The 144,179-nt window shown below is 30.2% G+C and overlaps 3 protein-coding genes and 2 long non-coding RNA genes across 5 annotated transcripts; 3 read left to right on the top strand and 2 right to left on the bottom strand.

Annotated features, from left to right (window-relative positions):
* The first annotated feature begins 8,388 nt into the window (after positions 1-8,388).
* Positions 8,389-11,980, top strand: LOC127171369 (uncharacterized). The gene is made up of 3 exons (XR_007828504.1): positions 8,389-9,309; positions 10,554-10,782; positions 11,367-11,980. It is a non-coding gene; the product is annotated as an uncharacterized LOC127171369 (long non-coding RNA).
* A 12,216-nt stretch (positions 11,981-24,196) lies between these two features.
* On the top strand, positions 24,197-83,827 carry gpc6b (glypican 6b). Its single transcript, XM_051119949.1, has 9 exons — positions 24,197-24,636; positions 30,393-30,551; positions 38,609-39,000; positions 40,599-40,764; positions 56,508-56,638; positions 59,479-59,622; positions 76,495-76,631; positions 78,245-78,420; positions 80,383-83,827. Exons 1-9 carry the CDS (start codon positions 24,441-24,443, stop codon positions 80,580-80,582), a joined length of 1,701 nt encoding a protein of 566 aa, XP_050975906.1. The 5' UTR covers positions 24,197-24,440; the 3' UTR covers positions 80,583-83,827.
* Positions 83,828-83,847: 20 nt separating this feature from the next.
* On the bottom strand, positions 83,848-99,714 carry dct (dopachrome tautomerase). Its single transcript, XM_051119950.1, has 8 exons — positions 99,262-99,714; positions 97,439-97,738; positions 95,073-95,173; positions 93,356-93,522; positions 91,599-91,778; positions 91,048-91,183; positions 90,746-90,944; positions 83,848-85,198 (listed from the first exon to the last, which is right to left on the bottom strand). Exons 1-8 carry the CDS (start codon positions 99,548-99,550, stop codon positions 85,023-85,025), a joined length of 1,548 nt encoding a protein of 515 aa, XP_050975907.1. The 5' UTR covers positions 99,551-99,714; the 3' UTR covers positions 83,848-85,022.
* On the top strand, positions 90,843-93,222 carry LOC127171372 (uncharacterized). Its single transcript, XR_007828507.1, has 3 exons — positions 90,843-90,954; positions 91,051-91,195; positions 93,183-93,222. It is a non-coding gene; the product is annotated as an uncharacterized LOC127171372 (long non-coding RNA).
* A 30,884-nt stretch (positions 99,715-130,598) lies between the features above and the next one.
* Positions 130,599-132,698, bottom strand: sox21b (SRY-box transcription factor 21b). The gene has a single exon (XM_051119951.1). The coding sequence runs from the start codon at positions 132,338-132,340 to the stop codon at positions 131,597-131,599; it is 744 nt and encodes a 247-aa protein (XP_050975908.1). The 5' UTR covers positions 132,341-132,698; the 3' UTR covers positions 130,599-131,596.
* Positions 132,699-144,179: the final 11,481 nt, after the last annotated feature.

Genomic DNA, 144,179 nt, shown 5'->3' with positions numbered 1-144,179 from the left:
ACTTGTTTGTTATTGTAGAAACATTGACTTTACATTTTCAGGCCCCTAACCATGACGCCGAACAAAATGAACCGTTTGTTTTTTCATTATATGCAATATAATAAAAATTCCAAAATAGACTATTAACTCAGAATTCCAAGATATAAACCCAGAATTTGCAAGACATAAATTGAGATAAACAATTCTTAGATAAAACACAGAAATTGTGAGATACAAACAGTGTTGGCGAAAGTTACTTTTAAAAGTAATGCATTGCAATATCTCATTACTCCCTAAAAAAAGAAACAAATTATGTTACTTAGTTACTTTTTATACAAAGTAATGTGTTACGTTACTTTTGCGTTACTTTTTAAATCTAGGCGTGGCTTGCCTGTTTCTATTTAATATGAAAAGTTCTATTTTTGGCAAACGTAAAAGCCCTTTAACAACAAAAGTGAAATGAATAAGCCTCAGGCTGAAAGAAAAGTAAATTCAGGAGAAAGTTCAACACTCTTCAGTGATATAAAAAATAAAGCACAAATTTTAGTTTATCTAAAGCAATTTTTGCTCATTGGTATGGTTGAATTGGATCATTGAAGGTTAGCAGCAAAGACACTGGTTAATAAAATGGGATTAAAGACATAACATTTATTATTGCAAGTTTGTGTCATATTCTGAGCTTGCATGTACCTATTTTTATTCATTTTGAGGAATCTGTATACTGAATACTGATTTGTTTTATATTTTTTTTGCGAGTGAGATGAGTAAATGCATGTTCACATTTGGTCTAGACACAGATACAGTAACATCATGTTTACACAGCACACACAACACCTCTGAATTTACTCCAGATTTCTCCCGACAAAATCACAATTTTATTTTTTTAGCCTGTGGAAGAAAAAGAAACAGAATTGTGAATTCAGTATTCAAAGGAAAAAAGTCAGAATTCTGAGACATAAATTCAGAATTCAGAGAAAAAGTTTGATTTCTGGATGTACATCTTCCAATTTTGACTTGAAAAGTAAGATATGCAAGATATATATTCATAAATCAAACTTTTTCTCTGAATTCTGCATTTATATCTTAGAATTTTGACTTTTTTCCTCTGAATTTTGAATCCACAATTCTGTTTTTTTTTCTTTCACAGACTAAAAAAAAAAAAAACGTCAAAATTGGAAGATGTACATCCAGAAATCAAACTTTTATCTATGAATTTACATCTTTCTGACTTTTTTTTCTCTAAATTCTGAATCCACAGTTCTGTTTTTTTTTTCATCCACAGACAAAAAATAAAAAATAAAAAATAAAAACGCGATTTTAACTTACAATTCTGACTGTTTTCTCACAAATTCAGATGTATATCTCTGCAATTTCTGAGTTTATATTTCACAGTTTACTTTATATCCAGTGTTGGGGGTAACGCTTTACAAGTAACGCAAGTTACATACTAATATTACTTTCTAAAGTAACAAGTAAAGTGACCCATTACATTTAAATGTTCAAATAAGTAATGCCATTTACTTTTTTTTTCCCAATTATTGACTGACAGCTCTCATGTCCCCATGTTGAGAGAAATCTGGAGTAAATTCAGAGGTGTTGTGTGCGCTGTGTAAACATGATGTTACCGTATGTGATCTAGACCAAATGTGAACATGCATTTACTCATCTCACTTGCAAAAAAGTATTTCTCAAAATGAACAGGTAAATGCAAACTCATATGATGCAAACCTGCAAAAATTAAATGTAAAATTATGTATTTAATCCCATTTTATTAACCAGTGTCTTTGCTACCTTCATTGATTCAATTCAACCATACCAACAAGCAAAAATTGCTTTAGGTAAACTAACATTTGTGCTTTATTTTTTATATCGCTGAAGAGTGTTGAACTTTCTTCTCCTGCACATGAATTTACTTTTCAGCCTGAGGCTTATTCCTTTTACTTTTGTTGTGAAAAGGCTTTTACATTTGTGAAAAACAGAACTTTTTATATTAAAAAGAAACAAGCAAGCCCTGCCCAGATTTAAAAAGTAACCCAAAAGTAATGTAATGCTTGACTTCATATAAAAAGTAACTAAGTAACATAATTTGTTACTTTTTTAGGGAGTAACGATATACTGTAATGCATTACGTTTAAAAGTATTTTTCCCCAACACTGTTTATATCTCACAATTTGTCCTTTTTATTTCAGAATTGCAAGTTTATGTCTTGCAAATTCAGAATTTATAGCTTGGAATTCTGATTTTATATATTGAAAATCTGACTTTACCCCCCCGTAAATTTCCAGAATTGGGAAAAAAAAAGTCAGAATTGTAAAATATAAACTCAGAATTGCCAGAAAAATGGTTAGGGGCGTGAAAATGTAAAGTCAATGTTTCTACAATAAAAAAAAAAAAAAAAAAAAAAAAAAAAAAAAAAAAAAGGCACAATTGTGAAATAAAAACTCATCTTTTTATGTTTTATGTTATGGCAGAAATAAGCTTCCATTGTCGACTCAATTGAGATAAAGACTTATTTTACATGTGGGTTGCCTCATAAAGGTCAGCATTATAGATCACGCGACTAACCAAATGCTACTTATGTAACACGTTTCACTTGCAGAATAAATGAATCATAGCTGACCGCAAATAATGTATTTCTGCAATGGAATGTGAAAGTAAAACCTTGCTGCACACTGCTGCTGGTGTTGCACTCCTAGTGTCAACAAGTGGAACTGCACACAGAGATAGTCCCGCCCCTCTCTCACGCCATTGGCTGCTTCAGTGTTGACGTGTGTTGGCTTCATGATTAAACTAACAGCAATGTTTCAACAGCCACAGTGTTACACTTTTTGGGGAAATTAACATACTGTTTGCTTTACAGTTGATTCTGGTTATTAAAATTAAAAAGGAGGAGAACATATTTTAACATTATAAGAAATATTAAAAATTATTGGAATTATATTTACTTGACTTCTGCATTGACCCATTTGACACTGCAAAATAAATCTGCATTGATTTGCTTCGATCATTGCACTGATTTCTTCCTCTTCTGCTTTTTAAATCTATGTATGTCTGTGTGGTCATATTGTTTTCACTTGTTAACCAACTGATAAACTGGGTAATTTTGAACTAGATTGTTAAACTCAACATATAAAACTTGTATAGAAAACAAGCACTTTGATTCAAAACCTAATGGTTACTAAGATTTAAAAAACTAAGATCTAAATTTTAATAAAGGCGTATTTGTATTAACACAATTCTGTATTTCTTGCATGATTATATCAATGTTAAGCCATTTAAACAATTTATTTATGGTAAAAATTTGGGTTAACTGTTACAAACTTTAAGGTTTTGAAGCAAAATGCTCTATAACTCAATTTGTATGTTAGGTTTAAACATCTAGTTAGAAAATGAAAGCGTTTTTTTGTGAAATTTGTGTTTTTAAAACTAAAATTCCAGTATTATTATTAATTGGTTAACAAGTTTTAATTACACTGATGTGTATGTTTCGGTTTGGTTTGTTTAAATAAAGTTAATGTCTTCAGTAGTTAAATTATTATGTTATTATTCTGCTAAGAAGCTAATCACCATCAAATTCTTTGGTTAAACCTTATTCACTAAACTATAACCTTTACTCAGATTTTTGTTTAGTGAAAACCAAAATCCTAACGAAAATTTGTAAAGTCAATAAAATAGACAAAACTAACCAAATTGAAATTGATTGGCCATTATACAACGAAAATGGAACAAATAATCTAAAATTGTTTTGCAAAATCCATTTTGTAAGTGCTGCTTTTTTCCTAGGCATTAACCGTTTCAATAGTCATTATGTTTTGTAGTTATGATTTTAAAACTTTAATGTCTGTGTATATACAGAAAGTGACTTTCAAAATTAAAGAAATAGTCAGTAAAAAGTGTGACAACAAGCCCTGGTTGTGTTTAAAGTCAACAATTAAACTTGTATAACCCAGCTTTCACTTCTGCTTTTTTTCAGTTTTCAACAGATGTTGCTTTTATAAACAACAAACCCAAACTAAAGAAAAATAACGTCATATTTGTGCATCAATAAAATGTGGGACCCTGCAGTAAGAGTTACAGAATTTCTGCCAAATATTAGATTGAAATATCAATCTTTTTCCTACAGTTCTTACATTTCCTAAACCTACATTTTTATTGATTTGTCATTGCATAATCTATTCTAAAACTAAATAATATATGCTCTTATATGATTGTTTCGTTTCACAGATTTGTTCAAAAACAGCAAATTAACAAATAGCATTTACAGTTGTAAAGATAAACATAATAATTTAAGTAAGTAATAAGTGACTTAAAAAGGAACAAATGCGATTTGTCAGTATTTGTAATGAAATAAACAAACAAATGAAAGAAACAATGTTGCATTTTATTTAATTAATCAGTTTTAGTTCATTATTTGTAGTTATACTACAACTAAACTAAATTGTAGTTGTACCAAAACATATTTTAGTAAACATGTCATGTTAGTAAACATAACTAGTTTTTCTAAAACCTTCCCTTTTTTTTATTTTTTATGTATTTTTAACTATTTCAGTTAGCTATGTTTTAGTTATTTTACCAAGACTTAAATATCAGTTATAAACATAACTAGTTTTTCTTGTTTTTATGTATTTTTAACTAGATTTTAATTAGTTATTTAGTTATTTTACTCATACCAAAACTTAAATACAACTATATTTTACTAAATAGAAGTTATATAAGTTATAAATATTAGTTTTTCTAAACCTTACCTTTATCATTTTATGTATTTTTAACTAGATTTAAGTTATTTTAGTTATTTTACCAAGATTTAAATATATTTTACTTAGTTATAAACATAACTACTTTTTCTAAAAACCTTCCCTTTTAAGTTTTATGTATATTTAACTAGATTTTAATTAGCTATTTAGCTATTTTATTCATATCAAAACTACAAGTATATTTTACTAAATACAAGTCATACAAGCTATAAATATTACAAGTTTTTCTGAACCTTCCTTTTTATCTTTTTTGTCTTTTTAACTAGATTTTAATTAGCTATTTATTTATTTTCCTCATATCAAAACTTAAATACAACTGTTTTACTAAATACAAGTTATATAAGCTATAAATATTAGTTTGTCTAAACCTTCCCTTTATCATTTTTATGTATTTTTTAACTTTCTTTTAGTTAACTATATTTCAGTTATTTTACTTATACCAAACCTTAAATATAACTTTATTTAAGCAACTTGTTTTTCTAAAAAGTTGTTCATTTTTTGTTTCTTATCTATATTTTAGCTGATTGTATTTTAAATATTTTAGTTATAGCAGAAACTTATTATATTAGAAACTTGTTATAATATAACTACATTTCACTAAAATGTAAGTTAAAAATATAACTAGTTTTTCTAAAACCTTTCCTTTTTCATTTTTATGTATTTTAACTACATTTTAGTTAGCTATGTTTTAGTTATTTTACCAAGACTTAAATATAACAATATTTTACTTAAATATCAGTTATAAAAATATCTTGTTTTTCTTAAAACCTTCCCTTTTAATTTCTATGTATATTTAACTAGATTTTAATTAGCTATTTAGTTATTTTACTCATACCAAAACTTAAATACAAATATATTTTACTAATTACAAGTTATATAAGCTATAAATATTAGTTTGTCTAAACCTTCCCTTTATCATTTTTGTCTTTTTAACTAGATTTTAATTAGTTATTTATTAAGTTTTACGCATACCAAAACTAAAATACAATTATATTTCACTAAATACATGTTTATAAGCTATAAATATTACTAGTTTTTCTAAACCTTCCCTTGATCATCTTTATGTATTTTTGACTTTCGTTTAGTTAACTATATTTCAGTTATTTTACTTATACCAAAATGTAAATATAACTATATAAGTTTTTTAAGCAGCATTTTTTTCTAAAAACTTCCCTTGTTCATTTAATGTTTCTTATCTATATTTTATCTGATTATATTTTAAATATTTTAGTTATACCAGAAACTTAATATAACTACATTTCACTAAAATATAAGTTAAACTAGTTTTTCTAAAACATTTCCTTTTTCATTTTTATCTATTTTTAACTACATTTTAGTTAGCTATGTTTTAGTTATTTTACCAAGACTTAAAAATAACTATATTTTACTTAAATAACAGTTCTAAACATAACTATTTTTTTTCTAAAAACCTTCCCTTTATCATTTTTGTCTTTTTAACTAGATTTTAATTAGCTATTTGTTTATTTTTACGCATACCAAAACTTAACAATTATATTTTACTAAATACATGTTATATAAGCTTTTCTAAACCTTCCCATTTTTAACTTTCTTTTAGTTAACTGTATTTCAGTTCTTGTACTTGTACCAAAATTTAAATATAACTTTATAAGTTATTTAAGCAGATAATTTTTCTAAAAAGTTCCCTTGTTCCCATTGTGTTTTGTTATCTGTATTTTAGCTGATTATCTTTTATTTATTTTAGTTATACCAGAACCTATAACTGCATTTCACTAAAATATAAGTAGTTTTTCTAAAACCTTTCCTTTTCCATTTTTCATTTATTTACTTATTTATTTTCAATGTCATATCTGGCAGAAGATCTCTTTGCCGTTCTGTCTCCTATTTGCCTGTACTCTCTCTCTCTCTCTCCCTCTCTATGTGTGTGTGTGTGTGTCTTTTATTCTTCTCATGTGAGATTTTACACATCAATGGCCCTGGAGGTGAAAGGTGAGCTGGCATGACCCCAGATCAGCAGTAAGACAATCCCAGCGCTGCTTTTCTAACAGAAGACCCTCCTACCGGCCCCTGAGAAGGAGGAGCCGCAGCAACTGCCATTTTAAAAAGAGGAGGTGCCAAAATACATCAGGAACACATTCCATTGGGGGAGAAACTCAAGCCTTGTGCTCCTTATCTTATACCTGATTCACACCTTTTCCTGATTTCAAACAATCAGTAAATCAAAAAGTAAATGTTTATTTCAAACAGCTCGTGTTGTGCTATTAGCTGAATTTATCTGTACCTAAAAGGCCTGAAGATACTAAATCCTAAAAGTGATATTAACAGTTTAATCAGCACTGTACAAAATGTCAAACACAAAAAGTCAAACACTATAGATTTTCAAGCACTTTTCATGTTTTTTTTTTTCAGGATTAGAGCAATGCTTTCATAACCAGCAAAGTGAGTTAACAAGCTGTGTAAATGTTTAAAAAATACTAACAAAAATGCAACCCTGGACCGCAAAACCAGTCTTAAGTAGCACGGGTATATTTGTAGGAACAGCCAACAATACACTGTATGGGTCAAAATCGATTTTTCTTTTTCGTTAATCCAAAAAATCATTTGGATATTAAGTAAAGATCCATAATGTTCCATGAAGATATTTTGTACATTTTCTACCATAAATATATCAAAACTTAATTTTTGTTTTTCAATGTTTGTTTTTTTTTCTCATTCTGTTCACACTAAAAGAAAATGACTTTGAAACATGTTTCACTCAAAGAAATTCAAAGAAATTCAAAGAAATAGAATTAGACATGAAATGTTATAGTACTTTAGTTTCTATATTTTGTAGTATTTTAAAAATAGTATTTTCTTGTAATACTTCTCCAACAATCATAGTTTTATTTACAACTTTGAGAAATCATACAGTGAACAGATCATGATTCAAATCAGCATTAGCATTTAGAACAAATCAACAGACAAGGACTAAAAATGAATGTGGTTATAATAAAACTTTTATTTATAAATGACTTTTTCTGAATGGATCTAACAAACATAAAAACAAAAGTATATTATGCTCTAAAACTATCACATCAGTTTGTAATTCTAAAACATAGCTGAAACTCAGGAAAATATGTTTTAATCTGTTTACATAACACAACACTGATATAACTTTAAACAATGAAATGATGATGATGAAAAATGATTGTCACCTAACTATGCAATACACAGCAGCCTAAAAACAATGAAATCTCACGCAAATATAAGCAACCATACCATGCATTAACATTTAGGTAAATATCATACAAAGAAATTATATCAATTTTCTTTCGATTACTTTATCACAAAAAGCAAAATATGTATTTAACAAACTTGAAAACTAAAGTATATTTTTAAAGTATTACATCAGTTTGTAATTCTGAAACTTGTTTACATAATACAATATTTATATAACTAAAAAAAAAAATAACATACGGCAGCCTAAAAACAAGTTAGCAATGAAATCTCATGTAAATATAAGCAACTAAATAAAAAAAGTAAATATATTTAACATTTGTGATGTTAGTAATATCAAAGATTAAAAACATTCTATAACTGTTCTTTCAATGAGTTTTTATAAATATATATATATATATATATATATATATATATATATTAGTAAACATAAGTCATGTATGTTATAAACCTTCCCTTTTTCATTTTTATGTATTTTTAACTAGTTTAGTTTGCTGTATTGTAGTTATTTTACAAAAACGTAAATATATCTATATTTAACTAAAATATCAGTTATAAATAACTAGCTTCCTTTTAATTTTAATGTATTTTAAGTAGATTTTAGTTGTGTAAGTTACAAACCTTCCTTTTGATCATTTTATGTATTTTAACTTTCTTTTAGTTAACTATATTCAATTTATTTTACTTATACCAAAACTTACATAACTATATTTTACTAAACAAAAGTAATTTAAAATATACATACAACTCGTTTTTCTAAAACCTTTCCTTTATCATGTTTACGCATTTTTAACTTTCTTTAGCTAACTATATTACACCTAAAAGGAAAATATTGACGGGAAACGCAGAAAAGCATGATTATGCACAAAATGTGAATTTTGATCAATTGTTCATTTCGATAAAACAGTGCAATAGCGCGTAACGCTTATATTAAAAATTCCCGAAATATACATTTCCTACTTTTCAAGAACATTCCCGCGCAAGATAGAAGATGCTGTTTTGACGTGCGAGATTTAAAGGCTCCGGACTGCTCGCATCTGCCCGAGATGTTGACCCACATAGTTGTTTACAGTTGTGACCATTTTTCATTGTAGTAGCGCTTGCTGGATTGGCGGACGGACGGTAAAGATCGGAAGTAGTTTGTGCATGCTAATGAAGGAGTTGGGCTTGTGGATATTTACGTTCAACGGGAGCCGCCCTTCATTCACCACATGGTTAAAAGCTGAGAGCGTTCGCGCCACTTTCGCAATTTTACTACGCTTTTGTAACGCTACCTACAGCGTGCTCGGATGCGACGCGTGTTGATGGTGTATTTCCACCGTCGGCGCTAGAAGTTCAACGTTTAGTTTCGACGATTTGCCCGGAGCGTTGACAGTAAACGGTAAGTGTGTACAAGTGAGTGAAGATGGTGGATTCTACAAACCAATGTCTTACTACGCGGGTTATTGACGTGAAACCTGTTGTTGCCTTTTTCGGGCGATTCACTTGACGAAGTCTATGCGCGTTCTTAAAGCGTTCGCTTTATCGCATCCTAAGGCTAACGCGACTGCTTCGAGAAGCAGTTTGGGCTAAAAACACTGTAGTAAGAGACGCGTGGTAGCCCACCATAGTTCAGAGAATGAGGGAGATTTGAAAAGCGTGCGCCAGGCTGCTGCAGTGCCAAACAAGTGCTGGCTCCAGTCACCGTTTACATTCTATCGGCGCGTTAAAAAGCGTTCCGAACCGTTCCTCGAGAACTTTTCATGAGCCGAGCGCTCCAAAATACCAGTTATTCGCAGTGCTTTGTGAACGCTAGCGCTTGAGTTCGCTTGCCACCAGAACAAAGCGACAGCACATGGGGCAGTTGCAGGCCGTGTTAGCAACGCTGCTAGGCTAGTTGGCGTTCAGTTTGAAACGTAACGTTACACATTTGAACACAAGAGTTACACTTGAATATTTCGGCGGGGCCGCACTTCGTGGCGCGTTTGTGTTGGGCAGCGAATACAGAATAAGCGATTTCCCGCGAAGTTTAGAATTCGATTTTGGAATTCGAACGCATGTGCGTTGGAACGCGCTGGGCCGGTTACATTTAAAAATGGAACTTCAAAGGGCTTTGGCGTAAACACAAAGTCTCTTAATGTAGACTGATCGACTCTGACGTTTGAGTAAACTGAAATGCGGCGTCAAAACCAAATTTAGCACGGACAACTGGGGCTGGTGTTGTCGAACGTGTGTTAGCGTGCGTTCCACGCGTTTTCGCGGAGTTGTAGAGTACTTTATTTTACCGACTAGCTTTGCAAGTTCCAACCCAAACAACGAGCAAAGCCGTGAACACTCGACTTTGCCCTTGTTTTTAGTTTGTTTCTCCAACGCAACTACTGCGGACTCTTCGGCGCCATATTGGTGCAACTCATGGGGGAGGGGTGTCCTCGCGTTTTGCGCGAGTGCGCATGCGTCGTAGAACGCCGGTTGTGTACTTCGCTTATCAGATCTGTTTTACTTTAAATTCTTGGGTTTGCTACATTTCCAGTAGCACGTGGGACTTTTGTCCCTAAATGTTAATACACTTAAAAATACTATTAATATTAATATCCTAAAACTGAATGAAACCATGTGTAATAACATACCTTTTCCCACTCTTTTCAGAAAAACCACAAACCAGGGTTCAGTGGCGTGAAACAATGCTAACGCCGTCCCAAAGGTGGATCTGCTTGGTTCCTCACGACCGTGAGCTTGTCATCTCCATGTCAGCGTAGTGTCAAAGTGCTTACAGTGCAGGTAGTTCTGTAAAATCTACTGCAGTGGAGGCACTTCAAGCTCTACTTTGACATGAGCGCGCACACGAGCGGCGACGTGATCTACTGCTTATGCTAAGGTGCATTTAGTGCAGATAGTGAAATAGACTAGCACCTACTGCCCTAAGTGCCCCTTCTGGCATAAGGGGCTGGCAAATCCTGCTGTGGCTGTCCCCCCCCTCCCATTCTTTCATTTCATGCAGTTCTCTGCTAGTTTTGCATAGTTGCACTACAAGAAATATTGAGTTGTGCAAATCTATGCAAAACTGATGGTGGCCTGCTTCCCCATCCTTTCCTGTGCTTCTCGCTTTGAGCGTTTCTGCTTTAGCGTTGCGTGTGCGTTTCTTTTCAGGTTAACCCCCCCTGTTTGTCCTGGCTGTGCGCTGTAGAACTCTCACTTTGGTTCCAGCAGTATTAAAGTGCTTATAGTGCAGGTAGTTTTGTGAAATGCGTATCTACTGCAATGTGAGCACTTCAAGTACTTCTAGATGTGAGCGACGCGGAGAGGGCTTGACCGTCACGCTTTCTTGTGCACACTGTCCTGGTTAGTTTTGCTGGTTTGCAGTCAGCGTTCGTATTAGTGCTGTGCAAATCCATGCAAAACTGACCGTAACGGTGAGGAGTCTCCGCTTCCCGTCACATTCCAGCATCCCTTTCTTTGCAGGTTGGGATCGGCCGCAATGCTCTGCGCTGGAAGTATTGCACTTGTCCCGGCCTGTGAAGAGCATGGGAAATTGTTCAGCTGCTTTTGTGTTCTTTAATGCATTTGAACATTTGTGTTTTCCCCTGTTTGTTTTAGAATTTGATCATCGCAATAAAAGTTTTAAATGCACATTTGTTTGTGTGAAGTATTTTAATAATTTAAGCGGAGACACTGCAGGCAAAAACAATGTGTGTGGGTTTTTTTTTTTTTTTCTTGCACCTGTTAAGTTTGAAATTGAGCTTTTTTTTTTCTTTTTTTTTTCCCTCTCAGACTAACGGAAAGAAAACGCCCAAAAGACTCTTAAGTGTTTCTTTTATAGCAATTTATCTATTTGTGTCAGTAGATCACAATTACTTTTTTAAAGGCGTTCTTCTCAAAATGAGTTTTTTCTATTACATTGAGCTATAAATCTCCACTTCAGTAGTGCTTACACGCCAGACTTCGCATTTTTATTCCCGTCTATATCCTGAAGTTTTTCACAGAGGGATTTGTTCGTGTATATAATGTGCTTGATTTATATGTTTTATTCCACTGAAAATTGTGAAAAATAAATTGTTTTAGTATTTTCTGAAATGTAGAGTGACAAAAATAAGATGCCTGAAAATTCCCTCTGTAAAAACTTGAAATAAAAACAAAAGAAATTGCAATCGTCAATGTAATCAGTCAACTGGGTAAGTAAGGCAGTAACTATTAGGTTTTTTTTTTAATACCCTATTCACCTGCAGTGTCTCGCCTTAAGCTGACAAACTCTACTTTTTCTTCACTGCAGTGAAGTTTTTCCAACTGTAATGGTGTTGACTGGTCTGTTTTTGTATTAAAACAAGACCAGCGTTAAGTTTATTATAGGTGAATGGGATTTATTAGGTTTAATGCTGCTAGTCAAGGTTTGACATTTTTCTCCACCTTTTAAAATTGGGGGAAAAAAAAAAAGGTGGGTATGGTTATTATGAACTTGCATTTTTTTTTTTTTTTTGTATTTATCCATTAGCTTTTAGTTGCAGATAAATTTTAGTGTAAACTTGTGATTACTTCAAACTTAAATGCATTCAAATGCTTTTAAGGTTATTAGTACTTTTAGTACTTAAGTATTAGTATTATTATTATTATTTTTTTTTTTAATATTGTTATACGTTCCTATATAGCCTTTAGTTTTAATATATGAAAGCAAATTTCTTTTAATAAGATGCATCTTTATATTCAAGCTTGCAGATAGCTGTATGAACACTAGATGGCGAGATTGTATTTAGAATAATCTAGAATGACCGAGTTCATTCATCATGTACAGTGTTTGCGAGTTTATTTGATATACGTGACCCTGGACCACAAAACCATAAGGGTCACTTTTTTAAAATTGAGGTTCATGCATCATCGGAAAGCTGAATAAATAAGCTTTCCACTGATGTATGCTTTGTTCGGACAGGATAATATTTGAGATACAACTATTTGAAAACCTGGAAAATGCAGTGCAAAAAAAAATCAAAATATTGAGAAAATTGCATTTAAAGTTGTCCAAATTAATTTCTTAGCAGTGCATATTATTAATCAAAAACTAAGTTTTAATGTATTTACAGTAGGAAATTCACAAAATATCTTCATGCAACATGATCTTTACTTAATATCCTAATGATTTCTGGCATAAAAGAAAAATCGATCAGTTTGAGTCATACAATGTATTTTTGCCTATTGCTACAAATATTCCTGTGCAATTTAAGACTGGTTTTGTGGTCCAGGGTCACGTTTGTGAAAATGCATGTTTTTATTATGTAAAGAGTTTAAACTCATCGGAGTCGTTGTTTTAACAGAATACCTGCTAACTGTAAAAATGAAATGCAATGGCTTCAAAATTATGTAAAGTTGCATAGAAGTTTTATTAATGGTTACTTTTATGTCCTAGGTTTGAAAGGTGCAAAACTTTTAACAATTATTTTTAATTTTGTCGTTTCAAACATTTGTATGTATTGTTTTGCTTTTTAAATATGAAAATCTGTTACAAAAACTTTAAATTAATAGCCTAAAGATGGACAAATTTCTGTAATGTATTATAGTCTTAAGTATTTAGAGGAAAATGTTTGAATGCAGTGTGGAATTCTTCAAAATGAGGAAAATATAACTTATCAACATCTTTAAATTCACATTTGTCAAATACTGCGAAGTGTTAACATATATTTAGATATATAAGATGCTAGCTATTAAATTAGCAAGGCTAAAGAGTTTAATGTGAATGTTATTCACATAACATTGTTTTTGTAAAACAGAACTTTGAAATGTGATGAAAATGACATTTAATGGTTCAGAAAAAAATATCATTCTCTTGTGATGCGTATATGTGACCCCGGACCACAAAACCAGTCATAAGGGTCAATGTTTTAAAATTGAGATTTATACATCCGCTAAAAGCTGAATAAATAAGTTTTCCATTGATATATGGTTTGTTAGGACAATATTTGGCCAAGATACAAGTAGTTGGAAATCTGGAATCTCAGGAATCAGCAAAAAATCAAAATACTGAGAAAAATCCCCTTTAAAGTTGTCCAAATGAAATTCTTAGCAATGCATATTACTAATCAAAAATAAAGTTTTAATATATTTACAGTAGGAAATTCACAAAATATGTTCATGGAACATGATCTGTACTTAATATCCTAATGACATTTGGCATAAAAGAAAAATTGATCATTTTGATTCATACAGTGTGTTTTTGCCCATTGCTACAAATATTCCCGTGATACTTAAGAGTGGTTTTGTGGTCCAGGGTCACATTTGTGAAAATGCATGTTTTTATTATGTAAAGAGTTTAAACTCATCCGAGTCTGTTGTTTTAGCGGAATACCTGTTTTAACTATAAAAATTAAACGCAATGGCTTCAAAATTATGTAAAGTTGCATATAAGTTTCATTAATGGTTACTTTTATGTCGTGGGTTTGAAAGATGCAAAACTTTCAACAATTCTTTTTTAATTTTGACATTTCAAACCTTTGTATGTATTGTTCTGGTCTTTAAATATGAAAATCTGTTACGAAAAACTACACTTTAAATTATATAATAGCCTAAAGATGGACAAATTTCTGTAATGTATTATAGTCTTAAGTATTTAGAGGAAAATGTTTGAATGAAGTTGTTGTCGTTTACAACAGACTGTAGAATGCTTCAAATGAGGAAAATATAACTTTTGAACATCTTTAAATTCACATTTGTCAAATATTGCATAAAGTGTAAACTATAAGATGCTAGCTATTAAATTAGCAAGACTAAAGTGTTTTTGAATGCCATTTACATTGCATTGTTTTTGTAAAACAAAACAACAAAAAAAGCCATTGTTTTAATGCAAACATGTGACCCTGGACCACAAAACCAATTTTTTTGAAATTGAGATTTATACATCATCTGAAAGCTGAATAAATAAGCTTTCAACTGATGTATGGTTTGTTAGGATAGGACAATATTTGGCCGAGATACCACTATTTGGAAATCTGGAATCTGAGGGTGCAAAAAAAATCAAAATATTGAGAAAATCGCCTTTAAAGTTGTACAAATGAACTTCTTAGCAATGCATATTACTAATCAAAAATAAAGTTTTGATATTTATGGTAGGGTAAGTTCTTCATGAAACATGATCTTAATATCCTAATGATTTTTGGCATAAAAGAAAAATTACAATGTATTCTTGGCTATTGCTACAAATTGTGCAGTAGTAACTTACAAACCACATCCATTTATCTGCAGCGTCTCTCGTTCACATAACCTTGTCGAACCTCTTATAGCCACTGCTGTCGGGTCATCTTCATCTGCAGATGTTAAAGAACCTCATGCATGACAGTTTTTTGGCTCCTGACTGTGGTGAGATTATTGAAGGGATAATGAGATTTATTGAATATTCTGTATTTGCTGTTGTACATGAGATGCTGTACAGCAGGAATGACCCATATCATGTGCACATCTTATACATAAGCTTTTTAAATTTTTAAATAATATGCTGCAATTCAAAAGTTTAATTTAAAAAAAAAAATAATGCTTTTATTTGATGTCAGAAGGCATTTAGAATTTTTCAAAAGCTATTCTTTTGAACTTTCGGTTCATGAAAGAATCAAATGTATCATTTTGTATATCAATTGTCACAATGTATATAATTTCAAAGCAGCTTTACAGGAAACTGTTGCTGTTATATTCCTTCTGCCTGAATAACTGTGCAACCATTAATGTAGCCTCCGTTTTTCAGTCTTTTTAAATGTTCAGACAAGGCTGTACGTTTCTAGACAAACTCTTCTAGGTATGTTTTGCCAATGTGACTTCGGAAAGGACTACTTTAATATACTAGACATTGGAATTCACGAATGTTATTTGCTAGTCAGACTTTCAATATCCTGTGCTTGAGACAGAAAATCATATGACGGGCATCTCTACATTATGAAATACAAACTAGTAGTTTTAGATCTCTGTGGACTAATTTATTCTCTGTGTGACCAGAACAAAATGTTCTTGAAATGAAAACTATTATTATTATTCCAGTCAAGGTTCATTTTCATTTCACATTTACTTTAACAGCCTGTTACTTTTCTGAATATGTGAAAATGTTTTGCATTTATATGATTAAGTAGCTATTTTCTCTCTGTTGATTGTTTAGGAAGCAGAGCTTCACATCAGGCCTTCATGGGGTTTGTCTGTATTTGTGATTTAACTACAGATAAACAAAAGTAAAGATGCCCAACATATGATTTTCCATCTTAAATGGGAATGCAATAATTCTAAAACAAATATTGTAAAATATTTACTTCTAAAAGTCTACAGATCCGATTCAAAACAGCACCATACACTGCAGCATAAAGAGTGTGTTAGAGCAATATTGACAGATTTTGTCATTTAAAAACAGGCATAGTTTGTGCAGTAAACTGCTGTTTAAAAAAGGGGAAGGTTTCATGTTTTTGTTTTCATCTGCTGTACTGAAAACATACCAAACCATTGATTCAAAACTGAGATAAGCAGCTTATTTCCTCCATGGAATAAAAATATAAAAAAAGTATTTGTCACTTTAATTCTGACTTTTTTTCCCCTTACAGTTGTAAGTTATAAACTTGTAACTGTGAGTTTACATTTCAAAATTCTGACTTTTTTTCCCCCTGAATTCTGAGTTTACGCCTTTTTTTCCTCAGAATTTTCAGTTTGCATCTTAAAATTTATAATCCTTTTCTAAGAATTTTGAGTTTACTTCTTGAAATTCTGACTTTATTCCATAGAATTCTAGAGTTTATTTCATGGAATTCTGACTTTATTCCATATAATTAGTTTACTTCTTGGAATTTTGACTTTATTCTGTAGAATTCTATAGTTTATTTCTAGGAATTCTGATTCTTTATTTTGTAGAATTCTATAGTTTACTTTATGTTTATTTCTAGAATTCTGACTCTATTCCATAGAATTAGTTTACTTCTTGGAATTCTGACTTTATTACATTTCTATTTTATTTCTAGAATTCTGACTTTATTCTGTAGTTTATTTCTAGGAATTATGCCTTTATTCTTTAGAATTCTATAGTTTACTTTTTGGAATACTTAATTTATTCAGTAGAATTAGTTTAATTCTTGAAACTCTGGCTTCATTACATAGAATTCTATAGTTTATTTCTAGGAATTCTGTAGTTTACTTTTTGGAATTCTGACTTTCTTCCATAGAATTACTTTACTTGGAATTCTGACTTGATTCTGTAGAATTCTATAGTTTACTTTTTAGAATTCTGACTTTATTCAATAGAATTAGTTTACTTCTTGGAAGTCTGACTTTATTTTATAGAATTCTATAGTTTATTTCTAGGAATTATGCCTTTATTCTTTAGAATTCTATAGTTTACTTTTTGGAATTCTTAATTTATTCAGTAGAATTAGTTTACTTTTTGGAATTCTGGCTTCATTGCATAGAATTTTATAGTTTATTTCTAGAAATTCCGACTTATTCTGTAGAATTCTATAGTTTACATCTTGAAATTTTGACTTTTTTCTCAGAATTCTCAGTTTAGGTCTTGCAATTCTGACTTTTTTTGCTATGAATTTTTCAGATTTTTCCCTCAAAATGTTTGAGTTTGCATCTAAAAAATAAGCTTTGAATTTTCATTTAACATCATAAAATTCTAACGTTTTTCTCCGAATTTATCTCAAACCGTTGACTTTTTTGTCAGAATTTCGAATTTGCAACTTGCAATTCTGACTTTTCTCTGAATTCTGAGTTTGCATCTCAAAATTCAAACATTTTATATTAGACTTTTTAATTTGCATCTGTCTTTTTCTCTCAGAATTCTGAGGTACGGTCATTTGTTTATCTCAAAATTCAGACTTTCATTGCAATTGCTTGGAAAAAGTTACAGTTACCTTTTTTTTGTGGTGGTGGTGGTGGTGAAAATAAGCTCCCATAGGCCACAACATGCACCAGTGTGAAATCAGACCGTACATAATGTGACAGACCTGATGGGAGCCTGATCCCAAGTGTCTACTCATTATTCACCCAAATCTTTTACACTGAAGTAACAACATGTCAGGTTAGTGTGGGTCTCTCTCCTTCTCACATTTGCCATTCATTGAATCATTTATTGCGCCGGCCTATGAAAGCATCATCAATCTTGTTTCGTCTGATCTAATGTGCTGTCAGCTGCTCCGTGTCCCCTTGTCCAGTCTCATAATTTAACCACTAATATGTTTCATAATGTCCTCCGGGCATGTGCAAGTATGGAGGTCATTATAGTTTGCAGCGGGCAGATGCGAGAGGAGGATTTGGCTGGGATTTCGCCAAGCAGCATCACCATGTTTTCAGTGAGAGAAAATAAAACAAAAGAAGTTTTTGTTAAAAGAACAGCACAAAAATACAGCTACAACCACGACTTTATCATGAATGCAAACGGTTGATCACAAGCAACTGGCTCGCTTCCAAACCACATCCAGTGGAAATCGTTCCCAAGCCTCGTATGAAAGCATCTTTCAGTATTCACAGAGATATGTGACAGACAAAAGCATGTTCGTCTTTTTGGAGCGATCCACTTTTTCCCAATGAACATAATTCATTATTAACCGGTCGAAAAGCATGTTGGCATGTAACCAGTGTCTCTACAACTGGACTGGCAGGGAACAGAAAGTTCAGCGGAAGCAGCATGTAGCCGACAACTGGAAGTGACAGGGAAAGGAAAAAAATAGATTTATATAACAGCATTTCTGAGGTCATATGATTGTGTAATATTCCTAAATATCAGTGTATGTCCATTGAAACACTACATGATGTCTGTTCTAGAGAAACGAACAATATAGTCTCTTGTTGAAATCACTTGCTCACCAATGGATCCTCTGCAGTGAATGGGTGCCGTCAGAATGAGAGTCCAAACAGCTGATACAATAATCCACAAGTAATCCAGTCCATCAATTAACAATTTTGTGAAGCCAAAAGCTGTGTGTTTGTAAGAAACAAATCCATCATTAAGATGTTTTTCACTAAAATACAAGTCCATAATCCATAATAACGCTTCCTCCAGCAAAAAAAAAAAAGTTGTCTGGTCTGAATCAAGAGAGACATCTGCACAGATCAAGCACCGTTTACAAGCCAAAACAGCTCTAAACAAATATGTGGCTGATTTTGGAGATAGACTTGTATTTCAGCCAGTGACGGAAATAAACAGCGTTATATTTTTCAGTAACGAATAGTCAAACAAGCCGTTACTTGCAATAAAATTTGGCGTTACTATAATTTATTACAATATCATTATAATTTTATTTTCCAGTTCATCTGAATGGATGCGCAGCGTACCTAGCCTATTTGACGAACTGTAAACTGAAAAAACACGGTTAGTCGTCGCTTTCTCTCACACACATGCAAAGAAAGATATACAGAGCAATGGAGTCTTACACCCTGTCTACACCGGATGCAAGCTCATTGGCTGGCGCTCACGCATTATCGTCCCTGTTTTGATTTCAGCAAATCAGTTTGAGGGAATGCAGACAACGTCATTAATATTCATGAACCCAGCAGCTCATTAATCCTTAGTGCGTTTTATATTGTTATTAGTAGTAGAATTCATAGTAGTTTTGTTATCTTATCAGTACAGTGCAAAAATGCTTTTCTTACTTTGATTTTTTTGTCTTGTTTCCAGCCAAAATATCTAAAAATTCTTAAATCAAGAGGGATTTTCTAGACAAGTAAAAAAAAATCTTGTTTTCAGAAAAAATAAGTAAAAATTAAAAATATTACGTTTTGGTTAGAACAAGCAAAATAATCTTACTTCTTGCACAAAACTATATTATTTTGCTTACCCAATCGGCAGGTTATTTTGCTTGCTTCAAGCAAAAACTCACTTAATTTTGACTTAAGAATTTTTAGATATTTTGGCTGGAAACAAGACAAAAAAATCTAAGTAAAAAAAAGCATTTTTTGCAGTGTATTATTTTTAGTTCCCCCCCATGACAAATATGCATTCATACATGGTTATTCTAATTACTAAAGTTGTAGTTGCTAAAGTTTAACACTAAATTTTCATAACGTCATATTATAATGCTTGATTGACTGATACTAAATGTACTTTCAGAAATGTAAAAAGTTATATAAAGCTTAAAAATAATATTTTAGATATATTAGTCTATTAAGTTAACTAAAAATGTAATTCATTTCATTTAAATTTTATTCATTTAACATATTTAATATGGGGGAATCCAAGTTATTTGACATATTTAAAAAAAAAAAAATTAAAGTTACACAATAGTTACTTTCCTTGGTAATTAGTTACTTTTATAATGATGTAACTCAGTTACTATTTGTGAGAAGTAACTAGTAACTATAATTATTTTTTTAAAGTAACATGCCCAACACTGGTTTCAAGGTAAAACGGCTTATAAACACACAGCTTTTTACTTCACAGGATGTTAATTGATGGACTGGAGTGGTGTGGATTACTTGTGGACTATATCGTGATGTTTTTATCAGCTGTTTTCTCATTCTGACAGCACCCATTCACATCCATTGGTGAGCAACTGATGGAATGCTACATTTCTCCAAATCTGATGAAGAAACTAATATTCATCTTGGATGGCTTGAACAAATTTTCATTTTTGGCTGAACTATTCCTTAAGTGTCATCTTTCTTTATTTCTGAGAAATAAAGTTTGGTACCTAGAACAATTCCTCTGAAGTGCATCTGATTGACAGCTCGGCTTCCAAAGGTGGCCAGTGCCATCTATGTAACTGTGTATATACATATGAGTCAGCTAGAGCTTATGAGTGTAGGAGTGATGCTGGCAGAATGAGAACTGTGTGGAAAACAGCATGTACATAAATGTAAATACATCTCTCTCTATGTAGCCTTGTACACTAATTATAGGTTTCATTTATTTTTTTATTTATACTTTTCCAGGGGATTATGTTGTTTTTAGTGAATAGGTCTTAGTAATAAAATGTTTTCTAATTTCTGTGCATAAGAATTCTGAGGATCCAAACTTTGTGAATGTGTGGATGTGGGTGGCATATTCTCTATCTATATTCTCTTTATCTAACTATCTGGCACAGCCCAGTTTCAGACACCCTGAATGAAACTATTTTTAGTGACACTTTCTGCCTTGTGTTTTATAAATATTAGCTGTTGGCACAAGAAATTAAAAGAAATTAAAGGTGCATTATTTTGTTTTCGAGATAAAAACGGAAAAGAAACATGGGTGGGCTTTAAATGTCATTAAATGTATGGGTGTGAAATTCTAGCCAATAAAATATTTTAGCTCTGAGAATAAGAATTTGGCTGCTATAGAAATTCATGTAACTTTTTCATTCAATAATTTTATACCTTGCTACACAATAATTTTTTGTTTGGTTGGCAATTAAAAAAGGCATATTAAATGTAATTATTTTGTCTCAATTTGCTTTGTAATTCACACTCAAAAAATGAATTTCTCAAGATCTTCGTGTTGTTTTCCAGTACAAATATATAAACATTCTTAAATCAGGATCAATTTACTTGAGAAGCAAATTAACATAAAATAAGTCTTTTTTTTCTGGGGAAGAAATATAAAAGATAAATAATAATATACAGAACAATAAAGGTTAATTCAAAAGGAAAACAAGATTAGTTTTTGAGCTTTTGGCATTTGTTTTTCTCTTTTCAAGCAAAAGCGTAACATTTGGATGCATTTTCAGAAAAAAAATGTTTGTCATTTTGCTTCTTAAGTAAATATATCTTGATTTGAGAATGTTTATTTTGTAATAGAAAAGACAAAAACTAAAGTTTTGATTCAGTTTCGAAGTTTCAAAGGCAAATTGATTCGAAAACACGCACTCTAAAAAAGAAAAAAGAAAAATGGGTACTTTTTATATGTAAACACACCTTATATCATACTTTATTAACGCCAGAAACCGATCAAAATCGAACAAAATGTGCAGTTACCCTTGTGGCACTTATGTGCACTAGCGGCTATTTAAATATACACGCTCTAAATCTATAATCTAACTTTTTACTTTAAAACGAGTATGAATTTATATGAAAAAGTGTACTTTTTATATATAAACACACCCCTTTTGATACATAATGATACATGATAATATCATACTTTATATACGAAACTGAACAAAATCGAACATGCAAAATGTGCAGTTGTTATGGTTTTCGTTGCGGCACTTATGTTTGAATGCGCTTTAAATAACCTATAATCTATCTTTTTACTTTAAAACGGTATGAAACCCCTTTTGAAACATAATATCATACTTTATTAACGTACGGTTAGAAACCGTTGGAGCGCGCAAAATGTAACGGTTACCATTGCAGCACTTACCTTATAGCTAGCGGCTAATTGAATATACGCACTCTAAATAACCTATAATTTAACTTTTTACTTTAAAACGAGTATAAAATTGGCATGAAAAAAAAAACTTTTTATATGTAAACACACTTTTGATACATAATATTATACTTCATTAAGGTACGCTAAAAACCGATCGAACGCGCAAAATGTACGGTTGTTATGGTTACCATTGCAGCACTTACCTTAACTAACGGCTATTTGAATATACACACTCTAAATAACCTATAATTTAACTTTTTAATTTAAAACGAGTATGAATTTGTATGAAAAAGTGTACTTTTTATATGTAATCACACCCTTTTGATACATAATTCATACTTTATTAAGTTACTGCTAAAAACGGATGGGCACTTACGTTATAGCTAGCGGCTATTTGAATATACGCACTCTAAATAACCTATAATTTAACTTTTTAATTTAAAACGAGTATGAATTTGTATGAAAAAAAGTGTACTTTTTATATGTAAACACACCCTTTTGATACATAATATCATACTTTATTTAAGGTACTGCTAAAAACCAATAGGCACTTACGTTTGCTATATGGCTATTGAATATATGCGCTCTAACCTATAATTAACTTTTTACTTAAAACGAGTGTGAATTTGTATGAAAAAGTGTACTTTTTATGTAAACACACCCTTTTGATACACCCATGGGCACTTACTTTAGCTAACGGCTATTTGAATATATGCACTCTAAATAACCTATAATTTAACTTTTTACCTTAAAACGAGTATTAAATTGGTATGAAAAAAGTGTACTTTTTAGATGTAAACACACCCTTTTGATACATAATACTTTATTAAGGTACTGCTAAAAACCAATGGGCACATTAGCTAGCGGCTATTTGAATATATGTGCTCTAACCTATAATTTTACTTTTTATTTTAAAACGAGTACGAATTTGTATGAAAAAAGTGTACTTTACACACCCTTTTGATACATAATTCATACTTTATTAAGGTACTGCTAAAAACGGATGGGCACTTACCTTATAGCTAGCGGCTAATTGAATATACACACTCTAAATAACCTATAATTTAACTTTTTACTTTAAAACGAGTATAAAATTTGCATGAAAAAAAATACTTGTTATATGTAAGCACACTTTTGATACATAATTATACTTTATTAACGTACGCTAAAAACCGATCGAAGGCGCAAAATGTACGGTTGTTATGGTCACCATTGCAGCACTTACCTTAGCTAACGGCTATTTCAATATACACACTATAAATAACCTATAATTTAAATTTTTACTTTAAAATTAGTATGAATTTGTATGAAAATGTGTACTTTTTATATGTAATCACACCCTTTTGATACATAATTCATACTTTATTAAGGTACTGCTAAAAACAGATGGGCACTTACGTTATAGCTAGCGGCTATTTGAATATACGCACTCTAAATAACCTAAAATTTAACTTTTTTACTTTAAAACGAGTATAAAATTTGCATGGAAAAAATACTTTCTATATGTAAACACACTTTTGATACATAATATTATACTTCAGTAAGGTACGCAAAAAACCGATCGAACGCGCAAAATGTACGGTTGTTATGGTTACCATTGCAGCACTTACCTTAACTAAGGGCTATTTGAATATACGCACTCTAAATAACGCACTCTATAATTTAACTTTTTAATTCAAAACGAATATGAATTTGTATAAAAAAGTGTACTTTTTATATGTAAACACACCTCTTTCATACATAATATCATACTTCATTAACGTACGCTAAAAACCGATCGAACGCGCGAAATATGCGGTTGTTATGGTCGCTAGCGGCTATTTGAATATACGTGCTCTAAATAACTTTATAATCTAACTTTTTACTTCAAAACGAGTATGTGCTTGTATACAAAAATGTACGCTTTATATGAAAACACCCATTGGGAGAACTGAAGGAGTCATTTGTAAAACAGAGCGCGTTTATAACGTTTTGATGACGTACCACGCACGCTGTCCGCGGTAAACTCGCTTTCCTCCAGTCAAACCCGGCGTACAGTTGAGAAAAAAACTCAAAAGAGAAGTTCCAGCGCTGTGGAGGATCTGATTCTGACAGCTGCAGGTTCACTCGCATCACTCCGCGTTTACCACGAACACCCGGGGAACTCTAGCAAATGTCAGGACGCGCGATGGTTTCTGCTGGGAAACTTAAAGGTGTTTTCACTTCCAAATAAAGAGGAATCGGCGCCTGCTTTCTTAGAGATCAACTCTATGACGAGGATCCACAGCGGAATAAATCAACAGATTTCACCCGGGATGTCGGCTGTGTTTGCCGTTCTGTGCGCACTCTTGGTTCCGCGCGTCCCGGTTGCAGCGGATCTAAGCGCGGTGAACTGCAGCCAGGTGAAAGACGCGTTTACTGACCTGGGTTACAGTCCTGCAAATGTTCCCAGCGAAGAAACAGCAGGTATCAATTGAATTAAAACAGTCTTGTGCTTAAACGCCGGTATGTAGGGGAGACCGGGGCAAGTTGTCACACAGTGTGTATTTTGTTTCGAGTCAAAGTCCATATGTTTGTGTATGCTGTCATGCATATAGTTCAAAATCACAGTAGTATAATATTCTGACCTGTTTAAATGTTTGATAACAAGTGAATACAGTAAAACCGAAGGTTGATTTGAAACGCCAGGTTGGGGCAAGTTGTCACATATTTACAATGTTAATTTTTACTTTCAAAAACGTTCTGTTCTATTGTTTGTTTTTAACTGAAATGCTCTATTGTGACAACTTGCCCCAATCTGGCGACATGACAATATTGACATGAGCTAATTCTAGTCTTTAGATTTGAGTCAGCTGAGTTATTTATAAATGTGGAGATTTTATTCACAAACATCTGGTAAGATTTGCTTGAAGCAAAGTTAAGCTTCATTGATCTTGTTTGAATCAATGAGACTTTAGGGAACTATTATTTTGCATATATACCGTCCAGACTTCCTTTCCTGCAATGGCACATTCTTAACACCAACATTTTGAATATGGCAAGGTCTTGTGACTCATGGCTTTAATTGCTGGTTTGTTTTAAAAATACCGATCTCAAGGTTGCAGTAGGTTCCTACCAACTTCTTAACCAAACCTATGCCCTTGGTTTAACTTTATTTTGTGGTGTGAGTGAGGTTGCAAGAATTTTGAAACCTAAAAATGAGTCATGGAGCAAAAAAGGTTAAGAAAAACAAAAAAGTGCATGCAAATCTTTTTTTTTTTTTTTTTTTTGTCCTCATAATATTGCAGTAGTAGACTATTTAGGGACATTTGCATGTAATGAGTTTGCATTATTATTGCTTATAAAATGCTTACTTTATGTATGAAATGACAGCATATTTTATAGTTCACCTTTGCTGATAAGAAGGTGAGAAATTTAAGAGTTATTTCCAGCACTGGACCTCCAAATCGAACCCCGCAACCTCTTTGGTCGCTCGTTCGCAATCCTTTTTTTTTTTTTAATTTTCATTTAAATTTTCATTTCATTTTCATCATTGTTTTATTTTTATTTTTGTATATATTTTAATTTAATTTAATTTAATTATTTTTATTTCATTTTATTGCTGATAAGAAGGTGAAGGAAGTTAAAGGAATAGTTCATCCAAAAATTATTTTATTTATTATTTTAGTCATTTATTTTATTTTATTTTTTATGTATTTGATTATTTTTTATTTTATGTATTTTTTTTTTTTTTTTTGAAATTAAGTTTATTTGATGTTTTTAAATTTATTATTAATAAGAAGGCAAAGAAGTTAAAGAGAGTTCATCCGAAAATTAGTCAAAGTCATTATTTAATTGAATTGAAATTGAATTGAATTTTATTTTATTTTGAGAGCCTAAAAACCTTCACTTCAGGTTCACTTTAGTTTATGTGATAGTTCACCCAAAAATGAGTTTTTTATTTTTCGTTATTTTATTTTATGTATTTTATGCGTTTATGTATTTTATTTTATTTTTAATGTTTCATTGTACTTTATTAATTTTATAAAACACAGAAACAGGTTCACTTTTAAATAGTTCACCAAAAATGACTCAAATTATTTTATTATTTTATTTTATTTTTTTTTTTTTTTTTTTATGTTTTTTTTTTTAATTTAATTAATTCTTTAATTAATTAATTTATTTAATAAGTGGGTGAAAAAGTTAAAGAAATAGCTAATCCAAAAATTATTCAAAAAAGTCTTTATTTTACTTTATTATTTTATTTTATTTATTTTGAGAGCCTAAAAACCTGGTGGTACACAGAAACAGGTTCACTTTAGTTAAAGTAACAGTTGTCTTTTATTTTTAATTATTTTTTATTTTACTTCATGTATTTTTATTTTTTATCTTTCAATGTATTTTTTTTTTTTTATTTTTAAATTTTATTTTTTTATTTTCATTGGATTATTTTATTTTATTTGGTTGTTTATTTTAATTTAATTTCATTATTATTTTTTTTATTGCTGATAAGAAGGCGAGGAAGTAAAAGGAATAGTTCATCCAAAAACTAAAAGCATTTTATGAAATGTTTTTTATATTATTTGATGTTATTTTATTTTTTTTATTTTTTATTATTTTAATTTTTTTAATTTTTTTTTTTTTATTGCTGATGAGAAGGCGAGGAAGTTATTTTTAAGTTATTTTATTTAATTTTATTAATTTGTTTTATTTAATTTTTTTTTTATTTTGTATTGTTTTGGGAGCCTAAAACCTATGGTGGTGCACGGAAAAAAAGTTCACTTTAAAGAAATAGTTCATCCAAAAATTACAAGTCTTGTATTTGTTTTTTATTTTATTTTATTTGCTGATAAGAAGACGAGAAACCTAAGAGGACCTCCAAATCGAACCCCGTAACCTCTTTGGTTGTTCTCTATCCTGTGCGTTTTGAGAAGATCCTGTCACCATCTCTGTCTGAAACCGTCGTGGTGCACAGAAACAGGCATCACACTCACAGCATCCAGCATCTGCTGGCTTGTCAACAGTGCTAAATGTGTCCTGTGCTCCTGAGGTTCTCAACAGCTCTCCCCATATATTTAAATCAATGTTACGAGGCCTCCGCCGCATGCCAGACTCCTGCAGACGCGCTGAAAGCCCAGTAAGTGCAAACAGGGCTGCAGCCGCCGCTTCTGTTCCAGTGTGGGTGTGTTTTCTCAGATGCATGAAGGGATTTTATTTAACATAAATGATGTTTGGTGTAGATGAATGCGTGTGTCTGCTGCCGTTCTCAGCCGGACCCTGTAATTTCTCACCCGCGCCTCAGAGGTCAACCAAAAGACCGAAATAACCCTGTTGACATTTTGTGACCTCCTCGACTTCGTGATCATAGATAGAATTGCTGTTGATGGGTGAGAGGTTTTCGGCTGGAAGCGTGCAGTCTAACAAATCACCGTCAGGAGTGTCATTCATCAACAGGGTCACTCGCTGCCATTATTTTAAAGTCGACACAGACCCTGTTGACCTTATTAATGCACTTTCCTGCGCTTTTCATGTTGACTTTATTACAGAGCCAACAGATATTCAACACACAAATATAGACCGTGTCATATCAACATGCAGATTAAAAATATATATCCTGAGGTGGTTTGATTAGCGCTGGTTTAATGTCATTTTTACACGTTTTTTATTATTTTGAATAGATGCCTTAAATAGACATGGTATTGGAAAACAGCCCTTTTTCCTTGGAAACAGTTGGCCAGAAATAGAAACGAAGGTCAGAAATTAGATGTGCGCAGACATGTGATGATACGATTTAGTTGTAGTAAGAGGACTGAGTGTGATAGATGCTTTTGTGTGCAAATGGAAAAGTTTTGTTAAAGGATTGGTTCACCCAAAATGTTTGCATTTCAATAGTTAATTTTTTATATTTTGTTTTTTATTTAATTTATGTTTATATTTTGTTTTCATTTATTTTTGATTTTATATAATTTTGTTTTTATTTAATATTTCCTTTTAATTTTTTTTTATATTTTTATTTGTAATTATATTTTTTCATTTTGTTTAAATCAAAAATCAAAACCAAAAAAGGTTTTTGTACCTGGTAATAGGAGGTTAACTTTAGTTAAAGGAATTCTTCACCCAAGAAGTCACTTTATTTTATTTTATTTTATTTTACTTTATTTAGATATTTTATTTAAATTTTTTCTATAATAATAATAATAATAATAATACTAATAATGATTTACTTAAAAATATGCAAATATATATTTATTAATTCTTTTTATATATATATTTTTTATATATTTATTTTTAATGATCCTTTTTTTTTAATCAAACATAAAAAAGTTTTGTACCTGGTAATAGCATAGTTTATAGCATTTTATTTTATTTTATTTTATTTTATAAAAAAAAAAAAAAAAAAAAAAAAAAAAAAGCCTGATGATACACAGAAACAGGTTCACTTTTGTAAAAGAAGTAGTTCACCCAAAGAGGACAAGACTTTTATTTTTGATTATTTTATTTTATTTATTTTTTCTATTTTTTTTATTTTTTTAATTTTATTTCATTTTTTTTTAAATGTTATATTAATAAGAAGGCGAGGAAGTTAAAGGTAGAGTTCATCCAAAAATTAATTTAATAAGTCATTATTTAATTGAATTTAATTAAATTTTTAATTTATTATGTTTAAATATTATATATTTTTTGTATATTTTAAATTGAAAATAAAAATGTAAAATCCCCCCCCCCCTTTATATATAAAATTTATTAAAACAATATGTAAATATATATTTATTAAAATGTTATTATTGTTGTTATTATTTTATATTAATTTTAATGATCCTTTGTTTTTGTTCTTTTTTTTTGTTTGTTTGTTTGTTTTTACATTTCATTTAAATCAAAAATCAAAAAACGTTTTGTACCTGGTAATAGCATAGTTTACCCAAACATGTACAAGTTTAATTTTATTTTATATATATAAAAAAAAAAACCTGGTGGTGCACAGAAACAGGTTCACATTTGTTAAATAAATAGTTCACACAAAAATGAGTTTAAAAAAATGCTTTTATTTTTGATTATTTTATTTTATGTAGTTTTATTTTTATTTTTTTCTATTTTTTTATTTAATTTTTTTTTTTTTTTTAATTATTATTAATAAGCAGGTGAGGACATTAAAGGAATAGTTCATCCTAAAATAGTCAAAAATTATTTTTATTTTATTTTATTTCATTTTATTTTATTTTATTTTGAGAGCCTAAAAACCTGGTGGTGGACAGAAACAGGTTCTCTTTAGTTAAAGTAATAGTTCACTCAAAAACGACAAGCCTTTTATTTTTTGATTATTTTATTTGATGTAGTTTTACTTTTTATATTTCAGAGTATTTTTTTTATTATTTTTTATTATTTTATGTTATTATTATTATTATTATTATTATTATTATTGAGTTTCATTCACTTGTTTGTTAAAAAGAGCAGCTTCAGACATTGTCCCTAACATCTTCCCAAAAGAACAAAAATCATAGAGGGTTGCGATGACATTATAATCAGTAAGTGATGAGTACAAATTGTAATATTTAGGGCAAACTATTCCTTTAAAGTTTAACTAAATTATTAAATAATCGGTGCAGTCACAATGTCTGAGCTTTCATCATGATATAATCAGTTTCATCTTGTATGTCATGGGTTACAATTTAGAAAACTGAACCTAAATTGAGCTCAAATGAAATATGCAACTCCACAACAAAACAAAAATATGGAAATGACCGATTGCTGAAACTATCTATGAGCTCTGCTGCCCACATAAACAGCCTCAACAAGATGAGAGAGGACTGAAGTGAATGTAAATGCTTTCTTTTATTAGACTGAGAAAGAGACGCCCATCAGCCATCATAATGAGAGATTCTGTGGAACGACTGACAATCAGGTTGATTATGGACTCGCTTTGACGGTTCGTCATTCGCCCCCGTCCAGTGACTGACTGTTTGTCTCCATCTCACGCACCTCTTGTGATCACCAAGGCTGTATTTATTTAATCAAAAATACAGTAAAAATAGTGAAATATTTTTAGAATGTAAAATAACTGTTTTCTATGTAAATCCAAGTTAAAATGTAATTTATTCCTGTGATCAAAGCTGAATTTTCAGCATCATTACTCCAGTCTTCCAGTGTCACATGATCCATCAGAATTTGCTGATTTGCTGCACAAGAATCATTTCTGATTATCATCTGCGTTAAATAGAGTTGCTGTGTCTTTCTGTGGTCTACAGGAGAGGATCTGCGGGTTTGCGCTCCTCAGAGAACGTGCTGTAACGCAGAAATGGAGGAGAACTTAAGCCAGAGAAGCTCACGGGACTTTGAGAAGCTCATGGACGACACGAGCGAAGAGCTGAGGGACACGTTTATGACCGGACATAAAAGGTTTGACGGTACGATTTGTTCTTTAACATTCATTGATTATACAGTGGAAAGTGTCAGGTTATTATCAGACCCAGTTTTATCACTTTTTGTCCATATGTTAGTGTTGTCACGATACCAAAATTTTGACTTAGATACGATTCCTGACTAAAATATCACAATCCTACTACTGAACTGATACTATGAAAAAATAACATAGAACAACAGGAAAAGTAATTGAATAATAGATGATCCAAATGGTGATCATAGGTATTTTATCTATTAAAACAAAGCATTTCATCCCCTTTAAAAAACATTAAATAATAATAATAATTACATGCAAGTGCCACTTTGCTATATTGGTAAGTTAGCTTAAAGGATAAAGCCAAATCTTATTTCATGATATAACTAGATGAGTAAAGTTTGAGAACAAACTTTAAGTTGGCTTGAGAAAGCCTAGCCTGAAAGTTTGAAGCAGTTGTAAAAGTATGAAAGCAGCTAGCATGATTAGCATGTTACTAGCATGTTGATAGCATGATTAGCAAGTTGCTAGCATGTTGCTAGCATGATTAGCATGTTGCTAGCATAATTAGCACGTTACTAGCATGTTGTTAGCATGTTTCTAACATGATTAGCATGCTGCTAGCATGATTAGCAAGTTACTAGCAATTTGCTAACATGATTAACATGTTACTAGCATATTGTTAGCATGTTTCTAGTATGATTAGCATGTAACTAGCACATTGCTAGCATGGTTACCAAGTTACTGGCATGTTGTTAGCATGATTAGCAAGTTACTAGCATGTTGCTAGCATGATTAACATGTTACTAGCATGTTGTTAGCATGTTTCTAACATGATTAGCATGCTGCAAGCATGATTAGCAAGTTACTAGCATTTTGCTAGCATGATTAACATGTTACTAGCATGTTGTTAGCATGTTTCTAACATGATTAGCATGCTGCTAGCATGATTTGCAAGTTACTAGCATTTTGCTAGCATGATTAATATGTTTCTAGCATGTTGTTAGCATGTTTCTAGTATGATTAGCATGTAACTAGCATGTTGCTAGCATGATTACCAAGTTACTGGCATGTTGTTAGCATGATTAGCATGTTACTAGCATGTTTCTTACATGATTAGCATGTTAGTAACATGTTGCTAGCATGATTAGCAAGATACTAGCATGTTGTTAGCATGATTAACATGTTGCTAGCATGGTTAGCAAGTTATTAGCAAGGTGTTAGCATGATTAACATATTAATAACGTTGTTAGCCTGTTTCTAACATGATTAGCATGTTACTAGCATTTTTTGTTAGCATGTTTCTATCATGATTAGCAAGTTACTAGCATGTTGTTAGCATGATTAGCATGTTACTAGCATGTTGCTAGCATGATTTAGCTAGATTAGAAATATTAGAATGAAGCTTAAATGAGTTTAAATGGATTAGAAATAGTACATAGAAGGGAAGTGTTGATTGAGCCTCAAGGGATTCTGGGAGTTTAGATTTGAATTTTGTCAGTTGGAGTTTGAATAGTGTTGCTCATTTGAACATTCCGTCAATGTAAGTCTATGGGATTTTTGGTGGTTTTGACAGTCTGGTTTATGAAAACCGTAAGCCGGATCAGTCTGAAAAGATACAGCACACAGCGCTCACACATAAGCACAGTGGAAATGTTAAGCTGTACTAAGTAACAACTTAGATATTTGTGTTTGCTAAACTTAAGAGATGGGTAAGCAACTCAGCTGCCTTAAAATTTCAAGTTGATTCAACAAAAATATCTAAGTTGTCACTTAGTATAATTTAACATTTCAAGTTGAATAAACTTTTTTTGAGTTGACTGAACTAAAAATTTTAAGGCAGCCAGGTTACAAATTATTTTAAGTTGACTCAACAAATTGTTTTTTTACAGTGTAGATGCAGGTAACAAGCTAAAGGACAACTACAATAAAACAAAGACACAAATGAAATAAAGAGGGCCCGAAATCTGTTTTATTTTTTTCCTAAATTAAATTTAAATTTAAGACATTTAAAAAAAATAGCAAAAAGCATGTCTAATTAATTAAAATCATGAAACTTGCAGAAATTAACAGCAGTTTATTAAAAGTTTATGAAAAATTGCATGCTTTTATGGCCCTGTGAAATGCGTTTTATTATTTTTCTCAAATTCAGTTTTGTTTGTGAATCTCTGTTTTCCATTAATTTTCTGGATTCTACAGGGTGGGCCATTTATATGGATACACCTTAATAAAATGGGAATGGTTGGTGATATTAATGTCCTGTTTGTGGCACATTATAAGTGGTCAGAAACTTGTAAATAACTCATGAAAGAATAAAGTTACGTTAAAACCAAGCACACCATTGTTTTTCTTGTGAAATTCCCAATAAGTTTGATGTGTGATGTATCCATATAAATGGCCCACCCTGTATTTTAATCGTGTAATTACATTTTAATCATCAAAAGCATGTCTAATGAATTTATAAACGATCATTAGATTTGATAAAGAGTTAATTTATTATAGCCTATTTATTTCTTGTTTTTTTTTTCAGAAATACTGTTGTGCATTTACAATTTTCAGATTTTTTTAATACTCCTTAAACATTGTTTTAATAATATTTTTATTAGTAGTAGTAGTGCTATCTTTACATTAAGTTATATATTAATATATTTCTATCTTTCAAGTTAAACCAAACTTTTATTTTGACGGGTTTCTCTGAAGCCCTTTAGGGTTTTCATTATATGATGATAGTTTTTTCCAAAAGAAACTGGTAAAATGCTCATGAAGTGACTCTCAGAGCAGTTCTAGAGATTATGTTCATGTGTTCATGTACTCATATATTGAGGCGGCAGAGGCTGAAAACACCGTGAGCATCACGCATATGTGTGTAGTAAACTAAACTTTACGTCTGCGGCATTCACTAACATAGACTCGCAGAAATAGGCTCTTATTAAAATGCATTCTTAAAGTACCAGTACTAGTAAAATGCGGAATCGTACCATTTTTAAAAGCAGGGTATCGCAATGCTTTTTAAGTACCGGTATATTGTGCAACACTACCATATATACATCAGAATCTGCACCAAATTGCATATTTTGTGGATAAAACTGAGCTGTTTCTTCTTCTTCCATATTCTCACTATATCAGACTTTATGAGCTGTAAAATTCTGATAGATCAAATATGATCTCTAGAAGTTACAAATAAATCTCTGCAATGACTAGAACGATGATTGAGAATGTTTTTGCATGAGATGCATAAGCTGCTTTTGTGTGGAAACTATGAATTAAGCAACTTTAAGTGTGTTTTGCATAACATATGCGTGTTGTAACAGCTGTCCATGGAGTCATATGTTTATAAGAGAATTCCAGAAAGTTTTGAGATGGGTTGGATTCATTTCTGTTTATTTCTATAGTGTCCTTCACAACAGATTTGTTCACACAGACATGTGAGTAAAAGCAGCTGTGAGTTTGTCAATACTGAAACTATCAATATTGTGTTTTTTGAAGGCGTTATCACTGTCTGCTTTCTTTTTATATAGTCTGAGTATGTACTCTGTAAATCATTAAATGCATCATTAGATGCTTTAAAGTCATTATAACAGGCCTTAAAAACACACTACTGCTTATATCAGTATGATTTTTTAAAAAGAAATTAATACTTTTATTCGTCAGGGGCTTATTAAATTGATCAAAAGTGGCAGTAAAGACATTTATAATGTTACAAATGATTTCCGTTTGAAAGAAATGCTGTTCCTTTGAACTTTATATACATCAAAGGATTCTGAATAATACAATGTATCTCTGTTTTCAACACTGATAATAATCAGAAATGTTTTTGAGCAGCAAATCAGCATGTTAGAATGATTCCTGAAGGATCATGTGACACTGAAGACTGGAGTAATGATACTGGAAATTCAGCTTTGATCACTGAAATAAATTACATTTGAACAGATATTCACATAGAAGACAGTTATTTTAATTTGTAAAAATATTTCACATTTTTAACAGTATTTTTGATCAGGTAAATGCAGCCTTCATGAGCAGAAGAGACTTCTTTCAAAAACATTATCAGTCATCAAAGCCCAAGTTTTTGAAAATGCAGTGTAAATTCACACTAAAGGCATGTTAAGAAAGAAATGTTGGTATTTTTTGAATGAAATAGACTAAGGAAGGCATTTAACGTTTCCCTTCAGTTTGTCTGTAATATTAGAGCAGAGATTAAAAAATACACTACTAGTCATACGATTTTTAATGGTTTTTTTTAGGAAGTCTCTTCTGCTCACCAAGCCTGCATTTATTTGATTCAAAGTACAGCAAAAACAGTAAAATTTTGAAATATTTTTACTATTTAAAATAACTGTTTTCTATTTTAATATATTTTAAAATATAATTTATTCCTGTGATTTCAAAGCTGAATTTTTAGCATCATTACTCCAGTCACATGATCTTTCAGAAATCATTCTAATATTCTGATTTGCTGCTCAAAAAACATTTATTATTATTAAGATGTTGAAAACAGCCAAGTAGAATTTTTTCAGGTTTCTTTGATGAGTAGAAAGTTCAGAAGAACAGCATTTATCTAAAATAGAAATATCATAACATTATAAATGTCTTTTAGATAAATGCTGATCATTGGATCTTTTTTTATTCATCAAAGAATCCTAAAAAAATATTGATAATAATAATGATGTTTCTTGAACAGCACGTCAGCATATTAGAATGATTTCTGAAGGATCATGTGACACTGAAGACTGGAGTAATGATGCTGAAAATTCAGATTTGATCACTGAAATAAATTACATTTTAAAATATATTCAAATAGAAAGGATTTTGTATTTTGATCAGATAAATGCAGCCTTCATGAGCAGAAGAGACTTCTTTCAAAAACATTACAAATCATACAGAGCCCAAACTTTTGAAAATGCACTGTAAATTCACACTAAAGTCACGTTATAAAAGAAATGTTGGTATTTTTTAGGAAATAGACTAAGGAAGGCCCTTCAGCCCTTCTGTAATACACTACTAGTCATACGATTTTTAATGTTTTTTTTCTTCAAGACAGTAACATTTTGAAATATTTTTATTATTTTAAATAACTGTTTTCTATTTGAATATATTAGCATCATTACTCCAGTCTTCCGTGTAATTTCCCCCAATAATTATACTGACTCCAATAATATTACAAAAGAATCCTGGAAAAACTCAATAATAAATATATAATAATAATAATAAATATTGATAATAATAAAAAAAAATTCTTGAGCAGCAAATCAGCATATTAGAATAATTTCTGAAGGATCATGTGACACTGAAGACTGGAGTAATGATGCTGAAAATTCAGCTTTGAAATCGCAGGAATAAATTACATTTTAAAATATATTCAAACAGAAAGCAGTTTTTTTAAATAGTAAAAATATTTCAGAATTTTACTGTTTTTGCTGTAGTGTGTAGTTTGTGAGCAGAAGAGACTTCTTTAAAAAACATTAAAATACCACTTACAACAAGTTTTCACCCCATTTAATCTAAACAGAAAAATCACAGATTGATTCGAACATTAAATATTTATCATCCTTCCGTTTTTGATGACTGTAGTTTACGGCACAGCCTGTCAATATAAACAAGCCGTCCCTGAAACTCATTTGGCAGACAATTATTATTTGGCAAAGGTTACATCATTTTATCCAAAGTGACTTTCTGTGCATCTTTCCTTTAAGTAATAAAGTACAGGAACCCGTGCCATACGATAATAAAGCACAACCTTGAGTGCCTCTTTGCGTTTTTAAAACAGTTATGCCATATTAAAATATTAAAGACAGCCGGAACAATCAGTTTTATAATTTTCAGCATGTTTTCTGTGTGAATAAATACCCTGTTTACGGCGACATTAAGAATTCAGAGGTTTCATCATGCGCTGTGATGATCGGGACGCACAAACAAAGAGCGCTGACTAGTTTGTCAGCAATGTGCGTTGCATTTAAATGAACGTAATGGCATTGAGACGAACCTCCTGAGGATGCACTTAACAGAAGAAGGTGAAGAATTATCTGTGCTCATCAAAACAGTCCAGCTCTGCCATTGACCCTTGGTTTGCATACAGTTTCAGGCTTTATAGAACGTCTCGAATGAATGAATGCTAAAACTGATTGGATTATTATGTGTGCTCGATTAAAATGTGATATTGCAAAGCTGATTTCCTGTAAAAAAGAGAAATAGTTTATTTATGCATTAAAATGTATGTGGAAAAAATATTATAAAAAAGTGATGTCAGTTTTGTATATTTTATTTGTTCCATATTTTATTGTGATTTAGTTCTTTCTCAAAAAGCTGCATGTTTGTCTTAAGCAAATCAAATTATTTCTGTTTTAGCCAAAACGTCCACTATTTTACAGACTTGAACAAAACACAATATAATTGGTGAAGGAAAATCTATATTGAATTGAAAACATAAAATTACCTATGTTTTAAAAAATAAACAAAAATGTTAATTAATTAATTAATTAATTTTTGTTCAGATTTAATTAATTTGTTAATTTATTATGAGCATCTGTTTGGTTTCACATGTCACTAAAATGTTCTAATATGCAACTTTAAATTAATATAATTAAATACATATGAATGAAAGCTCTGGAATATTTGTGCATCTATATAAATAAATAAATTAAATGCACTTGATTCACTTTCATTTATATATATATATATATATATATATATATAATTATTTATGTTTTTTTTTTGTCCAGATTTCCAGAACATACAATTAAACAATTTATTACAATTTTATTAAATTCTAATTTTTATTTTTAATTTCATTAAGTTAAAATTTTAGACCCCTTTAAAATCGGTTTTATTTATTTATTTATTTATTTTTTCAGTTTAAATTTAGCTTAAATTTTTGTGAATTCTGTTTTAATGGTTAAATTAAATTTGAACCATGTCTAATTAATTGAAATCATGAAATTTATAGAATTGAACAATTTATAAAATTAAGAAATATTTTTTTTAGTTTAATGAGTGAATGAATGAATGAATGAATGAATTAAAAATGTAAATTAAAATGTATTAAAATGTATTTTAATTAATAATTTATTACAATTTTATTAAATCATTTAAAAAAAAAAACTGGTATGAAATGTTTTTATTATTTAATTAATTAATTAATTAATTAATTACAATTAATTTTACTCTATTTTCCCCATTTAAATTTTTGTGGATTCTGTTTTAATGGTTAAATTAAATTTGAACCATGTCTAATTAATTGAAATCATGAAATTTATAGAATTGAACAATTTATTAAATTAAGAAATTAATTTTTTTGTTTACATTTTTTTTGTTAATTTTTTTTTTTTTTTGTTTTTTTTTGGCAAATTCTGCATTTTCCGTTTTAACATTTCTGCATTTTTTTTTAATAGTTAAATTAAATTTTAGTAATTAAATAGCATGCCTAATTAATTTAAATCATGAAATGTATGAAATTAAAATGGTTAAATTCATTTTTTGGTTTTTTTTTTATAATCAAAAATCATAATAAACAAAATGTATATAATGTATAGTGTAATGGTTAAATTACATTTGAAGCATGTCTAATTAATTGAAATTATGAAATTTATAGAACTGAACTTACTGAATTTATTGAATTTATTAAATTAAATTATTTTTTAACTATTTATTATTATTATTATTATTTTACAAATTAAATCTCTTTTTATTTATTTATTTATTTATTTTTTTTCCAAATTAAATCATGAATATATATATTTTTTTTTCTGCATCTGTTTGGTTCCTGAAAATAAATATAATTAAATACATAGCTCTGGAATATATCATATTTGTGCAACTATATAAATAAATTAATTAAATGCACTAGATTCACTTTCATTAATATAGCCATATATTTTCTTTCTGCCTTGTCCAACTTTGATGGCAGCAGCTGTGCGTCTTGTAAATGCATTTAAAGTCATGCTGTTTTTCACTACAGTCCCTTAATTTTCAGCAGAGAAGTGAAATATGCATACAAAAAAAAAACAGCTAAATGAGTCCATGTTCTCATTATGATTTGACACAGAAAAGCTGCATTTCATGCTTTAACAGATTTCTTCTTGGAGTTGCTGGAGAACACGGAGCGCTCTCTGAACGAGATGTTTCTGCGCACGTACGGGAAGCCCTACTTACAGAACGCCGAGGTCTTCCAGGGCCTGTTCGCCGAGCTGAAGCGATACTACACAGGCGGCAACGTCAATCTGGAGGAGATGCTGAACGATTTCTGGATGCGTCTGCTCGAGCGCATGTTCCAGCTCCTGAATTCCCAGTATCTCATCAACGAAGACTATCTGGAATGCATCGGCAAGTACATGGAGCAGCTTAAGCCCTTTGGAGACGTTCCCAAGAAGCTGAAGTCTCAGGTTACGCGGGCGTTCATCGCCGCCCGCACCTTCGTCCAGGGCCTTATGGTCGGACGGGAAGTGGCTAACAGGGTTTCCAAGGTGAGCTGCTGCTGCCTGTTAAGCGTGTGGTGCATAAAGTGGTGCTAACTGCCCTGTCGAACTGATTTGTGCATATGATTTTATGAGGGAAACTGAAACCTGTAGCGTCTGACAGTATGACAGTCTGACTGTATTCGGTGTAAGTGAAGGTAACTTGTGGTGTTTGTGCATGAGGTTTGGAAATATAGTTATATCAGAGCATATGTTTTTAGGGCCCTTTGAAATATGTTTTGTTTTAGATTCCTGGATTCCATTTTTTCTGTCTGTTTTAATTTTTCCAGATTCCATTTTAATTATTAAATTTAATGTAAAGCATGTAAAAAAAAAAAAAAACTTTTAAATAAAAAAAACTTTTTTTTATTTTTTTTTAATTAAAAAATTTCTGGATCCCGTTTAAATTAAATTTAAAGCATGCCTAATTAATTAAAAAATGTAAAAAAAAAAAAAAAAAAAAAAACGTTAACAAAAAACTGAAAACGTAGAATTGATGATTTTTTTTCTATTTAAATGGTTAAATTAAAGCATGTCAAATTAATTAAAATCATGAAACTTATAAAATTTTACAATTTATTAAAATTTTATAAATTGCATTTTTAGGGCCCAAAACATTTTTCCCCCAATTTTTCAGTTTAAATTTGACTGGATTCTATTTAAATAGTTACATTAAATTTAAACCATGTCTAATAAATTGAAATCATGAAATGTATGGAATTGAACAATTTATTACAATTTTATTAAATACAATTTTTAGACCCTTATTTATTTATTTGTTACAGCTAAAATTTGAAATAAATTTTTTAGACCCCTTTGAAATCAATTTATTATTTATTTATTTTTCAGTTTAAATTTGACTGACATTTTTGTTAATTCCATTTTAATGGTTAAATTAAATGTGAAGCATGTCTAATTAATTGAAATCATGAAATGATGGAATTTAACAATTTAAAAATTTTATTGAATTACATTTTAGACTGTTATGAAATCTGTATTCATCTATCTATCTATCTATCTATCTATCTATCTATCTATCTATCTATTTATTTATTTATTTATTTATTTTCAGTTTAAATTTTAGTGGATTCTGATTTTTCCCATTTAATTTTTTGTGGATTCAATTCAATTTATTACAGTTTTATTAAATTAAATTTTTAGACTCCTTCGAAATCAGTTTTATTTATTTATTTATTTATTAGTTTACATTTAACTGGATTCTGATTTGTTTCCCGTTTAAATTTTTGTGGATTCTGTTTTAATGGAGAAATTAAATTTAAAGCATTTCTAATTAATTGAAATCATGAAATGTATAAAATTGAACAATTTATTACTATATTATTAAATAAAATGTTTAGACCCCTTTGAAATTGGTTTTATTTATTTATTTTATTTATTTATTAGTTACGCTGTTCCCCCAGCCTGGAATAGCTGGTGTTTAAGTGGTTTAGCCATGTGACTTTTACAACCACAGTTGTAAAATGTGAGAATAACACTGATCATTTATTTCTCATTCTAAGGGAATGTCCTGTTGTAGAACATTAGTTATATTATTACTTCCATCCATAAGCATCAAATGAATTGCACATGTCGTCTTCTGTCCGCAGGTCACAATGAGCTCTGCGTGCGTCAGCGGCTTCACTAAAATGCTCTACTGCTCGTACTGTCAGGGTTTGTTCACGCTGAAGCCCTGCAACAACTACTGTCTGAACGTGATGAAGGGCTGCTTGGCCAACCAGGCCGATCTGGACCCGGAATGGAGCAAATTCATCGGTGAGACCTTCTTAGTACCTCTAACAAAATCAATGACAGATTTAAGGCAAACATATGTCAGCACCAGGAATCTGAATCACAATTGTTGACTTTCTCATAGGGCTGGGTGATAAATTATATCAAGATTGCAATAAAATTGGTTGATAACATTAATCTGGACATTTTTACTCAATATAGATTAATCGCAAAAAGCTCTTCACGACAGACCGCCAAAATAAAAGTTTGGTGCAATTTGAATAAATTATGACAGAAATATATTACTTTGTATACTAAAATATACTTCTTAAAGTAATTTCAAATTACTAAAATGCTTAAAGTAAATAAAATAATATTATTATTTTTAAGGAATGTCATGCAACCAAAAAATTTTTTTTTTTTGTGTTTAGTTTTTTTTTTTTAAATACAGTTCTGTTGTATAGCATTGTATTTCAAAAAATAAAAATGCAATGTTTTATTGTAAATTAATTGCTATATTTTTTTTTGATTACATTTTAAAAGATTGATTAAGTTATTAAAGTTGTACTAATTAAGACACCGTTTATTTTTATGATAATTTGTATTAAATCATAAAACACAAGGAAAAAACTGAAGAAAAAAAAAGATTGGGAAATAAAATGGATTTCAAATTGTTTTTTTTAATATTTAATGTATTTTATATTATGCATTTTTATGTGCTTGCACACTTTAGGATTTATTTATTTTAGTTGCATATACATTTTTCATCTTTTTGGATTACACAGTTTTAACAACTATCTTTTTCTTTATTTATTTATTTATTCATTCATTCAAGTTTAAATTTTACTGGATTCTGTTTTTTTTCACGGTTACATTTTTGTGGATTCCATTTTAATGGTTACATTAAATTTGAAACATGTCTAATTAGTCGAAATCATGAAATGTATAGAATTTAACAATTTATTAAATTAAGAAATTCATTTTTAATTTACATTTTTTACAAGTTAAATCAGTACTTTATTTATTTATTTATTAAAAAATGCAATGTTTTATTGTAAATTAGTTGCCGTATTTTCATTTGATTACATTTTAAAATATTGAATTATTAGAGTTTTATTAATTAACTAAATTAGACACCAATTTTTTTTTATGATAGGTTTGTATTAAATCATAAAACACAATTCCTCAGTAACTAAAATAATAGTTAATAGTTCAAAAAAAAAAAAGAAAAGAAAAGAAAAAGTTTTGGGAAATAAAATGGATTTTGAATTTGTTTTTAATATTTTATATTTTATATAATGCATTTTTATTAGCTTTCACACTTTAAGATTTATATATTTTAGTTGCATAGATTTTTCATCCTTTTAGATTACACTTTTTTAACATAAACTAATAAAGTTAACATGATTAATATTTGTCAGCGATACATAAATGAATTAAGAATGATATTTAATATTACTAATAAACCAAATGCATTTTAAATGCACAATTTATCATCAATTAATCCAATACATTAATGTCATACATGTTAACTTATTTGTTCCAAAATAATAATAATAATAATAATAATAATAATAATAATATGCTTATTTTATCCATGTTTTTATTTATATTGTTATGCAGCAAAAAAAAAAAAAAGCAATGTTTTAGTGTAAATTAATTGCTATATTTTTATTTGGTTACATTTATACATGATTACAAAGATTGATTAAATTTGTATTAATTAACTTAATTGGACACCATTTATTTTTTATGATAAATTTGTATTAAATAATAAAACAGGAAAAAAAAATATGTATTTTATACGATGCATTTTTAGGAGCTTGCACACTTTAGGATTTATGTATTTTAGTTGAATATACATTTTTCATTTTTTTTTTTTTTGGATTACACAGTTTTAACAACTATTTATTTATTCATTCAAGTTTAAATTTTACTGGATTCTGTTTTTCCCCAGTTAAATTTTTAAATTAAATCTGAAACATCATTTCAACATAATTAGTTGAAATCATGAAATTTATAGAATTTAACAGTTTATTAAATTGAAAAAATTAATTTTTGAATTTTAATTTTTACAAGCTAAATCAGTACTTTATTTATTTATTTATTCATTAAAATTAAAAATGCAATGTTTTATTGTAAATTAGTTGCTATATTTTTATTTGATTACATTTTAAAAGATAGATTAAGTTATTAAAGTTGTACTAATTAGTACAACTTTACAAACTAAAGATTGAATTATTAAAGTTAATGAATTAATTAATTAATTAATTAACTTAATTAGACACCATTTATTTTTTATGATAAGTTTGTATTAAATCATAAAACACAGAATCCTCAAAAAAAAGAGAGAAAAAAAAGAAAAGACAGCAGATTTTGGGGAAATAAAACGGATTTTGAATTTGTTTTTAATATTTAATATTTTATATAATGCATTTTTATGAGTATGAGTTTGCATACTTCAGGATTTATGTATTTTAGTTGCATATAAATTTTTCATCCTTTTAGATTACACTTTTTTTTAACATAAACTAATAAAGTTAATGTGATTAAAATTTTTCAGTGATGCATAAATGAAGCAAAAATGAAATTTCATAGTACTAATAAACCAAATGCATTTTAAATGCACATTTTATCATTAGTTAAATCTCAAACATTTTCACTTATTTGTTCCAAAATAATAATAATAATAATAATAATATTTTTGTTTCATCTATGTTTATATTGTTGTGCAGCATCTTATTTGGCAAAAATAAAAATGCATTGTTTATTGTAAATTATTACATTATTTGACTACATTTTAAAAGATTAAATAGTCAGAGTTAATGAATTAATTTTATTAGACACCGTTTTTGATAGTTTACACTGTTAGATTTCAGGAGATTTGTGCTTATGCATTCTCTGTTGGAGTTTTTTATTATGGTTTGAATTGCTGGGATGAAGATTTTACAGCAGCGTACTTCAACATAAGAGCAAACCGTGGCCAGCTGTTGTGTCGAGCTCATGCTAGGAAGGCAGTTTAGGAATTTTTCTCTCCGTTTATTCCAGGCAGATCTTGGGCAGCGCTTTGGTTTGGCTTAGATGGGCATTGCGGGACGTTTTTAACATTGCTTCCGTAGAGTGGTCTGTGTCGAAATGACTTGGCTGGAAGGGGAAGTCCGGTTGCCTGGTCATATCGTGGGGAATTATTCTCAAAACACCACCAGTTCTCATAGGAAACAAGAATATGCAAGGAAACATTAGAGTTTCCTTCAGATGTCTGTGCTTTTATACTGGACATGTTATTAAAGCAATAGCTCACCCAAAAAATTACATTTTGCTTGAGACTTTCTCACCCTCAAACCATTCAAGTTTGTTTCTTCATTAGATTTGGAAATGTGTCATTCCATCACTTGCTCACCAATGGATGTGAATGGGAAAGTCCAAACAGCTGATAAAAACATCACAATAATCCACAAGTAATCCACACCACTCCAGTCTATCAGTTAACATCTTGAGAATACAAAAGTTGAAACAAATCCATCCTGAAGACATTTTAAACTAAAATATGAGTCCATCTCCTGTTTTCTCTCACATCAAAATCCTCTCATACAATGGGGCTAAAGGCACCTTTGATATTATTTTCATCGAAACCACTAGATGGCGCAAAACATCTGCTTTTCAAGATGCACGTGCAAATTTGTCTGATCCTAGACGTGATCACTGGCAACAGTGTAAAGTTGATTCTGTGCTTACTTGATCTAATATTTAATGTTTTTTAAAATGGTCTAGATTTAGGTAGCAAATGAGAATCGCTAAAATAAATGCATATATTTTTAATACAAATGTCATGATTTTCAGTTTTGTTTAAAATAATTAAAGCAACAGTTTTTAAAAAAATGAAAGAATATGTAAAAGTATGGTATTTGGGGTAAAAAGCACCTTTGATATTATTTTCCTCTAAACCACTAGATGGCACAAAAACGTGGTGTAGCACTTTCCAAAACATCCGCTTTTCAAGATGCACGTGCAAATTTGTCTGATTCTTGACGTGATCACTGGCAGCAGCGCAAAACTGATTCTGTGCTTACTTGATTTAATATTTGATGTTTTTTTAAATGTTGTAGGTTTATGTAGCATCGAGAATCAAAAAAATGAATGCATATATTTTGAGACAAATGTCTTCTTAATGATTTTCAGTTTTATTTAAAATAATTAAAGCAACAGTTTTTAAATAATGAAAGAATATGTAAACGTATGGTATTGGGGTAAAAGGCACCTTTGATATTATTTTTCTATAAACCACTAGATGGCACAAAAACGTGGCATAGGATTTTCCAAAACATTCACTTTTCAAGATGCACATGCAAATTTGACGGATCCTTGACAAGAGCGCAGGCAACAGCGCAAAGTTGATTCTGTACTTACTTGATTTAATATTTAATGTTTTTTAAAATGTTGTAGATTTAGGTAGCAAACGAGAATCGCTAAAATGAATACATATATTTTGAGACAAATGTCGTCTTATTGATTTTCAGTTTTGTTTAAAGGGGTCATCGGATGCTCATTTTCCACAAGTTGATATGATTCTTTAGGGTCTTAATGAAAAGTCCATAATATACTTTGGTTAAAAACTCTCAATGGTTGTGTAAAACAACACCCTTTTTACCTTGTCAAAATCAGCTCTGCAAAAATCATCCCATTCTGAGGGATTGTTCCTTTAAACGCAAATGAGCTCTGCTCGCCCCGCCCCTCTCTTCTCTCTGTGGAGTGATGAGCCTGTTTACTTTAGCCGTATTTAGCGCATTTAGAAACTTACTAACTAGCACATTATTAGGAAAGGTGATTGCAGAGATTCATAAAAAAACCCTGCTGTAAGTGAAGCTGGATCACGAATGATTTGCGCGAACATAGACGCATTTATGTAGATCAGGAGGCCCATTCCTTCACAAACAAAAGTAATCCACTGCATCTTCAGTGGCTCAGATGTCGGGAGTAAATGACGACCACTGATTACGAAACAAACTTATCTACATCTTAGATGGCCTGAGATTGAATGCATCTTCAGCACATTTTCATTTTTGGTTGAACTTTTCCTTTAACCAGTTAGCTGCATGTAAATATGTTGGCTTTAAGTAACCTGCAGTATTTATTAGAAAATCGAAAACTGTCTGTAGCAGGCGTCTAACGGTACACAAATATGACAGTTTGGTATGTACCTCAGTTTTAACGTCACAGTTCAGTATGATTTCGGTACTTTTTTTTTAAATAAACAGTGGTTTACTGTTAATTGATACTGTTTTTACTATTTATACATACATACTAGTATTTAGTTCTAATTAAATATTCTTCTACAAAAATCTACCTCAGCTTATGCTTTAGGAAGTGCTTTTATATTATAAGGTTACAATTAACAACTTAAGTTGAGTTAAACATTACAGGATTTTTCTCCATATAATGGACTGATATGGTGCTCCGAGTTTGAACTTCCAAAATGCAGTTTAAATGCAGCTTCAAATGATCCCGAATGCGGTTATAAATGATCCTAGTCAAAAAAGAAGGGGCTTATCTAGCGAAAAGATCGGTTATTTTAATAAAAATTATACAATTTATATGCTTTTTAATGTCAAACACTCGTCTTTTCTTGCTCTTCCCGACCTCTGTTTTTTTTCCGGGTCATGACAGTTAGTGTATGTCGAAAAACTCCCATCTCATGTTCTCCCTCAACTTCAAAATCGCCCTGTAACGCTGTATATAACGCTATAACGTCCTATTACCTTTTTGTGTTTTCATGGTCACTTTGCATAGACTGTGTCGGTACTTCTGCAGTGATGTAGGATGATTTTGAAATGATTTTTGAAGTTGAGGGAGAAAATACGATTGGAGTTTTTCGACATACCCTAACTGTCTTGAGCCAGAATACACAGAGTTCAGGGAGAGCAAGACAAGACGAGTGTTTGAGTAAGTAAAAAGTATTTAAATTGTATTTTTTTAATGAAAATAACTAATCGTTTCGCAACGTTTAAACTGCATTTTGTAAGTTCAAAATCGGGGCACCATAGCAGTCCATTATATGGAGAAAAATCCTTAAATGTTTAACTCAAAAAACATAATTTCTTTACGACTGCAGAAAAAAAGACATGAACATCTTGGATGACAAGGGGGGTGAGTACACTATCTGTCAATTTTTGTTCTGGAAGTGGACTTCTCCTTTAATAACCAGCAACATTTATACAGAAAAGAGAAAACCGAATGTGGTAGACTAGTTACTAATGCCATGAAATTATTCAACTGAACTCCTATTTCTATGGAATTCTTCCGAAACCAAATAATCTGAGCTGCTGTCCACATTCAAGCTGTGAGATGTCATCTATTGACTGTTTTTATTTCTAAAAATGTTCCTGAGGGAAATCTCAGCCCCACAAACGCACTGTTTGCAGTATGTTGTGCCAGTGTTGCTCTGGCAGGATTGTCCCGAGCCGACAGAAATAGATGTTGAGCTTCGGTCCGGCCGAGCTTCCATTCACAGAACTGAAGTGACATGCAAATACGCTGAATTTAAATCCAATGCAAATTACTTTCAGCAAACAGTTCATCTTGGAGAGCTGCACTGCAAAATTGGTGGTTTCGGAAACCCATGAGAATGTTACAAGATGAAAATATTTTTAAGCGTGTTGGTAGTAAATTAATTAGTATGCAATGAAATGCTAAAAAACAGAAAAGTTCATCCAAAGTGAAAATGAAGATTTGCTGACAATTGTCCAAAGACAATTTCTTCATTAGATTTGGAGACATGTTGCATCACTTGCTCACCAATGGATGTGAATGGGTGCCGTCAGAATGAGAGTCCAAACAGCTGATAAAAACATCACCATTCCAGTCCATCAGTTTGAGAAGACAAAACCTGAAACAAATCCATCACTGAGACATTTTTAACTAAATTACAAGTCCATAATCCATAATAATATGGTCTGGTCCGAATCAGGAGAGAAATCTGCACAAATCAAACACCATTTATAAGCAAAACAGACCAGAACAGCACTAAACTAATGTGTGGCTGGATTTATTGTGAGAGACAACAGGAGATGGACTTTTTCACTGGAGGAAGCATTATTATGGATTATGGACTCGTATTTTAGCATGTTTTAAAGTAAAAAACATCTTAATGATGGATTTGTTTCTTACAAACATGCAGCTTTTGTCTTCTCAAGATGTTAACTGATGGACTGGAGTGGCGTGGATTACTTGTGCATTATTGTGATGTTTTTATCAGCTGTTTGGACTCTCATTCTGACGGCACCCATTCACATCCATTGGTGAGCAAGTGATGGAATGCTACATTCCTCTAAATCTGATGAAGAAACAAACTCATCTTGAATGGATGAAATTCCAGATCATCCAAAACGTGCCGCTTTATGAAAACTAATTATTTTTTCCCATTCCGCTTTTTGTTGTAATTCCCATTCCTATTTATCCTTGTTGGTGTTTGGCAAACACACAAATTAGTCTTGCCCTTTCTGCAGTCCTTTGTTACCAAAGTGTAAACGGATCCTTATTGATTTTATTTGCTCATTTCTTTTTAATCGCATGATTTGTTTCATTAGGTAACAGGATCTAGCCACAACTTCACAATTCATGAAAATTCAAGCCCCGAACATTTCCTGTGCCCTGAGAAGAGCTGCTCATGAATAAGACATTAGTGCTTTATTAGAGGACTGACACAACACTTCAGAGCTCCAGCAAAGTGTTTTTATGAAGTGTAATGAAGGGACACGAGTATCTGTCGTTGCTAATGTAAACTTAAAATAACCTTATAGATTCATTCATTATTTTATTGTTTAAATTTCCCCAAAAACATGTATAAATAAAAGAAAATAAAGCCATCTTAAAGATAATTTGTATTTATTTTTGCCCCCCTTTTTTCTAGAAATTATATTTTGCCTAAAGAAAAAATAAAGTACCTTTTTTAGGTGCTTAAAGTGCTTGAAGTACTTAAATTTTGGCTTTTTGAAATTAAAGGCTTTAAGGAAAACAGCAATATTCCTGAAGAAGCACTTGAAAACTTCTTGAATTATTGACAGACAATGTATCTATGAAATAAGGGTTTAATTTTTTCAGTAAAACTCTTTTCAAAAAACCTTTTCAAAAACCATCTTATTTCAGTTAATATCATAAAACTAGCGAGCTAAGCCAGTACACTGTAAAAAATAAAAACCACAATTTGTTGAGTCAGCTTAAAATAATTTGTTACCCTGCTGCCTTAAAATTTTAAGTTCAGTCAACTCAAATAAGTTTAGTCAACTTGAAATGTTAAGTTGTACTAAGTAACAACTTAGATATTTGTGTTTGCTAAACTTAACAGATGGGTAAGTATCTCAGCTGCCTTAAAATTTTACGTTGATTCAACTCAAATATCTAAGTTGTCACTTAGTATAATTTAACATTTCAAGTTGAATAAACTTTTTTTGAGTTGACTGAACTTAAAATTTTAAGGCAGCCAGGTTACAAATTATTTTAAGTTGACTCAACAAATTGTTTTTTACAGTGTAGTAGTACTTACAGTGTCTTGTAAACATGGCTGAAGACGCGAAAAGAGAAACAGATGAACCGAATCAGTTGAGTCATTTACGCTGGAACCGCTCCGGTTGATTCAAACACTTGACTTCGATCATTCAGATCAAGCGATTCATTAGCAAAAACCAGACTGAATTAAAAGAGACATTAATTTTCGAATTTCGACATCGCTTGTAATGATTGTAGAAAGCATGTGTAGTGATGGACGACCTTTGCGTCGCAAAATGATTCACTGTTTCGAAGCGCTCCAATCGGATTGTGTATCGCGAATCACTTGCTTCAGATCTGGACTTCAGATCATGTATCGCAAATCATTTGACTTAGACTGGGACTTCAAATCATTCGGGAATCTCGCAAATTGAATGATTCAGTCCTGATCTGAAATGATGGCTCGCGAATCATTATTCTGATCAAAGCTTCAGAGCACGCACCGCGAATCATCAATTAACACTGAAACTGTGAATCATTTTGCAAATTAAATGATTCGCGATCCGCGATAAGCGATCCGAGCCCTGATCTGAAATGATGGTTTGCGAATCATTATTCAGATCGAACCTTCGTGGATCGCGAATCTTTAATTCAGATCGGAACTATAAATCATTTTGTGAATTGAATGATTCGCGATCCGCCCTCCGAGTCGTGATCTGAAATGATGGTTCGCGAATAATTATTCTGATCAAAGCTTCAGAGCATGGACCGCGAATCATTGATTAACACTGAAACTGTGAATCATTTCGCAAATTAAATGATTCGCGATCCGCGATAAGCGATCCGAGCCCTGATCTGAAATGATGCCTTGCGAATCATTATTAAGATTTCACATCGGAACTGTGAACCATTTTTTTTAATCGAATGATTCTCGATCCACGCTCCGAGTCTTGATCTGATATGATGGCTTGTGAATCATTATTCAGATCGGAGCTTTGCAAATCGCGAATCATTTCATTCTAATCGGAACTGTTAATCATTTTGTGAATTGAATGATTCACGATCCGCGCTCCGAGCCCTGATCTGAAATGATGGCTTGCGAATCGTTATTCAGATCGAAAATTCAGAGCGCGGATCGCGAATCATTTGATTCAAATCGGAACTGTGAATCATTTTGTGAATTGAATGAATCACGATCTGCGCTTCGAGTACTGATCTGAAATGATGGCTAGAGAATTATTATTGAGATTGGAGCTTCGCGAATCGTTTGATTCAGATCGGGACTTCGGTCGGGGTTCGCCAATCTTTTTTAGTACAGTTATAAAAACAAAACAAAAATAATTAAAGTATACACAAATAATAATCCTTTAAGAAAATTAACCGTGGTTTTACTATAGTAAAAGTGCAGTAACCATGTTTTTTTGTATAAACACTATTTTACTACAAATATCATGATTAAACTATGTTTAGTGTAGGAAATCCATTGCTCAGGGTAATATTTCGATGTGTTTTGTATGTGTTAAACACAGTGTTTTAGGTGTAGTGAAGTGTGTTGGGTGATAAAAGCGTGTGGATTTCATAACATCTGTTTGCTGTGAGGCTGATCTCAGAGGAGCAGACGGGGTTAAACAAATACAAACAAGTAACTACAGAGCTGCTGGAGGACACGAGTGTCGGCCGGAAACGGTTAATGACTCGCAGCTGTGCTCTGGGATCATGTTGGGAGGAGAGTCTGGCACATCGCTCTCGCTTTAGTACCAACATAACATCATGTCAGAAACACTGCACACTGATTTTGCTGTCATTTTCTGTGTGCAGGAATATATGCATGCGAATATGATGCTGCAGAGTCTTTTTTCATAGACAGAATGAAAAGATTTGTAGAATAAAAACAGCTTTGATGATAAATGTGGAAATTATATTTTGGCCTGATAATAATAAAGAAAATAATGCTTTTTAAGGGCTTTTTTTTTTTTTTTTTTTTTTGTTTTTTTTTTTTTTTTTTTTGCAAATCCCTTCTAAGGACAGTTTCACATTTTTTTTTAGAAATTATATTATGGCTATATTTATGGCTATTTTAAAGAACCGTTTTTGTATTTATTTAAAATTATATATATTTTGCCTTTAAAAAATTTTATTTTTGTAATTATATTTTGCCTAAAAAATATTTTAAGGAACATTTTTGTTTTGTTTTACACTTTTTAATTACATTTTGCCTATAAAGATATTATATTTTGCCAAAAATGGCAAAATAGGGACTTTTGTTGTTGTTATTATTATTATTATTAATTTTTTTAGTAATTACATTTGCTCTAAAAGAAAATATATTTTTGCATATTTATTTTAGAAACTCTATTTTACCTAAAAAGAAAATAATGCCTTTTTTTGCACATTATATTTGAACGAACAATAAATTCATTTTAAGGACAGTTTTGATTTTTTTAAAGAACCGTTTTTGCATTTATTTAAAATATTTTGCCAATTTTGTTTTATGTTTGTTTGTTTTTGTGTTTTTTTCAGTAAATATATTTTGCCTAAAAATATTTCAAGGAACATTTTTGTTTTGTTTTACATTTTTTATTTATATTTCGCCTATAAAGAAATTATATTTAGCCAAAAATGCCTGAAATGAAAATAAAGCCAATTTTAGGGACTTTTTTGTTGTTGTTGTTGTTGTTATTATTACAACAACAACAACAAAATTTTTTAAGCTATAAAAATAAAGAAAATAAAGCCTATTTTAAAGACCATTTGTTCATAGTTTTTTCATATTCTTTTTAGAAACTGCATTTTAACTAATAAGAAAATAATGTCTTTTGTTATTATTATTATATTATTATTATATTATTAGCTCTAAAAGAAAATAAAGCCTATCTGAAAGACAATTTGTGCATAATTTTTGCATATTTATTTTAAAAACTCTATTTTAACTAAAAATTGTCACTTTTTAAGGGCAATTTTTGCTTTTATTTGCACATTATATTTTAACAATAAACAATAAATCCATTTTAGGTTTTGATTTTTTTCTGTTTAAGAAATTATATTTTGCCTAAGAAGTATGAAAATAAAAGTATTTTAAAGAACCATTTTTGCATTGATTCAAAATAATATTTAGCCTAAAATGAAAATAAAGCCAATTTTAAGAACAATTTTTTCATTATGGCTGCATTTTGTGTGTGTGTGTAGAAATTATTATTATTTAGCCTGAAATGAAAACACAGCCTTTTTGGGACTATTTTTGCATTATATTTTGCCTAACAAGAACATAAAGCCATTTTAAGAACAATTTGTACATTAATTTAGCATTTTTTAAATATTTTGCTAAAAAAGTAAATAAATTGACCATTTTTGTACATTTTCTCTTTATATATATATATATATTCATGCATTTATATTTTATTTTATTTTTTATGGACAATTTTTGCAATATTTTTTAGACTTTTTTTGTCTAAAAATTTTTTGGACAGTTTTTGTATTTTTTTTTAAATCATATTTTGCCTTAAGTACTGTTTCAAGGACCTTTTTGCTTTATTTTTATTTATTTATTTATATATTTTGCCTAAAAAAAATATTTTAAGGGCCAGTTTTGCAGTATTCTTCTTTTTTTCAGAAATTATATTTTGCCTCTAAAAATAATTTCTTTATTTTAAATATTTTTAATTAGATTTTGCCTATGAGGAAAGTAAAGTTTAGTAAAGACCATTGTTGCATTATATGTGTGCTAATGTGATGCTGCAGGTTCTGCCAGTTACTCCTTTCATTAACAAAACTAAATTTGTGGGATTTTGGTGTGTTTTTCTTTTTAGAATGAAGAATAAAAGCAGCGTTGTTTCTCCAGCACATGTGTAAATAATATTATGTTTGAGAATTTTTGACCCTATTGGAGAGCCCATGTAAATATTCTCCGATTGTGAGTGAGGTTTCAGTGAAGGTGCTGGTTTTCAGTGAGACGGATGTGGAGCCGTATTGTCTGGCGCGGGTGATGCCAGCTCAGTGCCCGTCTGCTGTGCCGCTCCACATCATGTTTGGAGGTTTTTGTGGCGTTCGGATGTTCAGACATGCAGTCCACGCCTGGGAAAATAGATGTTGACGTGAAAGAAATGTTCTCCTCCATCATATTTGTGGACAAAAGTGTTGCCACACCCGCGTCAGCTGGCATTAGGACGCCCTGGGGAGTATTAGATGCAATGTGTTCATACATACGCTGAACACAATCAACTCTAATTATAAATCAACAACTCATTTATTTCAATTTATTAAAAATATATTCGTGATTGAGTATAAACTGCAAAATAATAATACGAAAAATATTTAGAAATTATATTTTGCTTGAAAATAAAATTTAAAGACAATTTTTACATGTTAATAAAATAAAAGTAAGGTTTATTTTAAGGACCACATTTGCATATATATATATATATATATATATTATATATATATATTTTTTTTTTTAGAAAACAAATTTATATAGAATAGAATACGTATAAAATAGAGCCCTTTGAAATCTTTCTTGCATTAATTGCATTAATATTTAAGTTGTTTTTTTGTCTTATTGTATTTTGCCTAATAAGGAAAAGAAGCCTATTTTAAGGGCCATTTATGCATACTATTATATATATATATATATATATATATATTTTTTTTTTTTTTTTTTAGAAATTTTATGTTGCATAAAAAAAAGAAAATAAAGACAATTTAAGGACCTTTTTTTCTTTTTCTGAATTATATTTTGCCCAAAAAAAAAGAAAATTTTTGCATTTTTAAAAAAATTGGTCAATTTTTGCATTGTTTGTGCTGTTTTTTTAGAAAAAAAAAAATATTTTAGGGACCATAATTGCATGATTTTTTTGGACATTATATTTTGCATTTTTCATTATTATTATTATTAGTAGTATTATTATACTTTATCTTTAGGAACATTTTTGCATTGAATTTGTCCACTTTTGCATTATTTGTGCATTTTTTAGGAATTATATTTTGCTAAAAAAGAAAATAGACTATTTTAAAGACCATAATTTTGTATCTTTTTTAGGCATTATGTTTTGCTTAAAAAGAACATAAATATAGCCTCTTTTAAGGAACATTTTTGCATTATTTGTGTGTGTGTGTGTGTGTGTGTTTGTAGAAATTATGTTTTGCCTAAAAAGAAAATAAAGGCATTTTAAAGACCCTTTTTATATTATATTTTGACTAAAAAGAAAGGGTATTTTTTTTAGAACATTTTTAATGTTTTTTCAAGAAATTACATTTTGCTGAAAAAGAAAATCTAGCCTATTTTAAGGACCATAATTTCTTTAGACATTATGTTGTGTCTAAAAATAAAATAAATATATTTTAAGGAACATTTTTGCATTATTTGTGCATTTGGTAGTTATATTTTGCCTAAAAAGACCATAAAGCCTATTTTAAGGTCCTTCATTTTTGCATAATTTTTTTAAAAGAAAAAAGAAAATAAATTTATTTTAGGGACCATTTTTGTATTTATTTATTTATAAATTATACCTTGCTCAAAAAGAAAAACATAAAGGCTATTTTAAGCATCATGTTTGCACTTTTTTTTATTATATTTGGCAAAAATAAAAATACAGCAAATTTTTGCATTATTGTTGCATTTTTTTCTACAGAAATTATACTCTGCCTAAACAGAAAATAAAGGCTATTTTAAGGACCATTTATTTAATTTAATTTTAATTTAATTTTAATTTAATTTTAATTTAATTTTAATTTAATTTTAATTTAATTTTAATTTAATTTTAATTTAATTTTAATTTAATTTAATTTTTGGTGAGAAGTTATATTTTGCCTAAAAAGAAAATAAAGCCTATTTTAAGGTCCTTCATTTTTGCGTACTTTTTTTAGACAATATATTTAGCCTAAAAAGAAAAGAAATTTATTTTAGGGACCAGTTTTACATTATTGTTGCATTTTTTTCTACAGAAATTATACTCTGCCTAAACAGAAAATAAAGGCTATTTTAAGGACCATTTGTGCATGTATTTATTTATTTATTTAATAAATTATACCTTGCTCAAAAAGAAAAACATAATGGCCATTTTAAGCACCATTTTTGCACTTTTTTTATATTTGGCAAAAATAAAAATACAGCCAATTTTTGCATTATTGTTGCATGTTTTATACAGAAATTACAGTCTGCCTAAACAGAAAATAAAGGCTATTTTAAGGACCATTTATTTAATTTAATTTTAATTTAATTTTAATTTTAATTTAATTTTAATTTAATTTTAATTTAATTTTAATTTAATTTTAATTTTAATTTAATTTTAATTTAATTTTAATTTAATTTTAATTTAATTAAATTTTTGGTGAGAAGTTATATGTTGCCTAAAAAGAAAATAAAGCCTATTTTAAGGTCCTTCATTTTTGCATACTTTTTTTAGACAATATATTTAGCCTAAAAAGCAAAGAAATTTATTTTAGGGACCAGTTTTACATTATTGTTGCATTTTTTTCTACAGAAATTAAACTCTGCCTAAATAGAAAATAAAGGCTATTTTAAGGACCATTTGTGCATGTATTTATTTATTTATTTATTTAATAAATTATACCTTGCTCAAAAAGAAAAACATAATGGCCATTTTAAGCACCATTTTTGCACTTTTTTTATATTTGGCAAAAATAAAAATACAGCCAATTTTTGCATTATTGTTGCATGTTTTATACAGAAATTACAGTCTGCCTAAACAGAAAATAAAGACTATTTTAAGGACAATTTAATTTAATTTAATTTAATTTAATTTTTGGTGAGAAGTTATATTTTACCTCAAAGGAAAATAAAGCCTATTTTAAGGTCCTTCATTTTTGCATACTTTTTTTAGACAATATATTTAGCCTAAAAAGAAAAGAGTTTTATTTTAGGGACCAGTTTTGCATTATTGTTGCATTTTTTTCTACAGAAATTACACTCTGCCTAAACAGAAAATAAAGGCTATTTTAAGGACCATTTGTGCATTTTTTTTTTTTTTTTTGTGAGAAAATATATTTTGCTTAAAATGAAAATAAAGGCTATTTTAAGCATAGTTTTTGCATGCCAATTTTTTCTAAAAAGAAAATAAAACCCATTTTAAGGACAATTTTGCTGAAATTTTGTGCTTTTTTAAAATAAATGTTATTTTGCCTAACCTGGACATGTTTCCCGTGAGACCTGGTAATTAATCGTGTTACTGTTTTGACTTGTTAACCAAATGCAATGCATTCAAGGTTGTTCCGTTGTCTGTAGGTGGCCTGTCACGGTCTATTAAATAACACGCAGTCTGTCTCTGTTTCTCCTGGTGTGTTTGTTTTGTCAGATGCCATGCTGCTCGTGACGGAACGTCTCGAGGGCCCCTTCAACATCGAGTCGGTCATGGAGCCCATCGACGTGAAGATCTCCGAAGCCATCATGAACATGCAGGAGAACAGCATGCAGCTCTCCTATCAAGTACGTTCAGTAGTTCCCGTCAAACATCTGCACGTCCTCCATAATCATCGTGTTGTGATATCACGTCTTGAATAAGCAAGCCTAGAATTTAGCGATCTGTGGCTTTCGCTGGCTTCAGGTCCAAACCCGAAGCCTCTCATCCCGCTTCCAGTCTTATTTTTACCAGCATAGTTGCGGATGGTCAGAAATTTGTAGCTCGGCGCTCGGGCCAGTAAATGTGTCTCCTGCATCTCTCTGCATTTCTGACGCAGCCACTAATTGCAGTTTTTGGAGAAGAAAAAACAGCAAAGCGTGGTTTGAGTCAGAGGAGATGCCGTTATTCGGCCCCCTCACGGGGTTTCGGCTTCTTGGAATAGTTGAAGGTGATGTGTGTCATTTTTAGGATGTTAAAATACTTTCTCTTATCCCTTAATATGCAGAGACAACTACAAGTAAACCATTGGTTTCTCATGGCAAGTCCATTTCAAGTGAGCTAGTGAATGTGAAAAGTTGAGTAGAATTCATATTTTGAGTTAGATTTGAATATATTATTTATGTTTTAGTCATTTTATTGTTTATTTTTTATAATTCTATTATTTAGTTTTAGTTATTTTTGATTAAGTTTTTATAGTTTTTATTTCAGTTACATTTATTTTATTTAAAGTAATAAAAATATTTATGGTTTTATCTTTAGTTTTAGGTTTAGTTAACCCTGGTCATGGCACCAACAAAAAAAAAAAAAAAAAAAAATCTGATATATTAATTAATAAAATTCACCTAAAAATATTTTCTGATATATTAATATAGATAAATGCACCTATAATATACATTTTGCTCCAAACAAACTATACACTTTGCATTTTCCACATATTAATATGCTAATTTGCCTAGCAATATATATTTTCCTCTTATATATTTATATAGCAAAAATGTTTTTCTCTTAAATATTCATTTAAAATTTCATCTAAATTATGAATTTGTTCTTTGATTTATTCACATAAACATTCACCTCAATATATATATATATATATATATATATATATATATATTCTTATGTATACATATGAAAAATTTATCTAAAGATATGTTTTTTGTATATATTCATATAAAAATTAACCTAAAGGTATTATTTTTTTCTCTTAAAATAATATAAAAATTCACCCAAAAATATAACATTTTTCTTATATATTAATATAAAAAAGCATCCAAAATATAAATTTGTCTTATATATATTTATATAAAAATTCACCTAAAAATGTAACATTTTCTCTTATCCATTTTATAAAAATTTACTGAAAATATACATTTTTCTCTTTATATTCATATGAAAATTCACCCAAAAATATACATTTTTCTCTTATATATTAATATAAAACATCATCCAAAATATAAATTTCTCATATATATTTATATAAAAATTCACCTAAAAATATACATTTTTCTCTTATATATTCATATAAAAATTCACTTAAAATGTACATTTTGCTCTAATATATTCATATAACAATTCACAAAAAATAAACAATTCTCTCTTATATATTCAGATGAAAATTCACCCCAAAATATATATTTTTTCTCTTATATATTAATATAAAAATATACATTTTTTTTATTATATATTAATATAACAATTCAGTTAAAATATGCATTTTCTCTTCTATTAATATAAAAATTCACCCAAAATATTATTTTTTTCTCTTATATATTAATATAAGAAATCACCCAAATTAACATTTTGCTCTTATATGTTTATATAAAAAAATCACCCAAAAATACACATTTTTCTCTTGTATATCAATATAAAAATTTACTCCAAAATATATTTTTTCTCTTATATATTAATATAAGAAATCACCCAAAATTACATTTTGCTGTTATGTTGAAATAAAAATTCACCCAAAAATGCACATTTGTCTCCTATATATTATTATAAAAAAATCACCCAAAATAACAATTTGCTCTTATATATTCATATAAAAAATTCACCCAAAAATATACATTTTTCTCTTATATATTCATATAAAAATTCATCTAAAAATACCAATTTTCCTCTTATATATTAATATAAAAAATCACCCAATATATTCATTTCTCTTATATATTCATATAAAAATTTACTTCAAATAAACAATTTTCTCTTATATATTCATATGAAAATTCACCCAAAAATATACATTTTTCTCTTATATATTAATATAAAAAAATCACCCAAAATATACGATTTTTCTTATATATTCATATAAAAATTCACCTAAAAATATAAATTGTTCTCTTAAACATTTATATATATTCTCTTCTATTAATATAGAAATTCACCCAAAAATATACATTTTTCTCTTATATATGAATATAGGAAATCACCCAAAATAACGATTTGCTCTTATATATTCATAAATAAATTCACCCCAAAATACAAAATTTTCTCTTATATATTAATATAAAAAATTCACTCTAAAATATGCATTTTTCTCATTGGTATGTTTGGCATCAACTTCCCAAATGTATTCAGAAATGTTCATATTTAAAGCCAAGATGTAAAGAAATATGCAAAATTAGTGAAACCAAATGTAAGAACTGGTCATTGAAAACCTCACATCGGTCAACCACTATTGTGAACTGAAGAGGCGATATTTCCCCCTCAATATCTGTGGTGTTTACAGCCCTGATGTAAAGCCATGAAATAACATGCGGTCGAGAACCAATCTGATTTTAGGCATAATACATCCAGCTCAGTTGGACGTGACCATATTGTTTTCTTTCGTCATTTTATGTCAGAGTGAGAATAGCGCACTGGAGAGCGTCCGTGTTTGTGTTTCTATGCAGACGCACTCCTCGAACTCGTCCTCTCCGTGTAATTGCAGGTTTTCCAAGGTTGTGGACAGCCCAAGCCTTCAGGAATGAGCAGGTCGGCCCGCGGCGTCTCCGACACGTTCAGCGGCCGCTTCAGCCCCTACAACCCCGAGGAGCTTCCGACCGCCGCGGCTGCCACTCGACTCGACCGCCTGGTAAGAGGAAATTTACCGTGAGCAAACTCAAGTACCTGCGGGAAACACGGGCGCCGTGTCAAAACCCTTCTGAGCTGCCTTACTCTCTGCTGCCTACACGGACTAGACAAATTAGTACTTTTATTGAGCAAGCATGCTTTAAATTTACCAAAAGTGACAGTAAAGACATTAGAATGATTTCTGAAGGATCATGTGACACTGAAGACTGGAGTATTGATGCTGAAAATTCAGGATTGCGTCACAGGAATAAATTACATTTTATCATATAGTCACATAGAAGACTGTTATTTTAAATAGTAATAATATTTCACAATTTTTACAAGTGGAAGAGACATTCAAAAACATTAAAAGCAAACTTTTGAATGCAATGTTGTATTAAAATTGAACGCTGATTGAGGCAGACACTCTTTTCTCTTGACCTTTGTGTGAGGAAGTGAGGACTCTCTATTGATTAGTGTTTGTTAATGTATTGAGTGCTACATGATAGTCTGAAAATGTTTGCAAATGTTTTTATCAAGGTTGTAAACATACATCTGCAGTGGGGTCCTAAAAAAACTAAGCTATGTGAGTATATATATGTATATATAGCTCATTTAAAAATTCACCTAAAATATATGTTTTTCTCTTATACATTTATACAAAAAATCACCTAAAATATACAATTGTTCAATTATATATTTACATAAAAATTCACCTAAAAATATATGTACATATATACACCACAAAAAAATAGATTTTTTTCTCTTATATATTAATATAAAAAATTCACCCAAAATATCCATTTTTCTTTTATATTAATATGAAAATCACTCAATTTTTTTTTGCTTTTATATTTTCATATGAAAATTCACTTAAAATATACAATTTTCTCATATATATTTATATGAAAATTCACCCAAAAAAATGCAATTTTCTCTTTTTATATTAATATAAAAATCACCCAATTTTTTTTTGCTCTTATATATTCATGTTAAAATTTCACCCAAAATATGCATTTTTTCTTAAATATTTATATAAAATTCACTTATACAATTTGAATATACAATTTTCTCATATATATTTATATGAAAATTCACCTAAAATATATATTTTTTCTTTTTTATATTAATATAACAATCACCCAAAATAACTTTTTGCTTTTATATATTCATATAAAACAATCATCCAAAAATACGTATTTGTCTCTTTATATATTAATATAAAAATTCACTCAAAATGTGCATTTTTCTCTTATATATTCATGTAAAATTCATTTAAAAACATACATTTTTCTCTTTTATATTAACAATCACCCAAAATAACTTTTTGCTCTTATATATTCATATAAAAATAAAAAATAAAAAAATTTCTATTTATATGTTAATATAAAACATCCACCCAAAATGTGCATTTTTCTCTTATGTATTCATATAAAAAATTCACTCAAAATGTGCATTCTTCTCTTATATATTCATATAAAAATTCACCCAAAAATAAAATAAATTCTATTTATATATTAATTAAAAAATTCACCCAAAATATAAAATTTTCTCTTTAATATGCATATAAAATTCACTTAAAATGTACCATTTCCTCTTATATATTCATATGAAAATTCACCTAAAAACATACATTTTTCTATTTTATATTAATATAAAAATCACCCAAAATATTTTTCTTTTTTTTCTTAGTCTCTTATATATTCATATAGAAATTTACCTAAACTATACATTTATCTTTTATATATTACTATAAGAAATCAACCAAAACAACTTGTTGTTCTTATATATTCATATAAAAATCCACCCAAAAATACATATTTTTCTCTTATATAATAATATTAAAAATTCATCCAAAATATGGATTTTTTTCCCTCATATATTCACTTAAAAACGTGATGTTAATTAAAAAGAAATGCATTGGCATGTTTGGCATCAACTTCCCAAATGTATTCAGAATTATTTATATATAAAGCCAGGATGTAAACAAATATGCAAGATTAGAAATTTCAGAACTGGTCATTGAAAAACTCATAACTGTGAATTTATAGCTTTTATAAAGCTTTGTAATGCTTTTGAATGAAGACTCTTCTGTTTTCTGTTTATTAAAAAAACAGTAATATTGTGAAATAGTTTTACAATGCAAAATAGCTGTTTTCTATGTGAATACATGTTAAAATGTAATTTATTCCTGTGATTAAACCTGAATTTTCCTTCAGAAATCATTCTAATATGCTGATTTGCTGCTCAAGAAACATTATCATCATGTTGAAACAGTTGTGCTGCCCAATATTATTGTGGAAACCGTGATGCATTTTATTTTTCATGTTGTTTGAAGAATAGAAAGTACAAAAGAACAGCATTTATTTGAAATAGAAATCTTTTTTGTAACATTATAAATGCCTTTACTGTCACTTTTGATTTGACTCTTTGCTGAACAAGAATGCATAAAAATATAATATATAACACATATAAGTAACATATAAATAATATAAAACATACATAAATAAATGAATGTGGTCTCAGACAGGTGGACCCCATATATAATGCATTCATTTCTCTCCTCTCTTTCTCTTTTAAATGCTTGCCAGAGGATTGTGTGGAAAGTCATGCAACACAGTGTAAGAGTTGCCCGATATTTATTTCCTCGCTCATTGTGTCAGCGCTGCTGCGCTCGTATGCGATGCGTCTCAGACATGTTTTAGAGGAGCTGACGATCTTAGAGACGCTCAGCAGGTGCTTCAGCTCCTCTGTATATCAGCACTCTTTATTACAGACTATTCATACGTATGGTGTCATGATCTCACACAAATCCAGTGATTTAAAAAGTATCTAAACAATAAATAGTAAAAAGTCAACTAACTTAAATATCAGTAGTATTAAAGATAAAGTGTGTCATTATTTTCATGGCGCTTCATCTTCAAATATAAATATTTTTTAATATTATTAAAGTTTTTTTTTTTTTTTGTAAACCATTAAACATTAATTCAGTGCAACAGTTTTGTTTTATGTAACAATTTTTATGTAATAAGTTTCACAAATAGTTTACACAGAAATTTGTTGTGGTTGTGTGAGGGTTATTATGGTGAAATAAAATCATCACAAAATCCTATAAAATAAAATAAAATCCTATAAAATAAAAGTACCATTTTCATTTAACTTAATGTATTAAAATAACTACAATTAAATTTAAAAATTAAAAAAAGTAATGAAAATTATATTGACATTTAAAAAAAAATATCAACTCAATAATATATACAAAATCCTTTACATAATAAAATGATAATGAAAACTATATTGACATTAAAAAATAACAAAATCAATAATAAAACTAAAACCATAAAAAATTCCTTTACATAATAAAATACAATCAAATATAATAAAATAAAAAATGCCCATTTTTACTTAACTTATTGTTTTATAAAAAACTACAATTCTGAAATCAAAATAATGAAAACTGTATTATCATTAAAAAATAATAAAATCAATGATAAAACTAAAATATAAAAAGCCTTTACATAATAAAGTAAAATAAAAATCAATGAAAAGTACATTGACATTAAACATCTAGAATCATAAAAAAAACCTTTACATAATAAAATAAAATAAAATAAAATTCTCATTTTCATTTAGCTTGATGTATTAAAATAATTACAATTAAATCTGAAAAAAATAATTAAAAACATTAATAATTAAAAAATAATAAATACATTTCAAAAATCAAAACTAAAATCATTAAATTTCTTAAGTAAAGTAATTTAAGTATGCTTAAGTAAAATAAAATATACCCTTTTTTCATTTAACTTAATACAAATGAATGAAAACTACATTGACATAAAAAATAATAAAATCAATAATAAAACAAAAATAATTTTAAAAATCCTTTACATTAAAATAAATAAAATAAAATAAAATAAAAATCCCCATGTTCATTTAACTTGATGTATTAAAATAACTACAATTAAATCTGAAAAAAAAATTAATGAAAGCTATATTGACTTTAAAAAATAATAAAATCATTAATAAAACTAAAATCATTAAAAAAAAAATCCTTTACATAATAAAATTTAATTAAATTAAATGTATTAAAATTTATTAAACTTTTTCATTTTCATTTAACTTGATGTATTAAAATAACTACAATTAAATCTGAAATAAAAATAATGAAAACTATATTAACATTTAAAAAATAATAAAATGAAGGATAAAACTAAAATCATTTAAAAAAAATTACATTTTTAAATATTTTACACTTTACATAATGAAGTAAAGTAAAATAAAATACCTTTTTTTATTTAACGTGATGTATTAAAATAACTACAATTAAATCTGAAATAAAAATTAATGAAAGCTATTGACATGAAAAAATAACAAAATTAATAATAAAACAAAAATCATAAAAACATTCCTTTGCACGTAAAATTTAATTAAATTAAATTAAATTACATTTTCTATTTTCATTTACCTTGATATATTAAAATAACTACAATTAAATCTGAAATAAACAATTAAAATAAAAATTTTAATTTAATTTAAATTAAATTAAAATATTAAATTAAATTAAATTTCCCATTTTTATTTAACTTGATGTATTAAAATAACTACAATTAAATCTGAAATAAAAATTAATTTAAAAAATGATCTAAAATTAAAATGAAAATGGAAAGTTTAAATATAAAAACTAATTCAAAATAATATTTTTTGTTACTTGAAATATAATAAAAAAATATATATAATAACATATGAAAAAAAAAACTTACTTTATATCTGCTAGTTGCCAACATTTCTCATTTTCATTTAGTTTAACCAAAATGCTAAAATAATTAGAACTAAATCTGAAATAAAAATTAATGGAAACAATATTACTGAAATAAAAACTAAAAAAAAGAACAAAAACACACAACAAATGTATTAAAACTAACTAAAATTAAAATTAAAATGTAATAAAATAAGTGTAATTCAAAATAATTGTAATAATCTGAAATAAAATCACTAAATACTATAATAAAATAACACTAGGTTGTGTCTCATGAAGTATATAAATTCACACATATTGCAATTCCATGTAGTGGCATAAAATTACATATGTTTATGCATTAGTATATCATAATTATTTGTAGTTAATGCATTATATGCCATAATATTTCATTCTTTTATATTGCACTTAAACTTGTATTTATCTACAATTCAGAAGCTCATAACACACTGCGGTGTGTGTCTGTATTCACCTGTGTATTTCGTGCATTGAGTCGGTCAATCGAGTTCATCCAGAGAGAGTCTGCGCTCATTCATGCTGTGTCTGGGTGATTCAGAGGAGCTCTGTGATGTTCAGGCGTCTCTGGGGAGGTGCAGCGTTTCGCCACATGATGTCTGATTCCTCCAGTGCGTTTGCTAATGGCTTCAGGTCCTCGAGGGCCGGAGTCATTACTGATCCGCAGCTCCAGATGCTCCACGCAAACATGAGAAGCAGAGCTCAAATCACAAGAATAACATGATACGCTCATTAATTAATACAGCTCATCACATTTAATCTCATACCCCAATATCTGCTGAGAAAAGACAATGTTGTGCCAAACGAACAAATCAAAAAGTGACCTTAAAAGTTAATAACCACTGATATATTACATTTTAAATATAAATATAATTTTATTTCAGTTCATTTTATTATTTTGACATTTTTATTTATTTATTTATTATTTATTTATTTATTTATTTTTTTAATTTTAGTTTATTTTTTTTGTCTTTTTTATTAGTGTTTTTTTAATGTCAGTAAAGTTTTTATTAATTTTTATGTTTGCTTTTTTTTAATAATGTTATATATAAATCTTTTTTTTCAGGTGATGTTTTAAATTTTATTTAAAGTAAAAAAAAAGTATTTTTTAATTTTCCATTTTAATTTTAATTTTAATCAAAATGTAGTAGTTTTGTTGTGTGTTTTTGTTTTTTTTATGTCAATATAGTTTTTATTTATAATTATATTTCTAACAGAATCATAGTGATTGTATCATAAATAATAAATATATAGTCAGATGTATATTTATGTTTGTGTGTGTGTGTGTGTATATATATATTCTTTTTTATTCTTTTTTTATTTTTAATTTTTATTTAATTATGTTTTATATGTTTTCTTATTTTATTTAATTGTTTGTTTGTTTTTGCGATTGTATTTGTTTATTTTTATTTATTAATTTTTAATTGTATATATTTATTTATTTATTTATATTTATTTATTTTTATTGTTAATTATATTGACCTTAATTTACATTTATTTATTATTTGTTTTATTTATTTATATTTATGTTTATTCTATTTATTTATTTATGTTTTTTATGTTTTCTTATTTATTTTAATTGTTTATGTTTGTTTATGCGATTGTATTTGTTTATTTTTACTTATTTGTTTATTTTTAATTATGTATTATGTTATTTATATTTATTTTTATTATGTTAATTATATTAACCTTAATTTATATTCACTTATTATTTATTTGTTTTATTTCTTTATGTTTGTGTTTATTTTATTTAATTATGTTTTTATATGCTTTCTTATTTATTTTATTTTATTGTTTATGTTTGTTTATACAATTGTATTTGTTTATTGTTTTTAATTGTTTGTTTATTTATTCAATGTATTTTTTATTTATTTTGTAAATTTATTATATTTTGTTATATTTATATTTATCCTTTATTATGTCAATTATATGAATCTTAATTATTTATATTTATTATCATTTATTTATTTTTTTTAATGTATATTTATGTTTTATGTATGTTTTATTGTTTATTTTTGTTGATTTCTTTTATTTATGCATTTATTAGTGTTTATATATATCATTTATTTTTAAATGTCATTTTAGGTATGTTTCTTGCATTTTTAAAAAATGTTTATTTAGTTTTTTTGTTCAGATTAGCACTCGTCAGCCGTGTTAATAAATCCAGCCTGTCTTTGATATGGCGTTTTGCTCATTGCTCGATGAGAAACCGGAGCAGTTGCACAGATTTAATCATTGGGATCATTTATGTGCGGCAGGAGAAATCGCTCTGGATTTCTGCAACCCGATGCTCTCGTGTCCATTACTCTGAGCTCATGAGCTCTTACAGGGGTGCAAATGAATTGCACATGACGCTTGATTGGATCTGTGAGTCTCAAATCCAGATCTCTGCTGCTAATTCGGCGCCTCGTGTCGCCAAACTCAAGAAACTGAACACCGGAGAACGGGAGCTGCGCTCTTTGAGAATAGACCTGATAGAGTTGCAGAGGCTGTTTGTCTGGGCTTGTTTTTTGAGTGTTTAGGGATTTTGTTGCTGTTATATGTGTTTAGTCAGTCTTATGGACAATTGTCTCAAATAGGGTACAAAAGACTTCAAAAATAGTCAGTGGAAGGAGGTGCTTAACCTTTAGAAAATTATTGATCATCCATTTCTGTGGGTTAAACTAAATAATATATGAGCTGTTTCACATTATATTCATCTAAAGGTTTGCAATGTCTGAAACCCACTTACATTTTTGGGCATATTTAAATAGTTATTTTCCCCCCTAAACATTAAATACATTTTAAAATGAAGCAAATTAAGACGTTTATTTATTTATTTATTTATTTATTTATTTATTTAGAAGGAAAATCATGTGGTAACACTCTTGGTCACAAAATAAGTAAGAATAATTACAACTAATGTATTAGACGGTTTTATGTTTATATTTATTGTATTGTTTTAATAATTTCTAAAAAATAATTTAAACCTAAAAATCATTGAAAGAATTTTTAGTTTTCAAAATAATTTTAATTTAAAAGATTTGGGGCATGTTTGCATACAATTATTTATATAATTGATGTTTTTAATAAACAAAAATTAAATTAAATTAAATAGCTTTATAATTATAATTATATTATATGTTTATTTATTTATTTATTTATTTAAAAGGGAAATCGTGTTGTAACTGCTGCACACAAATGAGCTAAACATGATTTTTTATTCAGTAAAATTAATGCATAATTGCAATATTATTTATTATATCGTAATTTAATAATATTTTTTAAATAATTGAAATTTGTAATTTTCAAAATAATGTACATTTGTAATAAAATAAATTAACAATTTATTATATAATTAGTACTTTTTATAAACAGCTTTTAAAATGAAGCAAAATTATTTTATTTTATTTATATATTTATTTATTTGAGGGGAAATCATGTGGTAACAAATGAGCATATTTTTAGTGAGTACAATTAATGCATACGATTTTTTTATATATTATTTATTATATACGTTATTTATTATTTTGTAAATTAATAATTTTAAATGATGTAAATTTATAATCAAATAAATTACTAATTAATTATATAATTAATTTTTTTTATAAACAATTAAATGGCTTTTGAAATTAAGAAAAAATTATTTACTTATCCATTTATTTTTAATTTAAGGGAAAATCATGTGGTGACTGCTGCACATAAATGAGCTAAATGTTTTTAGTGAGTATAATTAATATATAGAATAGTTTTATATTTATATTATTTATTATATTAATATTTTTTAATAATTGAAACAATTTGTAATTTTCAAAATAATGTAAATTTGTAATAAAATAAATTAATTATTTTTTAAATAAACAGTTAAATAGTTTTTACAATTACATTACATTTATTTATTTATTTATTTATTTATTTGAGGGAAGTCGTGTGGTAAGTGCTGCACACAAATGATAAACAAATTTTTAGTGAGTAGAATTAATATAAAATAGTTGTATTATTTGTTTATTTATTATATTATATTAATATTTTTTAATAATTGAAACAATTTGTAATTTTCAAAATAATGTAAATTTGTAATAAAATTAATTAATTATATAATAATTCTTTTTTAATAAAATGAAGCAAAATGGAACATTTATTTATTTATTTATTTATTTGAGGGAAATCATGTGGTAATAATGTAAATTTGTAATAAAATAAATTTACAGTTAATTATATAATTAATATTTTTTAAACATAGTTAAATAGCTTTTAAAATGTAGCAAAATGAAACATTTATTTATTTTATTTATTTATTTATTTATTTATTTGTTTGTTTGAGGGAAAATCATAACTGCTGCACAAAAATGAGCTAAACGTATTTGTAATGAGTTAAATTAATGTAAAAGATGGTTTTATACTTATTTTATACTTACTTGTATTATTTTTTGTATTATATAATTTAATAATACTTTTTAATAATGTAAACAATTTGTAATTTTCCAAATATTGTAAATTTATAATAAAATAATTAATAACTAATTATAATTATATAATTAATATGTTTTATAAACAAACAGCTTTTAAAATAAATAAAAAAAACAATTAAGCATGTATTTATTTATTTATTTATTTATTTATTTTTTTTTTATTATTATTTTTAATTTAAGGGACAATGTGGTAACTGCTGCACACAAAAGAGCTAAATGTTTTTAGTGAGTAGAATTAATATATAGAATAGTTTTATATTTATATTACTTATTATATTATATTAATTAATTTAATGATAAATTCTAAATGAAATATATTAATTATAAATTAAATTATACTAATAAATATATTATTTATTATATTATATTAATTAAATTGTAATAATTTAAAAGCATTTGAATAGATTTTAATTGTAAAAATAAATTATAATAAATTATATATTATATATAATTTAAGTACATCTTTTTTATTTTTAAGGATGCATGTTTGCATACAGTTAAAGGTGTGTTTATATTATATTATATTATATTATATTATATCATTTAAATTAAAGTAATTGTAATGGTTTTAATCAATGAATTGAATATCAAAATGTATAATTATGCACTAAATATTAAATTATTGAATTTAACAAGCCAGAATCACAGAGGGACAAACATTTGATGATTAAAATGACTAAAATGAATGAACTCTTGTCTAGTTTTATATAATAAAAGCACAAATATAATGCTTTATGCATTAAAAAACACTTAAAAAGACTTCAAAAAAGGGCAAAATACAGTTTTATGAAGTTAAGGATCAAATGCAATGATAAAAACATTATTTCCTGAAACACTAGTGGCTTAAAATAACATTTTTGTTTTCCTGGAACTCAGTTCAGGTCATTCGTCTTTTTTTTCTGGCCGTGTTTTTATTTACTCAAGCTCAAATAGGCAGATATGCATTATAGATGCATGAGCATAATGATCGCCTTCAGGACTCGCCACACAAAAGTAAACATGACGAGGTTAGATTTGTTTAGATAGCGTTTATTTAAAGGCATATTTTGTGCTTCGCTGATTGCAGCCTGACAAACAGCATCGGCCAAACATTCATCCATACGGCTGGAGCGGAGCACAAATGAACCGGTGTCTTGTTGTTTTTAGGCAGATGACTGATGATGTTCAGGACTCTGGAGCAATTATTGGCGTATAGATCCGCTTTTGAAGAGCCGCGTGTACAGCAGACATTGATTTTCGTGTGGGTGCAGGTTAAAGACGGTGATTGTGAAACCTCACCAGCTGATTTCTCTCAATCTCTACGGATGAAGCGCTAGTAAATGCTGCTGCTGCAAAAACTCTTTACTAGTGACTAGTCCTTTATTGACGGCGATGCCAAAAACTACAGACAGGGAAAAGTATCAGGTTCATTTTTATACTTTTAAACACTGGACACAACTACAGTAGGCTACATCAACTACACTGTAATGATTTTTTATTTTGTATTTATGTATATTTATTTTTATCTATGTTAATATATGGTTATTTAATGTATTATTTGTTTTTTTTATTTAATTGTTTATATTTATAACATTTTATTTATTTGTTTTGATTTTGCTTTATTATTATTTAATTCTGTTCACATTTAATTATATTTAATTTGTTTGTTTTTATTTTACATTATTATTTTATTATATTTGTTTATTTTTAGTTTTATTTTTTTCTATTTATTTTATTTACGTGATTATGTTTATTCAGTTTTATTTTCATTATTTATTTTATTATTTTTATCTTTATACATTTATTTTATTTGTAGTTTTATTTATATTGATTTAGTATTTTTATTTATATTGACTTAGTTTTATGTTCATTTATTATTTATAGTTATTGTATTATGTTTATTTATTTATTTATTGGTGTGTGTGTTTTTTGTTTTCATTTATTTGTATTTATTTTACTTTATTACTTATTTAATTATGTTTATGTTTAATTATATTTTATTTATTTGTTTTATTTTACTTTATTATTTATTTTTATTTATTATTTATATACTTAATTGTATTTGCTTATTTATGGTTTTATTTATTTATAGTTATTTTTTATTTGTTTATATATGTTTATATATTTATAAGTGTTTATATATGTTTATTTATTTAATTTTGTTTTATTATTTTTATTTTTTATTTTACTATTTTTATTTTTATTATGTATTTATTGTATTAGTAGTTTTATTTATTTATTCATATTTACTTAGTTTTATGTTAATTTATTATTTATATTTATTGCATTATGTTTATTTATGTTAATGTAATGAAATGTTAATTTTTTATTTGTGTGTTTGTTTTTATTTGTTGTCATTTATTTATATTTATTTTATGTTTATTTATAGTTATTTTTATTTAAGTGTTTATATATGGTTAATCTATTACATTTTTTTTATTATTTTTATTTGTATTTTTTATTTTATTATTTTTATTTTTATATATTTATTGTATTAGTAGTTTTTATTTATTTTTTCATATTTACTTAGTTTTATGTTAATTTATTATTTATATTTATTGCATAATGTTTATTTATTTTAATTTAATTAAACGTTAATTTTGTATTTGTGTGTTTTCATTTATTTATATTTATGTTTATTTATTATTTATATTAATTTGTTTTGTGTTATTCATTTATATTTTATAATTTTATAAAATATATAATTTTTTATTTATTTCATTATTTATTCTTTAATTGGGACTTTTTATTTTTCAGGATTCTTTGATGAATAGAAGGTTCAAAAGAACAGCATTTATATAAAATACACATTATTTAAACATTTATGTTACAATAACCATTATAAATGTCTTTACTGTCTTTTTAATCAATTTAATGCATCCTTGCTGAATAAAAGCAATCATTTCCTTTTTTTTTTCTTTCGGCAACAAACATTGTGCCTTATTAATGAAACATGTTTTATGCATGAGCTTTTAGAGTGTAGAATGATTTCCCTGTTCTAAAATAATGCATGCAAATGCCATTTTTACACATAAGGATTTCTGTTGAACACAATGTAGTTATATTGAGTTTGCTAAAGCTCAAACCTTTTGCATTTCACATCGAAATATTGTTTGTTTCTGTTGTAGACAAAGTTTTGTACCTGTAAATTGTGGCGGATGAATGCATCATAAGTGTGAAATCGGTTCTCTGTGTGTTTTTCTGTCTAACTCCTATTAGAAGTTTTGGCAGCTATGAAAACGTCCTGCTGTACTTCATATTTGTCAGTAAGCTAATGAGAAGCTCAGTCTCTATTATGATAAGGTGTGTTTGCACCTCAAGAGAGTAGACGGGCCATCCTGAGAGGAGGTTTGCACAGCAGTTACTCCAGAAACAGCATGAAGCTTCACTTTAATCAGCTTTATTCTACACTCCTCTGTGCTGACAGTCTGGAGGATAAAGCAGAGAAACTTGAAAGAGTTTCATCAATGTACTGTCATCTGGTGGCGGGTTGATAAATTAAGGCAGTCATGATGAATGTCAAGAGTGTGTGATTTATTATTAGAAAAAGAGTAACTACTAAAAAGATTGACGTGACACTTATATTGTCCAGGGCTGTATTTATTTAATCGAAAGTATAGTAAAAATTGTAAAACATTTTTAGAATCTAAATAGCTATTTTTTATTTGAATATAATATGAAATGTAATTTATTCCTGTGATCAAACCTGAATTTTAAACATCATTACTCCAGTCTTCAGTGTCACATGATCCTTCAGAAATCGTTCTAATATGCTGAAAACTGTTCTATATTTTTGTGGAAATCATGATACATTGTAGTTTTCAGGATTCTTTGAGTTCTTTTGGAGTTTTATTTTACTTCATCAGTTGTGCAATGCAACTTTCTGCAACGCAATGCAAATTCATTTGTTTGCAACTAGAAACTTGTGCATCGATCCGAGATGTAGGTGTGTGATGTCATATAATCATACGGCATTAGGGAGATTTACTTTTAAGCAAATAAAATGCTCCACCAAGTTAAAGTTGCATTATGATTAAATAGGTAAAACAGTATATAATCCTCTCTCTGTTCTCATGCTGGTGCCTTTGGGAGTTTGTTGAGTTCTTGCTGTGAAAGACTTTCGGGTCCTGCTGTATGACTTTAACTGTCTCATGTCAAGCGCTTCACCTTGTCACTTATCAAGCAGCAGCGGGAGTTGAAATTACCTCTGTGACCCACTAAAAACTCAGCTACTTCATATTATAAACCAATATCACAAACCAGCACTGTTTTACTGATATATATTCCACTGATATATACAATATTAAGGCAAGACATCACAGGTAAAACTTTTTTTTTTTTTTGCTACCATAACACATCTTCTTTCAGACTAGTGGAAAGAAAACATTTAAAATACATATTTACGTTTTTATTTTACTGCACTTTATATATTTGCGTCTGCAGATTTCAGTTACAATACATATCTTTAAAAAGTTTATTTTCCACCTCAGCAGCACTTGCATACACCTAAACTTACAGTTTTATTATTTATCTGTATTCTGAATGTTTTTATAGGGCCACTTTTACTATTTGCATCTGTGTAATTCAATTATAGTACGTATTTTTAAAGGCCGTTTTCTCAAAATAAGGTTTTTTCTCCACTTCAGCAGCATTTCCAAACACCAGACTTAACCATTTTATTTCTATGTATATTCTAAAGGTTTTGTTAGAGGGGTTTGTTTATCTGATTTTTTTTTTAAATTGCACTTTATATTTGCGCCTGTAGATTTCAATTACAAGGCTGTTTCTCAAAATGAGTTTGTTTCTCCACTTCAGCAGCACTTACGTACACCAAAACTTACAGTTTTATTTCTACCTATATTCTAATTGTTTTTATAGAAGGGTTTGTTCAAATATCATTCATCTGATTTTTTATTGTGCTTTATCTATTTACGTCTGCAGATTTCAATTATAAAACATATATTTAAAGAGTTTTATCTCCACTCCAGCAGCACTTACATACACCAAACTTTACAGTTTTATTCCCTGTCTATATTCTGAAGGTTTTTATAGAGGGGTTTGTTCAAATATTATTCGCTAATTGTATTGTTGCACTTTATCTATTAGCGTCTGTAGATTTCAATTACAATACTTGTTTTTTAAATTATGTTTTCTCAAAATTTGTTTGTTTCTCCACTCCAACAAAACTTACATACACCAAACTTTACAGATTTATTCCTGTCTATATTCTGAAGGTTTTTATAGAGAGGTTTGATCATATATTATTCATCTGATATTTATTTTTGCACTTCATCTATTTACGTCTGCAGATTTTAATTACAAAACATATATTTAAAGAGTTTTATCTCCACTCCAGCAGCACTTACATACACTAAATTTTACAGTTTTATTCCTGTCTGTATTCTGAAGGTTTTTATAGAGGGGTTTGTTCAGATATTAATCGCTAATTGTATTGTGGCACTTTATCTATTAGCGTCTGCAGATTTCAATTATAAAACATATATTTAAAGAGTTTTATCTCCACTCCAGCAGCACTTACATACACCAAACTTTACAGTTTTATTCCTGTCTGTATTCTGAAGGTTTTTATAGAGGGGTTTGTTCAAATATTATTCGCTAATTGTATTGTTGCACTTTATCTATTAGCGTCTGTAGATTTCAATTACAATACATGTTTTTTAAATTATGTTTTCTCAAAATTTGTTTGTTTCTCCACTCCAACAGCACTTATTGTTGCACTTTATCTATTTGTGTCTGTAGAGTTCAACTATAATATTCTTAAATTATGTTTTCTCAAAATTATTATTATTTTTTTTCACTTCAGCAGCATTTTCATACACCAAAACTTACAGTTTTATTCCTATTTATATTCTGAAGGTTTTACTGAGGGGTTTGTTCATATGTCATTTGGGCTGATTTCTGTAACATTTTATTCCTTAAAAACATGGTTACATTTTTTTCTGTCTGTTGATATTGAGTGATATTGAAGAAATCCAGAATCCCCCTCTTTAAAAATGTGTCAACAAAATTAAACAAGAATTTTGAACCTGGCTTTATAAAATGTTCGGAATTATCTTTTGTAAATGTATGCGAAGTATATTTGATTTAATGATGCATCATTTGTATATTTAAAAATCACATTTCAAAAAACTAATACAAAACAATTTACTTCAGCTGGGGAAAGTATGGTACTGTTTTGACAAATGTAGTGTCTTCCCTTCAATGAGTAGTTCATTAATTATTTTTAGGTGAAATGTTCCTTTAAATTTGATTATGGAGGTATTGTTAAAGATATTTTTATCATGTCTACCTTTCCATCGTGTCTGTCTATCCATTTTTTTCTGCTTTTTCTATTTTTGGCATTTAATGATATGTTGGAGGTCATTGTCAGTCATTAGCTCAGTTTGTTCTAAATGTGCTAGTAAAGTTAGTACAGTTAGTACTCAAGCCATGTTGTCAGTAATGATGCAATATCAGGTAAAATTCATTTCAAAGCAACTGGATATATTATAAATTTAGTTCATTTTTGCCATATTTTTCTTTCTTTTTTTTTTTTCTTTTCTTGCAGGATCAGAAGGATTAGACAATGATATGATGTTTCTTTAATGTAGTCAGTACTTGTTAAATATTAAAGGAATGGTTTAGCCAGAAATAAAAACACATTTACATTATCCACACACTACTGTTAATATGACATAAGCACAAACCAGTTCTCCATTCCAGACCTTCACTGTGACAGCTGTTCTGATACAGTGTAATAGCTTCATTACCTTACTGATTTACTGAAGGAAGTGAAACACAGCTGTGTTCAGATTGAAGCACCTGCTCCCTCTAGTGTTGAAGAATGAGATTTGCATGCATGGTGTATTGATGCTCAAGTGCAATTCAGATCATTTCTTGAATGAAAATGAATCTTGAATATTGAGTGATGTTTTTTATTTACTATGACCAAAGTAAAAGTAAATTCATTGGTAACAAAAAGTGTAAACCATTAAGAACATTCAGTTATTGAAACCATGAATGTTGTAGTTAAAATATTATATTAAAATTAAAAATACATTTTTGTTACTTGAAATCAAACAAACATTATCTGAAATATACATATAAAGTTATTTTCTCATTCTCAACATTACCATTTTCATTTAATTTAATTTGATGGACAAAAATAACTTAAACTAAATCTAAAATTGATGGTAATAAAAACTATATAGACATTAAAAATGACAAAAATCCAACAAACTTATCTAAACTTTAAACAAAAATGGAAAACTAAGCCAAACTATTATTTAAAAAAAAACTATAATACTTTTTCAGTTATAACAAAACACTAATCAAAACTTCTGGAATTATAGAATTGAAATATTTTAATTAATTATCATTATTTTATGTCATTTTTGTATTGCCACTCTCTCTCTCTCTTTTTAAAAAAATACAAAATAAGCCTTTAGATGTTGTGTCTGACCACTGATCTAAGGCTTCTGCCTGAAATTAGACCAATATAAACATTATTTATTTTTAAAATGTATATATTTTATATATTAAAGAAAGAAAGTTATAGATTAAAGAAGAAATTTAGAGATTTCTACATAATAAGTAGTTGTGTCCAAACTTTTGACCACTAGTGTACATCTTTCAGTACATTTGCTTTGTGTTTTACATTTGTTTAAATGTTCATCATTATGCCATCTTCCAGGTGACTGATGTCAAGGAGAAGCTGAAGAAGTTCAGGAAGTTCTGGTCGTCACTTCCCGAGGCCTTCTGTCAGGAGGAGCATGTGGCGGCAGCAGAAAGCACTGAGGACGACTGCTGGAACGGACACGACAAGGGCAGGTAAAACATCTGAAATCAAGCCTCTGTACTGCTGTGGATATGTGGATTAACTTTTACATAGCTACTTTTTAATATGGCAGACAAAGTACGGCTTTCATTGAGTAGATCTTGAGATGCTCCTCTTGATGACCTCCTTATTTGTTTGTTTTTTAAAAGAGCTTATTGTGCTGTGAAACATACTGTATCTTTATGAACCCAAAACTGAACCCACACTGAACCCAAAACCTCCTCTCAACTGAAAAAAGACCATTTAGTCAAACTTACTGACTCATTCCAAGCTTAAAAAACATATAGGTTACAACAGGGCTAAAGATGCCCTGGGGTAAAAGGCACCTTTGATATTACTTTCCTCTAAACCACTAGATGGCACAAAAACAGGGTGCAGCCCTTTCCAAAACATTTGCTTTTCAAGATGCACGTGCAAATTTGTCTGATCTTTGACAAGATTGCAGGCAGCAGTGCAAAGTTGATTCTGTGCTTACTTTCTTTGATATTTTATGTTTTTTAAAGTGTTTGTTTTGTTTAGTATTAACTTAGACATTATTAAAATATATATTTTAGCTAAAGTATTTATATCAATACTATGTGCCTTTTGCCCAATGCTGGTGAGCAAATGATAATCGCTAAAATGAATGCATATATTTTGAGACACATGTCTTAATGATTTTCAGTTTTGTTTAGGATAATTAAAGCAACAGATTTTAAATAATGAAAGAATATGCAAAAGTTTGGTGTTTGGGGTAAAAAGTGCCCCTCCTGTTGGGGCTAAAAGGCACAATAATTAACATGATAATTAATAGAACTGTAGACTTTTATAAGAGTTCAAATCAAAATAAATGACTTTGATGATTTATTGTCACACAAAATTTGTCTGTTCATATTCAATACAAACGTATATATATATATATGCGTGTATATATATATATATATATATATGTGTGTGTGTGTACATATATATATATATATATATATATATATATATATATTTTTTTTTTTTTTTTTTTTTTTTTTTTTTTTTTTGCAATAATACATTTTAGTTGCAGTGAACAGCACAATTTTTCTAAAGTTGTGCCTTTAGTTCCGTTCTACCCTATATATATTATACGACCCCTTGAATTAGTTTTAATTTTTGAAATTTGGGAGATGTCTGTAAGACAAAAACTGTGAATATGAATTCATTCTAAATAATATATTATGTAAATATTATACAAATTAATAGATATTATATTATATTATATTTATTATATAAAATATTGAAGAAATTTAGCCTTTGCAACTAGCTGAAATAAGGTCAGATGCTATAATAAAAAAAAACACTTTTTTTATTATTATAAAAAAAATAATACAACTGAAAAAACACATAATTAAAATAGTAAAAAAGATAAAAATAAAAGCTAATTCAAAATATGAATAAAAACTATAATAGTATATAAACAGCATTAAAATAATACTGTTATAATGTGTATTTACTAGTCAAAATTAATCTGCTATGTTTGTATGATTATTTATATATGGATTATTGATAGTCAAAATGTGCACTTAGGAAAGAGATTGTGACATATTTGAATATTTATGCAATATATTTGCACAACAACTGAGTTGTTTTTCTCCAGATACGTCCCAGAGGTTCTGAAAGACGGACTGACCAATCAAGTAAATAACCCGGAGGTCGGCGTTGACATTTCCAGACCGGACACTCTGATTCGACAGCAGATTATGGCTCTCAAGGTGATGACCAACAAACTCAAAAACGCTTATGACGGCAATGACATCTACTTTCAGGACTCAAGTAAGTTATTCAATAATTTAACAATGGCAAACTCAGATTTATTGTATTTAATTCTTTCGTGGTCTGCACTGCTAGTTTACAGATGCCAATATACAAATACTAAAGTAAAAGTCTTAAGTATCTTAAATAGTATAAAAACAGTCATAATTATCATTTAATGAGGTCTCAAATTTGGGAATGGAAAAAAACAGAATTCGATACGGGCTAACGTGATTATAAAACTTCACAAGGCGATAATTTAATTAAAGAAATTTGCATGTTCAAACTCAAAACGTGGCACATTCTGTAGACTCACACTTTCAGTATATAAACTGTGTTTTGATGCTGGTTTAAGCTGGTCCTTTGCTGGTTTATGCTGGTCCTTGACCAGCAACATGACCAGCTTAAACCAGCATCAAAACATACCTACCAGCATATGCTGTTTTTTTCAACCAGGCTAACAAACAATATATCAATAAAAAGCTTATTAATTGTGCTCAATTTCAGAAAATCATGCTAACATCATGCTAATCATGCTAGTAACTTGCTAATCATGGTAGGATAATGCTAACATGCTAGTAACATGCTAATCATGCTAACAACATACTAATTATGGTAGAATCATGCTAATCATGCTAGAATCATGCTAGAAAACATGCTAGAAGCTTGCTAATCATGCTAGAATAATGCTAACATGTTAATAACAAATCATGCTAAAAACATGCTAAGCATGTTAGAATCATGCAAGCAACATGCTAGTAACTAGCAAATAGTGCTAGTAAAATGCTAAACATGTTAACAACATGCTAGTAACATGCTAATCGTGATAAAATCATATTAGCAACATGCTAGTAACATGCCAATCATGTTAGCAACATGCTAATTTTGGTAGAATCATGCTAGCAACCTTCCAGCAACTTGCTAATCATGCTAGAATCATGCTAAAACATGTTAATCACGTTAGAGCAACTGCCATTATCCTTGCAAATCATGCTAGTAACATATTAAACATACTAACAACATGCTAGTAACATGCTAATCATGCTAGCAACATGCTAATAAAATGCTAGTAACTTGCTAATTGTCCTAGAAAGATGTTAGCAACATGCTAGTAACTTGCTAATCATTATAACAACATGCTAATCTTGTTAGAACCATGCTAGCAGCATGCTAGTAACATGCTAATCATGCTAACAACTTGCTAATTATGGTAGAATCATGCTAATCATGCTAGAATCATGCTAACAACATGTTAGTAACATGCTAATCATGCTAAAAACATGCTAAAACATGCTAATCATTTTAGAATCATGCTAGCAACATGCTAATAACTTGCAAATCATGCTAGTAACATGTTAAACATACTAACAACATGCTAGTAACATGTTAATCATGCTAACAACATGCTAATAAAATGCTAGTAACTTGCTAATTGTCCTAGAAAGATGTTAGCAACATGCTAGTAACTTGCTAATCATTATAACAACATGCTAATCTTGTTAGAACCATGCTAGCAGCATGCTAGTAACATGCTAATCATGCTAACAACTTGCTAATTATGGTAGAATCATGCTAATCATGCTAGAATCACACAAACAACATGTTAGTAACATGCTAATCATGCTAAAAACATGCTAAAACATGCTAATCATTTTAGAATCATGCTAGCAACATGCTAATAACTTGCAAATCAAGCTAGTAACATGTTAAACATGCTAACAACATGCTAGCAACTTGGTAACTTGCTAATCATGATAAAATCATGTTCGCAACATGCTAGTAACATGGTAATCATGCTGGAATCATTCTAGTAACTTGCTAATCATCCTAGAAACATGCTAGTAACGTGCTCATCATTATAACAACATGCTAATTACATGTTAATCATGTTAGTGACACACTAACAACATGAAGTCATGTATTCCTTTTGGATTTAAAATGCATCCCTGCTCTCAGTATAACCTGTGACTTTTTGCCTGTCAGATGACGAGAGCAGCGGTTCTGGCAGCGGCAGCGGCTGCACTGAGTCGTGCGTCACTGAATCAGACTCCTTCATCACTGAAGCTCCCGTTCAAGAAAAAGAGAAAACAGTTGATATATCTTCTGCTTCCATCATCCAGCCCAACCTACTGCTGCTGTTGCTGGTCTTCACCGCGCTGGCCTTGAAAGAGCACTGGAGATAGTGACCGCTGAGCTCCACACAGACTGATTCTTGTGTTTTATATCAGACTGGACCGCTGATCTCAGCCGTCTGATGACTTTAAGGCCGTTCTTCCTGATTCAAAGATCACCGAGCTGCATTTTTTGCACGATGGAAGATCTTCAAAAGGGCCGTAAGCATTACACATCTGATATATAAAAGATGTCAAGGTTTTTTTTGTTTTTTGTTTTTTTTTTTTTTTTTTTTTTTTATTTCTAGTACAGTAGATTAAAGGAGTAGTTCACCCCAAAAAAATTAGCTGAAAATGTTCTCACCCTCAGGCCATACAAGATGCAGATGAGTTTGTTTCTTCATCAGATTTGGAGAAACGTAGCATTACATCACTTGCTCATCAATGGATGTGAATGGGTGCCGTCAGAATGAGAGTCCAAACAGCTGATGAAAACATCACAATAATCCACAAGTAATCCACACCACTCCACTCCATCAATTAACGTCTTGTGAAACCAAAAGTTGCATGTTTGTAAGTAATAAATCCACAATTCAGGTGTTTTAACTTAAAAAAAAGCATTACTTTTGGACAAAATACGAGTCTATAATCCATAATAATGCTTCTTCCAGTGAAAAGGTCCATCTTCTGTTGTCTCTTACATCAAAATCCACACACATATTTGTTTAGAGCTGTTTTGGATTGTTTTTAAACAGTGCTTGATCTGTGCAGATTTCTCTCCTGATTCAGACCAGACCACTTTTTCACTGGAGGAAGCATTATTATGGATTATGGACATAAGATGTTAATTGATGGACTGGAGTGGTGTGGATTACTTGTGGATTATTGTGATGTTTTTATCAGCTTTTTGGACTCTTATTCTAACGGCACCCATTCACTGCAGAGAAGTGATGGAATGCTACATTTCTCCAAATCTGATGAAGAAACAAACTCATCTACATCCTAGATGGCCTGAGGTTACGTAAATTGTCAGCAAAATTTTAATTTTTGGGTGAACTATTCCTTTAAAGGGACAGTTCACCCAAAATGATTTACTCATCCTTCACACAAACCCGCATGCTTTTATTTAGAGATTGACAGTTAATGTAAAAAAAAAAATGCATACAGATTCTTTAAAATGTCTTATTTTAATAATGGCAGGACTGTGTGAACTATCCCTTTAACCGCAACACATTTATCTTTTATATTTTGCAGGTTATTAAGGTCTTCTTATGTATTCTTCTTACATACATTTTGAACATTTTCATGCAGGTGTAGCTTTTGTGAATGTGGATGAGAATATCTAGAATAATATAAATACATTATATGAACAGGATCTGAGAAATTAGGGAAAATAAATCACATTGCATCACAGTGTTTAGTTCTCATGCACAAAATGTCATTCTCGCATATAATATTAACATGTTAGAACTTCATATGATTGATCAAACCTGGTTGAATGGCAGTGAATGCTATTGAAATGTGATTCACAGTATTGTTATTTCAGATGTTTTTTGGTGAAATCTAATGCCAGTTTTAATCTCTTCAAAGCATCAGGAGATTCAGATTCTGTGCCCCATGTAATAAATGAGAAATCATTTGCACAGTCTTTAATTTGCACAAGTGCTTATGCAGTTTGTGGGGACATTTTAGTGTATATGTAGAATGATTGAATGATTGTAAACAATAATACCATTCCATGGACAGAAATATAGATTTGTGGTACTGTAAGTGTGTTTTTAATCATGTTTTCTACTTAAAAGACCTGGATGGTAGTGTTTCCACTACATAAATCCCTCACAAAACATCTGCTTCATAAAAGTCCATATTGACATATCAGTGTGAATCTGTCAGTGGAAGATTAAGGCTGACGGATTTATTATTATGAGTGTTATTTTTATATTTAGAAGATATTGTTACTTATTTTACTTATTTCCTTTGCAAAATCTGCTTTGCTTTTTTTAAGCACTTACCTTTCAGTATTAGTCTTATTAATATGTACACTTACGGTGCAAAAAACATATTCTTAATCTGAATTTTTTTCCAACAAAATATAGATCCTTTAATTAAGAGTATTTAATTGAGAAGCAGGTTTTCAGAGAACAAAGTCTGGAGTTGTTTGCCTTTCTTACTTTTTTAAAAAGCATACACCTTACTAAATTTTGATTTTATGCTTAAAAAATGAAAAAGGTTAACTTTTAACTGAATAAGAAATTTATTTTTTCTTATTTTTTTAAAACAAGTCTTTATTAGTTTGTTCAATTTTGAAAATCTCGTTTCAAAGGTAAAAAATACAAAATTCTGATTAAGAACATGTTTTTAGCACTTACTAATTACATTTCGCAGTGCTTTTTGAGATTATTTACTGCTTTTTGCCCCCTTTTTTTTTAAAGAATGTAATGTAATGCACTTTGATATTAAGATGTGCAATGATCTTTGTTTTTATTAGAGATTCCTATTTCAATACAGGGAAAACATACTTTGCTACAGGGAAAACTAAGCTGATTTATAGCAGTATTATAGAAATACTCAAACTATTAACCATAAAGAAATTTCAATCAAATCAGGACGCTATTTAAAAATAAAAAAAGAAACAAGAAATCGTTTAAAAAACACACACACAGAATATAAGGGCTAGATTTATTGAGCTCTAGTCATTTTGACTTCAGTCTTGACTCAAATGTGATCTTATTGTGAAATGCTCATGTTGACTATTTACAATTTTCTGGAAGAAATGTCCTGGATATGTTACACAAGTTTCATTCATCAGTTCTATTGTAAAACAGGCAGAAATCTCATTGTGCTTCTGTACATGTCTTGAATAAGTTCCTTTCACATTCATAATGTTAGTACAGTGAAGACAGATTTTAGTGTGTAAACATGAATTCATCAAACTTGTGCATCAAAAAAGATTTTTAAACAGATATTCCCTATTGCTGTTTGTAAAGATTTTGTTAGCAGGTGGATCAAAACTAAACTTTTAAAACATTCCGTTTTTTGCATTGTAATTCTTTTAAAAGCACCAATTAATGATCAAATCCTTTATCTTTTACTATTGTTTGTGTCATACTTGCAGTTTTCATTTCAGTGTATTAGAGCAAAAAAAAAAAGACACAAACACATCTGGAAATGGGTGGATTTGATATTTACTGTCTCAACTCAATATTTTGTGGCCTTTTCCTTATTGTTTTGTATTTTTTCCTAACATAATCACGGTTACTGCATTTTTTTTTTCTTTTTACTTTTTTTCATTAAATTGAGAATGTGATTTTCTACAATCTGTGGTGTGATTGTTCTGGAGTTTATTTGCATTTGCAGGAATAATTCACCCAAAAATCAATATTTTGCCATAATTTACTAAGTCATTTAAACTCTATTGTTTTCTGTCTTCCATGAAACACAAAGCTGCTAAGCAGCATGTCTGAGCTTTTTCTTTCTGTACAGTTAAACTGTAAAGTCTGAGAACAGACTAAATTCAAGGTTCATTGTTAATCTTCTCTGCTGCAGCTCTTAAATCTCATTGTTTTCAATGATCGGTCACATGAATGAGATTTATGAGCTCCAACAGGCAGAAAGATATTTAGCAGCAGATTTTAATCTGTTCTTTACATAAAGCACCACATGACTTCAGAAGTCTTGAGCACCAGTCATATGAACTACTGTAAAATGTTATTTTGGGGTGAACTGTTTCTTTAAAATTAATGGCACAGACATTTGACCTTTACCATAGTTAAGGAAAAATGTAATGTAGAAATATGAAAACTATGCATACAGTAAATGATTAACCTTTTATTAAGAACATACACAGACAAAAATGAGGCTAATTTTTCACTATTTTCTTTTTATTAATCAAAGATACACGCTATTGTTCAAAAGTTTGGGGTCAGTAAGATTTCCTCTTAAATGCTCACCAAGGCTGCATTTATTTGATCAAAAATACTGTAAAAATTATGAAATATATTACAATTTAAAATAACACTTTTCTCTGTGAATACATTTTAAAATGTAATTTATTCCTGCGATGCAAAGCTTAATTTTCAGCATCATTACTCCAGTCTTCAGTGTCACATGATCCTTCAGAAATCATTCTAGTATGTTGAAAAGCATTATAAATGTCTTTACTGTCACTTTTCATCAATTTAATGCATCCTTGCTGAATAAAAATATTAATTTCTTTAAAAAAGTCTTACTAATCCCAAACTTTTGAACTGCAGTGTATATAAATATGTGCTTTTCATTTGCATGTTCAAGTGCTTTCTATACATTTCATAGCAGCTGATACACTTCAGCAGACTCGTTGAATCATTGCTGCTCTCTAACCATCAAAAGAGTTTGTGATTTACTGATTTTCTCAATCATCAGTGTTTTGCTCTGCATGCAACGGATCTGTTCCAAAACCTAGTGAGGTGCCTACCTGGCCAGCATTTGAGGGCATGAGGATTTGGGACTGAGAGGTGTGTGTGTGGATGTGAATTACGCTTCCTCTGTGTATTTTGTGGTGGTGAACTCTGCGTTCAGGAGAGGCTCGAACTCGCGCTTTCTCCTCTGCTGGATGTACAGCACCAACAGGAGGAGCATCAGGAGCAGACCGAGGAAGATTCCTCCCAGTGTGGTGCCCAGCAGAAACATGGCCGGCCTGTTATCTGTTTCTGAGGAAGAAACACACATGTATAGTGAATGCATAGTGCCATGTTTATTTAGAATTATTGTCATATGTGACCCTGGACCACAAAACCAGTCTTAAGTTGCTGGGGTATATTTGTAGCAATAGTCAAAAATACATTGTATGGGTCAAAATGATAGATTTTTCTTTTATGCCAAAAATCATTAGGATATTAGGAAATAAAGATCATGTTCCATAAAGAGATTTTGTACATTTTGTATTGTAAATATATCAAAACTTAATTTTTGATTATGCATTGCAAAGAACTTAATTTGGACAATTTTAAAGGCGATTTTCTCAATATTTTGCTTTTTTGCACCTTCAGATTCCATATACTGAAATAACTGTATCTCGGCAAAATATTGTTCTATCCTAACAAACCATAAATTGATGGAAAGCTTATTTATTCAGCTTCCAGGTGATGTATAAAGCTCAATTTTGAAAAATTGACACTTACGACTGGTTTTGTGGTCCACGGTCACATATTGTTAAACAAATAGTTTAGCCAAAATGAATTTTGTCATTATTTATTCATTGTCTTGTCGTCCAAACCCATATGGTGTTATTTTTACATGGAACACAGAATTTTTACCTACATATAAAAGCCAGTTTCTGTCACAGAATAAAAAAATAAAGATAACTGCAATATTTTTTTCACACAATTCAGACTTTTTTTTTCTTGCAGTTGCAATATAAACAAATAATTGCTAGTTATAGACTCATAATGCTGGAGAAAAAAAGTCTGAATTCCGAGATAAAGAATCCGCCATGAAATATAAAAGGTAACAGCGACTTTTTCTCTCACAATTCTTGCTTTTTTTCGGAATTATTTATATCTCGAAATTCAGTTCATAAAATTTAGACTTTTTTTTTACTTAGAATTGTGAGGAAAAAGCTGCACTTACCTTTTTTTATTCTTTAATCCCGTGGCAAAAATGTGCATAACATTAAATCTACATTAACCGGGATCGATTCATTCCGTACAGCGTTTTCAAAGCTTTGAATTAGGGATGGGCAATACCTCGTATTTTATTTTCGATCCGATACCGATATTTTCAAGCCAAGTATCGTCGATATCAATACCGATACCGATACCTCTAAACTAAACTGATCTTTTAAATTATTAAAAGAATAAAATCAGTAATTATACTTACTTAACATTATATTTGAAAGTCATGTGTTTTAAACATTTCATAAGCGTTTTTTTTTTTTTTTTTTTTTTTGGATAACACTGTCAGAAATAAAATGTACTAAAATTTTGTATTTTAGCTCTTTACTGGACAGTAACCTTTCTTTACCCCTAAAAGCCAGGGAGCATACTAGTACCAAAAACAACCATGGTGTTACATAAGTACTAAAATGTATAATAATAATAAAAATTAGTAGTAGTATTATTAGTATTAGTATTATTAATTATTATTACCATGGTTTTTGCTACAAATATTATGGTTGAAATAATGTTCCTGTAGTGTTAACCATGGTAAAAGGAAGCAAGCCAAAAGAGAGAGTGTTAACCATGGTAAATTTGTTGTTAGTGCAGTTTTACTACAAATACTATGGTTACTGTTGCAAACTGTTCTTTGTGTGTGTGTGTGTGTGTGTGTGTGTGTGTGTAAAAAGCTGCCAGGCTGTTGTACCCCTAAAGGCCTAACTTTAGCACAAATTGTTTCCTACAGACAGCAATTACAGGATATAACAACCAATTTGAACTTTTAACAACCAGTTTAAATAAATTTACTTACACAAACTAGCCTAATTAAAATAAATATTTCAGGTACACTATACTGTTCAAAAGTTTAAGGTCAGTACGACTTTGTAATGTGTCTTTAACCATGCTAACAAAGGCTGCACTTATTTGAAAAAAAAAAAAAAAACAGTAAAAACAGCAAGATTGGGAAAATTAACAATTAAAATAACTATTTTCTATTTTAATATATTTTGAAAAATGTAATTTAAAAAGCATCTGTGATCAAAGCTCATTACTCCAGTCTTGAGTGTCACATGATCCTTCAGAAATCATTCTAATATACTTTGCTACTCAAGAAACATTTTTTTTAAATAATGCTTTATTATTTCAATGCCATGAGAAGAAGAGGAAGAAACATCAGGATTGATCCGCCCATCCCTACTTTGAATCAAATTGCTTCGATTCACTGCTTCGCCTCACGCTGGTGACGCCTGCGACGTAAATGCAACTAAAACCTATTAGCTTTTAGAAACCAATTGCAAATGTTTCATTGAAATTGTAATGTATTAAATCCACACGCATGATTAATAGGTTCACAAAGATCATTGACCCCAACGGCAAACTAAAATTTCGAAACGGCTATGACGTAATGAAGCCTCGCATGCTGAATCACGTGATTTGGGATGTCTGCTGGGCATGCGCACATCAACCTAACGTTATTTTTGTCACACTGTACAACAATAATACTGTTTTTTTTATTATAGTAAGGGCTAAGTTTAGGGTTGGGGTAAGTGTAGACGTTAATAAAACACAATCTAACAGGTAAAACAATTCATTTCATTGTCAGTTTCCGGTCCCTTCTAGCCAAAACCGATACACGCGCTGTTTCGAAACAAATGATTCACAGAAGTTTTGAAGCTTCACGAGTGCTTTGAAAGCGCCCAACAAACTACAACAGGTAAACATGTCACCTGTGTGGATGCTAGGACTGCTTGATATCGATTTGTCAGTTAGAATCGATCTTCATTTGGAGCTTTCTTTAAAAAAACTAAACTAGTTTTCGGCTAATGTGGGAACACAACTTAAGTAGGCTAACTATTTGTAGCCCATCTGCCATCCGATAATCACAATAAGCTTTGGACTGTTACTTTTAATATAAAACAAAGTCTGAGAGTTCAAATTCTGTACATTCAAGTAGTAAATGTAATTTTTACGCGCTTTAATATGGCGTGACATATCGTTGTAGTGATTCAGTACAAGCGGCACATCAACCGATTATCTATTTCTCTACTAGTTAGTTTAGTTTAACACAAAACAAATGTGAATGAAACTAAAAAGGTGTTGAAAAAAACAGAACAGCTTTTTGAACTGTATCATGTATAGCTCAATCAGTGTTTAAACTGCTGAAATGCGTCGAAACCGCTTGTAAACAATGTAACGTAACGTTACATTTAGTTACCTCAGAAAAATTATTCAACGTCCACAACGATAATCTGTCATAAAAATGTTTTATTGCAGCCACCATATTTATATTTCAACAATAATTTAGAGTAGACACAATATAATTTTACCCGGATGCGCAGCCATATTGGATATTCTCGGATGTAAACAACAGCATTGATTGCATCGATTGTGCTACTGAATTCCTTATTCTGCTAATTTATTCTGTCTACAATGTGTGCAGAATTATTAGGCATGTTAATATTCTGGTCATATTTTTTTCCAAACACATTTTACCAATTCTAAACCACATCAGTCTTAATAACTACTGTTGATTTTGTATTTAATCATTTATATGTGATATATAATTGTACATGAAGGCTGGAAGTGAAAAACTCCTTATATTCAGGTGTGCATAATTGTTAGGCATGTTTTCTTTTACAGATAAAATGAGCCAAAAAAGATATTTAACCCAGACTGAAAAGTCCAAATTATTAAATGCCCATGAGAAGAATGCAATACTAATGCATTACAAGAATTTGCAAAGTTAAGGCTTGACCATTGGACAGCGAAATGCTTGTTGAGTCTGCGTGGTCAGAAAAAACAGGTGGAGAAGAAATGATGCATGTTAACTGCAAAAGAATTAGGAATTAAGGTGAAGAATTAGGTGTGACACCATCAGGAACCGTTTAGTCTCCAGCGCCACCATTTTCCAGAACTGCAACCTACCTGGAGTCTTCAGAAGTACAATGTGTCAGGTTCTCAGAGACTTTGCTTGGTAAAATATCCTAAAAAATGCCCCTGACTTAATAAGAATAACAAGCTGACGTGTTGTGAAATACATGAAGACAGTTTTTTTTTTTTTTATAGGCTTTATAGACAGATAAGTTGAGAGTGACTCTTAAAGGACAAGCATCACATTCTCTTGTACCTCTAATTCAAGAATTTATCTTCCAGAATCTGGCAGTACATTTTGGGAGTTCATGTTTAGTCTCCTATCCTGAAAAGTCTGACTTGCAGAGATGGACTAAAATGAACTCCCAATACTTACTGCCAGATTTTGGAAGATAAATTCTTGAATCACAGGTACAAGAGAATGTGATGCTTGTCCTTCAAGAGTCACTCTCAACTTATCTGTCTATAAAGCCTATAAAAAACTGTCTTCATGTATTTCACAACACGTCAGCTTGTTATTCTTATTAAGTCAGGGGCATTTTTTAGGATTTTTTACCAAGCAAAGTCTCTGAGAACCTGACACATTGTACTTCTGAAGACTCCAGGTAGGTTGCAGTTCTGGAAAATGGTGGTGCTGGAGACTAAACGGTTCCTGATGGTGTCACACCTAATTCTTCACCTTAATTCCTAATTCTTTTGCAGTTAACATGCATCATTTCTTCTCCACCTGTTTTTTCTGACCACGCAGACTCAACAAGCATTTCGCTGTCCAATGGTCAAGCCTTAACTTTGCAAATTCTTGTAATGCATTAGTATTGCATTCTTCTCATGGGCATTTAATAATTTGGACTTTTCAGTCTGGGTTAAATCTCTTTTTTGGCTCATTTTATCTGTAAAAGCAAACATGCCTAATAATTATGCACACCTGAATATAAGGAGTTTTTCACTTCCAAGCTTCATGCACAATTATATATCACATATAAATGATTAAATACAAAATTAACAGTAGTTATTAAGAGTGATGTGGTTTGGAATTGGTAAAATGTGTTTGGAAAAAAAAATATGACCAGAATATCAACATGCCTAATAATTCTGCACACAGTGTAAACCATGGAAAAAATGTGTGGAAGCTGCTAAATCGTATAGAAAAGGACTTCGTAAGAAGGAAAGGGTGCAATATTTTGACAAACTAAGGTTAATATGTGGTAAAGATATGTACGAGCAATATTAATTAAGATATTAGCCTAATATTTCACCTACCTGGCCAGAAATGATAAGAACAAACATGAATGTTGTCAAGATTCGTGCCCTGGAAATCCTGTTTGTTTGGCTAACCACAAACGCCTATTTTCCTAGCTTTTTGCACTCTTCTCCTTGATTTGTTATAACTTTTGGCACTCTGTAGTACTCGCATTGTTTTTCCCAGTCTGACCGATTCGTGCAGCCCAAAACATGACAATAATTGACCATTTTTAACAGCAATAATCATCAAAATATGCACGATTTGTTCGGTTCAGTGGCATTATGTTTAGTGTCGCCAATATGGCGGATTAATGGCTCGTTGTGAAAACACTCTGTATATATTTTTTTTTTCTTATTTGGAGCTTGACATAGTTGTCACTATGAAGTGTTCTTGAAAAATGTTAGTATATCAGTATCAGTATGGGTTTATAATTTAGATTTTGTAGGGGATTATTCCTATAAGTTGTGCATTGACAGCATGTTTGTTACCTTCGAGTTCAATGGCATAGGAATATCCCAGCTGCTCAGATGCGATGTAGATCTCCTCATTTGTCACAGGTGGGAAAAAGGGCACCATGTTGTAATGCCGGTTGTGTCCGATAGGGGCCATCTCATCCGGGAAGCTGGCGTTTTCACGGGAACGTCTCATCCATTCCTCAAATATGGCATCGGTGAATGCATGAAGCACCTATTTGGCCGTAAGCGAGAACATGTCTTTATCTAGAATCAGGGCTCATGTAGACTAAACACTGTAATGTTTTTGCCATTTAATGTGCTTTTTTGTATATTACCAGAAAGATTGGGTCATTGGCGGCGGAGTGGGACAGAGCGCTGGTCCCGTTGAGAAACACGTGAACCAGGTTGTGCAAATTGGACACAGAGCTGTCCAGCTCACCGTCTGGCTTATCGTATCCTTCCAGTGCGTTCCTTCAAGGAAAGGTAGAATAAAACTTCAAAACGGAGTCACATACATCAGCTTGAGCCTGTAAATCCTATGAAATAATAGTCAGAAAAAACTAATTTTTGACATTTTAAATATTAACAAAGTTTGAATATGTGTTTTATGTTTTTATATTTGATATATCAGACGTTTATGGCTTGTATAGTCTGATTATGGAGGAATTTGGAGGAAAAAAACAGCTCAGTTTTATTCAGAAACCCAAAATTGCAAAAACAATTTTCACTCAGAAATTGCTAGTAAATTTCATAAATAATTACAGAGAAATGTCAAGTTACACATTGAATTAAACATGGAATTTTGAAGTAGAATGACTGAAATAGTATTTTCTTGTAAAATGTAGTTCAATAATATTTAACTTAGAATTTTTTTTAAATACATTACCTGAAGCTGAAGCTGGAGTTGGTGAAGTACGGTGGACTGTCAAAGTCTCTGAGGTTCAGGCAGCTTCTGACATCATTCATGGTTGGTAAAGTCACATTAGTGCTCTCCATGATTCCTCTGCGCAAAGATCCCTCGCTCGTCCCGTTACACAAGGTCACCAGACGATTATACTCATCCAGACTGAAATGATTGAAGATGGAAATGATTCTGGATCAGTGTGAGCAGAAGGAGCAGTTTAGTAGTTTTTAAGTAACTGTGCTACTTAGTTTTGTAGTAAGCGCATTACTTGGGGAGTCGGTCACGTTTTGACCTGATCCTATTGTCAAAATATTGGTGCATTGAAATGATTGTTCTCTAGTTCCCTAAAAAAACAGTTAAGAATGACTGATCACTTTCAAGTCATCGAAAGAGTGCAAGCGTCAATTTATGAAGATCAGATCTTAAAAAGAGATTTTATTTAATCATCACAGAAAAAAATCAGCAAACTTCTACAGGAATTGTTGTTGGATGTTATTATGTTCTGCAGTTTTTAGATTTATATAGTAAGCATTTTGTGTCTTTTGTTTATTATGCATAATACATTTAAAGCATATTTTTTTGTGCCTATTAGTGTTGTGTTTATTAGATCAAGGCCCTTGCTAATGTACAAGTTCATCTACCTGATTTACTAGTGTTGTTATTGTTAACTAAAACTATTAAAAAATAGTTTTAATAATTGAAATAAAGCTAAAATATAAATGTTAGATGGAAAAATGTTAAATTAAAAATATTGCTGCATTAAATGTTGCTTTGGCCAGGGTTATTATATTTAACTAAAAATCCATTAATTTTTTTTTTATTATTTGAAATAAAATCAATGGTAGCTGAAATAAAATAAATAAATATAAAAATGTAAACTTATTTCAGCATTTTTGTTGAATTAAAAAAGAATATATATATATATATATATATATATATATATATATATATATATCTTTTTTTTAAACAGCACAACTATAAAAATGACAAAAACACAACAAAATTACTACAATTTTAACTAAAATTAACAAGAAATTCAGTGTATCAAAAACTATAATAGCTATAATTATTCAATTTAACTAAAATAAATTAATGCTAATATACAAATTTGCTTTTCTGATGTACTACAGTTTTGTTATTGTTAACTAAATCAAACTATAAATTTTTTTTTTTAGTAGTTTACATATATTCAGTAATTCAAATATATCCTGAAAAATAATGTTATTAAAATAGTACTTCAAATGTAAATATTAGGTTAAACATGTAAATTAAAAAAAAAATAAAATCACTCAAACTAAAACAAATAAAAAAAGGTAAATATAAATATTTATAAACAAAAACTAACATGGGTACATAAAATTATTAAAAATGTGGAAAAACAAAATGAAAACCAAAAACTCAAGTGTTTTGAGTTGAGAAACAAGACAGGATATTGTTCTAGTAGCGCTCTATATATTTTTCTTTCGTCTTAATTTATTTTTTTATACTTTTGAAAATTGATGCTACTTTTCCTCCCTGCAGTAAATGATAATATCAGCTTTCACTCTTTTGCTTTTCTTCTCCTAGTGACTGATCTGAACTGTGTGACGTCAAAGACAGCGGATGGGTAAATATATAAGTCTGTTTCACACTTTTAAAAGCCTCAAAAATTGGTCACTGATTAAACCGTTTTTTTTTTAAAATCAGAATTCATTGCTATTTTTGAATGGTTATCTGCTATAACTAACCAGTAAACGTACCTGTCACACACCACTCCCCAGCGGGCAAACCTGGAGCGAGGGCTGATACGGGACGGGTCACTGGGGTCCCGTCCTCCGAGCATAGAATCTGTGCAGACGTCACACTCCGTCCGACCCGTCGCAAAGTTCCAGTACGGGACAGCAAAGTTCTCGTTACCTGTAAGTTTCTAAAATGGGAAGAAATGATTAGTTTCTGAATTAGAAGTCAGGTTTTCAGAGGAAACAGTCATTTAAATTCTAGCTTATGATATTTGTCAGAATAACAATGTAAACGTGTTCATTGAGGCACTATAACACTGGGAAGAAGAAATTCAGCTCAAAAACTAGTACATTTTACAAATAATTTCAGTTTCAACAATCAATTTTTGTTTGTAAAATGTGTTCCAGTAATTTGTTTTATTTGCAATTTTTGAAAAATAATGCATTTTATAATATAATTATCAAATTACCTGAGTATAAAAGTCACTTCAACTCTTGGCTACTTGAATCTTGTGTAACTGAAGTTGAAATTGGTTAAATTATTAAAACTGGTTCAATGAAAGTAATGGAAAATCATTTTTACTGATACTTAATTTTTGTATTTTGAATTTGATTAAGGTATGAAAAAAAATATGTTGCCATTAGTGTTGCACGATATACCGGTACTTAAAAAGTATCGCGATACCCTGCTTTTAAAAACAGTATGATTCCACTTTTTACTAGTACTGGTACTTTAAGAATGCATTTTATTAAGAGCCGTATTTCTGCATGTCTGTGTTAGTGAATGGCACAGATGTGCAGTTTAGTTTACTGCACACATACGCGTGGCGCTCGCTGTGTTTTCAGCCAAATTGTAAATACGCAACACAGTATTTCTAAAAATAAATAAATAAATAGCCTATAATAAATTAATTCTTTATCAAATCGAATGATCCTTTATAAATTCATTAGACATGCTTTTGATTATTAAAATATAATGAAACGATTAAAATAGAATCCAGAAAATGAATGGAAAACAGATTCACAAACAAGAATATGAGAAAAATAATAAAATGTATTTCACAGGCCCTTAAAAACATAATTTTTGTTAAACTTGTAATAAATTGCTGCTAAATTCTGCAGGTTTCATGATTTCAATTAATTAGACATGCTTTTTGATAACATATTTTTTTAATGTAATAATCCTGTGTAGTGGCACTGGCATGTGATTATTATTATTTTATTTTATTTTATTTTTTTTTTTTTAAAAGGGGATGAAATGCTTTGTTTTAATAGATAAAATAACTGTGATCTCCATTTGGATAAACTATCATTTAATTAATTTTCCTATTGTTCTATGTTTTGTTCGTAGTATCATTTCAGTAGTAGTATCGTGATATTATAGTCAGGTATCGTATTGAAGTCAAAATTTTGGTGTTGTGACAACACTAGTTGCCATGACTTGTTGATCATTTTTAACAGTGATAATTCGCTATGCAGCATCTTGTAGAAATCCCACACTTACGATTACTAAATATCACAATGATTACTATTCACAAATTAAATTATTTGATAATTCCAGTTGTTTTTTGTGTTATTGTTATATTGGTGCACGCTCTGTTGGTAAAATTTGACTGTTTAATGCACAACCTTAATGTCCTAATGCTTAGTTTTCTTAATATTGGACATTATGTTCAAAAGACATTGATGATTTAGACTTTATTGAAATAAATGCAGGAATGGTAATGCTTGATCTGACCTGTAGTTCTCTCTCCAGACTGAGCAGATGGTATCTGTGCCAGGTGATGAATGCCGGACCCTTGTGGGAAAAGTCAATGGCTTTAAAAGGACGTCCTGGACCTGCCAGAAAAGAGCACATCAAAAGTAAAGTCAGGTGAGTAACCACAAAATACACAACATAATGTCAGTTTCAGAAGTCAGAATGAGCTTTGTTTGCCAAGGAGTAACACAAAAGGAATTTGTTTCTTTTTGTTTTTTTAATTTGTTTTTTTTTTTTTTTTTGATGTTGATCTAAAGATAAAAGAGAAAAATCCATTGTATTTTTTCCCAAATTCCATGTTTTCTGTTTTAATTTTGCTTGAATGGTTTTATTAAAGTTTAACAATCAGAAAGCATGTCTAATCAATTCATGAAACTTTAACAATATAATAATTTATTGCAGTTTTTACAATAATATACAATACGTTTTTTCCCCACCCAAATTCTTTTGTTCTTATTTACTTTTTTTTGGTTTCTCTTTCTCTTTTTCTCTCTCTCTCTCTCTCTCTCTTTATTTTATTTTATTTTTTAAGTTTTTTTTTATGTTAACTGAATTTTTTTTTTTAATCAAAAAGCATGTCCAATTAATTGGAATCATGAATTTATGATTTAATACAGATATATTATCAAAAACGGTGATAATCAAATGATGGCATAAAGCATCTTTTAAAATGTAGTGAAATTAAAATTGAACAGTTTGTTCTCATTTTTGAATTAATCAAAGTGCAGAGATTTAAAATGCATAATATATTAGGGCTGTGATGGTCTACCGTACAACCGCAGTGGTTGGTTGCCACCAGCAGTACTGCATGTGACGATACTCTACGTCTGTAACAAGCATAAAATGCAGTGTTTCTGCAACAATTACTCTGCCGTGGCCGTGTTTAGTGTCCCCACCGGCAGCAGCAGCGAGCGCAAGTGCCTTCACAGCTGCATGAAGTGATCCGCGTTCAGACGCACACAATAGGCTAAAGCTTACAAACTCCGGGAAAACTACCATGAATGTGTTGGGGGGAAAAAAGGAGATACTCGAATGAATTCTTAATAAACTAGTGTTTTCTGAGTCAGTGTCGCAAAGATGACGATCCTGACTCGCCGTCTGCTCATTGGACGCGCTTTTAGAGAGAAATGCATCTCTACGGATTTGATAATGAAAGAGTTTTTGTTATCGATTTGAATTTTTTAGTTTTAAAGTAGTAAAGTAATAATTTAAAGCTTTCTATAGATATATTTATCCTGACTGTAAGGCTAGTATTCGCTGAGTTTCATTTTTGTGCAGCGCTCCTGTTCAACACAGAGACATCAGAAAGCGCATCTTGTGTGTTTTCTTTATTTTACAAAAGCACAACATTTTGTTGATATTGTGAGTGCACGCAAATAAAATTAGACCCTTTACAGTTCCGGATGATATATTACGCTTACTTTTATGAGCAAAGATTACGCCGTATTTTAATTTTTTTGCAAGTGATTGCGCTGGCGCCTCCATGTCCTGCAAAAGCGCATTTAGCTTCCACTCTCCAACAAACGATTGTATACGCATAATAGCGTGCATTTATCTAAGTTAAATGTTTAAAATAATATTGTGATATGATTGAAGATTTTATTTCAGGCAAGTCGTGATGATTTGAGAAGGCAAAATTGATCAAACATAGGCTGTGATCAGTTCACTGCCTGCCTCTGGCAGCTTTACTTTAAAAAGCAAAAACCTTAATTTAACAAACAAAAAACATGTTCCAAACATATTTCTAAATTAACTTTATAAAGAAATTAAAAGACATATAACCACATTCCTATTAAAAACAAAACTGAGCTATTTTAATAAATGCAATTTTGATGGGCCGGTAATTTTGATGAGCCGTCAGACAAGGGTTGGGCGAGGTTGTTACGAATTTATGCAACAAATGTTTGTTTAATATTTACTGTTTGTATTTTGGCTACTTTCTTATTTAACTGTATCATTTCTTTGATATTCACTTTAGTGTCTTGTAGGCTGAAATAAACACGCATGATTGTTAATTTTTAAGCCTCATCTTTTTATGTTTCAAAATATATATATATATATATAACATATGTCATATATTTTGCACTTTAATTTTTATAGACATAGTCCATATTGTGATTTGATTAATTGTACATCTCTACCAAAATCATAGGGCTCATAATAGTGACTAAAACATTGCTTATCAATGATGAAGAATGTGAAGGTATGAACGTTTTTCATAATATTAAAGCACCAAAAGGTTTTGTAAAGATTTTCTTTTCACTCATTTGTGGAGGATTTGTCATGATTTAATCTAGCAGAGCAGTTTATGGAGCAGTGTAAGTCCTGCGTTCACAGCTCCTCACCTAGTAATGTGTCTCGGACAGAGTAATAGTGCTGCCAGACGAAGAAGTCGTAGATGGAGATGTTGTTGAACTGCGGCTCGGTGCCGTTGGGTCCCAGCAGGCCCAGCCAGTGTTGTGTGGCGATGACGTATTCAGGGTGGACGGTGGTTTTGGCCAGATCTAGAACATCCAGGAACTCCTGCAGCTCATCGGCAGTCAGAGAGTGAATGTCCTTCCTTACAATGGGAGCTTTGCGCTGGTCACAGTTCGGCCCCCTCCAGCCAAATTTACACTCGCCACAGTTATAACCAGCAAAGTTACCTGTGCAAAAGAGAATGTGTTAAGTGAAGTGTAGTTTTAGAGGCGTGTGGTTGCTAAAGTGTCCCTGTGATATTCAGATATCTAGATATGGGGCTCTTCCCTTTTTAGTAAAAGGATATGGGATAAATTTCACTACAAGTCCAAAATTGGGACACGTTTGAATATATGTATTTAAAAGGTGAAATAAAATAATAATTAATGTTGAAATTGAAGTTAAATGAAAAATTAATTAGTTAAATTCTAATAAATAAATAAATGCATTATATGTTGTTGTTATATGCATTACATTATATATTTTAAATATATATATATGTGTGTGTGTAACTAAAAAAACATTACAAATAAAATTATATGGAAATGATAAAAATATATATACATTTAATTTATATTTTGTCACTATATAGCTTCTATACTTCTAACATATACTGTATACATATAAATGTAATAATTAATAAAAAATTAATATGCATTTTTATTAATTTCTAATTTATACAATTGTATATATGTGTGTGTGTGTGTATATATATAAAATTATTAATATTAAAAATAATACAAATATAAAAATAATATAAGTATAAAAATGTTATTAATAATAAATATTCATGTGCTAATGATTTTAAATGTGTATAATTGTGTACATGTATTTAGAATTCTTTGTTTTAGAAAAAAAAAATATATATATATATATAATTTTAAAAACATTACAAATTATATATAAATTATAAAATGATATATACATTTCAATATATTTTACTACATAACTATATATAAATATAAATTTAATAATTATTTTTTTTATTAATTTCTAATTTATATAATTGTATGTACACACGCACTCACGTGTGAGTATGAAATTATAAAAATAATGCTATTAATAATAATTATTATTAATATATGTTAATAATTAATAATATAGTATGAATTCATATTATACAAAATTCGTTTCTAGAATTTGATTATAAATTTATATAATTGTACACATGTATTGTATGAATTCTTTGTTAGAACATATGACTAATTATATATAGTGAATTCATTATATAAATTGCATTATATATTTTTAATATATATCCTAAAATATTTAAAATATGTATAATTAAAAATAATTACAAATAAACTTACATGTAAATTATAAAATTAAATGTACATTTTAAAATATATTTTGTCAATACATAGCTCCTATACCTCCAACATATATAAATATAAATGTAATAATTAATAAATGTAATATGTATTTTTATTAGTTTCTATTTTGTATATGTACACATGCATGCACACACACACATATACATTAAAAACTAAGAAAAAAATAAGTTGCATATTTTTTTTATGCATATTTTGTCACTACATAGTTTCCATATATGCATTTTTTAAATTTCTAAAATATATTGGTATATGTGATGTATTTCAGGTTGATATCCATGTACCTCATACAAAATAACCTGATTAAGTATGCGAACAGCCATAATAGTTTCAACAATTTGACAAAGTCAAAATAATTTAGTTTTTTTTTTTTTACATACCAAAACATCGACAGGTCCGATTGAAAAACTTAGTCGGCCATCTCTCCCGGTCGTCCACATTTCTTAACCTGTACGGTCCTCCCCAGGGTTTAGAGTCCACATGGACGTCGCTGCAGTTTCCCCGGCCGGACAGAACCCCACACACATTGTTCGGATCCGATCCCAGCGGGGGACAGCACTCTTTAGACACGATGGCCTCCACGGTGCAGCAGACTCTGGGAAACTGAGCCTCAGTCAGGTAAATACATCCCAGACTGTAAATCAAACCCAGCACAATCAATGTCCTCATATCTGGAAAATCTTATACTGTTTCTCCCTCAAATGGCGCAGCAAATGCCGTAACTAATCACAAATGAATGTGTTTGTACTGATTACACGCGGGTCTAAGCGTATCGGTAACGGCTGACGGTCTGTAATGGTTTCCGTCCACGCATTACATGCATATTCACAGAGCTCAAGTCAATCAATGCTTTATATGCTGTTGCCAAGTGGAACATGGGAGGATTATTACGCTGTCCCGTGGTAGTCACCTGACACAAAGAAACTATTTGCTGCTCAAAAGCCCTAAAGGAAATGCTTCTCAATGGATTCAACTCATCTAGAGCAGATAATGTAATGTAATGTTATCACACTCCCGGACATGAGTAAAATATATGTAGGTTTCCATCTCATGCACTGATGTTTTTCGGCTAAAATCAAAGGATGGTTTTGAAATTAGTTTCTGGGAAATATTGTTATATGTAAATCATATGATTCAGTTTCAGTCGGGAAAAAAGAAGCTCAGACGCAGACAAAGTGACTCCAAACAGTATTTGGACAGTTAAATCACATTTAATCTATTATAGTGTTCTTTTAGTATTATTTATGTGCTATTATAGTATTTATTAATAGAAATACTTTTACATAATACCCACACACATTTTATTTTATTTTTTTTTAACTTTTGTTTGTTTTAGTAATGTTGTTATGTTCTTTTGTTATTTTGGTAATATTTCTATTTAGCTTTATTTTTACTACATTTTAGCTTTAATTTCAGTATTTTAGCTCCCAAAAAATTATTTGGACACTTGAATCGCATTTAATGCATAACTGTGTTATTTAAGTTTTATTTATATACTATTATAGTGTTTATTAATTTTTAGAATTTGCTTTTATTTTTATATTTTGCATTAAAATGAGGTTGTTGTAGTAATAATGTTATGTATACATTTCCATGTAGCTTTACTTTTATGATGTTTTATTAATTTTAAAAATAAATAATTTTGTATTTATATTAACTGTTATAGTATCATATTATTAGTGTTATCATATAGTACATTTTAGTAGTGTTATGTGCTTTTGTTTTTGTTTTTTTTTTAATATTTTATATATTATTATTTATTATTTTTTGTTTGTTTGTTTATTTATTTTATTTTATTTTATTTATTTTTAATTTTATTATTTTTAGTATTTCAACTCCCCCAAAAAGTATTTGGACACTTGAATCAAATTTAATGTATGACTGTTATTTTAGTTTTATTTATATACTATTATAGAATGAATTAATGAATTAATAAATGAATTTATGGTATTTATTTACTTACTTCTTTCTTTCTTTATTTTATGTTTTAGTATTGTTGTTATATTTTAAATATTTTTGTATTTTTTAAATATTTACTTTTATTGTGTTTAATTAATTTTATTAATTTATTTTTTATTTACTTTTAAGTTTTATTCATTTTAGTATTTCAACCCCCTAAAAAGTATTTGTACTCTTGAATCACATTTAATGTATGACTGTTATTTTAGGGTTATTTATATACTATTATACTATTTATACATAATTTTTGTATTTATATGAACTATTATAGTATTTATTTACCTATTTATTTATTTTAAATTTTAGTAGTGTTATGTGCTTTTAATTTTTTAAAACATATTTTTTAAATATTATTATAATTATTTTAATTATTTAATTATTTATTTATTTTGAAAAGTTTTGGACACTTGAATCGCATTCAGTGTATGACTGTTATTTTAGTATTATTTATGTACTATTATACTATTTATACATAAATAATTTTTGTATTTACATAAACTATTATAGTATTTACTTATTTATATATTTTACATTTTAGTAGTGTTATATGCTTTTTTATATTTGTTTATCAATTTTATTTGTTTTAATATTATTATTTATTAATATATATATATATATATTTTTTTTTTTATTTTAACTTGTTTAATATTCTTTAGTACTTCAGCCCCCTCCAAAATGTATTTGGACAGGTGAGTCACATTTAATGTATGAATGTGTTATTTTATATTAACTACTATTATAGTATTTATTAATTTTGAATTAACTTTTATTTTTAAATTTTTAGTAAATGTATGTGCTGTTCAGTTTAAGTTAAAATTTTGTGTCTAATATTGATATTTTATTGCACTGGATTAAAAATTATAAAATGTTACAATAATCTTTATTTTCAGCACTATCTTTTATTTTATTAAACACAACAAAGTTATTTTTGTGCAGTGCTTTTTTAAGTCCCCATTCTTATATATTTCTATGCATAGCAGGTTTTGAGCGTGTCTGGAGTATGTGAATTCCTCAGGATCTTTGCAGCTGCCCGGTGGGTCGTTCTTGTGACTAACCAGGTCACTGACCAAAGCCTTTCTGAATCCTCAGGCTGAGAGTGTGAAACACTTGCAGCTCAGAAACGTTTAGCCTCCAAATAGGGATAATCAGTCTTAATTTTTCAAACTTTCATTACAGGTGCTCTGAGAGTGTTGCACCTTTGTTTCTCTTTACTGTCATAATCACATGCAAAAACAATCACTAGGAGACAGACTGTTGGTCCTGGGATGAGTCACACATTTAACCGCAGGCTAAAACATGTTTTGAACATTGATGACGGAAACAGAAGACCTGTAGGCTATCATATGTTTCTGTGCATTATTTTTTTGCTGTAGTGTGCTTTGTCTCCTGATCGTTCCACTGCCAACCAAACACGTCTCATGATGAGCCATTAAAATGATCAAAGACTGATGTTATCGTGTGTAGTGCTTCCAACCTAAACCACACTAGAGATTATAGAGATTGTATAGCTTTTGGAAAATAGAAAATTAAAAAAAAAATAAAATAAATAAATAAATAAATGAATGAATACATATATATATCTCAATTAAAAAATTATTTGTGTCCAAACCAGGGTTACTGTAGTTAACAAAATAAAAACTAAAAAAAATAAATAAAAATAAAAAAATGTTTTCATTACTTGAAATAAAATAAACATTAACTGAAATAAAATTTAAAAAATTAAAAAGTGTTTTCCAGGGCAACATTTTTCATTTTTGTTTAGCTTAACTTGATTTACCAAAATAAGAAAAACTAGAGAAAATTGAAACTAATAAATAAAAGTTAACAAAAATATATAGGGACATTTAAAAAAAAAAAAAATGCATAAAAATCACAAAACTTTGGCAAAGAAAACAATAACATAAATGTAAAAAAAAAATTTACCAGTATAAATGTTTTACAAATTTTAGCAATAAATAAATAAATACATTTTAGAATTTAAAAAAAATAATAAAATTACAGATAAAAAAATTTTAAATGTAAAAAATTTATAGCTAAATTTAAAAATATTGGTACTCGGAATCGGCAAGTACCAGAAGAAAATAAATAACACAAAATTTAAAAATAAAATTCTAAATATTAACAAAACTATAATGGTAAATAAATCAAAACAACTACAACTAAATTTAATAAATAACAAAATCATAATTTACTAATATTTTAACTAAAATTAAAGAAATGTCTGTGTGCATATATATATATATATATATATATATATATATATATAAATATATATATAATAGTTTATAAAGAAATATAAAGAAAATGAAAACTAATAAATAAAAGTTAACAAAAAATATATAGAGACATTAAAAAAAAAACATAAAAATTAGTAGAAACAAAATTTTAAAATACAATTCAAAATATTAACAAAATTATAATGGTAAATAAATCAAAGTAATCTAATAACAAAATCTAATAAAAAAAAAAAACATTTAAAAACAACAGATAAAAATGACAAAAACATAAGTTACTAAATGTTTAACTACAATTAAAGTGAAAACTGAAAATATAAAAATATAAATCTAAAATATATAATTAAAATTAGTAACGAAAACTATTATCAGTTTATCAGTAATAACGCTGGTTGAAATTATATCTGGTAACAAGTATAAAAAAGGAAATAAGTTTAATTTAAAATGGACTGAAATAAATAATCAAAGTATAAATAAAAACATTGCTGACTGTACTGTATTATTTCATCAAATATTATTTTATGTCCTGACCTGCCATGGCACAAAAATGCATGCAAAATGCAAATAATGTCTTGATTAAATATTTGTGAGATTAATGTTGTTATACCTATTATAATGACTGTCCTTATTTTATTTCAGAAAGTTGCCAAGGCAGCATTTTTTTTATTGCTTTCTATTTGTATTTTATTGTTGTGCAGCTGTTGATCATATTTATCTCCCATTTGAAATATATATTGATATTAACTGAGATTTACATCATTTGCTGATGAACAAAGTTTTCTTAATGAGGGTTTAGTATGAGAAACATCCTCACATTGTGAACACATGGTGGCGCTGCAGAGCTGTTTTACTCTAACAGGAGGAATAAGAGAAAACCTTCTTTGAATTTTCCTCATTATTTCAGTATGAACAGACTGTCATAACGCTTCTGGTCTTCTGTTTAATAAAGTCGTGGATATATACGCGGGTGATTCAGGGAAACTATAGTGAGGTTTGCAAGAGAATGCTATTATGGAAGTTATGCTTGCAGTCATGCTTGTTTTCTCTAGTAGTTAGAGTAAAGTTAAACATTTTACTAAATATCTTTTGTGTTTCACAGAAGAAGGAAAGAAAGTCACATGTTTGAAACAACATAAGTAAATAATGTTTTCCTTAGAACATCACAAAAAATGCAAGATTATAAAAATACAATTAAATTTTTTTTTTTTTTTTTGGTTGAGCACAACCAACATTTGAAATCTGCACCAAAATAATATTTGATTTATTTTGTTTTATTTACATATTTATTTTGTCTAATTTAGTGTTTTTTATTTTATTTGGTAGAGCACATCCAACATTTGAAAGCTGCACCAAAATAATATTGTATTTTATTTTATTTTATTTTATTTTATTTTACTTTGTTTTGTTTACTCAATTATTTGCATATTAATTTATTTTGTTTAATTTAGTACTTTTTTATGTGGTAGAGCACATCCAACTTTTGAAATTTGCACTAAAGTAATATTTTATTTAGTTAGTTAAATTTATTTATTTATTTATTTTTTTATTATTATTACTATTTGGTAGAGCACATCCAACTTTTGAAATCTGCACAAAAATAGTATTTTATTTTATTTAATTAGTTAGTTACTTATATTTTGTGTTTTTAATTTGATAGAGCACATCCAACATTTGAAATCTGCACCAAAATAATATATATATATATATATATATATATATATATATATATATATATATATATATATATAAATTTATATATTAATTTAATATTTATATATTCATTTATTTATGTATTTTTTATTTGGTAGAGCACATTTGGAAGTTAGCATTTAAAATGTAATTTTTTGTTTTTGTTTAATTTTTTTTTTTATTTGGTAGAGCACATTTGGAATCTTCACCAAAATTCTATATTTTTATGGGTTTTGTTTTAGATTTACTTATTTATTGTTCAATTTAGTTTTTTTTTTTTTAATTTGGTAGAGCACATCCAACATTTCAAATCTGCACCAAAATAATATTTTATTTTATATTTTGTTTAATTATTTATTTATTTATTTATTTATTTAATTATGTATTTAAATTTGGTAGAACACATTTCAAATTTAGCATTTGAAATTTAATTTTATTTTAGATTTATTTATTTTGTTTTCTTGTTTGTTTGTTTTTTTTGGTAGAGCATATTTGGAATCTGCACCAAAATTATATTTATTTATTTATTTTATTTTAGATTTACTTATGTATTTATTTTGTTTGTTTTGTTTAATTTTGAAATCTACACCAAAATAATATTTAATTTCATTTTTTGTTTAATTATTATTATTATTATTATTATTTATTTATTTATTTATTTGTTTGTTTGTTTGTTTGTTTGTTTGTTTTTTTTTTTTTTTTATTTGGTTAATCACATTTGGAATCTGCACCAAAATTCTGTTTATTTATTTATTTTATGTTAGATTTACTTATTTATTTTGTTTGTTTTGTTCAATTTAGTTTTTTTTTTTTTTTTTTTTTTTTTTTTGGTAGATCACATCCAGCATTTGAAATCCACACCAAAATAAAATAAACACTGATAGAATAACTAATTCACTCTTTACTACAAGATCTGCGTCCTTCCACTATCTAAATAAAAACAAAATATCTGTAGTTTTTATTTTTAAAGTATTCCTGATAAAGCACACAAATGGGTTTCGCCATTATTTCTCTGTTTTTGTGTTACAGTATTCGTGTTTTGACTAGCATACGGCCTGCTAATGCCCAACCTCAATGGGACTCATTTAAGTTGTATTAATTCCTCAGCGGCTAATTGCACCAGCGTAGAGTACGCTTGCCGTTTTTCCATCATTTTGTCCACGTACAATGCGGTCTGACCCGGTAAAGAGCACTTCGCTGAAGCCTCGCTGAAAACGCCTTTGTTTTAGGGATGAAAAAAATAGTTAGCGCTGAGGACGGCGTTTATCCTTTGAAGTGGCGACAATGAGAAATTCTCGATTAATAGCATTTCAAAGGGACGTCCAGATGAAGGTGATGCTTAATTTTGTGTAACAAGCAACAGGCGTATTATTATTATTATGATGTTGATGGAAAAATGCATCGGTTCTGCTAATGGCTATTAGAGCGCGCTCCGTACGGCACACGTTTTAGGGAACCTAATGTGTCGATTCAGAGAAAGGTTGCCTTTTCAGATTGTAATTGAGAGCACTTCAGTTTCATTTCAAAAGCGCAAGGCTTTATGAAGAAAATGCGAAATGTTTTCAAATGAAGCATGGATTGGTCTGCCCATTTGACTAGCATTATGACACGTTTCCCATCGCGTCTCAGACAGTTCAGCTAATGGCTCGCTCACACGTCTGCAGCGCTCATTGTTGTGGTTCACGACGTCACTGAAGGGTTACCTGGGTTTGCCTCTGAAGGGCTTTGCAATTAAAAACACAAAGATGATATAGATGCACTGACACTGCTGAAACACGCAGGACTAGCTTTAGAAAATCTGCCTCTAAATTTGGCTTTTGCATTGTTAGTTTTTTGTGTGTGTGTTTATATGGCATCTGATTTAAAAGCACATCGTGATTTTTGTATTATATGCAAACATTTATTTATTTACATTATGTTAAATATTAATTATGTCATTTGTAATATTGTGTAAATAATAAATTATTTTATTTTGATTTTGTTTTAATTAAGTCTTTGCCAATTATTTGTATTATGTACTGGTTTTTGTATTATATGTGTAATTGTTTGCATTTATTTTATTTATTTACATTGTTAATATTACCTTTGTTCTATACTATTTAATTTTTTTAAAATTTTTATTTATTTCTATTTTATTTTGAGTTATAAGGCTTTCGCAAATATTGGTGTATGTATTGATTTTTGTATTATATACGTAATTATATACGTTAGTTATTTATTTACATTCATTTACATTATGTATTGTTTAAGTTATATAACATTTATTTATTTTAAAATGTTTATTTTGCTTTATTTTAAATGAAAGGATTTGGCAATTATTTGTATTAAATATTGTTTTTGTATTATGTTTAAATATGCATTTCGTTATTTATTTACATTCAATTACAGTAATGTACATTATTTGTTGTATTTTTTTTAGTTTAATTTTAAATTTATTTTAAATCATACGGCTTTCGCAAATATTAATATTATGTATTGATTTTTGTATTACATACATAATTATATGCATTTATTTATTTATTTACATTCATTTACATTGTTATATTATTTATATTATTATTATTATTATTATATTTTTTTGTTTAGCTTTATTTTAAATTATAAGGCTTTGGCAATTATTTGTATTAATTACTGTTTTTTGTATTATGTGTAATTATATGCATTTAGTTATTAATTTACATTTATTTACATTGTTATTTTATTTATGTTATGTATTTATTTTATTTTATTTTATTTTAAATTATAAGGCTTTGCAGTTATTTGTATTTATTGTTTTTTTTTGTATTATATACGTAATATGCATTTAGTTATATATTTACATTTATTTACATTATGTATTATTTATGCTATGTATTATTTTTATATTTTTATTATATGTATTTATTATTATTATTATTATTGTTATTATTTATTTATTTATTTTTATTTAGATTCAGGTTTATTTTTTAATTATAAGGATTTGGCAATTATTTATATTAAATATTGTTTTTGTATTATATGTGTAATTATATGCATTGTTATTTATTTACATTCATTTACATTATTATATATTATTTTTTACATTTTATTTTAAATTATAAGGCTTTGGCAATTATTTGTGTTAAATATTGTTTTGTATTATGTGTAATTATATGCATTTAGTTATTTATTTACATTCATTTACATTGTTATGTATTATTTATATTATATATTATTATGATTTATTTTTATTTTTATTTTATTTTAAATTATAAGGCTTTGCCAATTATTTGTATTAAGTACAGTTTTTTTTGTATTATATGTGTAATTATATGTGTTTATTTATTTACATTCATTTACATTATTTATTATTTATATGATATATTATTATTATAATTTTTAATTTTATTTTAAATTATAAGGCTTTAGCAATTATTTATATTAAATACTGTTTTTTTTATTATGTGAATTTATTTTATTTATTTATTTACATTCATTTACATTATATATTATATTATATATATATATATATAATTTTTTGCACATAATTATGCATATACCAAAATTGATGTTAACATTTTTTTTAACTGAATAAAAAGTTGATCACAAATAATAAGTATAAAAAAATTGATTTATAACTACTAACAGTTGTGTGACCACCTTGTTTTCAGGTCATTACTCAACAAATCGTCTGAAAAAACTGCAGAAGGTGGTCAAAGGCCCAGAGGTACATTTTTAACAATCTGTTTTTCTGTTAGTTGAGATTTTTCACACATTTGTTCAAAAGTAGTGGTGTATTCTGATTACTTATTCATTTCTAGCCATAATATTTTATTAGCATCGTTAGATTCTTTTAAAAGTATGCACTGGTCATTTATTTATTTTTGTTTTGTCATTCGCTAATCATTGTCATTTCCAGAGTCATTAGTCATGTGACTTTTTTGTCTCAGGTGATTGGTTCAAAACAAGTGGTTGTGGAATTGAGCGTCTGTGAGCAAAGATGAGAGATTTCCAGTTGAGTACTTCAGCGGATCATTCGGAGCAAACCCACTGAAAAGAATATGAATGCAGTATCTGCTAACACACAGTACAGGTCAAAAGGTCAGTAAGATTGTCTTTGTTCTGTTTTGTTTTATAAGAAAGTAAGAATTGAGTCACTGAGTTATCCAGAAATGATCATACTGTGCACAGTGTGGATATTGTGTACTACAGAAACAGTAAGAGTTTATATGCTGTTCTGAACACACTACTCAAGTGGAACTGTTGATTTAGAGGATTTCGGTATTTTTCCAACATTTACAGTCTCTAGAGGGCAGCAAAACTCTCTTACACATTTCATTTAGGTTTGACACTCAAAGGCCCAAATTTGATCAAATTTCTGTAAGTATAGTCAGCTTGGTTCGGATGTGTGTGTACTTGCATGACATTTATTTGAACACTATATGCGATAATATATAATATATGCCATTTATGAACTTTAGACATAGCATGATAAATTGAAAGAGATTCACAGTGGTGATTTTAATATTTATTTTGTAAATTACTATTAATAATTTTAATGCAAGTACATAAGTACAATATTATGAATCAATTTATAGCTTAGCTTTAATATTATATCAATATATTATATAATATTATATATAATATTGTATCAATATATTATAATATATATATTTTTTATTTTATTACAATAATTTTAACATAAGTAAAATACTATATATACTTTATTTTATTATTCATTATTATATTTGTAATTTAAAAGTTGTAGTAAATGTTATAAATATATATACATATATATTAAAATAAAATAAATATTAACGCACATATAAATTTATATTTATAGCACTCATAATAACAACAATAATAATGTTTTTAAAAATATGTTTAATTTTACATTTTCTAATCATTTTAAGTGCATTATGAAAAATTTATTCCTATTAATATTTTGTATTTATTTTAATATTTATTAACAATTTTGAAACAAGTACATAAGTGCAATATTATTCATTTATTCCTGTTAATTATTTATATTTATATTAGTTTTAATAGTACGTAGATGTTAGAATTTATTAACAATATAATTTATTTTATACTCATTTTAATACAAGTAAAGCAATATATATATATATATATATATATATATATATATGTGTATGTATATATATATATATATATATACTGTTTATATCTTATTTCATTTCATATTTTTTTATTTTAAAGGCTGAAATAAATACAAAAGGAACAAGCTCCTTAAATTTGGCAAAGACATTTGCTTATATATTTATATATATATATCAAATAAGTATTAATATTATAAATTATTCATAATATTGTACTTATGTTTAGAAATGTAAAAAAATGAGATTAAAATAAAATAATAAATATTAAAGCACATATAAATAATATATAAATTTATATTTAATATTTTTATTTATTTTAATGTTTTCTTTTTTTAAATTTATAATTTAATAAGTAAAGAAGTGCAGTATTATTAATTTTTGTTCATGTTAATTATTTATATCTATATTAGTTTTAATATTACATAGATTTTAGAATTTATTACCAATAAACTTTATTACCAATTATTACCAAATCTCAAATAAGTATTAATATTATAAATTGGTCATAATATTGTGCTAATATATTCATAATATTGTACGTTATAAAAAAATTGAGATTTGAGATAAAATAATAAATATTAAGGCACATAAATACAAAAATGTATTCATATTAATTTTTTTTTTTTTAATATTTTCTTTTTTAATTTATATTAACAACTTTTATACAAGTACATAAGTGCAATATTATTCATATCAATTGTTACCAATTTAATTTATTTTATACACATTTTAATGCAAGTAAAGAAATATGTATATACTGTTTATATCTTATTTAATTTATTAATTTATTTATTTTTAAAGGCTGAAATAAATACAAAAGGAACAAGCTCCTTAAATTTGGCATTGACATTTGCTTATAAAATTGCCTCAACGATTATGTGCTCTCAAAGCGCGCGTGCAAGCGGGATGTTTGGGCCTTTACAGCAGCGAATTACACACTCACACATTTCAGGATCGAGCGTCCGGCTGTATATTTTCCCTGAACAGTAAATGCGAAATCAGCAGCACTCAAATCACATTTCTTGGACATGGAAGGGGGCGATTCCTGACTGTGTAGCTTAACTGAACCTTTTACGACGGCTCCAAGAAATCCACACACTATTCGCTCGCCTTGCTCCATGGTGACACCCACATCTCTGGCAGCTTAGCGATTTACATTTTAGCATAATGCCAGCCATAGAGGAGGCACAAGGCAAGGGCGATAAGTTACAAAGTGCTCCGGGGGTAAACCTTGTAAGAGAGGTTTTGGAGCTATTTACAGTGCTTCAGAAATCCTTCAAAGATGCGCCAATTGGGGAGGAGATTGTTCGCAGCGGTGCATGCTTCGCACACAAAACGCAACACAATACGCGAGGAGCGCGACGTGACCGGATGGCGCTAATTCCGATATCCTCATTTTATCGCATGCTTTTGGAGGAAAAAATGCGGTCGGGGCAAAGTCGGGGAGTAAAAAGGAAATATAACGTTTCAGTTTTAGCGAAATACAATTAGGACCTTTGTCGCCAGTCAAAAGCCAAAAGCAAAAAGTGCGGCGGATGAAAGGCGTGCGAGAAAGAAAACGAGAAAAGGGCTTAAATGATTTCTAAGATGCAATTTAATTTTCAATATGGGACTATTAAATTTTTGAGGCACATCCACTGTCGAGATATGTTTTCGATTGTGCAATTTCACATAACAGAATGCGGCTGAAATGCAAAAATCGCAACAATGGAGGTGGGGAAAGCAATGGCTTTTTCTTCTCTTATCGAAATTGCTTTCTGTAGAGTTGTTCCATTTGAAATGCATTTAATTGCAAATAAAAAAGGAGTGGAGAGAAAGCCGTGCGCCTCCTAAGCCTTTCTCATCTGTTTGGAAGCAGGGAGAGAGAGTATTCAAACGTGGAGCGGCCCAGACAATAAGAAGAAGCGGGCGTGCTCTGAATAGCCCAATCTCCGCGCAGGCCAATCCGCTGGCGGCCCTCGGACGGAAAAACAGGGGCGGACCTCCCTCCTAAAACACTGAGAGAGAGCGCTCGGGAGAAGTAGGTGTTTTCCTGCAGAAAAAGTTTGCGCAACTCGCTTTTTTGCCCTCTTGGAGGATGCGTGGAGGTGTTTTCAGGTGTTTCCACCAAAATTTGGTGATTGTTAACATACAGTATAGAGAAATACATTTTTAACAGTATATTTATTGACTTTTTTACTAAATACAAATTACACATTAACAAAAAAACAACAACAACAATACTACAAAGGAATAAAAACTACAAAAATCAATTTAAAAAACTAATTAATACTAAAATAAGTGAAAAGTAATAAATAAATACAGCTCACATCAAAATTGTGTAAAAATATATTGTGTAAAAAAAGTCCCCATTAGTGAAAAAAAACCCAACAACTATTCATTCAGGATTACAATATTTTAAGGGAGAATAAATTGATAAATTAAATACAGCTAAACTACAAGAAATCTATGATATATGATATGTTTTTTTTTTTTATTACTGTAATAATTTTAATATGAGTACTATATTATGGATACTATTTATTTATTCACATTAATATTTAATTAAATAAAGGAAGGAACAAGTTTCTTAAATTTGGCATAGACAAACAATAAATAAATAAAATTGTAAATAAATAAATACAGCTAAATTACAAGAAATCAATTATATAAAATAGAAAATCATGTATACTATTTTTTATGTTAAAATAAATTAATACAATAAAAATAAATAAATGCAGCTCAAGTACATCTATTATAAATGATAGAGGATTTTTCTCTATTTTTTTTATTTTTTTTATTGTAATTTTAATGAGTACAATATTTTGTATACTATTTATTAATTATTAATGTTTATTTGGTTTTCTATTTTACAGGCTGAAGTAATTACAGAAGGAGCAAGCTTGTTAAATTTGGCATAGACAAACAATAAATAAATTAGTTAATAAAAATTTTTTTTTAAAAAATACATAAAATTAAACATAAGTAAATACAGCTAAACTACAAGAAATCTATGATTGATATGGTTTCCTTTATTATTATTGTAAACATTTGTAAATTTAGCATCGACAAACAATAAATAAATAAAATTAAAAAATAAATACATAAATACAGCTACAAGAGATCTATTATATACATGTTTTTTGGCTAATTTTTTTATTGCAATAATTTTAATATGAGTACAATGTTATGTATACTAATTATTTAATAATATTAATATTTAAATAAAAAAATTAAAAAAAATAAATAAATACAGCTAAACTACAAGAAATCTGTTATATATATTTTTCTAATGTTTTCTAATGAGTACAGTATTATGTAAACTAATTATTTATTAATATTAATATATGAATAAACAAATAAAAAAATACAGCTACAACTACAAGAAATCTATTGTATACTCTAGAAGTTTTTTTGCAATATTTTTAATATGAGTACAATATTATGTCTACTGATTATTAATATTTAAAATTAAACAAAAACAAAATAAAAAATAAATGAATAAATGCAGCTAAACTACAAGAAATCTATTATATTTTATTGTAATAATTTTACTTAAAAAAATTAAATTTAAATTTGGCATAGACAAACAATAAATAAATAAAATTAAAAATAAATAAATAAATACAGTTACAACTACAGGAAATCTATTATATATGCTAGAAGTTATTTGTCATACAATTAATAAATAAAATTACAAATAAATAAATACAGGTACAACTACAAGAAATCTATTATATACGCTAGAGGTTTTTTTTAGGTACAATTTTATGTGTACTAATTGTTAATATTAATATTTAAATAAACTAAATTGAAAATAAATTAATACAGCTAAGAAATCAAGAAATAAGATTATTTGTTTCTATTTTTTATTGTAATAATTTTAATATGATACAATACAATATTATGTATATTATTTATTAATATTAATATTTATATGACTTGCTGTTTTGCAGGCTGAAGTAAATAAAGGAATAAACAAGCTTCTTAAATTTGGCATAGACAAACAATAAATAAGTAAAATAATAAATAAGTAAATAAATAAATACAGCTAAACTACAAGAAATCAAGTTTTTTCACCTAAATTTCTATTGTAATTATAATGAGTACAATATTACGTGTACTGTGTATTTATTTATTAGTGTTTAAATAATGGTCCACATTTTTTTATTGTAATAAGTTTAATATAAGTACAATATTTTGTGTCCTTTTAAGTAATATTAACATTTATTTGCTTTTCTATTTTACAGGCTGAAGTAATTACAGAAGGAAGCTCCTTAAATTTGCCATAGACAAACAATAAATAAATTAATTAATTAAAAAATAAAAATGAATAAATACAGCTAAACTACAAGAAAACTACAAGATGCCGTTTCATTTAATTTTATGTAGTATTACGAAGAGGTTCTTTTAGTCTCTTTTCTTTTCTTTTCCAAACTTTTTTATCAATATATTTATTGACTTATTGACTACTGTCAAATTACAAAGTCCCCATCAATGACATCCAAACAGAGCATTACAATTATGAAGAGTTTGCGTTCGTCTCTGACTTCTGTCTTCTTCCTAGGAGAAACATCCTTAACGAGAAACAACTGATTTGTGATTTTTATTTTCAGGACGCTCTCGCCCTTCTCCCGGAGCATTGTGGGTAGATTAAGGACGATCGTCGACGATCCCCGTTCGCGCGAGCGGAGTGCCACCCTTCAAACTTTCTTTGCCGCGATTCGGGAATTCTATTTTCCCCCCAAACAAAGATTTATACATATTTATACAGGAGGCGATGGACGGGAAGGTGGTCCGGAGGAGGTGGAGAAGCAGCGGCGGAACTGCAGAGGTAAACTTTATGTAAATGCCATAAAGTAATAGACTTGTAGTGCAAATCACACCATTTTATCTTTAATTTTGCCGAGCCGCCCCTTCCCGGCATCCTCTCGGCATCTCTACGGCACGTCCCATCTCTCCCTCCCCCAAAGTCCTCTTTCCGTGGGCTTAAAGGTGCATCGGAGATATGCATTTAAGCATATTCAGAACACGGGGCGTGAAATTAAATGTGTGACAGAGTGGGAAAAATATACAGGCGCGGGAGATGCCTTAAAAATAGTCATTTATGCAGATGGAAAAGGAGGGGAGTTGAAAATCATTTGCGACAGGATGACCCTCTCCGCAAGCTGTCTACCTCTCACTGTTCTCGGCCCTAATCTCTCGCTGTATCTTCATTTTTCATTGAACTCGCCAGTTTGCTGCTAAGCAGCCTTGTAGATAAGGCAAAGTGCTAAAAGGAGACAACTGAAGGTGCTCAGTGGGTCCGTTTCTATTGCACTTTCACCCAAGGCAATGGGCAGAATTTAACGGATTCCTTCCAACATATGTTTTTGCCAGATAAGTAAACAGTGTGTGTCGGCAAGGAAGAAAAAAAAGCATTTGCAATTTAATGACATTACAGCTCCCAGCTTAGCCCTTCCGTGCTGCCAGGCGCCGAGCGGAGAAAAGGAAAGAGCGGAAGAATGGAACTGGGTGTCATCAGCGTGCGTGTGTGTGTGTGTGCGCGTGTGTGTTTTCCCTCTTTTTCCCGTCTCTGCGCTCCTCATTCTTGTCGCTCCTTCATTCTCTTCCGCAGACTTTCCTCAAGTTTGCGGCGGAAGCTTTTTCTAGTCAAACGCTCGACACCGTCGACGAGGCTGCGAGAGAAAATTCCGAATTTCAGAAAAATCGGAAATTCCGGATCCGGAATCCGGATTGAGTTGGCCACGCCCCACGGGATTCTGAAGCGGATTTTTTTTTCCCCATAAAAATGAAGGAAAACAATTCAGACAAGAATTTGATTACAACTTCTTAGGTGTTTATCCATTTTAATGCCCTTGGTGTCAATTAGAGGAATAGAAATACATTTATTCATCAGAATGAAGTTATGTAAATCAGTATTCAAATGTAACATAATTATTGTATTATATAATTATAATATTTGTTATTTAATAGTGCTGTCAAACGATTAATTGCGATTAATCGCATCCAAAATAAAAGTTTTTGTTTACATAATGTGTGTGTACTGTATATATTTATAATGTATATTTAAATACACACACATGCATGTATATATTTAACTAAATGTTGTTTATATATTGAATATATTTGTATATAATATCAATTATATGAATATATACATGTAAATATACGTAAATATTTTTCAAATATATACTGTATGTGTGTGTGTATGTGTGTGTGTGTATATATATATATATATATATATATATACACACACACACACACACACACACAAAAAGGATGCACATATATATTATGTAAACAATTTTTGTTTTGGATGTGAATAATATATTCAGTATAACTAATATTATGTATGTTATAATTATTAACTTTAATACAGTTTTTAAATATCATAATTTAATCTATAGTGGACATTATATAAAATTATTAGTTTTATTTTATTTTTTAAAGTTTATTAATTTAATTTACTGAAAATATTATTTAAATCAGAACCTCTTTATTATCCAAGTATCCAAACGTGACTTTAAATTTGATATAAATTCTTATAATATTATATAATTATACTATTTATTATTTAATAATATATTAAATATAATTGTAATATTGTATATGTTATAAGTTTTAACATTAATACAATCTATAGTGGGTATTATATAAAAGTTTATTAATTTAATTCACTGATAAATTTAATTATATTAAATTTAATGTATAATGATAGAATTATAATATTATTTTATAATTTAGTAAATATAATTATAATATTATAAAATATAACTTACATAAATATTAACTCTTTTAATACAATTAATATATTAATATAATATAATAATATATTAATATATACATATATATGTATAAAGGGCATTCTGTAAAAGTTTAATTTAAATTAAAGTAATGCAGTTATTATTTAAAAAAAATAATCTCTTTATTAGCCGAGTATGCATACAGTACAAAGAATGTGATGTGTATATGTAATGAATAATCAGTAATAATAATTATTTAACTCCAAATCTATTTATTAACCAAGTATTCAAACATAACTTAAAATTTAATATGATTATAAAATTATATAATTATATTAATTATTTTACAATACTATAATTATTACGCAAATATTAACTTTTAATACAGTTATTAAATATGTATATAAAAGTAATATATACTTACATAAAATATTATATAAAAGGAATTTTTTAATTTAATATACTGAAATTATTATTTAAATCAGATTTAGAATCACTTTATTATTCAATATACAAGTGGAAAGAATGTACTTCAGTGGACTTCATATATGAAGAGTTTATTTGCAAAAACAGATAACTCAGTTTTTAAAAATGTTCAGAAATAATGTTTTTCATTATGTTATCATGTTTTTCTTGTTTTATTGTGTTAGTTAGCTGTATTTTTTCGATATTTTTAATTTATATCAAAATAACCCAACTTCGATTGAGATTAATTTTAATTAAATATATTACATGTTTTATAATTAAAATATATAATTACAAAATTTATTACTAGAATTATTAACACTAATATAATTATTAAATATAATTATATATATAAATTTCTATTATTTCTGTAGGGGGTTTATTATCTAATGTTTCTGTCGTGGAATAAAACATCTCAGTAAATCATACTGAAAGTAGAAAAAGTTATAAATAAAACATATTTGAAATCATTTTAATTAATTCCATTTATATGTGATTCCCTAAATTCCATTCTGCATTCCGTTTGTTTCCTCAATTCGAATTCCAGTTCAAATTGGAATTTTAAAGACGCTCCGATTCGATTCCGACCGGTGCGCGACCCGGTTGACGTTCGATCCGCTCTCGCTTTCCTCATTTCCACCTGATTTTTCCAGCTAGGTAAATGGGACTCAATGAGACACTGGGCCTTAATTCCAGAAAAACGTCCCTTGGGGAATTCTGGAGGGCCACATAATCTCAGCGTCTCGATTTCAGGCAGGCAACACGAGCATGGCCCGTCAGACCGTGGGTGAAGCCCCCTGCCCCCATCTCGCTTTCTCCCCCGGTGTCTTGACAGCGACTTATTATGGCAGGCTAATTGTGCAGGAAAGCAGATTATGGAAGTGTTAGGATGTAACTCCTTGACCGTGTGCTAATGTGATGTCAAGCTTTTTTCTTTTTTCGAGGGGGGAAGCACTGCCAGCTACATGCCAGGGCACTCTTTGGCACCGCCTGTAATCTGCCTTTGGTATTAACTCAGCAAACCGGCTTGTTGGAGTGTGGATCCCTCACTAATTATTGCTACAAGAAAGACTTATATTGGCGGCGTTGATCTTTCATTAAGCGTGCTATATGGAAAGGCATTGGCAGGCGTCCCCCCCCTTCCTTAAAGGATACACGGTCGCCCTCAGGGCGCGAGGATTGCAAAAGCATCTTACAGAGGAGGAAGGGGGCAGAAAATTTGGGTCAGGCGTGTTTGCCAAAAACAAGAATTTCAGGTCCTGCTTTAAAGGAGATACTCCGCTCTCTCGCTTTATTCCGCACGCAGACATCAGCTCTCACATATAGGGTGCATTGTGGTTTTGGTTTTTAATTCTGTGCATCGCTTTAGGATAGAAAAATGGCAAATGAGATCTCCTTAATGTCTCTTTTTCTCCTCCTAAGGAATTTTAGAAGCATCTGAGACTAAGTTGAGACTTTAAAAAATACAGCATTGAGTCAGATATACCATGCATTTTAACCTGTGATTTTGATTTTTAATTCTGTGCATCGCTTTAGGATAGAAAAATGGCAGATGAGATCTCTTTAATGTGTCTTTTTTTTCTCCTGAGGAATTTTAGAAGCGTCTGAGACAAAGTTGAGACTTTAAAAGATACAGCATTAAGTCAGATATACCATGCATTTTAAGCCGTGATTTTGATTTTTCATTCTGTGCATCACCTTAGATCTTCATGAAATTGAAGCGGAGAGTTTTCCAAAGTCACTTAAGCAATATTACAATGGTTATTACTGGTTATTAATTTATTTTAATAATTTTAATTTTAATTAATTTTCTGTTATTTTAATTTATTTTAAAGATGTACACTCTATATGACAATTATTGACCTTTTAAATAAATAATTGAATAATTTAATCAATTAATTAAATTTATTTAATTTATTATATTATATGAAATATAATTATTTTATTAAATATTTGATTATTAAATATATTAAATATAAATGTTTTATATATGAAGTGTCATAATTCTAATTATTACATATTAAATATTTAATTGTTAAATATATTAAATATAAACATATTATATTTAATATATTTAATAGTATGTGTGTGTATGGATATGTGTGTGTGTATATATATATATATATATTTTCAGAATCTTTATTAGTCAAGTGCATACAAAGAATGTGACTTAATGTAATGTAATAAATTTATTTAATTTATAATCAGAATCTCAATCTGTACGTACAAAGAATGTCATTTTTTTTTTAAATTTAATTATTATATAATTATAATATTATAATGTTATACTATTATAACGTGTATTTTAATTTTATAATTATATAATCATTAATTATTAAATCTAGGAATTTTGTACATTTATTTATATATGTTGTTTCTATATGGGACATTTCTGTAAATGTTTATGTGCAATAAGTGCATACAGTGTGACTTAATTAGTATGATTTAATGATTTTTTTAATTTAGAATCAGAATCTCAATTAGTAAAGTACATACAAAGAATTTGATTTTATAATTAATATAATTATTATATTATATAATTATAATATAATGTTACAATATGGTGTATTTTAATGTTTTAATTATATAATCATTAATTATTAAATCTAGGAATTTTGTACATTTATTAAAGTGTTTTTCATGTGGGGAATTTCTGAAAATGTTTATTTGCAATAAAATGTCTGAGTATTTCATACTCAATCTGGATGACAACTATTGATGCTTTTTTTACTTTTTATTTCTCCTAAGGAATTTTAGAAGCATCTGAGACAAAGTTGAAACTTCAAAGACACAGTATTGAATCTCCAAAGGTATGAAAAAGCAATCATTTCACTTGTCATTGCACACATCAGATCGTTCAATTAAAGTGTAGATATTTCAGCACAGCTACTTTTCAAAACTGAATACAAATTCGACGACTTTTACCATTTATAAATAGCATGATTTTGACAAAGAACTTTCTGCGTTTGTATCCAGACACTTTAGCATATGCGAGGTGGTGTTAATAAAGCTCTCTCGCTGGCAGTCGCACCTCTCGTGTTTGCTTTAGCTCTACCTGAGCCCACCGGCCTGTCACCTCTGATTGTAAATCAAATTACCGAGACGCACAAATTCAATACCTAAACATGAGCGTTTGAACATTTATTTATCCTGCATCAAACTGCATTTGTTAAACTAATATCAGCAGAAGTGTTGAGAAGTGCAGAGTGACACCAGAACGCAATGAGTCTGACATTAACGGTCTAATGACTCGCATTTACACGCTGTCCTACATACATAAATGCACGTCTCGTTATTACGCGATGCTGCCGATGATATTTTGGTGCACATTTCACCCTAATGATCCAGTTTAAGTCAGAATGCGTGTCTTTTTGAATGCATCGCTGCCGTGTCGACAATGAGCGAGCGCTAGAAAGGTCTGAGGGTTATTCGGGGTTTCAAACACGCTCGTGGGTTAGAAAAGAGTTCATGAAGATGAAGACAAACGATGGCATTCTCGTGTATGACTGGAAAACTTTCTGGAAAAGTTCGCACTGTTGACACGTTGATGAGTGATGTGACAAGAAGAGAAAGTGGGGGGAAAAAAGAAAACAAGTTTTGCAATTCATGAGCAGTTCATGAAATCTAGTATCTTTTTATTGTGTGTGCATTGTTAAAAATGCAGCAAAATATTTTGATTTTGAGACTTTATTTGTATTCTAGAAGATTCAAATTAGTGATCTTCAAAAGTAACATGCAGATTTTTCTTTAATGCATTGTAATCATTGTTTTCTGGCATGAAATAATGTGTGTTTACTTTGTTGTGATTCCCACTATTCTCTCTAAGAAGGAGCGTTCGAAATAGATTAAGTGTGTTATTAGAGTCGCTATTTGTTCCAGTTATGCACAAACAGGGGCTTGATAATGTGCTTTTGGTTGCTGTAGCAAATTGCGTATTGAAAAAGAACATTTATTTGAGTGTTTAAATATTGTTATGGTTGCTGTTTTGTCACATTACATATTGAGCGCTCTGTTATGGTGCTCTGCATTTAAAAAAAAACTTGCAAGTTTAATTTGTCTGTCATAAAATCTAATTAATATGATTTAGTGGTAAAAATATGATTAGTGGGTACAAGCACTGGGCTAAATAGGTCTATTTGTGTTCAGATTGTTTAATTGTTTTATTATTTGCATTTAGCATTGTGACGTGTCCCAGTTTTCAGTCACAGGCCAAGCAGAGACTGGAATAGAATAGAATAGAATAGAATAGAATAGAATAGAATAGAATAGAATAGAATACAGCACAAAAGAATAGTATATAACAGAATGCAATGCAATAGAATATAACAACTGAATGCAATGCAATAGAATAGAATAGAATGCAGCGCTAAGGAATAGTATATTATGGAATGTAATGCAGTAAAAACAGAATAGAACAGAACTGAACTGAATGCAGTGCAATAAAATAGAATGCAGTGCAAAAGAATATTATCTAATGGAATGCAATGAAATGCAATGAAATGAAACGGATCTGAATGCAATGCAATAGAATAGAATGCAGTGCAAAAGAATAGAATATAATGGAATGTAATGCAATAAAACAGAACAGAACTTAATGTAATGCAATAGAATAGAATGCAGCGCAAAAGAATAGTATATAATGGAATGCAATGCAATAAAATGGAAAAGTTCTAAATGCAATGCAACAGAATTGAATGCAGTAAAAAATAGTATATAACAGAATGCAGTGCAATAGAATATAATGTAATGGACTGCAGCGCAAAAGAATAGTATATAATGGAATGCAATAGAATAGAACAGAAAATGAATGCAATGCAACAGAATAGAATGCAGTGCAGAAGAATTGTATATAACAGCATGCAATGCAGTAGAATAGAACAGAATTGAATGAAGTGCAATAGAACAGAATAGAATGCAGCGCAAAAGAATAGTATAGAATGAAATGCAATGCATAAAAATGGAACAGATCTAAATGCAATGCAACAGAATAGAATGCAGTGCAAAAGAATAGTATATAACAGAATGCAATGCAGTAGAATATAATAAAATAGAATACAGCGCAAAAGAATAGTGTATAATGGAATGCAATAGAATAGAACAGAACAGAACTGAGTGCAATAGAATAGAATGCAGCGCAGAAGAATTGTGTATATAACAGCATGCAATGCAATAGAATAGAACGGAATTGAATGGAGTGCAATAGAACAGAATAGAATGCAGCCCAAAATAGAATATAATGGAATGGAATGCAAAACATTTAAATCAGAACTGAATGCAGTAGAATAGAATAGAATAGAATGAAAGAGAATAGAATAGAATAGAATAGAATAGAATAGAATAGAATAGAATAAAATAGAATGTGGCGCAAACAAATTGTAAATAACAGAATGCAATGCAATAGAATAGAACAAAATACAATCCAATAGAATAGAAAGCAGTGCAATAGAATAGTACATAATGGAATGCAATGCAGTAGAATAGAACAGAGTTGAATCCACTGCAGTAGAATTGATGTAATAGAAATGTAATGTAATTGATTACAATTCTTCCTTTGAGTGCAAAGGAATGGAATAGAATAGAATGTAATGCACTGCAATTGAATGGAATGAAATGCAGTTCATTGGAACAGAATGGAAAGCGGTGGAATGGAGTAGAATAGAATGCACTTCAATGGAATACAATGGAATACAATGGAATGCGAATAGAATTAATCAAATAGAACGGAGTGCAATAAAATAAAATAGAATGCAGTGCAAAAGAATAGTATATAACAGAACGAATCCAATAGAATAGTATAGAATGGAACACAGAGCTAAGAATAGAATAGAACAGAACAGAATGTAATGCAAAAGTATGCAGTGCACTAGAATACAACAGAATACAACGTAATGCAATAGAATAGAATGCAGTGAAGTAGTACAGAAGAGAGTTGAATGTGCTGCAATAGAATATAACAGAATATAATGCAATAGAATACTATAGAATGGAACGCAGTGCAAAGGAATTGAACAACACAATGCAATAGAATAGAATAAAATGCAGTGCAATGGAATATAATGGAATGCAATAGAATAGAATAGAATAGAATAGAATGGAAAAGAGTCAAGAACAGAATGCAAAAAATAGAAGCAAATCATGCAACATAGCACCTTTTAGATGTGACTGTTTTGACTGTATGTTCAGCCTCGAGCGCAATATTTCTTAAATATACATTACAATATACTATAATCTGTCAGTGTTTTGTCGTTTGAGCTTTAAGAACGACTGTGAGGGCAAATCCATATGCATATAGCAATATGTAAAGCGATAATATGTGGAATTCAGAGCAGGCCATGCTTAAATAATCCTGTTGAAAACTGAATAAATGAAGCTGTACAAATTGAAGCCAGTGAGGATTTTTGACACCAACAATAATAATAATCATTATTATTATTATGAACGCTCGCAGAAATCCAGTGGGAGGCGAAGAACGTTCCTCAAGAGGAGTTTTTGAGCAAATGAGAGAGATTCACTCATTCTCATTAAGGATGTAATCTGCAGCCCCCCGCCAGATCAGCTCAGTAATAAGCAGAGAAAATAATCTGCTTTATTGATAGGCATATGTAGGTTCGAGTGTACCGACTGCCAGGTACTTATCTTTTTTTGCGCATGTGGTGTCTCATAGGAGGATATAATACTTTGTGACTAACTCCCGAGGCTAGAAGTTCTTCAAATTCATTATTTTCTATTTCTCACTGATACATTTTAGCCTCCAAACCAGGGAATTTAATATGATGGCAGACAATCTGTGCCAGCAGTTAACTAGAGAACGAACAAAAACATCATGTCAGCTGACTGAATATTTCTCAAAGACTATGCATATTTTAAAACGTGCGTTTTTATTTCGCATACATTTTGGAAAACCTCAAATCTCCGGGACCGAGGACGTTTTTAATATGCAAACACGTCCAAAGATGCTAATATTTCAGCACTTTATTGTTCGAATCATCCAGGACAATGTCGGTGTGCTGCAAATGCTCTGCGGTTTTATGCAGGGTTACCTAGAAGTCGAAGATTATTTCATCATTTGCAGAAATGCAAAACACTGTCAGTAATAGTTCGATATGCTGTGTTTAAAATAATGACAGATTTTTGAATATACCTATTAAGGTACAGTGCTTGCTCTAAGAACAGGCCTCCATCAATATGGTCCAAGATTATCTTGTTTAAATCAATGTGATAAGTTACCTTAAATGTGTATTGCAATTTTTGTCTTGTAATTTAGACTCGATATTGAATGTTTTCCATTTTAAAAATGTCAATCTCTACACAGGATCGTCTTTCAGCACCTGTCCCGTGCTGAAAAAAACACGGCCGGTTTGTTTGGAGTCGAACTGTCGCCCATCTCACGCTGCGAGTGAGTGTGTCTTTCCAATTTTCATCATGTGATTTTGTGCTTTCCTGCAGGGCCTTGCTGCTGTACATGGCTTATTGTGCACAATACCTTGACACAAACTTCCTCTTTTAAGTACAGAGTTCAGACTTCAGAAGACGTGCGGTGTTTATGTGAGTGTATATCTCATTTCTGCTAGTGACCTTGGGCACAGCGACACGGGCGAGTTCTGAAGCTTCGATTTGACACGTCGAGATGTTGCGGTAAAGGTGGAATGCGAGATAATTTCGGGTTTTTTGCCCTCCTCGGAGCAAACTGAAGTAAGGAAATGTGGCAGAGTCCTTCTCCAGAGATTACAGGTAATACAGTCCATTGCCCCCATAAACATGCTTGACACAAGGCCCTCATGATGGAGCGATTGCTCCAGGAGAGACTTTTTCACACTTTAATTTGCCTTAAATGAGCTGGAGACGTCAGCGAGGGCTTTGAGATGCTGCGCCGAGAGAGGGGCCGCGGTAAACTACCTCTGCGGTCGCCTCTCTCCCCAAAAATGACATGGAATTACATCATGAGTTCGGTGCGAATATGCATGCCACTTTTGCAACCTCGTTTAGAGCGGAAATACTCATGCATCTAGGATCGGCTCTGAATTATCAAAAACAAAAAGTATTTTACATCTATCTGAGCTACAAAATTATTGTGCATGAAAATATTATAAAGAAAATCCATAATGTATTGTGCATGCACAAATTAACATTTTAAAAGTTAATCTAGAATATAAAGAACATTGTTTTTTCTAATTTTTTTTTCTACAGTATTTTACCACAAGCATGAAGGATTAGACTCACATCTTATATTATTTTATCTCTTCTGTTTATAGCGCAGTGTATTCCGTCTAATATTTCAAGCTCACAGCATCACAGTTTTATTTAATTCTAAATTTAGTTTTTTTGAACATATCTTAGTTATTCTTTTTTAAAAAGCGCTATTTTTTAAAAAAAATTATTTGTGCAATTTATATATTTTACAACCAGCATGAAGTATTAGACTCAATCTATTTTATAAAGAACTTTTTTGTTGTTATTTGTACAATTCACATAATATGTACCACAAACATGAAGGATTAGACTCAAATCTTATGTTTTTAAATCTTTTTTTATGTTTAAATTAAAATATATTTTGTTTCATTTCATCAGTTTTATTAAATGCTAAATTAAAAAAATCATATTATTTGTACAATATTTTGCCACCAGCATGAAGGATTAGACTTAAATCTTATTATATTTGATCTCTTTTATGTTTCTATTGCGGCGTATTCCATCTAATATGTCAAGTTCGCAGCGGTACCGGTTCATCAAATGCTAAATTATGTTACTTGCATTTTATTTTTGAACATGGAGGCATCTGAAATCACTCGTAAGGTGTTTCTGAATGATCTTCATACAGGACTATCACTAAATGACAATATTCCTGTTTATTTACAATGATTGTTTTAAATGCATCTTGTTATTGCATGTTATCTATTTTATCCATATTATTTTATTTCAGCCCAAGATTATAAAAATGTCAAATAATCAGATCTGTTTAGTCCGTTGCATTATATTTAGTTTTTTCTATAGTTTTTAGATTTCATATTGCAGTAAGAAAGAAAGCATTTGTTCCTGCACAACGCCTTTGTGCCAATGTTTGGCAGCAGAAATTGATAAATTACTTGTTAAAAGTGGCCAAAAGGGAAAAAAAAGGAGTTGATAACACTATTTGCATGATTTATTTGTAATTTTATCAGGCCATGCATCATTCTGAAGGACTGTCCTGTATAAACATATTAGAAGTGCAAATGCATTTTATTTACTGTACCATTATGACCTTTGGGAATGTACATGTCAAAATATTTAATATTGTTTTTTAGTATCAGCATGGCTATAGAAATAATTTCTCACAGATATATGTTTTTCAGTGTCATCGCTCATATATTTCCAGTGCAGAGGAAGCACTTTTACACACTTGAGGTAGGGGAAAAAAAATCTTTTGTGTGTTGAAGCAACACAGAGGATATTTGGGTCATAGGCGGAAACTTCTATTATCATGGCTGGAGTGTTTAGTGAGGCTGAAAAGGATCAAATCGCTAAAAATCAATGAGCGCTTTAAAAGACACAGTGAATCAGAGTGTGCTGACCAATCGTCCATAGGTTCAATTCCTCAAAGGATTGTTAGGTTGGATAAATGTGGCTTTTTCCTTGTCTGTCATCTGATAGTATCACTGTAGTGTGAAATACACCCGTGCTGGAGAAAAATCCCCTTTTGACCTCCGCCTGTAACGGTGTGTTGGTTTATGAACTTCGTTTAGGAAATGTGGCATTTGGAGCTTTTTTACACAAACTCTGACAAGTTGTGTGTTGTTTTACCAACCAGACACAATTTAAGGCAAGACACTACATGCAAAAACATTGTTTTTTCATGCACTGGACAGAGATTTTGCTCCGTTTGGTTTTGCATAACCTTTTTTCACACAAGTGAAAAGAAAACATCTTAAACATCTTTAAGTGCTTATTTCATTGCACCTGTTTGCATCTGTAGATTTCAATTACAGTATGTATTTTTGAAGGCCAGGAGTTTTTTCTCCACTTCAGCAGCACTTACATATACCAAACGTTACCGTTTTATTCCTATCTGCATTCTGAAGGTTTTTACTGAGAGATTTGTTTATATATCATTCGCTGATTTTATTATTGCACTTCATCTGTAGATTTCAGTACATATTTTCGAAGTCATTTTCTCAAAATGAGTTTTTCTTCCACTTCAGCAGCACTTGCATACACCAAAATTTACAGTTTTATTCATATCTATATTCTGAAGGTTTTAACTGAGGCGTTTTTTATATATTGTTTGCTGATTTTATTATTGCACTTTATATATTTGCATCTGTAGATTTCAGTACATTTTAAACGTAATTTTCTCAGAAAGAGTTTTTTATCCAATTCAGCAGCACTTGCATACACCAAACTTTACAGTTTTTTTCATATCTGTATTGTGAAGGTTTTTACTGAGGGGTTTGTTCATATATCATGCGTTGATTTTATTATTGCACTTTATCTATTTGCATCTGTAGATTTCAATGGGTTTTTAAACGTAATTTTCTCAGAAAGAGATTTTTCTCCACTTCAGCAGCACTTACATACAACAAAACTTACAGTTTTATTCATATCTACATTCTACAGGTTATTACAGAGTGGTTTGTTCATATATCATTCGCTGATTTTATTATTGCACTTTGTCTATTTAAATCTGTAGATTTCAGTACATTTTTAAAAGTAATTTTCTCAGAAAGAGTTTTTTCTCCACTACAGCAGCACTTACATACACCGAACTTTACAGTTTTATTCATATCTGCATTCTGAAGGTTTTTACTGAGGGGTATGTTTATATATTATTCACCAATTTTATTATTGCACTTTATGTATTTGCATCTGTAGATTTCAGTACATTTTAAAGGTAATTTTCTCAAAATGAGTTTTTCCTTCACTTCAGCAGCACTTGCATACACCAAAATTGATAGTTTTATTCATATCTATATTACTCGTTTCTAAAAATATGGTGAAAATGCATTTTTCCCTACCTGTTTGGCAGTATTTTCAGATTTATGGAGTGATAAAAAGAAATCCTAAATCTCCTCTGTAAAAACCTTTAGTGAAAATTTAAACAAGAATTTTTAAGTTTGTCATCTGGAAATGTATGCAATTTAGTGCATGCCTCATTTAAGAAAACCGTCTGAGGAACTGGGGAAGTATGGTGATATATTTTCGTTTATTTTTCATCCTACGTTCACCTGTGGTGTCTTGCCTTAATGGAAGGAAAACCCAACTTGGCACGTGATGATAGCTGACACCTGATGATAGTTGCAGGATAATGTCGAAAATCTTGGCAAAATACCTCGCCGTATCAGCGCTTACCTCGTGTCAGTGATTTGTGACTCGACGTGAACTTTGTGCCAAAAAAGAGGCCCGTTTTGCTTCTGCAAATGAACAAATTTCGTCATTCTTTCATTCGTCAAAAGATTTTCTCATGTGGTTGTTTGAATAGTTGCATCTCTACCTTTCCCATTGGATCTCCTTTCCAGCGAAGAAAAAGCATATCTATTCAAAAGCCATTTAGTTCATTCCTTTCTTGGCCTGTAAACGCATTCATCAATTGTTCTGCTTTGTAGATGGCTTTCTAATGCTAATCTGCCGTGTTAAATATCTTTTTGTTCCCCTTTCACCGTTTTGTCATTCAGTTTATCCAGTTTTGGTCACCCATTTTATTTATTTATGCGCCTGGCTCCATTCATGCGCTCATGTATTTTTTATTATGTTGTTTCACTGTCATCCAGTGTCAACTCACTCTATTCAATGTAGGCTACTTGAAGGACTCGGAGGGACAAAGCGTGTACACATTGCAGCGCTATTCACCCCGGCCAGCTGGATTGCCTGAAAAAAAAGGGGGGAAGAAAAAAAAACCTTGTGAAAAGAAATCCTCAACAATGAACACAGAAGAAGTGCACAATGCTAACAGTTTTCCAAATACCACTGATTGCTTTAACCACAATGAGCGAAAGCAGGCGCTTTTTGCTGAGCTCCACTTCAACAAACAACAGGCTCACAAAGGCCTCCCAACTCATGTTTTGTTCCGAGACAAAACCTCCTCGACTGTCTAAATGCTCCTACTGAAGGGAGACAAAGTTCTTTCAGTTAGTGCCCCCTTTTTTTAAAGCCGAGGGAGAAAAGAGAGCTGAGAAAAAAAGGGAAAACGGTCACTGGGCTGGTAATGTGCGCTCTTTTGTGGAGCGGACGACCTTTTCAGGCGTTTCGGTGTGCAAACCGTAGGTCGAAATGCAGAGCTTTCGTAATGTACATTCCGATTCAGAGGCAAAAAGTTGCTTGAATATGCATAGGTGGTGACATCTAAATGAGTTTTGAGATATTAACTGAATCAACCCGGTTGCGCCAGCAAGAGTCATTTTAAAGGTCAGGCCAGGTCGAAATAAATCAGCACATTTCATCTTTTTGCAGTGTAAAGCTGTTAAGAAGTGAATAAATTATTAAATAGAAACTTTTTTTTTATTTATTTAAATATCTACTGCAATAATAATGCAAATCTTTCAGAAAAGTTCATGACAAGTTGCAAACAAAAAATAACCTGCAAAAGGTCAAAAATAAATGAATAAACAGTAACACTACTAGTGTTGCATTGAAATGCAAATCTTTCAGATTCTTCATTAGCTTGGGAAGAGCTTGTCAATTCCAAACAAAAAATAAGGTCATCAAGAAGCTATTCTGAAATTAAAAAGGTCATTCTCAAAAAAGTGTTTGGCCTCTAAAATGTGCATAACGTTAAATAAAATTAAAAATCTACTTTGCAATAACTATATTGCACAGTAATGGAAATCATTCAAACTCTTAATTAGTTTGGGAAAATCGTGTAAGCAACAAAAAATAACGTGCAAAAGGTCAGAAAGCTGAAAAGGCGTCTGCCCTGTAAAATGTGCATAACATGTTTAAAAAAATTAAATATCTACTTTGCATAAACTATGTTGCACAGAAATCTTTCAAATTCTTAATTAGTTTGGGAAAAGCCTGTGAGTTGCAAAGACAAAATAACGTGCAAAAGGTCATCAGAAAGCTGCTTTGAAATTAAAAAAGGCTCATTCTTGAAAAGGCGTCTGTCCTGTAAATAATATAGCCCCGTGATTTGTTGATTCGTCTGGTTCATAACAAGTGAAACAAGGTCACTTTTCCAAAGCGAAGCAGGAAGTTCCGTGGAGAGCAGCGATCGCGGTGTGACAATGGAGAATACAGGCCAGTGAAAAGATTCAATTAACCGTGGCGGAGGTAATTATCCCTGGACAGTCCAAATTAGTTTTGCATAATTGGTCTGAGCCATATGAATTAACTTCTTAATGTAATCTAAGAGGGCAGTTTACATTAAGAACGACCCGGCACGGAGCACACTAGGAAGAAAAGCGTGCATTTTAGCCTGCGTCTTTGATGAATATGTGTGTTAGATGTATAATTAATAAGAAATGGTGAGTGCATATAAAATATGAAATGAACAAAGCGTTTCCATTTGAATAAAATAGCTCTAAAAGATGCAGAGGAGGAAAAGGCCTGAACGGTTTCGTTTTTCTGCTTAAAAGTAAACTCCTCAGCTTTATCTTCCTTCCTATTCATGATCTGATTTGTGATAATTCAGGATTTTGGCTCTTGATTACAAAGACTTGCTTGAGATTTCTGAGTAATTCTATTCAAAGCCCGAACAAAAGCGTCCTTTAGAGGATACTTTACACTTCACCTGGTCCGACCAAGTAAAGGCATTCAAGATACAAATCTTGTTCGCCATTCATCAAGAACTACAGAGCAATTTCCTTTTTTCCGCATACGCTTTATTATATCCCCCTTGTTCAATAAATGAACGATAGGCATTTGAAGTACATATAAGTGGAATTATGCAAAACATATAACATACAATTTCACTTCGAGTTAGTAAAAAACGAACTGACTTTCTTTTGTGAACGCATCTGTCTGATGTCGACGGACCAGAAATTTCAGAAACTTGGGCATGTTGTTTTTCTTCAATAAATTACACTTGTAAGTGCTCATGGTCTCCCTTTGTGCAAATATCAAAGGACACGGCGTGTCCCACGATCAACAAATTGGGTTTCACTGACTGAACAATAAATATTACATACATCCATGGAACTCAAAATATACACCCGATTTCTAGTCCATCAGCTCCGGCATGCGGAGCACTAACCAGATATGATTTAATAAAACTGTACACATTTACAGCAACATGACTGATTTGAAGAAGAAGAAGAAAAAAACAAAAACAAAACTGCGCGTTAATTCGTCAAGGTCATAATAAAACAGTTTTTTTTCCAATATAGCTAAAACGCAACCACTTCAACCAGCATTTTCTCTGGTAAACTAGTTACAGAGTCAACAGGTTAGTCTGACGTGGTAGCTTTTCATAGAATTATTCACATTGATAAGGGCGCACTGGATTCGCTCGCTTAATATCCACAAGAGTTGTTTACCTTACATCAAGGCATTAATCATGATACAAACACATGTGATATCTGATATGACGACCGTGGCATCACATGTTCATGCTCCACGTGTATTGCGTTTATTTCACACTTAGAAACTTTCTCAGTCTCATAACGCCGCCGCGTACGCGGGATACGGTTCAAGTTGTGGTTTGCCCATTCCAGGTAGTAAAATGTAGGCAAGAGGCGGCTGGAGCCCTGCCGACGGCCAAGCCGCGCAGTTACACGGAATCATGTAGCCCGGGTTACCCGGCGATGGATGGGAGTGCGTGTGGGTATGTGCGCCGGTTCCGACAGCGCCCGCTCCGGAGAAAGCCGTCGCCGCTGTCGGGTAACCCAACGGTGAAGCGTACGGAAAGGACGGTGGAGAAAGTTCTGTCATTTTTGAGCCGAGATCAAAAAACGAATAGGGGTTTGTAGACATGGAGGGGTTGAAGAACACCCTGGCCGCGGCCGCCGCCGCCGCCGCCGCCGCCTTGTCGGGGTTGCTCATTAGCGACTCGGAAAGCGCTCCGCTCGGTAAGCCGCCCACTTTCAGCGCCTCGTGCTCTCCCAAATTATACGCCACCGGGAACGCGAATTTGTCTTTCTTCATTAAAGTCTTAGGCTTTCGCCTCGGTCTGTATTTGTAGTCAGGGTGCTCCTTCATGTGCATCGCCCGCAGTCGCTTCGCTTCGTCAATGAACGGCCTCTTTTCGGACTCCGTCAGAAGTTTCCACTCGGCTCCGAGTCGCTTGCTGATTTCAGAATTGTGCATTTTCGGGTTTTCCTGAGCCATTTTTCGCCGCTGCGCTCGGGACCACACCATGAACGCGTTCATGGGACGCTTAACGTGATCCATGGGCTTGGACATGATGGCAAGCGTTCGCTTCACCTGCTCAGGTAAAAAAAGAAAAATCCACTGACAGTCACTTGGATTTGCGTAATTTTGACAAGTACGCGAAAAGTCTCCGGACTCACTGCCTCATTCCGCCGCGGAAAAAAAAACAAGTCCAATCGTAATTCTTCTTAAACTTTTACGAAAGCAATGTTCTCAAATGCATCTTTAGTATATCCTCAAAAAGTCGCAGATGAAGTCGAAGGGAAGCCGTGTTCCTCAGCTCTGCTCGCTTTTTGTTTTCCTCTTCACCATGGTGAAGCAAGCGCCGCTGATAACTTAAATCGAGTGATTGTCAACCGAGAGTTGCAACATGTGAAATAAGGAGCGCACTGGCAGGTACTGAAAGGGCCTTTGGCGCATGCGCACTGGAGCTGTCAGACCTCGGGCGCTCCAAAATCCCACCCAGCGAGAGGACGAGAGTGAAATGATAAACTCACTTTGCTCAGAGTGAAAAGCAGTCCGACATCCCGTGTGTGTGTGTGTGTGTTCAAGCTTAAGCGTTCAGGACGCAGCATGAGTGTACTTTAATAATAGCCTGCTCAACCTGAGCGCTCGCTAATTATTCGATTTTCGCATTTGAAATACATTTCGCTGGGAATTTTAGTGGTGCGTCTGTTGAGGTTCGTCTCTCACAATCCGAATTATAAATTCAAGACCGTTTTTTAAACAAAACATCATGCGAATCTTTGCTTATAAATAGTTTTCAGAATTGTTTCCAAAAGCGTTCGACTGTTGCTATGGTTACCTCTTCAGGTAAACGCGATTTTAGTCTATTTAACGCCAGGTGAAAATGCGCTTTTTTGATTCGTTTGCTTTTCAACTGTTGTTTATTTCATGAAACGTTCGAAAACTTGCTATTAAGTCACCTTTAGCAGGTGTAACTTATAATAAATCACTTTTTATTTATATCCTGTATTCATGTACCTGATTAGGCTGCGTTCCGTTTGCACAGAATGAAATAGACGTATTGAACGCACATTGTGTGCAATGCATCACAAAATGAATCTTGAACTAACGGTCAAGCACGTCTTCTTTAATTTATCAGAACATTTCCACTAAAACACACACGTGTTAATAAGCTAGATAAAGCGTGAGGTGTTTATCGCACTCTGAGAACTTTTTCTTCTTGACAGTTTCGCTTCTGTCTCTCTGACTTCAAAGGATTTTCCGAAGGCAGCGCATCGTGACCCGAAAATGAGGTTGAGGAATATTTCACTATGCAATTACAGATATCTCAGAGAGTCCTTGTGTAAATTGTATGTTTAAGTGGATTCTGCCCGCACCTTGGCTGTTGTTCGCTATTATTAAAATCACACTTAAAATGACAGCTTTTAACAAGTGGGGAAAATCATTTAATTGCAGAAAGTGGCTTTGCAATTAATCCTTTTCCCTAGCTCTTAATATCAATGCAGACGTTTGTATTTAAAACAAAAATTTAGCATGCATGCACGCATGCTAGTTTTATTATACTTATTTGTGTTTATTACTATTTATTATTATTATTATCCAAATCGAAAGTCAAAGCATCTAATTCATTTAAAGAGATCGGCGCATAATCCGCTCTTATCAGAGATGATGCCAACATGATTAATAATCACACATTTAAAAGAGGCACAGCCTTGTAAGGGAGCAAAGACGATGCAGATAAGAAAAAAAAAATCATTTATCGTGAAGAAAGTCATCTGCGTATTGAAAGACAAGCAGCGCTAAATGTTGAGCAGCTACATGAGTGCTTGAAATCCATTGTTCGCCATAAGCCTGGTTTCCTCTCCATTATTCGGCCAAACGTGGCTTCTGAAATTTAATTACGCCTATCGAATGAGATTAATGTTGTTACTATTATGGCGTTCTGCCCTCGGCCTTCATATGCATGTCTTTTGTTCAGACTGAAGTCCGGCGGGGTACAGTGAAGATAAAGTGAAGCTCATGATGATGATGAGTGTCAGAGCAGGTGATTGACAGGAGGTCTGACGTGTCGATCTCTGTCCTGCTCTCTTCTGTGGGCAGTTTGTGCTTCAGATGCTTCAGGCGACAGCGAAAATATCACGTGAACGTGCCTTTAAAGCCTTAAAACAGTCGATGAGGTAAAAAAGGAAAAAATTAAATCAATGCATAAACGCGCAGCCTCTGCTTTTATACCAACATCCTGCAACATATATTTTATAAAATAGCATTTTTTTTAAAAACGCACATTTCATTAGTAAGTACCAAAAAATGATTAAAAATGCTGGGAAAAAACATACATTTTGATTAAACTATATGCTTTTTTATATCTGAGGTACTGTATTGTTGCCATGTTGGCTGATATATACACACACAGTTGAAGTCAAACGTTTGCATACACCTTGCAGAATCTGCTAAATGTTAATTATTTTACTAAAATAACAGGGATCATACAAAATGCATGTTATTTTTTATTTAGTACTGACCTGAATAAGATGTTTCACATAAAAGACGTTTACATATAGTCCATGAGAGAAAATAATAGTTGAATTTATAAAAATGACCCTGTTCAAAAGTTTACACACGCTTGATTCTTAATACTTCAGGTTCCACAAATTCTTTGGTTTTTCAGCATTTTTGTGTATTTGAACCCTTTCTGACAATGACTGTATGATTGTAAGATCCATCTTTTCACACTGAGGACAACTGAGGGACTCATATGCAACTATTACAGAAGGTTCAAACGCTCACCGATGCTCCAGAAGGAAACGCAATGCATTAAGAGCCGGGGGTGAAAACTTTTGGAACTTAAGGATCAGGGTAAATTTAACTTATTTTGTCTTCTGGGAAACATGCAAGTATGTTCTGTAGCTTCTGAAGGGCAGTACTAAATGAAAAAAAAATACGATATTTAGGCAAAATAGGAAAAATGTACACATCCTTATTCCGTTCAAAAGTTTTCACCCCCAGCTCTTAATGGTCGTTTTTCCTTCTGAAGCATCAGTGAGCATTTAAACCTTGTGTAATAGTTGCATATGAGTCCCTCAGTTGTCCTCAGTGTGAAAAGATGGATCTCAAAATCATACAGTCATTGTTGGAAAGTGTTCAAATACACAAAAATGCAGTAAAACCAAATAATTTGGGGGACCTGAAGGATTTTTCTGAAGAACACCAGGCATAAACTCATGAGCAATAAAAAAACACAGCTGTGGATCATTCAGGTAACAACAGAGTATTAAGAATCAAGTGTATGTAAACTTCGGAACAGGGTTGTTTTTATAAATTCAGCTTTTTTCTCTTGTGCACTAATGTAAACATCTTTTATGTGAAATATCTTCAGGTCAGTACTAAGTAATAAATAACATGCATTTTGTCTCTCATGCTCCCTCTTATTTTGTTAAAATAATTAACATTTTGCAAATTCTGCAAGGTGTACTTTTGACTTCAACTGTATATATATATATATATATGAGAAACTTGAAAAACTCTTGAGTTTTTGAGTGTGAGTTTTGCCTGAACTCCATTTGAACTTGAATCAGACTTTAGCGTGTCTCAAGCAGCAAAGGAAGCGATTCAGTGGCAGGAAACTGCTTTCATGAAGAGATGGGCATTTCTTTGTAGAAGTTGTGCGTTTTGCCTATCATGCCATCTCTCTGTGACACAGGACTGCAATAGAGCTCTTCAAACTAAAACTGGGGTGTGGAGACGCTTTCTCTCTGATGAAAGAGTCGTCATTACAGGGAGCTGGAGAATATAAGACTCTTATCAGATGCTCTATCATATACTCCCTTCCTCTAAGACTGAGTTCGAGATGTTTAACTGCATGGCCTAAATAAACCACTTTGTGGTAGAAAACAAACAATTTTTTAATTACTATTGTATTTTTTTAGCCTTCTTGGCCTTCTTAAAGTCCATAAAATAGGGCCAAATTTACTGCATTAATATGGGGGAAAAATACAGCCGTTTTACCCTTGTTTTGAATTATGCATTGTATTGTGTTGTAAGTTTAAATGAAATGTCTGTAAACTTAACATAGTACAACATCCTGGCAGAAAAGTTTTTATTTTCCATTTTGTTTACAGATTTCTCGCTCTGATCAGATTTAAAGAGAAGATTATCCATAAAGTCATCTTAAAATTAAACTTTAAGGCATAACAAATCAGCAGCAGTCTTTAAAGTGTAACTAATTGTGTTTAATTTTACTTAAAAGTTGATTTTTACACAAGAAGACCACAAAACCAGTCTTAAGCAGCTTGTGTATATTTGTAGCAATAGCCAAAAATACATTGTATGGGTCAAAATGATCATTAGGATATTAAGTAAAGATCATATTGCATGAAGATATTTTGTAAATTTCTTACCGTAAATATATCAAAACTTAATTTTTGATTAATTAGAACTTCATTTGGACAACTTCAAAGGCGATTTTCTCAATATTTAGATTTTTTTGCACCCTCAGATTGCAGATTTATAAATAGTTGCGTCTCAGCCAAAAATTGTCCTATCCTAACAAACCATACCTCAATGGAAAGCTTATTTATTCAGCTGGAATAAATGTATAAATCTCATTTTCATAGTGACTGGTTTTGCGGTCCAGGGTCACAAATGTAGATGCTCATTTATGAACTAAAGAAGAGTCAAAGAGTTAAATTCGACTGAATCATTGCAGTCATGGGTTTGAAAAATTATGCAGAAGTTGGCAGCGTTTCCAGCCCACACGTTTATAGACATAATCACATGTTTAAAAGATTTGTATTAACAAAATACTACAAATAGCTCACGGGCATTTGGATTGAAACTAGATCTGTGAGTTTCTGTCACTGCTGCTTTTGATAAACTAAAAATGTTTGTGTTGTAATCTCCTGTTAGGTTTGGATCCAAATATCCAGAATATCACAGAATAAAAAAACAAAAAAATTAAATAAAATAATAAAAATAATAATAAAAATTGTAAAATGTTTTTTAAAAATTAAAAATAATTTTAAAATAATCAAAAAAAATAATAATAAAATTCCAAATGTCATTAATCTGGGAAAATATGATCACAAGGTGTCCTCATGAAAAATTCTGGCTCGCTCCTACAGTAGTCTGGTCCTCTCAGTGATCTTTCAAAGAACATTAGAGTAAAAGGCATGATGTACAGTGAGAAAACAGGAGGAGCGATAAGCCATGTCTCAGTCAAAGAGTTATGCGACGCGTCTGACAGTATCTGCTTTCCTCGAGGCCGGCTCAGAAACCGCACGGCTCGCGTCGACTATCTCACGGCGTTTAGCGTGCGACCTTCTGAGCCGTTTGTCAAATCAAATTTCGCCGGCGTCTCCCAAGAGCTACATGTTTAACTGAAGAATAAACTGGAGGGGGCAGGGAGAAGTATTCATCGTTTCCACTTTGGTCCCCCTGCGGTTTAGAAATCAGAGTCTTTTTCCCCCCACAGGCATTGTGATGACTTTGTGATGATACACTATTTTGAAGCATTTAGCCGGTGCATTATCGCCCGGTTGCTTTTTCTCCATTCTTCCAGCTTATCGTGGCTGCATCACAGCCCGGTCCAAACAGAGAGTTGTAATTACCCAGACTGCCACCTGATAGCTGCTCCTCTATCAGCAGCATCACCGCGCGCCTCTCCGTTTTATATCGGGGAGATACAGAGAGAGAAAGAGAGAGAGAACGGGACGTAATGATAGCATTTTGAGCTGGAATCAGCTTAAACTTCACAATGTTTCTCATCCATCCTATTATCTCATCACAATGCCTGGCTTTCTCCATACACTTCTCTTTTTTCCTCCAGAAGCAGATGTGATGTCTGACACAAAACAGAAAGCCATTCAGTCTCTTTCGAGCAGTCTTTGCATTCAGCGTGTTTTATATGGTGTCATTCTTCTGACTGGAGAAAGTGGAGAGTTCTTTAGTGATATTCGCCTCTTTTCCGAAACCTTGTGATCTGCCTCAGTGTGGAGAATTGACTCTCCGTTGATTCCAATCGAAGCCAGTTTGGCCTGCAACGTCAGCACATGCGTATTGCAGAGTTAACTATTTTATAGCACCATATAGAAGTAAACAAACCTATACAGCAAGTGTTAAGTAGCATGGGCTTATTTGTAGGAATAGGCAAAATACATTCTATGGGTCAAAATTTGTGCTAAAATCATTAGGATATTAAGTGAAGATCATGTTCCATGATGATATTTCCTACTGCATATCAAAACTTCATTTTTGATTAGTAATGTGCATTGCTAAGAACTTCATTTGGACAACTTTAAAGGTGATTTTCTCAATATTTTGATTTTTTTGCACCCTCAGATTGCAGAAAATTTTAAATAGTTGCATCTCAGGCCAGATATTGTCCTATCCTAACAAATCATTCATCAATGGAAAGCTTATTTATTCAGCTTGCATGAATGTGTAAATCTCAATTTAAAAACAAAATGACCCTTATGACTGGTTTTGTGGTCCATGGTCACATATTGTAATTTATGTTAAATATATGTTGCAAGCAACTTAATGAAGTAATAGTATTATAAAGTAGGTTTCTTGCTGATTTTTATTCAAATATGTTATATGTTTATGTGTGTTACAGACAAATTACATTTTTTTTCTTTAAATGTAACATATGTGACCCTGGACCACAAAAAGTCGTCTTAAGTCGCTGGAGAATATTTGTAGCAATAGCCAAAAATATGGGTCAAAATTATTGATTTTTCTTTTATGCAAAGAAAGATCATGCTCCATGAAGATATTTTGTAAAATTCTTACTGTAAATATATAAAAACTGAGTTTTTGATTAGTAATATGCATTGCTAAGAACTTCATTTGGACAACTTTAAAGGTGATTTCCTCAATATTTTGATTTTTTTGAAATGGCTGTATCTCGGCCAAATATTGTTCTATCCTAACAAACCATACATCAATGGAAAGCTTATTTATTCACCTTTTGATAATGCATAAATCTCAATTTCGAAAAATTGACCCTTATGACTGGTTTTGTGGTCCAGTGTCACATATGTGAATGTTTTTTCTTGTATTGAAATATATGGAGGGCAAAATATATTTTAAATGCTTTTAAAAACATACATTTATGTATTTTTTTAAATACATTTTGAAAAATGTCCAAAAAAAAATTAGAGCACTTTTAACAGTCATCTGTGATCATCTGCATGATGTTTGCTTTATTTATTTTTTTAACAAGATTATTTTTTAATAATTTTTATTTTTATATTTTTTTGTTTTTTTGGGGTAATCGACAGGATGGTAACATGTTAAAAAAAATGCAATTTTATGCTTCAACCATAGATGGCGATAATACCGAAGTGCACCTTTAAAGGGAAGAGAAAAACAACAAAATAATTATTTATTTATTTATTTTTGCATTTTTTAGAAAGAACATACAATAGCAGTAACATATACATTGCCTCAAATCAAATAAAAATAGGGAAAGCGATAGTAAAGTCTTATGTCTGTAAACAAGTACATAATTACAAATTATTAAAAAAAATAGATTTAAGTTTTTATTGCTTCATATCTGTTTTTTTTTTTTTTTTACGTATACAGGTAGTGACCTATTTTTAGAAAAACAACGAAAGTAGTTGTCTGAAGTGAAAAGGGAAGTTGGAGTTGTTTCAGCAGAAAAATCAAGTGAGATCAAGCAAATTAAGGTAATGAACGAAAAAAAATTACTAAGTGTTGCTTATGTGCCATGGCTCCTCTCCATGTGTCTATATTTTATGAAAATACTGAATACTACATTTTTTTACTGTTAAAGTTTGCTGAGAAGCTTGTTAATCACAGGTTGTCAACTGAGATGGGCCATAGGTTTCAGTCAAGGCAATAGTTAATAGTTATAGTCCAGAATTTGAGATTTGTTGTTTCTATTGTGTATAAAGACCAAACGTGCCAGTTTGCGTCTGTTTACACGTTATTGTTTTCAAAGAGAATTTTTTTTTAATTAACTGTGCGTAGTATTGTGTATTTTTGCGACTTTAGAGCCTAACTGTTAAGTAAGTGGAATTCCCTGCGGGAAATATATCACTGTGGCAAATTCTGTGAACGGCATTTGTTGCTGCCGTAAAGTTTCTTTAATAAATAGAAAGTTCAGAAGAACAGAATTTATCTGACACAGAAATCTTTTGTAACATCATAAACGTCTTTATCATCACTTTTGATCAATTTAAAGCATTCCTGTTAAATAAAAGTAGTATTTTCTATAATTTCTTGTCCAAAAAAAAAAAAAAAAAAAAATACTGACTCCAAGCTTTTTACAAAAGCTTTTTATTTCAGATAAATGCTGATCTTTGGATCTTTCTACTTACTAAAGAATCCTGAAAAAAATACTCCGTGGTTTTAAATATTGATAAAAATGTCTCTTGAACAGCAAATCAGCATATTAGAATGATTTCTGAAGGATCATGTGACACTGAAGACTGGAGTAATGATGCTGAAAATTCAGCTTTGCATCCCTGAAATAAATTACATTTTAAAATAAATTCAAATATCAAACAGTTATTTTAAATAGTAAAAATATTTCACAAAAAAATTTTGAATGTTGGCTTGACAAAGCCTTATCTGAATTTTTTGAAAAATTTTCAAAGACTTAACAGTTTATAGGCCTAGCAGATATTTTGCTCAGCTCTGGTGTCTATGTAGTTTAGCTTATAGAGTAGTTAATTTACACAGATAGACTTAAAAAAACACCAATCCTAATAATTATTCACTGGACTAAACATGAATTGGAACAGGCGTCATTTTTAACAGACGGAGCGCAGCTAAAGCAGTTTAATCAAGCCTAAATCTGATTTAGGAACTGCATCAGAATTCCAGACTTCGGTTCCCATGGCACTGATGCTCACACAGAAACGACACTATCAATCTAATCTGAAGAGATGAAGTGAGCAGTGTAATGATTGTGCCATTGAGAGCGAAAGAAACAGATTTCCCTCTCTTCAGTAGGTCACTATGATGCTGCAGATGGCGTTCGGTTCCATGTAGCTCAAAGTAAAGCATGTAGTTCTTCCAAAAATGGAAATTTGCTGAAAATGTACTCCGCCTCAGGCCATCCAAGATGTAGATGAGTTTGTTTCTTCATCAAATTTGGAGAAATGTAGCATTGCATCACTTGCTTACAAGTGGATGCTTTGGAGTAAACGGGTACCGTCAGAATGAGAGTCCAAACAGCTGATAAAAACATCACAATAATCCACAAATAATCCACACCACTTCAGTACATCAGTTAACATCTTGAGAAGCCAAAAGCTGTGTGTTTGTAAGAAACAAACCCATCATTAAGACAGATTTCACTAGATTTGTACTGAGACGTGTTTTGTAAGCCTGTTTTCACTGAAGCTGGAGTTTTTTTGTCAAAATAAAAGCTCTACTGCTGTTTCCGTCAAAATAAAAGCTTAAAAGTGGCGGTTTAAATGGGTAACGTTACTGCAGTCCAAATTCAAAATATCTTTTTCAAGTGTAGAAATTAAGAAAGAAGGATTGTAATTTCCCTACTGTAGTGTAAAAGCAAAAATAATATACCTTTGAAATATTCATTTTCATTTATTTTGCAGTGCATTTATTTTACAATATTTGGTTATTACTGTCATTGTTATTATTATTATTATATTCTAATTTGTTTGGCTTAAAACACCTAAAACACCAGTGTGAGTGTAATTTAGACTGAGACAGTATATCACAAATTAAAAAAAGGGTTGAGTCCCCTTTAAAGTTTCTTTTTTCTGACTTAAGTTTTCTTAGTTAGGAACATGGGTTGGAGCTCTTCATTTTGAACTGTCAGAGTGCATTAGATAGAATAATTTAACTTTAAAGTGTACAAAATGTTCAAATTTTTCCAATTCTTTATTTGTCTTTTTTTAAATATTGCAATAAATATCGTATTTTGGACCAGTGTTGGGGAAAGTTACTTTTATAAGTAATACATTACAATATTGCATTACTCCCTAAAAAGTAACTAATTACATTACTTAGTTACTTTTTATGGAAAGTAATGTGTTATGTTACTTTTGCGATACTTTTTAAATCTGGGCAGGGCTTGCTTGTTTGTTTTTAATATAAAAAAGTTCTGTTTTGGCAAACGTAAAAGCCCTTTTACAACAAAAGTGAAATTAATAGTCTCATGCTGAAGGAAAAAAAATTCACGTCTGTACAGTAGAATACAGAAGAATAAGCAAAAATAAAAAAAGAAGCACAAATGTTTATCTAGAGTCATTTTTGCTTATTAGTATGATTGAATTGGATCATTGAAGGTCAGCAGCAAAGACACTGGTTAATAAAACGGGGTTATTGTAGGTTTGCATCATATTCTGAGTTGCATTTCAGTGTTTTTATTCATTTTAAATAATACTAAATCTTTTTTTTTTTTTTTTTGCAAGTGAGATGAATTAATTCATGTTCACATTTATTCTACAACTTCAGTAACATCTTACTCCTGATTTCTCTCAACATAGGGACAGGAGACCTGTCAATCAATGAATGGGGAGAAAAAAGTTATTTGAAAAAATAATGCATTACTTTACTAGTTACTTAAAAAAAAGTAATCTGATTACGTAATTTAAGTTACTTGTAATTAATTACTCCCAACACTGTTGTGGATCAGTATATCGCGATGTTATTGTATCGTGAGATTTAGATATTGTTACGTCCCTAATAATAATGCTGTCTGTTCTGAATCAGGAGAGAAATCTGCACAGATCAAGCACCATTTACAAGCCAAAACAGCTCTAAAGAAATATATGGGTTAGAGACAACAGGAGATGGACTTTTTTCACTGGAGAAAGTGTTATTATGGATAATGGACTCATATTTAAAATTAAAAATGCCTTAGTGATGGATTTGTTTCTTCTCAAGATGTTAATTGATGGACTGGAGTGGTGTGGATTACTCGTGGATTATTGTGATGTTTTTATCAGCTGTTTGGACTCTCATTCCGATGGCACCCATTCACATCCATTGGTGAGCAAGTGATGGAATGCGACATTTCTCCAAGTCTGATGAAGAAACGAGCTCATCTACATCTTGGATGGCCTGAGGGTGAGGCAGATTTTCATTTGTGGACAATTGAGTCAAAAAGTAACTAGTTTACAGAGCACATTTTGAGTTTTTGCTTGTATGTATTTGGGTCCTTGTGATGTGGGAAGGACAGTGATTTCAACCACTCTTGCCACTGCTCCAGCATTGTGCGCTGAACATTTGCATGAGAAAACTACAAATCCACAGGGACTATTAGGGTTTTAAAACTCCACGTCCTCTTCCAAACGCAAAACACAATAGGCCTCCCATGCAAACGCCACGTCGCTTTGAAACAACCTGTATACGCTTGTGTGTCTTTTTCCCACTCCCTCTATCCTCCGCTCTATGGCACGGACAAAAAAAGAGTGGAAAAAAGTTGAGCGGGCATTCAGTTGTAAACCCCCTGTTGCAGCTGGTCCACATCTTGCTGTGCGCTGCCAAGTGCGAGAAGCGCTCTCCTTTCATCTGGCTCGGCCAAAATCTGGGCTAATGTGTCTCAGTGAAAGAGTCCCGCGGTGCTGCGATCTCTCATTCTTCTCCTGTTTTTTCCGCCATTCTGTGCTCTTCCACTTGGGATAATTGCAGTTTAATTGGGTGACAAGAAATGAAAACTGTGTCCACATTATGTGGGATTATCTCCTTTCTGCTTGAGCCTGCCATTCAGAGAGGCCCGTATATCAATGCAGGCGAGTCTGTCGGCCGGTCAGCGCTGAGAATAGTTTGACGACCGGTCAGCTAAACGATACAAGGGGGACAGGGGAGCGTGCTTTGTTTGGCAGAAATTTACATTCACCTTTGAGTGGTAGATGTTGAATAAATAGATACATGATATGCTTTTCTCAAAATGCAAGGCATATTA

The sequence above is a fragment of the Labeo rohita genome, chromosome 9 (assembly GCF_022985175.1).
Source record: "Labeo rohita strain BAU-BD-2019 chromosome 9, IGBB_LRoh.1.0, whole genome shotgun sequence".
Classification (NCBI taxonomy): domain Eukaryota; kingdom Metazoa; phylum Chordata; class Actinopteri; order Cypriniformes; family Cyprinidae; genus Labeo; species Labeo rohita.
Note: the sequence above shows the minus strand (reverse complement) of the source record. Positions and strands in the feature narration are given on the sequence as shown.

What these genes read in the sequence shown, in the direction of transcription:
- gpc6b (XM_051119949.1), top strand. Translation starts at nt 24,441, where the DNA reads ATGACGAGGATCCACAGCGGAATAAATCAACAGATTTCACCCGGGATG. An exon ending in GGAATGGAGCAAATTCATCG is followed by an intron (nt 40,765 to 56,507) that starts GTGAGACCTTCT and finishes TTGTTTTGTCAG; the next exon opens with ATGCCATGCTGCTCGTGACG. An exon ending in AACGGACACGACAAGGGCAG is followed by an intron (nt 76,632 to 78,244) that starts GTAAAACATCTG and finishes GTTTTTCTCCAG; the next exon opens with ATACGTCCCAGAGGTTCTGA.
- dct (XM_051119950.1), bottom strand. Translation starts at nt 99,550, where the DNA reads ATGAGGACATTGATTGTGCTGGGTTTGATTTACAGTCTGGGATGTATT. An exon ending in TCGGACCTGTCGATGTTTTG is followed by an intron (nt 97,739 to 99,261) that starts GTATGTAAAAAA and finishes TCTTTTGCACAG; the next exon opens with GTAACTTTGCTGGTTATAAC. An exon ending in CTATGCCATTGAACTCGAAG is followed by an intron (nt 85,199 to 90,745) that starts GTAACAAACATG and finishes TTTCTTCCTCAG; the next exon opens with AAACAGATAACAGGCCGGCC.
- sox21b (XM_051119951.1), bottom strand. Translation starts at nt 132,340, where the DNA reads ATGTCCAAGCCCATGGATCACGTTAAGCGTCCCATGAACGCGTTCATG.